Source organism: Corythoichthys intestinalis, chromosome 13 (assembly GCF_030265065.1).
Source record: "Corythoichthys intestinalis isolate RoL2023-P3 chromosome 13, ASM3026506v1, whole genome shotgun sequence".
NCBI classification, from domain to species: domain Eukaryota; kingdom Metazoa; phylum Chordata; class Actinopteri; order Syngnathiformes; family Syngnathidae; genus Corythoichthys; species Corythoichthys intestinalis.
Genome location: NC_080407.1, coordinates 21190115 through 21332432, shown reverse-complemented (window position 1 = coordinate 21332432; position 142318 = coordinate 21190115). Strand labels below are relative to the sequence as shown.

At 40.0% G+C, this 142318-nt stretch overlaps 2 protein-coding genes, 2 long non-coding RNA genes and 1 pseudogene across 15 annotated transcripts; 2 read left to right on the top strand and 3 right to left on the bottom strand.

Annotated features, from left to right (window-relative positions):
- Nucleotides 1-15411: 15411 nt before the first annotated feature.
- LOC130928097 (uncharacterized) lies at nucleotides 15412-19083 on the bottom strand. 12 transcript variants are annotated; one of them, XR_009066597.1, is made up of 10 exons: nucleotides 18924-19065; nucleotides 18237-18270; nucleotides 18061-18159; nucleotides 17890-17996; nucleotides 16601-16661; nucleotides 16478-16513; nucleotides 16210-16278; nucleotides 15987-16095; nucleotides 15834-15903; nucleotides 15412-15699 (listed from the first exon to the last, which is right to left on the bottom strand). It is a non-coding gene; the product is annotated as an uncharacterized LOC130928097 (long non-coding RNA). The 12 variants fall into 12 exon arrangements; XR_009066600.1 differs by lacking the exon at nucleotides 18237-18270 and having other exon boundaries at nucleotides 18924-19083; XR_009066596.1 differs by lacking the exon at nucleotides 18924-19065 and having other exon boundaries at nucleotides 18237-18316.
- Nucleotides 19084-20808: 1725 nt separating this feature from the next.
- LOC130928043 (gastrula zinc finger protein XlCGF26.1-like) lies at nucleotides 20809-31905 on the top strand. The gene is made up of 3 exons (XM_057854242.1): nucleotides 20809-20982; nucleotides 21278-21382; nucleotides 29638-31905. The coding sequence occupies exons 1-3, from the start codon at nucleotides 20871-20873 to the stop codon at nucleotides 31356-31358; spliced, it is 1938 nt and encodes a 645-aa protein (XP_057710225.1). The 5' UTR covers nucleotides 20809-20870; the 3' UTR covers nucleotides 31359-31905.
- Nucleotides 31906-61502: 29597 nt separating this feature from the next.
- Nucleotides 61503-91129, bottom strand: LOC130928018 (oocyte zinc finger protein XlCOF6-like). The gene is made up of 3 exons (XM_057854190.1): nucleotides 90409-91129; nucleotides 72919-73002; nucleotides 61503-64049 (listed from the first exon to the last, which is right to left on the bottom strand). Exons 1-3 carry the CDS (start codon nucleotides 90533-90535, stop codon nucleotides 61660-61662), a joined length of 2601 nt encoding a protein of 866 aa, XP_057710173.1. The 5' UTR covers nucleotides 90536-91129; the 3' UTR covers nucleotides 61503-61659.
- A 1644-nt stretch (nucleotides 91130-92773) lies between these two features.
- On the bottom strand, nucleotides 92774-97162 carry LOC130928110 (uncharacterized). The gene is made up of 4 exons (XR_009066634.1): nucleotides 97074-97162; nucleotides 96526-96684; nucleotides 96405-96429; nucleotides 92774-96298 (listed from the first exon to the last, which is right to left on the bottom strand). It is a non-coding gene; the product is annotated as an uncharacterized LOC130928110 (long non-coding RNA).
- Nucleotides 97163-99031: 1869 nt separating this feature from the next.
- Nucleotides 99032-141389, top strand: LOC130927954 (zinc finger protein 135-like; annotated as a pseudogene).
- The last annotated feature ends 929 nt before the right edge of the window (nucleotides 141390-142318 follow it).

Here is a 142318-nt window from a genome sequence, read left to right as displayed (position 1 = left end):
GACCCAGTGACGACCCATCTTCAGCTTTCGGGCAGAGGGCAACAGGTTTTGATTTAAAATGTCCTGCTATTTCAAAGCATTCATGATGCCATGCACCCTAACAAGGTTCCCAGGGCCTTTGGAAGCGAAACAGCCCCACAGCATCACTGACCCACCCCCATACTTCACAGTGGGTATGAGGTGCTTTTCAGCATGAGCATCTTTCGTGGCACGCCAGACCCACTTAGAGTGTTTGTTGCCAAAAGGCTCAATCTTGGTCTCATCTGACCAAAGCACACAGTCCCAGTTGAAGCCCCAATACCCCTTGGCGAACTCCAGACGTTTACGTTTATGATTGTGAGTGAGGAAAGGTTTTCTCCGTGCATGCCTCCCAAACAGCTTGTTGGCGTGTAGACAGCACCTCATACCCACTGTGAAGTATGGGGTTGGGTCAGTGATGCTGTGGGGCTGTTTCGCTTCCAAAGGCCCTGGGAACCTTGTTAGGGTGCATGGCATCATGAATGCCCAAAAAATGAAGATGGGTCGTCACTGGGTCTTTCAGCAAGACAATGACCCTAAACATATGGCCAAATCTACACAGAAATGGTTCATCAGACACAAAATCAAGCTCCTCCCATGGCCATTTCAGTCCCCAGACCTTAACTCCATTGAAAACCTGTCGGGTGAGCTGAAGAGGAGAGTACAGAGGAGAGGACCCAGGTCTCTGGATGATTTAGAGCGATTCTGCAAAGAGGAATGGCTGAAGATCCCTCTTTCTGTCTTTTCCCATCTTGTGAAACACTATAGAAGATTATGTGCTTTTTTGTTGGCAAAAGAGGGTTGTACAAAGTATCAACACCAGGGTTGCTAATAATTGTGACACACATTATTTGATGTCAAATAATTATTTCTTTATGTGGGATTTTTTTCCCCACTGAATAAATGCACTTGTATTGAAGGTTGGATTTTTCTCTTTTTTCCATTAAGGTCCCATATTATTGAGAAAAAAAATTATTAGAAGCTAAAAAACACATAATTATTATAAATCCAATAATTATGGAGGGCACTGTAAATATTTTTTATACTCAGTATATAACACATTATATATTTATATTAGGGCTGTCAAAATTATCGCGTTAACGCGCGGTAATTAATTTTTTTAATTAATCACGTTAAAATATTTGACGCAATTAACGCACATGTCCCGCTCAGAAAGTATTCTGCCTTTTGGTAAGTTTTACAGCAAGACATTTTGTGCTGTCCAACAGCGAACTCTTGTGGTCGCTTTGCGACATGGTTTATAGTTTTCTTTCCAGTTCATTACGGCTGCGCGACATCTCGGGCTGATAATGTTGTGCTTATATGATCCTTGGACAAGATTTGTCCGTAAGTATGGTTGTTGTAAAGAATGTACATATTATGTTAGTAAGCGAAATGTTATATTTTTTGTATGAGACGCTTTTTGTTTATGTTTAGTGAACCTGTATAGCGTGCTAAGCTAACGTTGTTGCTAATGCAATGCTTGTGTACTTTTTTTTGTAGTTTTACGACGGTCTAAAGAGGACAATGGTCTGAGGCCATTTTATTAATAAATCAGATGAAAAACGAAGAAGTCTAATTATTAAGGCGTCATTCACTAGCTGTCTAGCTTTGGAAAAAGTAGACGCTTCGGAGTGAGGACAGCATAGACAGATTTAAATGACAGTAGAGTGAAATGCCCACTACAGTCCTTTTGTACCGTATGTTGAATGTATATATCTTATCTTTCCATTCCAACAATTTATTTTACAGAATGTATATATAATTTACAGAAAAATATGGCATATTTTATAGATGGTTTGAATTGCGATTAATTGTGATTAATTACGATTAATTAATTTTTAAGCTGTAATTAACTCGATTAAAAATTTTAATCGTTTGACAGCCCTAATTTATATATAAACTACAATATAAAATCAAAAACCTTTCCTCTCAATGTGCAAAACAGGCCATAAAATGAAAACTATATAAAAATTTGTAGTCTTTGATTCCTCAGAGGCCTTAGTAGAACTGCCAGTGGCAGTTCTTCTCTGGCTGAAGACTAGGGGTGGGAACCTCTTGGTACCTCACGAAACGATACGATTTCCGATATGAAGCTCACGATAACGATGATCTCACAATATAGTAATACAGCGATTATCAATACATTGGTCAGGAGATAATTCTACAAAAACAACTAATAAACAGAAAAACAAGCTATCTTTATCCTTCTGCTGTAAGTTTACATCCAATCCATTTGAACTGGGAGGTTGGCAGCAAATGAACCCCTCCCACTTCTATAGCCATAAGTGGCAGCCAATTTATGCCAGGCAAGGAGTCATTTTGGGCCATTTCAGGTCATGACCTGTTCATTTTCAGTCACTTCCTGTTGATTTTGACGCATTTTATGGGCACTTCCTGTTGATTTTGGGTTACAGAAGAAGAGTTGAGCTGGGAATCCCACAAATGAATAGGCAGTGACTCAAACTCAAAAGGAAGTTACCTGTAAATGCCCTAAAATGAACAGAAAGTGACCTGTAAATGCCCTGAAAATCGGAAAGAGTGACAGCTGCCATTGAGTTAACTGAAACACTATTATGTAGTAAGATTTTGGGAGCAACTTGTCAGTTCTTTCTTTTTTTTTTTTTTTTTTTTAAACATTGATACCTTTTTAAAACGATATCTCTATTCTTGGCATGAGTGTATCGATAACATTTTGGGATGCAAAGTATCTCGATATATCACCATTTCGATATATTGTCACACCCTTACTGGAGACACAGGCCCACATTGCATGTCTCACACATCCAGTCAGTTCTCTTCTGCAGAGTTGGCGCCGCATGCTGGCTCTCTACGATTTCGGTCTATTACCACACTGGAATCTCCATAGTCCTCTCCAGGACATAGGTCAGGTAGAAGACGAGTATTGTCATCTCATAGCACATACACAATATATCTGTTCCTCATCACAACACAAACTGTAGCAAAGTAGTAGCAGGGGTGAAAGTGGCTAGAAATTTCATGCCGGAACTCCCTGACATGACGGTCGCAATGGAGCAAAAATTTTTTTTTTTTTTTTTTTTTTTTTTTTTTTTTGCGAGGGGGGGCAAACCTCGGAAAACAACTGAAATGTAAATAAAACTGCTTTTGGCTCAGTTATTCCTTCAACACAAACACATTTTAATTAAAAATTGTATTTTTTTTCCAATGATTTTCAAAAATAATAGTTAACAGAACAAGCAGTAACCCCAACCTCCATCATTTTCCCCCACATTTCCTAAATGCAAAACCTCCATTTTAAGTACTTAAGAAAATGGATGTTCATTAAAATAGCGTACCGCACGTAACACGTCACCTTTGCTCAATAATATTCATGACGTTAGCAAATGCTAAAGGGGTCAAACATGCATTTGTCCCTCATGCTAGATGCATGTAAATAGTGTATGAACGAGATGCTTACAGAGCTAAACCTACCAATTCTGTCCAAAAATGGTGTCCCTGGTGCCAAATTCACTGGTAAAGATGTGGAAGAACATACTAATGTTCTGTTAAAGATGTGGCTTGAGTGTCAAGGGCCAAAAAAGACTGGAAAAAGAGCCGACCTGATCCAGAGGTTGCCTTACGCCACTGACAATGACAGTCGCCTGTTTCAACAAGCTATCCTTTACCACCATTTGCCCGGTCTTTCTTATACCTGTATATTATATCCTCTGGTTGTCTTACGTCTCTGACCGTTCTTCGAGGTGATTTATTTTGCCATTTTTGTGTAGCTATCACAAATCAGGCATGAAAATCTCTCACCTTTCGGCGAAATTCGCCGTTTTGAAGTCAAAAACGGTGACCTATGTGAATTGTATAGATCCGAGGAGAAACTTTTTAAGGAGGGTGGTGGGGGTTCGGGAGTAGGCATGTGCCGGTTACCAGTGTCACGGTTTACCATGGTATCAAAACGGCGCGGTTTCAAAACCACTAAAATGATCTGTCACACCGTAGTACGGGATTCGCTATTATTTTTCGTGTGTCAAAAATACAGCCAAAAGTGGCGCGGCAGTGCTCACCCCTTCCCCCGTTTGTTGCGGTGTGTGTCAGTGACGCTATTCCAGCGAACCCAAAAACAAAACACAAGACGTACTTTCCTTCAATTTATTGAGCTCTCAAATCGTCGTAACTGAAGTATACAAAATGAATACATTTACAACGTTGTACAATAGTATTTTTCCATGTGTGAGTAGCTTTAACAGATTAGCACCATGAAAAAGTTCGCCAAAAACAAAACATATTTTCAATTCAATTCAATTCAATTCAATTTATTTGTATAGCCCACAATCACAACAGAGGTCTCAAAGGGCTTTACAGAGGCAATATGATAGACAATTAGAAATGAAGCAACAAAGATGAATAGATACAGTTCAAGTCCTGGGTATCCCCTATCCTTAAGACCCTCCATGCCGGCAAGGAAAAACTCCAAAAACTCCAGAGTCAATTGGGAGAAAAATGAGAAACCTTGGGGAGTACCACAGTCAGGAGAGATCCACTCCCAGGACGGATAGACAGGAACCCCAGAACGGCTAATGGGAATTAGCAAGCGAAATTGTAGTCCGTAAAAATACAGTGGAGTAAAGGAGCAAGAAGAGGTCCCTCTGGTCAGATGAGACGGGGGTAGCAGCGAGGACGTCAATCCAGCCAGGGGTCCGGACAGTCAGGAGGCTTTCAAATTCAATATAAAAACTAATTAAAAACTTACAAAGTCGAATGTTAGCCTAGGCTTAGCTAGGATAGCAACTTCGTCAAGGTTTTAATTTAAGTCTCACAGCCACTGAGTGAGGAACAAGCTTGAAGTGGAAAAAAGAATAGTGTCAAAGATCGCTAATTGCGACAGATGATCTTGCCCCAAGCACAAATTCACGTTCGCTGGACGAGGGGAGGTCTCCCAATATTTTTTTAGATGAATGCATTTGCCAGCATATTGAATTTGGTGGGTAATGGTTTCAATCGTTTTCATATTTAGCGGTATATCAAAGTTACTGCCGTTTGTTGTAGCTTGTGTCGAACACTGCCAGAGCTAGCCAAATCTCCGGTGAAAAAATGGCTCCCGTTAAGTTAGCGTCAAGCTTGTGTATTTAACGGTAATTTGAAATAAGAAACACAAGCTTCTTTCTAATATCACTGTAATTGGTATTTCAGGGACGTGTGGCGCCTTTTTTTCAGTGCGACATTCGTGCACTGTTGAACACCTAACTCGTTGAGCTTCAAAGTAATCTTTGTTTATAAATAAAACATGGCCAGCACAAGGTATATGTGTCTGTGGTGCCTCCTGCAGATTACTGAAACACAGTGTGGTTTGACAGAGCTCAATACAGTATTTTGTTGGGTTGTACAGTGTACCGGCAATTCCTTGCTACGCGGCGAAACATCTACACAATGCTCAGTCCTCAAGCACAAACATTCGCACGCATGCTCACATCAGTTAAAAGCGGCGAGTACTCACTATTTTTGTTTTTATTGAGTTTTTTATTACCTTTTCATTCCCTCAAAAATAGTTTTTGCATGTATTACCCTCCCATACTTTTAACCATTGTGTTTTTTTGTGGTAGCTTTAAAGCAGTTGACCACATTAGTCACGTAGCGTATTTAAATCGTCCTTATTTGATATAACTACATTTAAGTCTTTTATTAAGGCATTTTTTCGTACGTTCTGCCTGTATGCATCTAAACAAAATAAGTTGAGAGTGCACGATAGTACTTTCGGTGTCAAATTCGCCTCATATAGGACGTTTCGCCGATGTAGACATTTTGGCAGAACGCCGGAACATATGTCCTCCACACCCTTCTCACCTTTTTAACCCCTGACCCATTTTCATGCCTGACAAATGCTATTTAGTGACAGCAAACGAACACATTTAATTTATGGAATGACTGAATGCTTTTTTTGGACATAAGAAAATAAAAAAACTTACAAAGCCGATGAAAATACTTGAGATAACAGCAACAATATTTTAGACTGTAATAATAATATCAGAATTTATTCATTGTGTCCAAAAAGGAGTAGGATGAAGCATTTGCTTATTAAAACCTACACCCGCTTTTCTATTCTATATTCATATCAGTCCGCCCTATTTAACGAGTCCTCATATCAACAAAGAAATAAAGTTAATAACCATATGCATAAGATGCAAGAGAAAAATAAAATAAAAAATGAGCAAACAATAACAGATGTGTGGAAACCCCCTATAATTAAACCCCTTCTTCTTCCCTAAAGCCTGTGAAAACCATGTGCTTGTACCACTTCTTAAACTGGGTCATGCTTGGACATTACTTGAGCCCCTCATCTAACTTATTCCACTGCCTCACTCCACACCACAAACAGAAACGCAAAGACCTTTTAACGCCTTCCGTACCCTCTGATGCTGTCAGTGAAGCTCCCCTCTCAAACTGTATTGGCCATCTCTGTTAAAAAACAATTTCTGTATATTGGCACGAAGTGACCTGTGTATAGACTTATACATGAGCTGGGCTGTTTGAAAATGAATTAAGTCCCTGAGTTTTATTGTTCTGGATTTTGAAAATAATATATTAGTATGATCCCTATAACCAGCATTATGTACTATTCTTATGGCTCATTTTTGCAAAACGAATAGTGATTTTATTGTACATGTATAAGTGTTACCTCAGACCTCTGCACAGTAGTGTAAATATGGCAGGTTTAAAGAATGTGGACTGATTTCTTGTCAAGACTGTGTTTAGCTTTATTCAGGACGATATGCTTCTTGATATTTTACTTTATGTATGTTTTATATGAGCTTTCCAGTTAACCCTGTCATCAATAACTACCCCAAGAAACTTGTTTTCATAGACCCGTTCAATATTCACCCCATCTATCTTTATTTGTACTTGACTATATTTATTTTGTCTGCTAAATAATATGAATTTGGTCATTTGTTTCTTTCAAACCATGTCTTTAGTTTACAAATTTCATCAGAAACCCGACCCAGGAGCTCATTCACATCCCCACAGAGCAAAAGATACTTGTTTCATCTGCAAATAAAAAAAGATGTAGTATTCTTGAAAATTTGTGTATATCATTCATATAAACAGTTTCTGACCTAACACTGAACCCTGGGGGACGTCACAAGCAATGTCCAAGCATGATGATGAATAGTTACCCTCTTCAACCAGTGTCGTGCCACCCCCTGATCCCATACTCTTCAAGTTTATTGATCCAAATGTCATGATTAATAGTGTCAAATGCTTTATTAAGATCTAAGAATATTGCAACTGAGTGTAATTTGTGATCAATAGTGTTACTGATAACCTCAACCAATTTAATTAAAGCTAGTGATGTTGAACTGTTTGCCCTAAATCCATCCTGATTGTCGAAAGGTAAGTTATATTTACTTGTGAATTTATTCAATCTGTTGTTGAATAATTTTTTACGAAGTTTGGAAAATTGTGGAAGTGGAGAAGCAGGCCTGTAATTTGTGAAGTGTCTTTCTCCAGTCTTGTATAATTGCACTACTTTAGCTATTTTCATTTTTTGGGGAATTTACCCATTGAAAATTGTTACAGATATATGTTAGTAGTTTTGAAATCCCCTCAATGACCTTTTTCACAACTGTCATGTCAATGTCATTTGAATCAGTGGATGTTTTGCATTTACATGTATTTACAGTATCAATTATTTCTTCTTCCACCACTGCTGAAAGGGCCAATGAGCTGGGATTCCTTTCAATGAGGTTTTCATTCCACTCCTCAGATACTTTTTTTTTTTTTTTGCCTGATTTGGTCCAACATTTACAAATAAATCATTGAAGCTGCTGACGATTTCATCCATATTATCCTTATTCACATCATTTCCACAAAGTATTGAGAATTGCTCTGTTGCTTAGCACCATTTTTAATAATTCCATTCAATGTCCCAGATTCCTTTAATATTTGTTGTTATACAATATTTTACTATAGTATTCTTTCCTACATACCCTTATGATATTGGTCAGTATATTTTTATATTTTTCTGCCTCTGTATTTCTTTGTTTTATGAATTCTCTATACAGTATATTTTTCTTCTTACAAGCGTTTTGTAATCCCAGCTTGAAATATGGTCGATCTTTGTACTTTTGTTTTCTGCTGTGCCGTTGTATTGGACAGTTTTTATCATACAATGATGTGAATATATTCAAAAATGTTTTTTGTTCACAATGTCAATTCCATTACATACATTTTCCCAATTTTGTGCCAATAAATCCTTTTAAATGAGTTCCTCACTCGCCTGTACTTGACATTCTGCTCTGGCAACTTCCTTAGCTGGGTGCCGTTATAAACTGTAAAAACTGGTAGGTGATCACTCATATTGTTAATTAACAGTCCGCTTACGGGATTACATACAATTAAGCCTGAACGATATTGGAAAAAACTATTGCTGCGATTTTTTTGGGGTTTGTGATATATTGCGATATTACAAATATATATATTTTTTCTTTTTTTAAAGAAATTTTTACTAGATGACTTGAATAGCTGTTTGGAAAGACTTTGGATGACTCATCATGACCACAGTGTTCAGTATTCCATCGTTTTTTCGTGGTTAATAGGGAGCAGAACCCGCCGCGATAAGTCAAAAACCTCGAAGTAGCGCATAAACCCCCCACCCATTTTTGTGTGTCTGTGTGTGCTCAATGTATTTATTCAGATCTAGCACTGGAAAGAGATGCATATAAGACATGACTTTTCTCACTTTTTCCCCCCAAAGTATGATTTAAAAAAATTTATATATTAGGGCTGTCAAACGATTAAAATTTTTAATCGAGTTAAGTACAGCTTAAAAATGAATTAATCGTAATTAATCGCAATTAATCGCAATTCAAACCATCGCTAAAATATGCCATATTTTTCTGTAAATTATTGTTGAATTGGAAAGATAAGACACAAAATGGATATATAGTGTACATACAACATACTGTACATAAGTGCTGTATTTGTTTATTATAACAATAATTCCACAAATGGCATTATTAACATTCTGTTTAAGTGATCCACGGATAGTAAGACTTGTAGTTCATAAAAGATAAATGTTATGGTTACAAGTTATAGTAATTTTATATTAAAACCCCTCTTCATATTTTCGTTTTAATAAAATTTGTACAATTTTCAATCAAAAGTAGAGTTAATATAATAAGAAGGATAAAAATAACAATAATAAGAATTGAGTGACCAAACTCTGAGTAATGCCAGTTCACTTTGCATTGTTGTTTAGCTGTGTGAGAATAGGGCCTCATTACTACAGACTGAAGTGCTTTTCTTTTTGTGAACATTATTTTTTTTTGAGAGATAGCAATATTATTTTTGTTGTGCTTTCACTAAATGATACTTCTGTTTGTTGTGAAGGAGTTGCAGAAGCTTATGCCAATAAACGGCGCAGCCCAAAGAACGCCTGTGTCCACTCGCCTTCATAACAGATATATCTCTGTGCATATCTTACCCAAAATACAACAAGAGACACATAATTGCCACTAAAAGAACGCAAACTTACCGAAATATGTGTGGAGCACAAAGCAACAGCATAAACGTCTCACAACTACTAATTCTCCCACTATTAGAAGGAATAACATGAGTATGGAACGGCGCTGCGCTGCCCCCAAGCGGCCGGTGGCATTCTCTTTACTCTTGATGTCCATAAACGGCGTCATTGAAATCTGTTTGAGGCAATTCGAGAGTGGCTCATTCAGTGCATGAGTTAATTGCGTCAAATATTTTAACGTGATTAATTTTAAAAATTAACGCTCGTTAACGCGATAATTTTGACAGCCCTAGTATATATATATATATACTGTATATACTGTATATATATTTCAATAAATGCTTTTTAAGCACTTCAGATGTAAAAATTATGATCAGTTTTAAACATAACTGTCCCACTGAATCATTTTTAAACAAGAACAAAAAACTGTAGTAGAAAAATGCTTGGCTTTATTAAATGCTTCTGTTTACCTAACATGGCTGTGACTCTTGGAGTGACATGTAGAAATTACAAACTCCTCATAATCACTTCTGGCGTTTATTTTATATGTCTCGAACGTCTCCACATTCTCCCTCCACAGACACACACATTCATTCCAGCCAGCGCTTCCTTGCAGAAACTGTTTAACAAGTTAAACGATGATTGACAGATTGCCGCCCGGCTTCTTTGACCAGATCAAGGCCATCGTTAACTTTAATAAGCAAGTGCCGCAGTGACTGAGAGCTGGGAAAGGGGGTGAGAGAGGCTGTGCGAGCGAATGAAGCAGATCAAAGGTTTGTGGATTGGGGGGAGAGAAAAAAAACTATCGCACGTCCTTGCGATGGGACTATCGCGCATGCGCACATGCGATGGCGATGTTTAAACGATATATCGTTCAGGCTTACTTACAATGTCATTGGTGAATATATTATCTATTAAAGTAGCACTGTGGGTTGTGATTCGACTCGGTCTGGTGATTTTTGGATACAAAGTCATACTGTACATGATATTGATAAATTCATCAACCGATTGGTGCTTGTTCGGATTGAGCAAATAAATATTGAAATCCCCACAAATGAACACAACTTTTTGAATGGCTTTTGAAAACGTTTCTCCTATCCAGTCCCTGAATGCTTCAATACTAGAACCTATATATACAGCTGGTTTTGACATGTTTGCTTTTTTCCTATCTAATTCAATTGTTATACATTCCAACAGGTTATCAACCTCAGTTGTCATACTTCCTACTACATTGTAGTTCAAATTTTTATCCACATACAAGGCAACACCTCCTCCACTCTTATTCTCTCGGTTTAAACGGTTCAATTCATAACCATCCAGTTCAAAATCTTTACCTTTATCTGCTTTGAGCCATGTTTCGGATATGGCAATTATTTTGAATGGTTTTATAAATTGTTTCAGATATTCTCTCATATTACTGAAGTTAGAATACATACTTCTGCTATTGAGATGTGTTACTGATAATTTATTGTTCATTTTAATGGTAGAGTTGTACTGTTTCTCTATGTAATAGCAGCAGTTGATGTTGGTAATAAAAAAGAAATTATTGTATGGATATGTCGCATTGTGCCCTGCGATTGGCTAACAACCAATTCAGAGTGTACCCTGCCTACTGTTAGGTCCTCCGCCTCTCCTCCCTGAGCCCTGCCTCAGGTGAGCGGAGTTTTGCCTGATTACAGGTCCAACTTCAGACGGGTGGAGCGGCCAGCTGTGAGCAATCGTCATCAGCCAGCTTAAAAGCCCAACGGACGCACCACCACGTCGCCCCAACAACTTGTCTGTTTTCCACGTCAGTTGGTTCTCGCATCCCTAGTGTATCTTGTTAGAAAGGTTCCTGTTTATTAGTTTGTTCCTATGGTAACCGGTCGCTTCCTGTTTTGGTCCTATGTCATGCGCGCTACGCATTGTGGGATTGAGAATAGACCCCAATCACCAACGTCACACAATCACGTAATCGCTGTATTGTGCCGCCATATTGTCCGTCATTGTGTGTCCGTATTGTCAATTATCGTAGTTTCTAAAGGTGGATTCACTTGCAAATTATGGAAGCCCCAGTGCTTTCAGACGCTGTAAACTCATTGGATGAGTTGCATAAAAGCTGTTATTTGGAAAAGCTTCGGTCAATCCAGTCGGCAGATCCATATTTGATGCCCAAACCGATGTTTCCTCCCGTCCGGTCCCGAGTTTATGTCACGATGAGGAGTCGGGTACCCAAAATCGGCACCGGCCCGAATATAAACCGACATTTGGTCAGCTGAGCGTCACCGTTGTCACGACTGTAAAATGAAACCTGATCAACAACGGGCCGGTGTGTGCCAAAAAGTAGCTGCCACGCGTGAAATGTCCCCCCTGACGGGAGCGCTTATTTATAACGCTTTATTAACGTGAAAACATCAAATGTTTTCATGGACGCATTACAGTAATTAATTTACGACCGTAAGATCAGTTTTAAATAATTAAATTACACAAAATATTAGTACTGTATTTTAGTAACAAATCGTGGACTGGGCCACATAACCATCTTTGAACAGAAATGTATTGGTCTACAGGTTTTCACGACCATGTCCCGATGCCAATCACACAGGTATGACATTAGAGTAAAATAATACATATTCACGGTACAAGGAAGTCGTTTCCGTGTGGGCGCTCCCGTCAGGGGGGACATTTCCCGCAGGGCGGCTATTTTTCGGCACAACACCTGTTGTTGCTCTCACCTTCTTGCTGCACGACCGTGGCGACGAGTTTCGTAGTTTCCGTCTGATGATGTCTGCGATCGTGTTGGCATCATATTGATGTTTTCGCCGCTGTCTAACAGCTGTCGACACAAACGCATCATGGACCGAGATAAACCGTGCTGCTTTCGAGATTTGCCCTTTTAACAATGGGCACACAGCAACTACTAAAAGGACCGTTTATCTTCTCTGTTACTGCAACCAACCACCACACATGCCTTCACCATTTTGATAAATCAATGTTAAAGATTGTCAGGAAGGTTTTTGGGTTCGTTTACTAGGCGGTGATTCCTTAGACAAGCAGAAAAACACGCAGTAATAGGAGGAATGTACGTAGCGGTAATATGTAAACACGATGAGCTGACGGACAATAGACCCCAATCACGTGACGTCACAACTCCGCCCCCCTGACTGGTGCCGCCATATTGTCCGCTTTTAATGTTTATATGGTTTAGCGATAGCACTCTCACTACATACATATATAATATGTAATAAATATGAAGTGCGATAGCACTACTGCAGATTGTCCCTCAATAGTGAAATTGTAAATTAATTGTATGACAACTGTCTTAACCTCCCCTTATATATTTTCAGGTAGTTCATTCACAACGTCTGAGTGTATGTTGTCGGCGATTAGCCTAGCAATGATCTTAATTGTGGTTGTCAGCCCAAAACCCTCTAAATATTTATTAAATGCATCTTACCAGATATAAAATGACTACTACATATCTGTGGTAATCGTTTGGAGCCCAGTTTTCTCGTCGAATTGCAGCAGCCCATCTCGCTCTCCTCTCCGGGTCTCTCGGAATCCGGTAGAACTTCAAGTCTCTCCGTCTATCTTCTGTTATTGCAACCGACCGCCACACACGCCTTCACCATTTTGATTATTAATGTTAACGAGCAGAAAAACATGCCATAATAGGAGGAATTTACGTAGCGGTAATGCATCAACAGTGACGAGTTGATGGACAATATGGCGCGGGGGCGTGGTTGTGACATCATGTGAGTAGGGTCTATACTGTGCTAGTCCTGTATGTGTGTATTAGTGACTGCTTTGCACTCATTTTGTATTGTTATTGCATTGGCACTAATATACTGTATTTTCTCTTTCCTTTAGAACCACACACACAATTGTGTCTCCCTCCACACGTCATATATAAATATTCCAGTCTTCACACATGCAACCAATTCACCCATTCAAGTCTTCCCCCACACATACACCTCCATCAGTGAGTGATTCCCCTTTCATGTGTCTACATGTAAATGGTTCTGCCTGTTGCCTGTATATAGTTGCCTGTTGCCAAATTTGGATTAAAAGGTGCAAAGACCAACTCCACTCTCCTTCTCCTGTGTTCTGACCGACACCCCGAGGCGAACCGACCAGAACCCACATAGAACCTGAACCTTATACAGTCCACAGTCAGCCTCTCCAACATATCTATTGACTGACCACCGGCTCACGATATCTTTTCATTGTTTCCAGGTCATGATCAGCGCGCCCCTCGTCCGATACTTCTGCCAACCCATTGACCTGTCAAAACCCCAGGTGACAGCTACACATGTGGCATCCACTGTGCTTACCACGACCATTCCGCCTCCTGCCTCCTTCCAAGCTCAAGACCCAAATAAACGAGACTTCTCTCTCGCATCATGTTTTGTCACGTTGTCTGCGTTGGGATCGCCCCCCGGGTCGGGTGTAGGCATGTGCCGGTTACCTTCACGGTTTACCATGCTATGAAAACGTCGCGGTTACAAAACCACTAAAATTTTCCGTCATACACTAGTACGTAATCGTTATTTTTCACGTGTCAAAAATGCAGCCAGAAGTGGCTTGGCGCGGCAGCGCTTACCCTTTCGCCTGTTTGATGCTGCGTGTACCAGTGACGCTATTCCAGCAAACCCAAAAACAAACACTCCAAACACAAGACATACTTTTCCGCAATTTATAGTGGTAACTGAAATATACCAAATGAATACCTTTAAAACGTTGTAAAATCGTATTTTTCCATGTGTGAGTAGCTTCAACAGTTTAGCTTCATGAAAAAGTTCGCCAAAAAACCCCCACACATTTTCCTTTCAAATTCAATACACAAAGTTACTAAAAACTTACAAAAACGAATGATAGGCAAGGCTTAGCTAGGAGAGCAACTTCATTGAGGTTAATCACAGCCGCTGAGAGAGAAACAAGTTTGAATGCAGGGGGGGAGAAAAGAGAGCGTCAAAGATTGCTAATTGCGACAGATGATCTTGTCCTAAGCACAAACTCTCCAAGAGAGTCTGGCTGCAGCCCGCCTCTCTCAGTACCCTGCGCCGCTCTTCTCAGTACCCATCCCGCAGACAGGAAGTGACGCAATATCGCAGCTCTCAGACCGGAAATGACAACATGAAGTAGCGCTCGAGCTCCGAGCTTCCGGTTTTATCGTAATAGCGTCCATTCGAACGTAAATACTAGTTTACTTTTCTTTTCGCACGTCTTTTATTTTCGGTTTCAGCATCACTCATTATTATTTAAATAATAATTTATTTCCATGCTCCTTAAATTGATTTGGTGAAATCGGGAGATTAACTCTTTAAGCGCGGTCAGTTTGTCAAAGCCTGCTGATTTTACCAAAATGAAAAACACGGTTACAGTACATCAAAATTAAAATACACACTATTGCAATAAAGGTTTAATTAGTGACTGAAAGATCGCCTGTGACCTATCACAGTGTGTACTTTAGTTTGTCAATTGTAAAATATACTCCAATTGAGAATTATTAGAAATTGCTGTCATCCTTACATTTTCATGAACGGACACATTAATATAGCTTCATTACAATTTAATGTATCAAAAACGTAATATTCTCTCAATGTTGCAACCAAACCAATTTTGTCTTTCATTTTGCTACTTAAATTCATTCATGTGGGTGAAGATCCTAATTAACTAATTCAGAAACTATATTAAACTTTCTGCTCCAGGAAAGGCACCTTTATTTCAAACAGAAATGACAAAATAGTTGTCATGTGTTAGTTGTTTTTTTCTTTTATCCCAGACAATAGTTGTAGGTTGTTTTAATTACCTGACATTTTTCGGCAAGCACTCCCGCCTTCATCACAGGTAATTAAAACTACCTACAACTAACATCTGGGATAAAAGAAAAAAAAACAACTAATTTATAAGTGTAGAAAAATGAACTCAATACAACCAGTTCTAATGTGGTAAACTTTATTTTTTTAGTTTTATTATTTTTTATTATTATTGAGAGAACACCAGATATTTTCTTTAGTCAACAATCTCCTCAAAAAAGGTAAATCCATCTTCCAGATGGTTGAAACAGAACTTGAATGGCTCCAAGACATTGTAGTTCGTGCTCATCCTCTTCCATCTGCAGGATACTTGGGAACTCCTACTGCATTGATTCCACACCCCCAGCCCTGTCCGAGGCTTTTGTGCTGTCTTGCACAATCCTTTTAGCAAAACTGTTCATTGGAAAAGAGAAAGAAAAGAGCTATTTGAATATTACATAAGTAAAATAAAAATGATGCTTTGTTAATTTTATACTTGATTTTTCTTTTCAGGCATTGCATTAAACTAGGTATATAAACAATCTTACCATTTTTTCCCGCCATATCTTTTTGGAGTGGGCCACCACTAACTTGAAGGAGCTGTGGTTGCACCTCTTCCTAAAAATAAATCAGTGAATAAAGGGGGGCATGTTCAAAAGTGCGTCAGAGTAATGGACACTAAAAAGTCTTTAAAAGCTGACCTCAGCAATTATATTCAAATTTCACCTCTGTAACTGATAGACTGGTGGCACTTAACCCTGCAGTAATGCTTTTGCCTCATCTGTCCATAGGGCAAACTCTTTCCTGTGGCTCACATAAGTTGAAAAAATACAAAAATAAGTATTCCACATTTTCCAACAAAGAATTAAGGTGCTGTGCACCTACTTTCCTATGAATGCCATATCAACAGTTTCAAAGACTTACCATGCACCCAAGTTTGAAATTGTCCGCTAGCAATATACACCACCACTTCCTCAGAGTTGGCATATCAGTCTAACAAAATTAAAAACAAGTGTAAATAAAGAATAACGACAAGGATATTTTGTAGCCCAATTTGAATGATTAGGTGAACTTCATTTTACAATGGTTAAACTCAAAGAGAGCATCCAGAACAGTGCAAAGAGCATACTACAAATGGATAAATGAATACAAATATCACAGAAGACAAAATTGGACAGTTAAACTCACCTACCATCAACATGAAGATGCCACAGTCCTTCCCCTATGGCTGTCCCGGAAAACCATAACGTAAGAATTTAACCGAGTCACTTCCTTCAAGTTTTGAATCAATGAATATACACACTTTTCCAAATACCTCTATTTCACTTCCAATCCTCTCTTTCCATGTTCCCCTGTTGATTGACTGTAAACGTTTTCTGCAATTGAAAATATAGGTTTATATTAAATACAGTAGTTAAACAATTACAAACGTGTTTCCATGCATAAGAACACCAACCAGTCAGGTTTAAATGATTCATGCAAACAAAACAATGGCGTAGGTTTGCATAGGGACGGTAGGGACATAACACGACCAACTTTTCAGGATGCTAAAGTTGTCCCCACCAACTTTTGAGCAACCTTATTTGCTTTATATTCGTCCCTACCAATGTTGAGACCCGGCCAACGCCCTTGAAACAAAACATTCGTAATTTTAGAGTGGCATTTTAGAATTTTGCTTCAAATGAATGGATGAATCATCTGGAGTGCAATTCTGCTTTAATTGAAGGGGCAACATAAAAGGATCGACTGGAACATACCTTCAAAACCAAACAAGGCTATTCTGGATCATCATGGAAACGCCATGCCAATATGAATGGATACTGAATTTCATTGGAGATAACAATAGTTCTCTGATCTGATGATTGGATCTGTTTTTCTTCCCACAAATAATTGGAATTTGGATCATTTAATTTGTTATGATTTGACTGTTCTTTGAAAATGAACCAATCCTCCAAGTTGTAGTTGTTACTAATCAGCCTTACAGGCAAATGCATGTGTGGGTCACATCCTGTAGGCTTTCACCATGTTGCAACAACATAGGGGTCAGCCACAAATATGGTCCTTCCCTGAAAAATACATAATCTATACCCACGGACATATGTTATATAAATACAAACGTACGCAGACACCTACATGAGCCCATACAAGCATTCTGTAGGCTACATAGTTAAAATAATACCCTACACACGCCAAAAAATACATTTTTATACCTTTGAATGAGCTACTTGTTAGACAAGTTATAAATATGCATTTCATATCTGCAAAAAAACAAACACAAAAAGTTACATTTTACTTAATTGTACAAGTGACATTATGTTCTTTAGAGAAACTAAATCCTAAAAATTCACAGTTGATTCCATTTCATTGTTCAGGCCAACGTTCCAAAAGTCAGCACGTGTCAATCAAACTTTCTTTTTTTAGACAATCAACACCATTTCTGGCCTCTTTATATTCAAGATTTGCATAAGCTATTGAGAATGTTGATTGGTTAAATAAACAAAGAGTAAATAATCAATTATGTCCAATTGTTAACTAATATAAGGAATAATAAGCCTATCCAGATTTCCACTGCGCACAACATTTGTCTCAGACATAAAAACATACCAGCCGTTCCTGGGCAGGATGAGTTTGAACCGTCCATGAAGCTCGGCATGGTCTTATATTGTCACCATTGGTCCTGTCTGCACAGTGGGTTTTACAGTGTTCGATGTCTATCAAAAAAAAGTGTTCAGCACAGTCCAAAATCTAAAGTACATTACTACTTATGCTACTTACTTCCATTTGGATCTGTGTGACATCCCTGTATCTGCATGGGAAGACTACCATTTGGGGGTCGTGATTTAGTTTCTTCCCAATGGGGTGGTGATCAAGGAGCTAGTAAAAAATAATAATAATAATGATGAAAAAATATATAGCTAAGCAGAGTAACAATATGAAGAAAAAATTACAACCTTGTCCTATTTGGATCATGTGACAACATTCAAACTACAAAGGACCAGACAAAACAAATGAAGGCAAAACAACAATACCATACAACAGCGGTCTCAAACCGACTCCACAAAGGGCCGCAGTGGGTCCTGGTTTTTGTTCCAACAGATCCAGCACAAACAGTTCAACCAATGAGGTTTCTACTAACATAAGCAGCACCTGATTGCAATCAACTGATTACACTTGTAAGAAACCAGATTGGTGAAAAGTTATTTGTCTCGTTTGGTTGGAATGAAATCCAGTACCCCCTGCGGCCCTTTGAGGACCGGTTTGAGACCACTGCCATACAACAACAAAAACAGCGAGCTGCGAATTGCAGGCATGTACATAATGAAAAATAAGAGTGCAATATAATGAAAACTATACAAAGAAGACTGTTCATTGTGAAAAAAAAAGTAAAATCATTAGCACCATTAGCCAATTCGCTGCTGAATTCATCAGTACGTATTAAACAATATAAGTAGAGCAAAGTCATATGCAGTTAGTAAAGGAAGACATTATTTAAATTACATTAAGAATACTAGATATAAGTACGGTCTTTTCAACTCAGAATAAACACTTCATATTTTCACCGCAAGTGTTGTTTAACTATTTAACATTTTTAAACATGCATACGCTTTTAAAAACTTTTTTTCAGTGCGGCCACTTACCGTGTTTTCTTCGCGAGAGGTGAAATAACGTAACTTGTTTTCGTCGCAAGGGTTGACGACATTTCCGGTCTGAGGGGACTGAGAGCAGCGGTATTGCGTCATTTCCTGTCTGCGGGATGGGTACTGAGAAGAGCGGCGCAGGGTACTGAGAGAGGCGGGCTGCAGCCAGACTCCTCTCCAAATTTACGTTCGCTGGAAGAGGAGAGGTCTCACTCCCAATTTTTTTTAGATGAATGCATTTGCCAGCATATTGAATGTGGTGAGTAATGGTTTCAATCGTTTTAATATTTTGCGGTATGACAAAGTTACTGCCGTTTGTTCCAGCTTGCATTGAACACTGCCAGAGCTAGCCAAATCTCCGGTGAAAAAAATAGCTCCCATTAAGCGTCAAGCTTGTGTATTTAACGGTAATAATAATAGAAGTGTTGTCAGTAACGCGTTATGTGCGTAATGTGTAACTGTAATCTGATTACTTTCTTTCAGTAAAGAGCAGTCTATCGCGTTCATTTTTGTAAATCAGTAATCTGATTAAAGTTACTTTCCTTGATGCCTGTGCGTTACTATTTTGTTATTGCCCCATAATGTATGTAGAATGAAGACTACTGTAGTCATGGGAGTGACATCACGTGTCACATTTTGTAATCGGTGATGGAAAAAAAACGGGTCACCATGATGCGTGAGCCGTGAGCGCTGGGAGTTTGCGGCCAAAACAACAGCCTTGCTACTTCGCCAGGATACAATGAAATAGGCAGGAGATATACTACAAACGGCTGCATATGCACACTGGAAACACAGCCATTACTTCACATTTTTGTCCAGTAAAGATGACAAAAATATCTCTGTGCGCTGTGATCTACATAATCTGTGGTAATCGTTTGGAGCCCAGTTTTCTCGTCGAATTGCAGCAGCCCATCTCGCTCTCTCCTCTCCGTGTCTCTCGGAATCCGGTAGAACTTCAAGCCTCTCCTTCTATCTTCTCTGTTATTGCAACCGACCGCCACACACGCCTTAACCATTTTGATTATTAATGTTAACGAGCAGAAAAACACGCCGTAAATAGGAGGAATGTACGTAGCCGTAACAGGTCAACCCGATGTGTTGACGGACAAGTGGGCGGCATCGGTCAGGAGAACGCAGTTGTGACGTCACGTGGGTAGGGTCTATACGGACAACATGGCGCGGGGGCGTGGCTGTGACATCACGTGAGTAGGGTCTATAAAGGTAACACAAATCCATTGCTAAATTCAAATGGCTTTAATTTGCCTTATATTCACCCAAATCTTCCTTGATGTACAAAAAATGAGGAATTGTAACTCCACGGGGCATAAGGTATGAGATCAATCTGTAAACAATACAACCAAAAAGGAATAAGCTAAAATACTATCATAAATTGTGCACACATTCACTAACAAGCATATATTTTGACTGACTTCGCTTTCAACAAACGGACGAATGCTGTCATCTAGCGGCCGTAATGGGAAACTACTGTACACCGCAAATAATACAGATCATGCAACATCAACATTGTATATGCATCGCGAAGGCATGAAAAAAATACATACAATGCACATATACAACTCCATTAGTGACCTATGCTAACGAATTCACAAACGTAAATCTTCCATAAAAGTGGCTGAATGTAAAGTGCTTCGACAACGATGAACAGCCCTCCTCTTCCGCAATTGAACCACGCTCGTGATTGGCTGCGAAGATTTTGACTTGCTTGGCGCTAATCTCATGATTGGCTGTGCAATGTTGATTCGCTTGCAACAGCCGCTCTCCCGATTGGCGTTTTATAAGAGAAATAGATCAAAGAAATAAAGACATCAAGAAGATAAAAGAAAAAGACTCGCCATTTTCCCTCTTTTCTCGACGACGTGTGCCACATTGTGATCTAAAAAATCTTTAGCTAATCTTCGTCTCAGCATTTACAAATAAAGTGGGAAAATGTCCGCGAGACCGGAGGAACTTTGTGGAGTGAAAGAGGAGCCCCCACGTCACCGACACTCGTCTGTGTGCAAACGAATGCACGCAAAGGTTGTTCTTCACAGACTAGAAGGTTGGTTCACTTTCGATGATAAGTACTGTATTACTATACATGACAGATTGCAAAAATGAGAATAAATTTTTAATGGTAACAGACTAACAGTAGTGCTATCAAGGGATTCTAATTTTTAATCGCAGTTAATGTGATGTCTAGCACTTTGAATGACTTTTGTTTTGTTTTGTTTTGGAAGACAATAAAGCACGAATAAACAAAAAAAATGTCAAGGATGAAATTTCTCCAACAGAATTCAACTTTGGGGACACAAGTTTGAAAATGAAGAAATAAGATTTTGTTTGTGGTGTTGCAGATCTATATGTCAGCCAAGCCCATTATCCTGAGTCTGCATGCATCAAGGACGAGGAGGAAGAGTCGCCATCCATTAAGGAAGAAGAAGAGTTCATACACTTTAAAGGTCATCCCAAGCATTGCTTTTTCCTCATTAGTACAGAAATGTTTTTCAGTCTAATATTGTATCTTTTCATTCCTTTTACATCGTGGTGCTGCTTAATTAGTAGCCGTGTAATGGACTCGTTAGCCAACATCAGGTTGCACCACTGCATCGGTTGAAAGATTTCCCTCTATGTAAATGATTTGCTTTGTTTGAATTAATTACATGTTGTATACATATATATTTGGCGGAAAACACTCAGGTGACTTGAAGGTCCCAATTTGGCCAAATTTCAAAATTGTCCATTATGCATGTGTGATACATCATAGGAAAGCTTCAAATCTCTATTTTCGGGGTGGGGGGGGGGATTACTCTATAGTAAAAGTAACTATTTACCAGGGAAGTAAATATTTCCGTTACTTTAAAAGGAAGTTGTTGTTTGTCAAAGAATTAAAAATTTTCTGAGCAGTATTCGAGTCAGTTCAATAGAGAAGAACAGACAGGTAGTTGTGTTATAGAACCTTGTAATATTTATTGCACCTCACCAGGAACAGATTTATCCTACACTTGAAGTGCAACAAAAATAAACAGATTTGAATTGCTTACCATAGATGTCGACAAAAGCTTTGCCCCGGGACATAAATTACACTTTACATGCACGTTCTTTCCTTTAATTTCGACCAACTTGAAATAGTGCTTATATCTCAACCTCGTAAAGGACAAAATTTTCTCTGAATGCTCTGCCATCATATCCCTCTGCATCTGTTTTGCGTGTGTGTGTTTGCCGCACGCGCTGTTCCGGTTTGTGTGAAAACACCGGCTCAAGCGTTTACGTCACAGAATGGGGGATCACGTGAAATTTGACAACAGCGCAGCCATATTGGAAGCAGGTCTGGCTCGCGGGACATTAAACCTTTAACTTGCCAGTTCGATAAAGAGACAAACTCGTTACTAAGGCGAAGAACAAATATGTGATCAAACTTAAGGATGTGAACAATGTTGACCCTTACGAGCAAGCCAAAGACAAATGGAGTAAAGATGTCAACGGGCTTCCACAATTACGCGAAATGGACATTCTGCTGTATTTATTGTTTGGTGTATGTTATTAAACTCATCAGCGATTCCGAAAGTACAAATCGCTACAAAGCTACGAACAGTTTTCCTGCGGATGGGTGCAGTACCTGCACATTATGACCGTATCAAACGGCAACTCCGTCGTTCTTGCAAAGATAGGCTATGTGTGTTTACTATTTTCGTTGCCATGAACATGAACGCACCCCAACTCTTGGATGACAAATAAACAGAGCAGAGTAGACTCGCTACGGCTGGTAGATTCTTCAGGTCATTCATAGTAAGTAACGCACCGCTTGTGACCATCAGTAACGGTGTTGTAACGGCGGAAAAAATAATCAGCTAGATTACCCCGTTACTGAAAAAATAACGCCGTTTCATAACGGTGTTATTTATAACGACATTATTCCCAACACTGATTAGGACATATATATATATGTGTGTGTGTGTGTGTGTGTGTGTGTTACACGCATTGCACTGTAGAATCTGTGATCAGGGTTAGGTGATATTTTCAAAATAAATAAGAGTACACTATACATAATGAAAAAACGGAACCGAACTGAACTGAAATGACCAAAATTGAATAATTTATGAACTGCATTCCAATAATTTTTTTTTCAATAAAATCAGCTAAGGACCCCTGAGGAGAATTTAATTAATTTCATCAAAAAAGTCAAAAGTGCAGACAACTGATCAATTTTACTCATTGGGAGGTCTTAGTTTTAACCACCTGACCTGCATTGCCGCCCAAGGCATTTTTCATCAAGAATTTTGTAAACTTGGCATTAAACAACATTTAGTACTCTCATTGGTCTCGTTCATATTCTAAGATTTTTGGCACAATATTTGAGTGTGAATCAACAGTGTTAGGGTAACGATGGTAGGCAGATATCAAAATATAGGTACCATCGTTTTCGAACTATAAGCCGCTACTTTTTTTCCCCTCATATTGAATCTTGGGATCCAGTGCGGCTAATTTGTTGATTTATTGGGTTAATAGCAGGGGTGAAAGTGGCTGGAATTCTTGCCGGAACTCCCTTGGCTCCAGGGCCCCTGTGACCTTCGTGAGCTTAAGCAGCTCAGAAAATGAATGAATGAAATAATAGGTTTCATACATGCATTAGGCTTCTGCATCACACTGGAACAAGGCATAAATGAGAAACTGATTTCCATTTAAAATAGTGTTTTTTCACTGATTTACAAAATTCCATCTAAAACGCCACGTAATTTTTATATTGTTATTTCATTTTAACTCTTCAAGAACATAGGATATACTTTGAAATTGAAGATAATATACTGTAAACATTGGCTTTTTTTTATAATAATAAAGATATGTAAAAAACATGAAAAAAAAAAAAAGCGCAAATGACTTATAATATGCACAGTGAAATGAAATACATTTTGAAGACAAAGCAAACATAGACTTTTTTTAATCATAAGGAAATGAATAAGTAGCCTTACATAAATGAACAAAAATAAATGCACATTAACATGGAAGGTGTTCTGAACCACCAAAATAAAAAACAATAAAATAATACAAAACAAACTTAATCAACTCTTTCCTTTCTCTTAAATATCTGATCAATATTCTGTTGCATTGCACCTTTAATTAAACAAGCTTTTTTTTTTTTTTTTTTTTTTTTTTTTGTAGAGGATAGATCTTAAACCGGATCCCAACCCGATCCGACCCGAATTTCGGGCCGCGTCGGGCCCATAATGTCAGTTATTTTCGTTCGGGTCGGACTTCTCTCTCTCTCACTATATATATAAAATATATATATATGTATATTAGGCATGTGCTGGTTACCGGTTTCACGGTTTACCGTGGTGTGAAAACGTTGCGGTTTCAAAACCACTAAAATTTTCCATCAGACCGTAGTACGGTATTCGCTATTTTTCATGTGTCAAAAATGCAGCCAGAAGTGGCTTGGCGCGGCAGCGCTCACCCCCTCCCGTTTGTGGATGTGTGTGAAAGTGACGTTATCTGCTAGACAGCCAGTGAACCCAAAAACAAATACTCCAAACATAAGGCGTACTTTTCTTCAATTTATTGAGCTCTCAAATCGTGGTATGTGGAATATACAAAACGAATACATTTAAAACTTTGTACAATTGTATTTTTCAATGTGTGAGTAGCTTCAACAGATTAGCAGCATGAAAAAGTTTGTCAAAAACAAAACACACATTTTCCTTTCAAATTCAATATACAAACTTAACTAAAAGCTTACAAAGACGAATGTTAGCCTAGGCTTAGCTGGGAGAGCAACTTCGTCGAGTGTTACAGCCGCAGAGTGAGAAAACAAGCTTGATTCGCTTGAATGAAGGGTAAAAGGGGATAGCATCAAAGATCGCAAATTGCGAAAGATGCTCTTGCCCTAAGCACAAATCCACGTTCGCTGGATCAAGGGGAGGTCTCACTCCCAATGCTTTTTTTTTGTTTGTTTGTTTAGATGAAACGTTTCCACAACAATATTTACACTTTAAACTAACTCATACTTTTTTAACTAACTTATCAACTTGTGAATTCTTTGTTTTTTAACACATAGGCATGACATCATGTAGACTAGAGCTGACACAGTGGCTGAAAATGGCGAAACTTCACTTGAGCTTTTCCACCCTCCAAAAAAGTCATGCAGTAGAATTTTTAAAAAAAAATTCATTCTGAAGTGTTTTTACTTTTTTATAGAAATTATTTTGTTCTTGCTCTAATCTTGAGCAACTTGAGCTGTGGCTGTGGGTGTAGTCTATAAGTTATATTTATTTTAATTATATTAAAAAAAAAAAAAAAATAGAAAATATTGATAATTTATTTTAACAATATATTCATGTTCCAGTTTGCAACTATGTTCTGGAAAAAAAAAAAAACAATCCTGATCAATGGGGGAAAAAATCATTTTTTTTAACCAATACATCTCAAAATAACACATTTTGGAACTATAATTGCAATACCGTGATTCCGTGAAACCGCATATTTTTGCTCACGGTTATCGTACCGTCAAAATCTCATACAGGCACATGCCTAGTGTATATATATATATATATATATATATATATATATATATATATATATATATATATATATATATATATATATACATACAGTGGGGAGAACAAGTATTTGATACACTGCCAATGGGAAAACCCATTGGCATTTAGTATGTGAGGAAATGAGGGAAAATAAAAATTAGGAGATGGAGATGGGTTATTGCTCTTTTTGTGAACTTCTATTTTGCAAATCATTGGAAAAAATACAACTTTTAATGAAAATCAGTTTTTGTATGTGTTATAGACGTAACTGTGCTAAAACAGTTTTCTTGGCAAGAGGTTTGACCCCCCCCAAAACAAAGAAATCAATAAATGACAAAAATTTCTGGCTCCGTGGTGACCTTCACGTCGGGGAGTTCCGGCAAGAAATTCTAGCCACTTTCACCCCTGTATGTAATATATATATATATATTTCTGTCTCCATCCATGTACCCGTTTATAATGCGCACCATGATTTTACAAGTTGATTTTGGGGAAAAATAGTGCGCGTTATATTCGGGAAATGACGGTAAAAGTTTATTGTTTAAGGTTTTAATTTGTTATCTTTATGGAAGGGCATCGTTACAAATGTGATCCCACAAAACTCAACCACGCATCGCATCCTCGCATTTCCTCCTTCTCCTGAGTCCTAACAAATAAAATATACAATTTCGGGGTATTTTTTCAGGTTCGGGCCTGCAAATCAAGCTAATTGACCGGGCCGGGTAAGGCTTTAACACCCGCGGGCAGCGTAGCAGAGTTTTTTTTCAAACATGGGGTTTTGACAGTTGCAGTCATATTTTCAGAATCAAAGCATCGAATGCCGGAACGGCGTTCCGCCTGAAAAGTTCATCCCGCTACGCAGTTCCGCCTCACTTTCACCCCTGGTTAATAGGTAACATTTTATTTGACAGCGGCGTCATAAGACTGCCGTAAGACCGTCACATTTTATTTGACAGTGGCGTCATAAGACTGCCGTAAAACCGTCATAATTATGACATGACACTATCACGGCCGCTAACGAATATGACAGATGTCATTAAGTGTTATCCCGCAAATTAGTAACTAACTCCATGTATGTCCAGCTCGAATCTTATACATCCATTCAAAAGTGAGATCATTTGCTGGATGGCAAAACACGATATCTGTCACAAGCAGTGATTAATGCTCATAGCAGTGTCATAATGTTAGTGTTAATGTCAGGTGTAATGGCGTCAAATAAAGTGTCACCAAATACCTGACTAGCGATGAATGAAACAACTGGAGCAGTAATTAAATAAATTATTAGCACAGATCATGAATTTTGATTGTCATTTAGATCTGTAGCGCTGCAATGCATGCTAGGAGACAATGTTGGATGACAACAGTGTTTACAGCAGGTGACAGTAGAGGTTGCCCGTCTCCCTCAAGGGATTAGTGATGGCCAAATTAAGCTTCTTCAAGCAATGAAGCTTTGCAGCCAATTGGTTCAAAGCACACGGTGACTCATTTGGTCTTATGATGCCGCTGTCAAATAAAGTGTTACCGGTTAATATCTTTTGGTGCTAATTACCCATAATTCCAAGGGCGTAGGTTTGGTCTCAATATTTGAAGGGACAATATAACAGCAAGAGCTGCAGGTACACTTTTTGCTGGGGACAGGACATTAATAAGACCGAACAGATTGGGTGAATGACAGTCAGGGCTACATTTCTCACCAATAAGAACCTAAATAATTGATCAGCTAAATGTTTGCGCACGCGCAGAGCTTAGAGGGAACATTGCTTGAAGCACGGCAGATAATTTCACTCATTTCTAGTAGATTAACTCTGAAAACAAGAGATTTTTTTTTTTTTTTTTTTTTTCAGTTTTATAGAGGTGTGTTTTTGCAGTGCACATGTATTGGTTCAGGTCATACACCATTCGATTTTACCCTTTGTTTTCAAAAACAACAAAAGACACATTTTGAAAACTTCCAAAATAAATGTCTGGATTTTATTAGCAAATTTAAATTGGATTATTTGAACACAAATTATATTAACATACACAAGAAATACAAATGTGTTAATCATCTCTTAAGTATCCAGGAATGAAAAAGAAAAAAAAAAACATTATTTATTTATTTTTTTATTACCACTCAAAATTGTCTTTCTAAATAAATTAAATACAACAACAAAAAGTTCTTAGTCATGGAATAAATAAACTAAATAAAAATGGAGCCTTCCTTCAGGATTAACACTACTATTTTTGCCCACAAGCACAGCCAAACTCAACAAAAAATGAAAGCTCCTTTGGGCTGCTTTAAGACCACATAAGTAAAATATAAACGAAAACTGGGGAGAAGGGTGTAAACCTTGGTTCACTACATTTCTTACAGCTGAGCAGAATTTCCTATATTTCTCATAGTTTAAGTATCGTCAGCATAGTGAGAAACACATACAGGAAAACACTTCTACTGTACGTAAGCAGCTTCCTACTCAAGTTTGGCAAGTTCACACAGTTTATCGTAATGGCAATGCCAACTCTATTTGTAAATAACCAAAGCCTAATTTATGTCTCCCAAACGTATTTTATTTTGTAATTCACCATAACTTCCTGTTACACTTTTACTTTAGTGTATTTCCTGTTCCGTGTGTTTTGCAATGTTTGCAAATTGAAAGCGGGCCAAAAAGAGTGACAGCGAAATGTGAGAGTTTTTGTCTAGTCCAGCGGCCTCTCTGGAAGAGGCAAAGCTCATACGGTGATCCTGGTGATCGTTTTATTTTTTCAAGGTGAACGGTTTTATTTTCTAATGATTAAAGGGAACGTTTTGCAAGGTTTGATCATTAAAGACACCAAATCATCACTCAGCTCTCACCCTTATTCGGAGCGGGTCTGCTACACGATCACTACCATTACTTACAGTAGCTGCTGGCCGGAGGAGGGGAGGGCATGCAGACATGCCACGTAATTTCTGAACTCTGATTGAGAGTGTGCGCGTGCGTGTCAGGGGTGGGTCAAGTCATCAGCAATTCAAACATGCGTTTGAGGAAAATAAAAATGGAGCGGTACATTCAGGAAGTGAAAAAGGGGTAAATGTAAGTCTGAACAAACTGAAAATATTTGACTCAATATTGGTAGGGTCAATTCTATCGTTACAACATATGGGAAGACAATCTAAATGACCTATATAACTGAACACATTTTACACTGCAAATAAGGTTGCTTGAAAGTTGGTGGGGACAATTTGAGGATCCTGAAAAGTTGGTAGTGTTTTGTCCCTTCTGTCCCTATGCAAAACCACGCCCTTTCATAATTCAGTGAGAACTACCGGGGCTTATCTATGAACAAATGCCATTTTTGTGTCAAATTTTGTGTATGGCGGCTTCTAAACAGGCGCACCTTATAGTTCGAAATTTACAGAATTGGGCGATGAGTCTAATCATTTAGAAATGTTTTATAAACATACTAACAAGTACACTGACATACACAGGCATCGTGCAGTGACAATAGAAAATATTTAGTCACAAATAAATGCTTATATTCAATCGATATTGGAAAAACACGTTATTGTGTTTACCAGTGATTCATTACTTCCAACTGACAAATTAGCTCCACGCACAACACTGGAATCAGCCATTTTTGTTGTTTCGGCGCATGCGCTGTTAGAGGATCGCTTAGTCTTCCCCGAGTCCGACGTGACGGCGTTCAACACTTTTGATTCGGAGCCGTAAACTTGAAATAGTCCATAGACAAGATTCCTAGTCGTCGAAAAGAAAGTTGTATTCACTCACCCGCAAAAAACATCCAACGTCAGAATTTGGTGGTTACTGATACAAATGCCTAAATATGAACACAAATGCGTAAATATGAGTGCACATTTTTTATATACAAACATGAATCTCTAAATACGAGTATAAAGCTTCCATACGCCGCATTTTAATGACGTCATCACAAGGGGACTAAAGTTCTTCACACAATTCGATGGTAAACTTTCGGGCGTCGTTTTTTTCGGACGCATTTCCACGCGAAACAATGTTTCTTGAGGCTTAAAATGACACCGCATATTTTTTCCCACAATTTTTTTGTGAATTCTTAAACCGCACCATGCACTGAATCCACGAAACCCCAAGGGATCACTGTACTAGTCTTTTCCAAGTTTTGCAAAGAGGAAAGACGCTGCGGTAGTCCATAAAATATGTCAATGGTTTTCTTGTGTCTTGCAGGTTTCAGAAAATACCTTAGCGCTGAGCGGCAGCAGCCAGACTCTCCTGGTGTGAAAGAGGATGTTGAGCTCCCCCAAATCAAAGAGGAGGAGCCAAAGTCTTGTCAACAGAAGCAACTTCCAATCAAAAAGGAGGAGGAAGACCTGCCGTGCGTTAAAGAGGTGGAAGAAGAGGAGAACATCACCAGGTCGACTGGTGAGCCCTTGAAGAGTGAAGATGGTCCGAGTGAAGCCAGCAGAGGGGCGGAGCCTCCAAGCGAGGGGAGTAGCAGCAGCTCAACAGAAGGATTGAAAGCAGACATCATCGCTCCGTCAGACAGAAATGTGGCAACGTCACACTCACCTTACAATGCAATACGATACAATACAATACAAAAACCTTTTTCCTGCTCAGTTTGTGGTCAAAGATTCACTCGCAAGAGCACCTTAAAACAGCACACAAGAACCCACACTGGCGAAAAGCCTTTTTCCTCCTCAGTTTGTGGTCAAGGAGTCTCTCAAAAGCAACACTTAAAAAGACACACAAGAACCCACACTGGTGAAAAACCTTTTTCCTGCTCAGTTTGTGGTCAAGAATGCAGTCGCAAGAGTTCCTTAAAAATACACACAAGAATCCACACTGGCGAAAAACCTTTTTCCTGCTCAGTTTGTGGTCAAAGATTCAGTCGCAAGAGCGCCTTAAAACAGCACACAAGAACCCACACTGGCGAAAAACCTTTTTCCTGCTCAGTTTGTGGTCAAGGATGCAGTAGCAAGAGTTCCTTAAAAATACACACAAGAATCCACACTGGCGAAAAACCTTTTTCCTGCTCAGTTTGTGGTCAAAGATTCAGTCGCAAGAGCGCCTTAAAACAGCACACAAGAACCCACACTGGCGAAAAACCTTTTTCCTGCTCAGTTTGTGGTCAAGGATGCAGTAGCAAGAGTTCCTTAAAAATACACACAAGAATCCACACTGGCAAAAAACTTTTTTCCTGCTCAGTTTGTGGTCAAGGATTTTCTCAAAAGCAACACTTAGAAAGACACACAAGAACCCACACTGGCGAAAAACCTTTTTCCTGCTCTCTTTGTGGTAAAGGATTCGCTGAAAAAGGAACCTTAAAAAGACACACAAGAATCCACACTGGCGAAAAACCTTTTTCCTGCTCAGTTTGTGGTCAAAGATTCAGTCGCAAGAGCGCCTTAAAAAGACACACAAGAACTCACACTGGCGAAAAACCTTTTTCCTGCTCGGTTTGTGGTCAAGGATGCAGTAGCAAGAGTTCCTTAAAAATACACACAAGAATCCACACTGGCAAAAAACTTTTTTCCTGCTCAGTTTGTGGTCAAGGATTTTCTCAAAAGCAACACTTAGAAAGACACACAAGAACCCACACTGGCGAAAAACCTTTTTCCTGCTCTCTTTGTGGTAAAGGATTCGCTGAAAAAGGAACCTTAAAAAGACACACAAGAACTCACACTGGCGAAAAAACTTTTTCCTGCTCAGTTTGTGGTCAAGAATGCAGTTGCAAGAGTTCTTTAAAAATACATAAAAGAATCCACACTGGTGAAACACCTTTTTCCTGCTCTGTTTGTGGTCAAGGATTCACTGAAAAAGGAACCTTAAAAAGACACAAAAGAACCCATACTGGCGAAAAAACTTTTTCCTGCTCAGTTTGTGTTCAAAGATTCAATTGCAAGAGCACCTTAATACAGCACAGAAGAACCCACACTGGCGAATAACCTTTTTCGTACTCAGTTTGTGGTCAAAGATTCATTCGGAAATATTGGATAAAGAGACACTTTTGTGTTTAAGTAAGGAGCAGTGGCCAATGACTGTTTTGCCTGTCATCCATGTTGGCGTCATCAGATTTTGTGCACGTAGGACGATTGTATTCCACAGAGCTTCCTTATATCTTGTTGAGCATAGGTTCTTTTGGTAACTTGCTTTGTCCAATTGTTTTATGATGTATATCCACCCTATTCCCAAAACCTCAGCTGATTGAACTCTATCAAGTTTGTAATGTTTGTGTGCCTTCTCAGTTGTTTTTCTTTTCATTCCAGCATATGATTCAGCTGGATGGGCGGGGCTGTGCTGTGGCGCAGTAGGAGCGCTCATTATTTAAAGTCACTGTCATTATATGCGAGTGTCGGACTATTGCTTAGTTAGTTTTACTTTACTTGTTTACTTTGTTTTTTGCCTTTTCTGGCCATTGACGCCTTCCCCTTGGTTTCCTTGCCGACTCGGTTCGTGTGCCTTTTTGTATTTTTTCTCGCTTCTTTTGGCGTGCTCCCTTGGTTTTTTTGTAATAAATTCTACACAAACTTCCTCGTCTGTGTTTGATTCATATTATACCGCTCGCCGTTTCATTACAAAGTTAAGTGGCATTATTTGTATCACACTCACCCTTTCAAACTACACTTTTCACATTTAATATTTGAAACAGCAGACCCCAAATTTCAAAAATTAGAAATCATTCAAAATACTGTCATTAAATTAATATGGAGAATGACAATATTGCTAAAACACTAATTATAAAAAAAATAAAAAATACTGGCTCACAAACGAGTTTTTTTGTGAGGGGTTTAACTTTACCATGGCGCAAAAACGAATTTTTACTATACAAAAACAAAATTCATTTCGAGGTTTCTAAAATTCGATTTGAGGTCAAAAATGAAGATGATAATGATGAAAGTTCTATAATAGTGCCCAGTGGGGAAAAGGTAGCTCCAGATTTAGACTGTTGTGTACAAAAAGGAAATATATATTTGATGTTTTCAAATAGGTAAGATACTGTATGTTTTGTAGCCATAAAATTATTTGTTGTTGCTGTTGAGCTTCCACTGTGCAGAGCGCTGTTGGTTATTCGTGTGCAATTTATTTTAGTGTTGTAAAAAGGGAGTGTTAAACCGAAGCTTCTTGGACCTTTTAGTTTTCAAATGTGTTCGTGTGTTATTGTGCCATCAAGCTTTGGGGATTTACACTTTTATTCCCAATACCAGAACGATAGCCGAAATAGAACACCGTCTTTGTAGTAGCCTTGTATTAGTACGTAAACTATCTGGCATGCGTGTGCAGTGTTTCCCACAAATGACCGAGACTGTGGCGGGCCGCCACAGTCTCGTTTGGGCCCGCCACAGTCTCGTTTGCCCCCCGCCGAAAAAAAAAGAAGATAATAATCAGATGCGTCAGTCAGCCGATTACACAGCTGTAGCCCACTCCACTCTACTACCCGCGAGAGCGCGCGCGGGTAGTAGAGTAGTATTTTATTTATTTATTTATTTAAGAGACGTAAGGGGAACGAGTAGGATGAATGGGAGAACGAGCGAGATAGCGAGAGATAGCGGTCGCATGTCTTAGCAGCACGCTGTTATTCTGTTATTGTTTTTCTGTATTATTGTTACCACAATCAAGTGGGTAAGCAAATACAGACTTCTCTCCTTCTTCCCCATATCCGGGGCATTACAATAGTTTGGATCGGACTTTTCGGCGAAAGTGAGCGGTGGACGCACTGGACGGCCGTCTTGGACGGAAAGCAAACTTTGACTGAACTTGCGCGGAGAGGCGGGGCCCAAAATAAAGCCTTGCTCTATTTTCAGAGCGTTGGTCACAGTAAAATATTTATTAGTTCAAGCAGAGTAAAATGATACATATTCACGGTACAAGAACGTCGTTTCCGTGTCCATCGACTGGTAAGAAAAGGCTGTTTGTATGAGTGACGTGTGGGCGCTCCCGTCAGGGGGAACATTTAGCGTGGAGTGGCTATTTTTCGGCACAACACCGGCGGGCCAACTTCAGACAATTACGGCTGACGAAACTTTGATAAATGCGCCCCCCCCCCCCCCCCCCCCCCCCAATTTCGCGAGCTCTGGGACACTCGAAAAATGACTCTCATAGTACCTCTCCTTGCTAAGTTAATGGTACCTCGATGTGCGTTTATGTGGAAATTTAGTTCACGAACAACGGGGGAAAAAAATATTCACCTTCTCACCGAATCAAGTAAAACTCTTTACACGGCTATTAGAATTCCCCCAGTCCTGTAAATGGGTCAGTTGACAGAAGGACTGTTATTGTTGTGGTAATGTAGTACTTACGAGGGTCAAATAAAAAGGAAAAAGGAGGACTGCGACGGCGGTCTGAAACCCGCGGCTCTCGGGCCGCATGCGGCTCTTTAGCGGTGCTTTTTTTTTTTTTTTTTTTTAATGGAAAAAGATGGGGGAGGGAAATATATTTTTTGTTTTAATAGGATTTCTAGGAGGACAAACATGACACAAACATTCTTTCAATTCATTAATATTGTAATGAAGTTAAACTTGTGGTGGCATCGTACAACAGAGTAGTCACGTGGTGCGCTATAGGATCCACTGCAGGGAAAATAAACATTTAATCACGAAGGCTAATATAGCTAGTATTGATAATTATAAGGCTTGTACAAGGCTTTGAATTTTTTGCTGCTCCAGACATACTGTATCAGTTTTATTTTGTTTTTTTTTTTTTTGGGGGGGGGGGGGGGGGGGGGGGGGGGTCAAATATGGCTCTTTCAACAGTTTGGGTTGCCAACCCTGAGTCACTACGAGATGTAAGTCGTACTATTGCTACGAGAAAAAAAGTCGCATTATTACATAGGGTAACGTAGCTGTAATCAGCTACGCATTTTACATACATGTACCGTAGCTGAGAGCTATAACATTAGCCTAGCTAATGAAATATTTCAAATATATCTTTGTTATGGTTCTTCTTGGGGGGAAAAAATAATGAAGAAAAAAAAAAAATTCGCCGTGGCACGACATGGTGAGGCTGTCCGACTCCGTTGCAGCCCACCACCACAGTTTCAAAAAATCCTATGGGAAACACTGGTGTGTACTGCTTTGCACGCTTGGTATGGAGAAAAAGAGCAGGCATGACAAATTTGGATCGAAATGGCTGTTTTGGGATGGAAAAAACTAAAAGAGATCCTTAACACCCCCTGCTGTGAGTGACTTCCAGCCCCAGCCGATGAAAATCTCTGAACTCTGCTTCATACTTTAAAGTGCTAATACCTCACCACCCTTGTGTATTTGTATTCATAGTTAATATTTTGTTTTTATTCAGTCCACTACATTTAAACGTACTTTTCATATTTTATCCTGATATTTAGAGGCGGGTAGAGTAGCCAAAAACTTTAATCAAATAAGGGCAGCATTTTTCTAAATAATATAATTCAAGAGAAAGTACTCATCCAAAAATGTACAAGTAAAAAAGTATTCGTAGAAAAGAATACTCAAGTAATGAGTTACATTGTAACTGCTTGCCATGCCAGATTTTTTTTAAAATGATGGTATTTATTTGTCGATGTATTTATGGTATATGGTCAATATTTTTTTTGTCTCGGCATAACTTCATCTAAATGAACTGTTATTATTATATATGACCATATTAGTCCAAAAAGATAACACAAAAAGCATCGAATTCAGATTATAATAACACCGTGAAATATGACCCGTCCAAAGAGCATGCGTGCCCTCTAGTGGAGAAAAATTATTGTTACATCTGATACTTCTGAGTGGAATAATGGAGTCATGTGAGTATCGTTGCTATGTCTCATTGGTGAAACTGAGACAGCCATTGTCGGCATCTCTGGAAAAAATAAAGTCAATATATAGAATAAAGAGAAAAAATGTAACGACTAATTTAGTCCAAAGTCGCAGCGTAAGAGTAGTGTTGCTTCTTCACACACCCACTCAAGTAAGAGTAAAAAGTACTGCGTGGTTAAACTACGAAGTTGATTTTTCTCAAAAAGTTACTCATTGTAACGGAATATAGGTGTTACTACCCACCTCTGCTGATATTATGTGTTATAATTATTAAGCATTTCCATTTCAATGTTAACACATTAGCAGCCAATTTACTAGGGATGGGACAATAAAACTCAAGATATGATTTGCCTCGATATGGCAGGGTCAAGATATGATACAGTAGTCAGGAGTGCTGGATGTCACTCACAGCAGGGGGTGCTGAGGATCTTTTTGAGTTTTTCTCATCCAAAAACAGTCGTTTCGGTCCAAATTTGTCATGAGCGCGCAATTTCTCTATAGACCCTACTCACGTGACGTCACAGCCACGCCCCCGCGCCATGTTGTCCGTATACTCGTCATGTTAATGCATTAGCGCTTCGTAAATTCCTCCTATTATGGCGGTGTGTGGCGGTCGGTTGCAAAAACAGAAGATAGACGGAGAGACTTGAAGTTTTACCGTATTCCGAGAGACCCGGAGGAGAGCGAGATTGACTGCTGCAATTCGACGAGAAAACTGGGCTCCAAACGACTACCACAGATTATGTAGTAGTCATTTTATATCGGGTAAGATGCATTTAATATATATTTAGAGGGTTTTGGGCTGACAACCACAATTAAGATCATTGCGAGGCTAATCGCCGACAACATACACTCAGACGTTGTGAATGAACTACCTGAAAATATGTAATTATAAGGGGATACAGTGGTACCTCTACATACGAATTTAATTCGTTCCAGGACCTTGTTTGTAAGTCGAAATGGTCGTATGTCGAGCAGGACTTTCCCATAGGAATACATTATAATTCCATTAATTCGTTCCAAAGCCTAAAAACATACACTAAATTCTTAATAAATACTGCTGGCACTGTTACAAATGGCAATTAAACATAGAAAAACAAATAAGTTATAAATAAATAATTCAGAATAATATAATAATAATAAGAAGAATAATTATTCCTGAAAATAATGTAACGAATCGGATTCTAACATGGCGGACACTTTTTACTGTCCCTGAACGCACCGCGAAGCTGACGTCTCAGTGAGATAGGTCGGTGCAGTAGAGATAATACTTTCGTTTTCTTGAGAGCAGTCAACTGCTTAAGACAATGGGCGTTTTGTGTTGGATAAGTTCTTAAATAAATGATAAAAACGTGACGAAGCTGGCGATTTCCTTGGCAATGTTACCACAATAATAATTGTCACCTTAACTTATAAATAGTGGCGAACGGTGGTCGGAAGAGGACCATGGAGCTGTATTGTTGAGCCAGTTCAGGGACGCGCACCCCAAGCTCATATTTTTCTATAACTTGCATCTTCATTTCAAAGGTAAGCATCACTTTTTTCCCTGTTTCTCCAACTGCATCAACTTTTTTTGAAAACTATGTTGATTTCTCACACAAGAAAATCCACCGTGCGTTCGTTTGCAGTGCTGTCATGTCGTCGTATTTCGAGCAACTCGTCGGATGTAGAAACAAATGGCGGCTCAAATTTTACGTCGGATGTCGAAAAGATCGTGTCTCGAAGTGATCGTATGTAGAGGTACCACTGTAATAAGACAGTTGTCATACAATTAATTTACAATTTCACTATACATAGTTCCCACACTCCCATAATACTTTGCGCGGTTTTGCGACGTCCGCCATCTTGGTTGGCATTCGAACGGAAATCGATATTTTGAAAAACTACTGTGATTAAAACGTGCAATTAAGGTGTAAACATGGCTTTATCGAAGCAGAAAATACGATATATTGACACATTGGATACTGAATCACGTAACAGATACGAACAGAAGATTGAATTGATCGGCTTTGATCCATACGAGGTGAAAAAAGACAGTTTGACAACCGACCTGGATTCGCTCCCGGCGATTTCGTACTATGACATTGTCAACTACCTCATCCACACAAAGAGTGCCTATACAATGCAGGATTTGAACTCCCTAAAAGCAATGGATGCTCTAAATCAGTGTAGAAGCGGCTGGGTCAAGGATGTTATGACTATGAAGTGCAACGACAAAGTGTTGATAACTGGCAGGGTATGTGGCAATGAGAAGATATTTCTTTGTACAATGTATATTTTTCAAAAATGTCTCCTTCCATGATTTCAGATGAAATGAATATATACAGATATTGTGTCTATGTTTTATCATATAATTACCTTAAGTTAAACATCATTTTGTTGCTGCAAAGATATATAGATAGACTCGATGACAAAATAAATAGGATGTAGTAGATGATACGTTGGTATGTCAAAAGCCCTATAGGGAAGAAGACGGTGACGTAATTGGGTGTGACAATGAAAATTGCGCATATGTTTGGCTGCATTTCAAGTGTGTAAACTTAAAGCGTACTCCAAAAGGAACCCTTTATTTGTAGTCACTGCAAGCCCAAGCGACCTAGAAAGAAGTAAAAAAAAATTGTGCATTGTGCTTTGACTTGTAGCCAAATGTGTTGGAATGTAGCATGTGTGTACAAAAACTTGAATGCTTCCTTGCTGAAAGTACAGAAATATCTATATCACTATATAATTGTTAGAACCAGAATTACAGGTGAAGGGTTCACTATAAACAGTTGGGTATGTGCAATATCTTTGTTGATCATTAAAGTAAAGTTTGTCTTGATACTGCCGAAATGATGTTATTCTGTGTCAAGTTACATAATTAAATTAAGAAAAGTTCATCTCCTTGTTTATGGTCTTGGCTTTTTATTCAAATATAAGTCATAGACTAAGTCGAACCACTTAGTCTTGTGGGAGTGTATTTGGGCATTTCCTCTTATTGCACTCAATATTTGAAAGGGTAAGCATGGTAACTACTATGTCAGTATGAGAAAAAAGTGACTGACTAGGTTTAGACCCCTAAATATCAGTTCAATACTCTGGGCATGTGAATAAATGAGCATTAACAATAAGAGTAGAGGTAAAACACCGGCTCCCTGTATCCCCTTCCCTCTCTTTGATGATCGATTGCCTGAGATAGCAAAACACAGACTCAAACATAACAACAAACAGCTTTAATATGACCATAGAAGTTAACATGTGCACAGTGTTAAACCACAAACAAGCAATTATTGCAAAACTAATTATAAATTAAGGATGTACAGCACAAACTAGGTTGTACGATTTCGGGGTAAAGGTTTAATTGAATGGAACTACAGATTCACACATATTTGTAAGAGCACACGCCACTGTTCCAATTTTGTCCACTACAGGTGGTTCATTTTCATTGCAGATTAAAAAGTCTATAGGCAACCTGTCTTGCAACATTGTATACTTATTGCGCACAAGTCCAATTACCCGTTCAACATGAATCCGCACATGAGCAATTTTCCTAGTTGTTTCTACATCAACAGCCGACAACTGAGCTCTACCTTTTGTAAAGCTTGGTATATTCACTTGTGCACAACACATTTCCACACTTTCTGTAATGTCAAACCCACGGTCAGCCAAAACAAGGTCACCTGGCAACAACTTTCCTAACATACCACAGTTCTCAGTAATATACTTGTCACTTGCCCTCCCACCCCAAGCTTTCGACAAGAATGATACACTTCCTTGAGGGGTTATTCCAATTAAAAACTTTACAGTATTGGTGTGTTTGTAGGAAGACCAGGTTTGAGCTCTGGCTAGCAAGGCCCTTGGGCGCTGAATGAACACTTCAAAACAGTCAATGATCACAGCAGTTTTCAATCCAAAATGTTTCCTGAATTCAAATGGCATGGTTTTACGAAGTTCTTCACTTTCCGGCCAATACAGTAAATGTTTTAATCTGACATAGAGGATATGGATAGCTATCAAAAATGTTCTTGAGACGGTTGATGCAGAAATCTGAAATCTAAATGCAATGGGAAGGTTCAATTTAAGGCGCATTAGTGTCATAATTAGACGCTCAAACTGTCCAAGTTCACCATTTCCACGAGGTTTAGGAATGTACTGTTTAACAAAGTCAAAAAGAGTCATTAGCACTAGATAATTTGGAAGACCAGTGTAGTATTTTACTTTATCATCCTGATTTTCAAAACACTTTTCATTCATTTTCATACCAGCTAATTGTCCTTTTAACATGATATTCTCTGTAATCAGCCTCTGGAGTTCACTCTTGGCAGCACTGCTACAACTCGCACATGGTTGTGTAGGCTCTGGATCATTTTCTGCAGGTTCCTCCAAACTGCCAAGTATCATGAACTGACACACCTCTTTCGGATCTTGTTCAATGGGAGTGAAATCTGCATCCCCGTTACTGCTCAGCTCCAGCAATGCTCTAGCAACAAGGTGCTTGTCCTTTGTGCGCTCTCTTTCTCTGACTCTCTCATACCTGTAAGTACATAAAATATTCGTTATTGCACATTTCCATTTAAAATATAGTATTCAAAAACACAGTGTTACTGGTCAGTGCTGAAATAGATAGACAATCATAATGCCTTGGTATGAAATTGACTGCTGATTTTCCTGTCATGATGTTGTCATGTTTTCTCAATATGATCTATCTATCTATGAAGCCTAATAAATATTGATACATCACATACTTTTTGTATGACGGACAAACCGGTGACTATTATGCTCTTGGGGGAAAATGTTGTACTACTAATTTGTAAATATCTCATCTTTTGAGAAAAGAAGATATTTTCTATTTACTCACAGAAATCTAAAATTGAAGTAGCTTACACATAGGAAACAATCATGTTTGATACCATAATGAGCAAATAATAAAATTTATTTTCAACATGGTCAAATTACAAATTTTAACCAATATAATCATCAATCACATTTTTTCTTCACAAACCAACTACCTATCTGGCAGTAAGGGATGGCTGTTACTTCTGTTGGATATTTATTTCATGAACACAAGTATTTAGAATTAAACAGGATCTACATTTCTTTATGACTTCATATAGGTACAGTAATGAGTATTGAAATATTGTTACCACAAACCTTTTGAGGTCAGTTTGACATTTGTGACGTTTTCAAGGATCCTTTTTTGGTGTCTGGGATTCTTTCAGCTTTAATGTTGGTGCCCAGTCAGGATTCGATCTGTCATACAAACTTGCAGGTTTTCCTGAAAATAAATACAAATCAGTATAAATACCTTGAGTAATACATAAGCAGAAATAAACATGAAGTAGAACCATGAGGAGAAAATAATTATATGCAATGAACTAATACTTAAACTTAGTCTCTGACTAAGGTAATTTCATGGACGATGTTACGTTAATATAAATGTTTTTAAATAGGCTTTCATATAACGGTCATACATACATGTACATCGTTGCATCACAACTCAGAAATTGTACACAGACGCACAGGTGCCTGATAAGTGACCCCCATTCACCATATAGCCTATATAAAAGAGAAGGTGTGCTATATAGGCTTCTCTATAAAAGAGAAGGTGTGCTATATAGGCTTCTCTACACCTTCTCTTTTATATAAAAGAGAAGGTGTGCTATATAGGCTATATGGTGAATGGGGGTCACTTATCAGGCACCTGTGCACAGACGAGTGTGTAGAGGCGGGCGAGAAAGCCAAATCATTCGAAACGAGTGCAATAGTCCAAGCATGAAAGGTCAAATCATGAATAAATTTCGCACACAAATAAAAAAAAAAAAAAACTTCAATGTAATATTTACCGGTAACAAAATGATCTGAACATATGCGAGAGTACTGTGATGGGACATCCTTTCTACCGACATTCGCCAACCACTTTCGACGACGGTCTTCGCTTATTTTCCGAGTGTCTTTTCCTTCGTGGACGATTACTTTTGGAAATCGAAAGAAACTACGCTTGACTGAGTCATCGTGTCTATTTTTACAACCATTGGCCCAACATGAAAGCACCATGACGACTATAAATAGATTCTCATTCAAATTATCCACTGTACCGTGACAAGGTGTCGTTGCCATCCATGATGGCGGACGCAATTATAAGTGCCCGGATGCTGATGTCACACGAGAACTATGTATTGAGGTCGAAAGACAAAAAATAAATTCAACTAGGGACAATCTGGAGTAGTGCTATCGCACTTCATATTTATTACATATTATATATGTATGTAGTGAGAGTGCTATCGCTAAACCATATAAACATTAAAAGCCCTAGCTCCATTGACAAATGACATGAAATACATTAGACTTGACAGTGGATGTTAGCAAGAACAAAAAAATTTCGTAACTCACCTTCCCGAGCACAAGATTCCTGCCGAATTTTCGTGTACGAGGACCTGTTTCACCCAACCAGCAACGTAGCATTTATAAGCCTCCAAGCTCTTAAAGTTTTTCAAACTTTCGTGAGAATAGGCTGATTTTGTGTGGACAAGTTAGTTGTAAATATGAGGGTCTGGCAGAGACGGCGAAGGCAGCCGGTCAAAAATCATCGATTTAGGCATCAAATATGGATCTGGCGACTGTATAGAACGAAGCTTTTCCACATAACGCCTTTTATGCAACACATCCAGTGAGTTTACGGCATCAGAAAGCACCGGGTCTTCCATGAAATGCATTTTAAATTCCTCAATCAATTGAAACCAATGCTAATACAGAGACAAAATGACGGACAAGTGGGCGGAACCATACAGCGAGCACGTGGTTTTGTGACGTAGGTGGGTTGGGTCTATATGTAACGGGAGTAAATATGCTTATTAAATTATGCCGGAAGTGACGCGTCATGACTCGCTCTCGGAAGGGGACGTGCGCAAACTAGCGCGGGAAAGGCACAGTTGCGAGGAGGACACTGTGATGGTGAGTCGCACATTTGCAACAGTTGACATAAATGACGATAATAAGTCATCTTTTGCTTGTATTGCACATTCTACCAAGCGGTTTTCCTGTATAGCTTCCCATCGTTGTAGTGACACAAAGTTAGCGCTCAGTTTAATCTTGTTTGTGAACAGTTATGGACTGAAGCTTACTAATAATGCGCCATTGTTCGTGTGTTGTGCAGTACAGTAAAGACGTGCTTGTCGACGTGACCATCATCTCACTCCTTGCACACTGTGTTGCAGGTAAAATGCCCTTCTGCATATTGTGCTATTTTGTATGTATTTTGTTTGGTATTTTGAACTATTTTCTGTTTGTTGGATGTGAGCCCACAGCTCGGTCTCTCACTGTGGCTCACCATAATGCTGCTGCGTCACACAAGTGATGCATTTAGGGACACCTTGTAAATATGTAAATAGTTTGTTACTGTGTTGAATTGTTGCAAATGTGAATTTTATATGCTGTTAGGCCAATTGTTTGTTTAAATATCACTATACGATCACAATTGTTTTGTTAATTTGTTGTTTATTTGTTAGTACAGTTGCGAGGAGGACACTGTGATGTACAGTAAAGACGTGCTTGTCGACGTGACCATCATCTCACTCCTTGCACACTGTGTTGCAGGTAAAATGCCCTTCTGCATATTGTGCTATTTTGTATGTATTTTGTTTGGTATTTTGAACTATTTTCTGTTTGTTGGATGTGAGCCCACAGCTCGGTCTCTCACTGTGGCTCACCATAATGCTGCTGCGTCACACAAGTGATGCATTTAGGGACACCTTGTAAATATGTAAATAGTTTGTTACTGTGTTGAATTGTTGCAAATGTGAATTTTATATGCTGTTAGGCCAATTGTTTGTTTAAATATCACTATACGATCACAACTGTTTTGTTAATTTGTTGTTTATTTGTTAGTACAGTTGCGAGGAGGACACTGTGATGTACAGTAAAGACGTGCTTGTCGACGTGACCATCATCTCACTCCTTGCACACTGTGTTGCAGGGATTTTTGTAATAAATGGCAATAATAGCAGTCCACCTGTGTCTGTGATGCTTGGAACGCCAGTGATGGAGAGCTGCAACCCGTCACATTGATATTGTGACCCGTCACATTGGTGCCGTGACTCGTGGATCGCAAATCTGCTCTTCTGACCGGGTCCATCCAGCTGGAAGGTTTCCACATCGCGTCATCGGGTGGACAGAGTGTTTGCTCAGTCATTTTTCGCGTTGAACTGTTCAGTCATAGTTATATTTTTCTTTTTCACTGTGTGGCTTTGCAAAATGAATACTTTTAATGAGGCATCTGCCAGTACACCTAAGGATAATTGTTTTGGTCGTGGCAGAGGGATTCCTACTGTTTTACAATTTGACAGCCCTGTTCAGGGTAATGTAGTTCATTCAATGGGGGTACAACAAGGTTCAGTTGAGGCCACTTCTTGTAGTGGGAACAGGTTTCCTCCCCAGAACTTTGCTTCTTCATCGCACCCACATGTTACTGGTACACACACTGAAGATCCTGTACAGTCACCTGACTTAGTTGGTCATATGAGTGACATAATTAGTCATGTTGGTCAGCAAATAGCAAATAGTATTATCGCACACCTCAGTCCGACACGTAATGTTACCACACACAGCAATTTAGTTAAGCATGACACACCCACTAATGCATCCACACAGAGTCTGCCTTCACCCCAAGTTCAAGTGGCGCCGCACAGAAAGGTGAGAGAACCGCCAACCTTCAGAGGTGATGACACGGACACAGTGGACGTGCATGAATGGGAGGACCTGATGAGGAACTTCATAAAGAGGGCAAACATCGTCAAAGAGCATCAGGCTGAAGAAATACTCATTCACCTTAGGGGTAAAGCGAAAGATGTTGTTAAAGTCAATACAAGAAACAGCGCTATTGATGTAACTCAGAACCCCGATGCAATTTACTCGTTTCTTCGTAAACATTTTGCTGCTGTTCCAAGTTCGCCTCTTCCCCTGGCCGTCTTTTACACCACATTGCCTTTGGTTAACAAGGACGCTTACGACTACTGGCTGAGGCTCAACCATGCTGCTGACGTTGCCACCGATCACCTCAAAGAGCAAGGAAAAGACTGGGACTGCTCCTCCCAAGAGGTGACAAGAATGTTTATCAAAAATTGCCCGTCTAAAGATCTTTCAATGACATTCAGGTCAAAGACTATTGACAAGTGGTCTGCAGTTGAAGTTCAGTCAGTGTTGGATGAGTACCACAACGAGGTGTGTTACAGGGCTTCTGCTGCTCCACGTGCGAAACCCCGCGAAGTGGTCCAAGTAAACAAAGTTGAAATGCTTCACTCTACTACAAGTAAGCCTGATGTGAAAGATGCTTGTGCAACTACAGCCCCTGACACTTCTGCCCTTGAGCGTGTTATTTCCATGCTGGAGAAGGTTTTGGTGGAGAGATCTACTCCCACTTCTGGTACCTTCAAGCGTAAATCAAAGCTTCCTATCGTGCCAGGTCTGAATAATCTACCATGTGCTGTATGCGGCGACGCTGGCCATTCTGCTCTTGTTCACTGCCGTAATAACAGACTCTGCTTTTTGTGCTTTTCACCTGATCACCCAAGACACAACTGTCCAACTCGAGCGACTTCTTCTTCGCCAGCACAATTGGGAAACTGATCGATCCACGTCCAAGGGAGTACGATGTGGATAGTGTCAGTGAGTCTCCCAGTAATTCTACAGTTGATTATAAGTCTGTTTTGCAGTCATTGAGTTCCAGCATCCCACAAAATAAGACTGTTGTGTTTCAAGGCACACACAAGATTCAGAAGTCTGACAGTTTGTTCTACGTGAATGCCATGGCAGCAGGTGTGTCTTTAACTGCAATGATTGACAGTGGCTCTTCTGGATGCACTTTGAGTGAATCAGCTTTGGCTCGGCTGTTGGAACGCAATCCAGATTTGAGTCAGCACTCTGCCGAAGATATTGTCATCGTTGGTTGTGGAGGCCATCAAGTGACCCCCCTGGCAGTATGTGATGTCGAGGTGGTTGTGTATGACTGCAAATGATCTGTTCCTATGTTTGTTGTGCCGGGACAGACTGATGACCTTATCCTGGGCAGTAATGCGATCAAGAAAATTCTTCAGCTGATGAGAAAAACTGAAAGTTATTGGCGACTCATGTCAGAGCCCAGCAGCGACATTGATGATGACAGCCACCACTTCTTTTCGCTTCTTTCCAACACAGAGAAATGGAGAGGTGATAAAGTTCCTGACAAAGTTGGCACATTAAAGTTACGACAGCGTGTGATGTTACAAGCTAATAGTGAACATCTAGTTTGGGGTAGACTTCCAGCCTCTGCTCCAATGTCTGTCGGCAGCACTGTGATTATCGAACCAACTAATTCACGGTGTGTTTCTAGAAAAATTCTGGTTGGCCGGGTTGTTTCACCTATGTGGGGTGACCGATGGCTGCCTGTGAAAATCATAAACCCAACTACTGAACAAGTCGTGTTGAAGAGGAATGCTAAACTGGCTGATGTGTTTCCCTGCATTGCCTCTGAAGATTTGTGCCAGCCTGACAAGATCCAAATGTTCTCTCAAACTGTGTCTGATGCTGCTGTACCGAGATCTAAGGAAGACATCAGAGTGGCTTTGGACAAACTTGGTTTGCATGACCTGAACCTGGAGGAGTGTGCTGTCTCAGACATGTGGAGGGACAGACTTTTCCAAATCATCGAGAGACATGTGTCTATCTTTTCTCGGAACAGAATGGACTGTGGGGAGGCATCCGATTTTGTGCACAAGATTCATTTGGTGGACGAGAGACCATTCCGGTTGCCTTATCGGCGAGTGCCACCGAGCCAGTACGAAAAGCTGAGAATGGCTCTTGATGAGATGGAGGAAAAAGGCATCATTCGTAAGTCCACCAGTGAGTATGCATCTCCCCTTGTCCTTGTGTGGAAGAAGAATGGGGATTTGCGCATCTGCACTGATTTCAGGTGGCTCAATGCGAGGACTTTGCGGGATGCCCACCCACTACCCCATCAGTCTGATGCTCTTGCCGCACTTGGGGGGAATGTCTTCTTCTCCACCATGGACCTGACGTCTGGGTTCTATAATGTCCCACTTTTTGAAGAGCATAAAAAGTACACAGCATTTTCGTCTCCCTTTGGCTTGCATGAGTACAACCGCATGCCACAAGGCCTGTCAAACAGTCCAGCTACATTCATGAGAATGATGCTTTCCATTTTCGGTGGTGAAAACTTTTCTAGCCTTTTGTGTTACCTTGACGATCTCATGGTCTTTGGTCCAACTGAACAGGTCGCACTAGAGAGGTTGGAGATGGTTTTCTCTCGTCTGAAGAACCATAATCTCAAGCTTGCACCGAAGAAGTGTCACTTTCTTCGACGCTCGGTGAAGTTCCTTGGTCATGTTATCTCTGAGTCCGGTGTCCAGACAGACCCTGGAAAGGTTGAAGCCATTAACCTGGTACAGGTGTCTGATTTGATGGAAAGCGACTGCTTCACACCCTCTCAGAAGAAGATTAGATCATTCTTAGGGATGGTGCTATATTATCAGCATTTCATCGAAGATTGTTCAATCAAGGCCAGACCCCTATTCAAGCTCCTGTCAGGCAAGAGAGCTGGTGCTAAAGCTCCGCGAGGAAAGAAGCGTGTGCTCAATCCTTCGACTTGTGTGACACTGAAAGCTGAAGATTGGACTGCTGAGTGTCGTACTGCCTTTGACACCTTGAAGCATGATCTGTCACATAGTGTTACTTTGGCTCATCCTGACTTTGGGATGCCATTCATCCTTGCTGTCGACGCTTCATTTGATGGCATCGGTGCAGTTCTTTCTCAACTACAGCCTGGTGAGAAGGTTGCGAGGCCCGTTGCTTTCGCTAGCAAGACCCTGTCACGAGCCCAGTTGAACTATCCAGCTCACCGGCTAGAATTTCTTGCTTTGAAGTGGGCCATTTGTGACAAATTCTCCCATTGGCTGAAAGGTCGTCACTTCACTGCGTGGTCTGACAACAACCCACTGACGTATATTCTGACAAAACCCAAGCTGGACGCCTGCGAACAAAGATGGGTGTCAAAGTTGGCGGTATATGACTTTGATTTGAAATACGTGCCAGGCCCCAAGAACACAGTAGCTGACGCCCTAAGCAGAGAGCCCTTCGTTCAGTCATGTGTGAGTCATCGTCTCGTAAAAGAGCCGTATCAGTCCTTGCTTGATGAGGTCAAGGGAGTTGTTAAAGATACGGTACAAGATGCTTTCCGTCTGACCACCAACTGTCAGGCTGTCCACACTGCTGATTCTCATGCTGATGCTGGGGTTCTCAAAGATCAATCGTCCAGTGGTGCTGCGGATTCTGAGGAGGTCTCCGCAGTCTTGGCTGCTCATCAGTCTGGTGGTGTCTCATGGCTTCCTGGGGCAGGCCCTATATCTCTGCAGTTGCCCGAAGAGGACTCCTCTGTTGTCATGCCTCTTAGTGTACTGCGCAACATGCAAGAACAGGACACTTCTGTGAGTAGAGCGCTCTTCTATGTCCAAAAGCGTAAAAGACCCAACAAGCGTGAAAGAGATTCTGAGCCCAGTTGCGTACTCAAGTTGTTAAGACATTGGAAGAAGTTGAAAATTCGTGATGGGATCCTCTACAGAGTGAGAAAGGACCAACGCATGAATCGTAAAATCTTCCAGTTCATCGTGCCTGAGTCTCTGAAGCAACAAGTCTTGTGTGGTGTTCACGACCAAGCTGGTCATCAGGGCTGTTCGAGGACGCTTTCGCTGGCCAGTGAACGTTTCTTCTGGATTGGAATGGAGCAGGATGTCACCAAACATGTAAAGCACTGCCAAAGATGCATCTTGGGAAAGACTCCTGAACCTCATGCCCATGCTCCTCTAGAGAACATCCGCACTTCTGCCCCGATGGAGCTGGTATGCATTGACTTCTGGACAGCTGAGTCTGGTGACAAGAAAACTACTGATGTACTTGTTATTACGGATCATTTTTCAAAGCTGGCCCTTGCATTCCCCTGCAGGAACCAATCCGCGAAGCAAGTTGCTCGCTGCTTGTGGGACAAGTTCTTCTGTGTTTATGGATTCCCCAAAAGGATCCATTCAGACCAAGGAGCTAACTTTGAGAGTGGTCTTATCAAGGAACTACTTGAGATGGCGGGAGTTCACAAGTCCCACACAACACCATATCATCCCATGGGCAACGGCATCGCTGAAAGATTCAACAGAACCCTTGCTGGTATGATTAGAACTCTCCCTCCGAAGTGCAAGTCGAAATGGCCGCAGATGTTGAACATGTTGACCTTCTGCTATAACTGCACGGTTCATGAGACTACGGGTTTTGCCCCGTTCTACCTAATGTTCGGGCGTGTACCACGTTTGCCTGTCGACATCATGTTTCATCATGTGTTGGAGAACGACACTGTTGTCAGCCACAACGTGTTTGTGAACCACCTAAGGAGTGATCTTGCTGAAGCCGCCAAGATTGCCCAAAAGCATGCCCTTGGTGAGCAGTCCCGTCACGCTGTGATCTATAACCGGAAAGTCAAGGGATCACCGTTGGCTGTTGGCGACAGGGTTCTGCTTGCTAATCGTGGTGAGAAAGGCAAGAGGAAAGTTGCTGATCGATGGGAGTCGACCCCATTTGATGTGATTTCTGTGAGACCTTCAATCAATGTGTACAAGATTCGAGATTGTCACAGGAAGAGAAAAGGTTGTGCACAGGAACTTGCTACTTCCTGTCGACTTCTTGACTTTCCCTGGCCAAGATGAGGTTCGTTCGTGTTCAGAAGTAGCACCTTCTGGGAGTGCTGACGGCGCCGTGCTTGATGACGAAGAGGATTCTTGTACACGCACCAAGGCCTGGCTCTTGCAGTCTTCTAACCTGGCTGAAGCTGGAAGTGAGGTACCCTCTGGCGATGTTGCCTCTGTTCATGCCTCATACGGTAGCCAGTCTGTGGACTTTTCTGCTAGTTCTCCCAGTGACTCTGAACACAGCCATGCCACTCACATAGACACTGACCTAGCCTTGATACCTGACACTGCACACTTAGCCGTCAACCCACCTGTTACATTATATGACACTGAACAAGTTGATGCTGATCTTGAGGAGGTAGTTTGCACACAGCCTCAGGACACACGCAAACACTTAAGTTTCACAAGATGTGGGAGGAGTGTTAAGCCCCCTTCGAGACTTATTTGTGAGATGTCATATCAGAGAGTTGAGGAACCTCCATTGGTGTGGGTTTAGTGTATGTTTAGGAAGGTCATTTTATTCCTTCCCTCTTTTTGTTGTCTTTTGGGGTTAAATTTACATATGTGTTTCTTGTACATTTTTTTATCTGTCTCTGGAGTGTTAGTTCTCCGTCGCTGGGGCTTTGATTTGTGCTGTTATGTGAAATGTAAAAGGCATTTCTAGCTGTCTATGATAAATATGGGTTTGGTACCACCCTGTTGTTACGTACTCCTCCTAGGAGAGTTTTTGATGCTGACAATCGTTGTACGTCGTTGCCCCGTAGCCACGTTTTTTTTCCTATTCTGTATTTACTGTGTGTGCGCTCACTTCAGCATAATTTAAGGGGGGTGTATGTAACGGGAGTAAATATGCTTATTAAATTATGCCGGAAGTGACGCGTCATGACTCGCTCTCGGAAGGGGACGTGCGCAAACTAGCGCGGGAAAGGCACAGTTGCGAGGAGGACACTGTGATGGTGAGTCGCACATTTGCAACGGTCGACATAAATGACGATAATAAGTCATCTTTTGCTTGTATTGCACATTCTACCAAGCGGTTTTCCTGTATAGCTTCCCATCGTTGTAGTGACACAAAGTTAGCGCTCAGTTTAATCTTGTTTGTGAACAGTTATGGACGGAAGCTTACTAATAATGCGCCATTGTTCGTGTGTTTTGCAGTACAGTAAAGACGTGCTTGTCGACGTGACCATCATCTCACTCCTTGCACACTGTGTTGCAGGTAAAATGCCCTTCTGCATATTGTGCTATTTTGTATGTATTTTGTTTGGTATTTTGAACTATTTTCTGTTTGTTGGATGTGAGCCCACAGCTCGGTCTCTCACTGTGGCTCACCATAATGCTGCTGCGTCACACAAGTGATGCATTTAGGGACACCTTGTAAATATGTAAATAGTTTGTTACTGTGTTGAATTGTTGCAAATGTGAATTTTATATGCTGTTAGGCCAATTGTTTGTTTAAATATCACTATACGATCACAATTGTTTTGTTAATTTGTTGTTTATTTGTTAGTACAGTTGCGAGGAGGACACTGTGATGTACAGTAAAGACGTGCTTGTCGACGTGACCATCATCTCACTCCTTGCACACTGTGTTGCAGGGATTTTTGTAATAAATGGCAATAATAGCAGTCCACCTGTGTCTGTGATGCTTGGAACGCCAGTGATGGAGAGCTGCAACCCGTCACATTGATATTGTGACCCGTCACATATAGGCATCTTTGAGCCTAGGCTAAGCTGGGAGAGCTATTTCGTTGAGGTTATAATCACAGCAACTGTGTGAGAAAAAAAGTTTGAATGAAGGGGAAAAAAGGATACCATCAAAGATCGCTAATTGCAACAGATGATCTTGCCCTAAGCACAAATCCACGTTCACTGGACGAGGAGAGGTCTCACTCCCAGTGTTTTTTAGATGAATGCATTTGACAGCATATGGCGGAAAACCCCCAATTTGGCCAAATTTTAATATTGTCCGATATGCATGTGTGATACATCCCTGGAAAGCTTAAAATCTCAATTTTCTCGGGGAAGAAATATTTTGAACAGGAGGGCATTTAAAAAAAATAAATTTAAACATCTGGAGGTGAGCGCATGAGAGAGCAGAATTAAAGACATTATTATTTTTTTTTTTTTTACAATTTTTTTTAATTTCTAATTTTCCACACAAAAAACACAAATACAACATTCCCCACCACCGAATAACAACAACACCACACATAAAGAAAAATATAACTAATGAGCACCAAACGGGCCTGTGTTCTCCTCTATCATGATGAGCCAGAAATCCATATTATCCCCCTTTTTCCCTGTAAAACAGCCAGTTTTTCCAAAACAAATATTCTTTTATCTTCAGCCTATATGTTAGCCGTTCCATGTCGAGTATTTCATCCACTATTAGCAGCCATTGTTCATATGTTGGAGATTCAGTTCTTAACCAGTTCTTTGTTATGGCCTTTTTTGCAGCCACAAGGAGAATTTTTACAATATACTGGTCCTCTTTATGTATTACATTCTCTAAAAGTCCCAGATATAATACCTGACAGGATTTGGGAATTGCGTATCCCAACATAACACAGAGAGCTGAGTGAACCTTCTCCCAGAATAATTGAATATTAATGCATGTCCAAAATATATGTGTATGGTCTGGATTCAAGTCGTTGCATCGTCTCCAGCAAGATTGTTGGCTACTTTGTTTGTTTACTTTTAATTTTGGGTGTGATGAAGTATCGAATTAAGTTTTTCCAATTGAATTCCTTCCATTTAAGTGATTGTGATGTTGATAAGTGTGACCGCCACATGTTGTTCCATTTCTCCTCTGGTATCAGTTCGCCCTGCTCTCTTTCCCATTTCATTTTCACATATAGTGTTGACTCAGTTACTGAGTCTCTCAATATGCGAAATATAGTTGACACAGTTTTAGGGATAACATTCTCATAGGATCGTACCAGCGTCTGTATTATAGGGTGTACTTCGTCCCCACCTATCTTAACATCCTTATTATAGTAATCGCGTATTTGCAGATATCTAAAAAAGTCTTGGTTAGTAGGATTGTATGTATTTTTCAGTTCTTGGAAACTTTTTATTTCTCCCCTTTTAACCACTTTACTTATAGTTGTAATTCCTTTATCTGTCCATGTCTTAAACCCATCATCTAATTTTCCAGGTATGAATTTATCATCATATGATATCCATTTTAGTAGACCTATTTCTTTATCTTTAAAAGTGTTACTACAGAATACCATATGTCTAGTGTAAAAGACACTACCACATTGCCAGCTCCATCCTCGATTTTTTTAGTTAGGTTTTGAATTTGTCCAATTTGTGATTGTAACGGGTACTTCTGTGAAAAAACTATATCCTTCCATTTTGCCGTATATCCCTCATTACACCAAAAAATCCAATGTCTCTACTGTGCAGCTTGAAAATAATGCCTCAAATTTGGAAGTGCCCACCCCCCTTTGTCTTTACTTATTTGTAATGTAGTGTATCTTATTTGTGGCCGCTTCCCTTCCCATAAAAATCGAGATATGCACCTATCCCATTTAATGAATTGGTCTTTTGGAACATGAACAGGCAAGGACAAAAATAGATAGAGCAGACGTGGCAAGATATTCATCTTTACATTTACCCTATCTCCCAATCCCAGTGGGTAGGTAGACCATCTTTCCATGTCATCTCTTATGGTCTTATCTATTTGTGGATAGTTACTTTCATATAATTTTGAAAAATCTTTAGTTATGTTTATACCTAAGTACTTAATTGATTTTGCATCCCAATTTATTTGCCATTTCCTTAATTCTTGAGATGGTAAACTGTTGAACATAAGGAGTTGGGTTTTGAGTATGTTTATTTTATAACCCGAAAGCAAACCGAATGTGTCAAGTATTTGTGTAATGTATGAAAAGGAGTCATTTGGATTCTTTAAATAAATCATAATATCGTCTGCGAATAGACTCACTCTATGTTCTTGACTATTAACCATCACCCCTTCTATTGATGTATCCTGTCTTATCATTTGGGCCAAGGGTTCTATATACAGAGCAAATAGAATGGGGCTAAGACAGCAACCCTGCCTGGTCCCCCTTTCTAGCTGGAATATTTGAGACAGAGAACCATTCAATTTGATTGTTGCTGTGGGTTTGCAATAAATTGATTTGATAAATTGGATCGATCTAGCATTAAAACCGAATCGCTCCAAAGTCAAATATAAAAATTCCCAATTTACCCTGTCGAATGCTTTTTCTGCATCCAGACTAATTAAAGCCGATGGTATTTTATCCTTTCTTATTTTTTGTATGATATGTAGCGTTCTTCTAACATTGTCATGTGTTTGCCTGATTCTGACAAACCCACACTGATCTTCGTCCAGGGGTCGCGTTAACCGAATATTTTCCGTCGTTGACCGGTTTTTTAAAACGGTGACGGAAAAAACTGAAGTCCGGCCGTCATTTTGACAGGTTGCAATTCACACCCCAGACCACAGGGTGGCATATTAATTAGCTATTGTCTCTCTTAATGCATGACGTCGTTGGCTATTCTGTCAGAATATTGTAGCGTCACCGTGGTCTGGCGGCAGCACCGTGATTGACACATCAACGCGAGGTTCTTATTGGTGCACCCGGTGTGCCAGCGCGTCATCCAATTGGTGGACTAGATTCCGAGGTACTTCCGGTTTACTTCCTTATGTCTTCCTTCCCCTTCCGTTTCCGCCTGTTTACCGTTGAAGTCAATGGCGGTGGAATCGAAGTTGGGAGGTCTTTATACAAGATCCCGGGAATGTTATTTTGATGTAGGCGGGTGGAGAACCAAGCCAAGGCCTCCATGCTTCATACCATGTCGATTTCCAAACCATGGGTGCTCGTACTCGTCATACAGGTGGGAGGGAAGGAGATGTACAAAACTGACAGCTCCTGCAGTCATGCCCCCACTGTTATGGAAGGTAATGTGCTCTAAAAATACGAAACCTAAAATCTGTTGCATGAAACGACTTGTTGCCTTTGCTATTGATATTACGATGATGATTGTAATTATGAAGTTTTATCATTTTTACAACAACTAGCTTCTGCTACTGCTGCTAACCGCCTGTTGCTAATCGTGTTTGAATGTACCGCATAAGTCCAAGTGTTACAAGTTTTTATTCGTTTGTTTACAGCTGGGAAATGCTGTTATAAAAGAGAAGACAACTTGACTTGTAGGTTGATGGACATATATCGAACATATATCGTTTGCGTTCCACAGTGATGATGACAGCTCGACTCCCGGGAGAGGCCGAGAGAGGCAGGAATTGTGACAGACGGTGGTTCGCCGAGATCGCCGTGATCCAACTACGAACTTGTGAACGGTAGCATCTGTAAATATATGCTATTGGAGCTGGAATTACCGAGGACGGGAAAAAAGCACATCTAAATGCCGCCGAGGGCCTCCGTGATGTCGCTATTTGTTCACGAGGCTCCGGAGCTCTGCGGTCTGATATCACATTCTCGTATGCCATTTTTGCAATACTTTTATAAATGTGATTTATTGACCTGTTTTGGAGTGCACCAATCGTTTTAAATAAAACAAGAAATTGAATCATGTCTAAATGTTTTATTGCGATCAATGCCTGCAATAAAAAAAAAAATTGACATACTATGTGTTTACATCATATGTACATAACTTTGTAGCATTTCCTTGTAACAAAACAATCCATGTCAGCCCTTCTGCAGTCGGCAAACGTAATATAACTTGTAATTTCACCACATTTTGGTCACTAATGGCCGTAGTATCAATCCATTCCTCACGTTAACACAGGCTGACCGTTGTTAATAATTTCGTCCACGAATGATCAACGAAGTGACACGAACTGCCATCCAATCTCATCTACGTGTCATCTAGGTCGTGCTGAATCAATTTTTGAAGATTCCATGGGTTGCTCTGGCTTGATTTCGTAGTTTTATCGTCATCAATACACTGCTAATACACTGCTACTCGACCGGACCGGAAGTGCGAAGCAGACATTTTCCAAGATGGCGGCGCCCGTATTTCGCTCAGGAAACTTGTCTATAGACCCCAATCACATGACGTCACAACTCCGCCCCCTGACTGGAGCAGCCATATTGTCCGTCAGCTCGTTGTGTTTACACATTACCGCTACGTACATGCCTCCTATTACGGCGTGTTTTTCTGCTCGTTAACATTAATAATCAAAATGGCGAAGAAGTGTGTGGCGGTTGGTTGCAGTAACAGAGAAGATAGACGGAGAGACTTGAAGTTCTACCGTATTCTGAGAGACCCGAAGAGGAGAGCGAGATGGACTGCTGTAATTCGACAAGAAATCTGGGCACCAAACGATCCACAGACTATGTAGTAGTCATTTTATATCTGGTAAGATGCATTTAATATATATTTAGAAGATTTTGGGCTGACAACCACAATTAAGATCATTGTGTGACGTTGGTGATTGGGGTCTATATAGTTGCCTCTTTTTCTTTGGGAGTGGAGTTGTTTTGTTGGTGTTGTTGGCGGTAAGCAGAGTAAAAAGAGGGAGAAAAATACAACTTCCGTGTCTAATTTTTCGCCGCCAAGCAAGCGTTACAAAATTAAAAATGAATGAAAACTAAATACTATTGAATATGTCATCATTATAATTTTTAAAATTTAAGTGACTGGTAAAAATAGATTATGACTGGATTTTTATGACCCTGTCAGTCAAAATGACAGACAACGAAAATGTCTAGCGCAACCTCTGTCTTCGTCTATCAGATCTGGTAAAAAAGTTTGGAGACGATTTGATAAAATTGACGTATATAACTTGTAGTCTATATTCAGAACTGATATTGGTCTATAATTTTGACAGTAATCTATCTTTTTGTGGCTTGGGAAGAACTGTAATTATCGCTTCTGTCCAGGATGGGGGGATTTTTCCTTGTGTTAAAATCCAATTAAAGGCATCACATAACAGGGGTGTCAATTCTTCCTTGAATGACTTGTACCACTCTGACGGGTAGCCATCACTTCCTGAATTAAAGACTTTAACAACATATTATCGCATACTTACCTTGTTTCAATCCAAAAACTCCATGTCATGTATCACCGAGTGTCAAGACACAGATGTGAATGGCCACAGCCGGATTTTGGGGGAGTTTATGGGTGAAACATGGTAATAAAACAAAGGTCGCGATGCAGAAATCACAGACATCAAGGAGTGGTCGAGATTTTCTTTTTCATATATTTACCCCTTTAAACGTTTTTTTTCCCCCAGTTTTTCTTTGTTTGGATCGATTATTTATAATCTAGCATATTGGGGAAAATGCGTAAACAAAAAAAACATTTAAGCGATAGTTATGAGCTACATATCCGTGACTTTTTTATAGACACCAGTTTTTTCATTGTGACATAATTTGTTTAAAAGTTTAATATATGCGAGTGAATAATTTTTTAAAGTTTTTTTTTTATTTAACGAAATATTAGACATCAATTAATGATTGTAAGCTAAAAATGACAAATATATTTACCTTGTTTTATGGCTGGGTTGAAACAAAAGCGGTTGCGCGACGTCTGTAAACGGGGGTTTCCAGGGAAAAACGGAAAAAATTAAAAATAGTTTGGGGGCTTAATGCGCAATGAATCTGCTTTGGCAGCATATAGAAATATTGTTCTATCAAATAGAACAGTTGTTTTGGCTTAAAATACAGCACCTTTAAAGAGGAGTGCAAGAACAGAAACTGCTTTTTCAGTCTTGTCTGTCTTCCGCCATATTGAATTTGGTGAGTAATGGTTTCAATTGTTCTCTTATTTTGCAGTATAACAAAGGTATTGCCGTTCGTTGCAGCTTGCGTTGAACACTGCCAGAGCTAGTCAGAGCTGGAGCCAGGCCTGGAGGCGGGGCTCGAAAGCAAGCGTCTGGTGGGAGGAGCCAAAAGGGTCGGGTGCGTAGGGAGTTTGGCAGCAGCCAAAGGCAGGGGCCTTGGCGGTCCGACTCCCAGTTGCAGAAGCTAACTCTTGGGACATGGAATATCACCTCTCTGGCAGGGAAGGAGCCCAAGCTGGTGTGTAAGGTAGAGAAGTTCCGACTAGATTTTGACCCCAATCACGTGACGTCACAACTCCGCCCCCCTGACTGGTGCCGCCATATTGTCCGTCAGCTCATCGTGTTTACATATTACCACTACGTACATTCCTCCTGTTACTGGCTGTTTTTCTGCTTGTCTAAGGAATCACCGCCTAGTAAACGAACCCAAAAACCTTCCTGACAATCGTTAACATTGATTAATCAAAATGGTGAAGGCATGTGTGGCGGTTGGTTGCAGTAACAGAGAAGATAAACGGTCATTTTAGGAGTTCCCATCGTGAGAAGGGCAAATCTCGAAAGCAGCACGGTTTGTTTATCTCGGTCCATGATGCGTTTGTGTCGACACCCGTCAGACAGCGGCGAAAACATCAATATGATGCCAACACAATCGCAGACATCATGAGACGGAGACTACGAAGCTCGTCGCCACGGTCGCGCAGCAAGAAGTTGAGCGCAACAACAGGTGTTGTGCCGAAAAACAGCCGCTCTGCGTGAAATGTCCCCCCTGATGGGAGCACCCACACGGAAACGACTTTCTTTTACCGTGAATATGTATTATTTTACTCTGCTTGAACTAATAAATGTCATACCTGTGTGATTGTCATTGGGATATGGTCGTGAAAACCTGTAGACTAATACATTTCTGTTCAAAGATGGTTATGTGGCCCAGTCCACGATTTGTTACTAAAATACAGTACTAATATTTTGTGTAATTTAATTATTTAAAACTGATCTTCCAGTCGTAAATCAATTACTGTAATGCGTCCATGAAAACATTTGATGTTTTCACGTCAATAAAGTGTTATAAATAAGCACTCCCGCCAGGGGGGACATTTCATGCGGGGCAGCTATTTTTCGGCACACACCGGCCCGTTGTCGATCAAGTTTCATTTTACAATCGTAACAACGGTGACGCTCAGCTGACCAAATGTCGGCTTATATTCGGGCCGGTGACGATTTTGGGTACCCGACTCCTCATCGTGACATAAAGTGGAGTATGATTGGAAATTTTGTGGTCTTGGGACGAGCTCTGACGCACGGGACGGGACCGGACGGGAGGAAACATCGGTTTGGGCATCAAATATGGATCTGGCGACTGGATCGACCGAAGCTTTTCCAAATAACGGCTTTTATGCAACTCATCCAATGAGTTTACAGCGTCTGAAAGCACTGGGGCTTCCATAATTTGCAAGTGGATCCACCTTTAGAAACTACGATCATTGACAATACGGACACACAATGACGGACAATATGGCAGCACAATACAGCGATCACGTGATTGTGTGACGTTGGTAATTGGGGTCTATAGTCAGACTCTCCTCCTTACACAGCTTGGGTTCTGGTACCAATCGTCTCAAGAGGGGTTGGACTCTCTTCCACTCTGGAGTTGCCCACGGTTAGAGATGCCGAGCAGGTGTGGGCATACTTACTGCCCCCCGGCTTGGCGCCTGCACGTTGGGGTTTACCCTGGTAGACGAGAGGGTAGCCTCCCTCCGCCTTTGGGTGGGGGGAAGGGTTCTGACTGTTGTTTGCGCTTATGCACCGAACAGCAGCTCAGAGTACCCACCCTTTTTGGAGTCTTTGGAAAGTGTGCTGGAGAGCGCCCCCTCTGGGGACTCCCTCGCTCTCCTGGGGGACTTCAACGCTCACGTGGGCAATGACAGTGAGACCTGAAGGGGCGTGATTGGGAGGAACGGCCCCCTCGACAGAACCCGAGTGGTGTTCTGTTATTGGACTTCTGTGCTCGTCACGGTTTGTCCATAACGAACACCATGTTCAAACATAGGGGTGTCCATATGTGCACTTGGCACCAGGACACCCTAGGCCACAGTTCGATGATCGACTTTGTAATCGTGTCATCAGACTTGCGGCCGCATGTTTTGGACACTCGGGTGAACAGAGGGGCGGAGCAGTCAACTGATCACCACCTGTTGGTGTGTTGGCTCCGATGGCGGGGGAAGATGCTGGCCAGACCTGGCAGGCCTAAACGTATTGTGAGGGTCTGCTGGGAACGTCTGGCAGAATCCCGTCAGAAAGAGTTTCAACATCCATCTCCGGCAGAACTTCTCCCTTGTCCCGGGGTAGGTGGAGGACATTGAGTCCGAGTGGGCCATGTTCCACGCCTCCATTGTTGAGGCGGCCGATCGGAGCTGTGGCCGTAAGGTTGTTGGTGCCTGTCGTGGCGGCAATCCCCGAACCTGCTGGTGTAAGGGATGCCGTCAAGCTGAAGAAGGAGGCCTATCAGGCCTTTTTGGCCTGTGGGACTCCGGAGGCAGCTGACGGGTACCGGCTGGCCAAGCGGACAGCAGCTTCGGCAGTCGCCGAGGCAAAAACTCGGACATGGGAGGAGTTCGGTGAGGCCATGGAAAACAACTTCCGGATGGCTTCGAGGAAATTCTGGTCCACCATCCGGCATCTGAGGAAAGGAAAGCAGTGCACCGTTAACACTGTGTATCGTGAAAATGGGGTACTGCTGACCTCGACTCGGGACGTCGTGAATCTGTGGGGATAATACTTTGAAGCCCTCCTCAATTCCACCGACACACCTTCCTTTGAGGAAGCAGAGTCTGGGGACTCCGAGGTGGGCTCTCCAATCTCTGGGGTTGAAGTCACTGAGGTAGTTGGGAAGCTCCTCGGTGGCAAGGCCCCGGGGGTCGATGAGATCCGCCCAGAGTTCCTAAAGGCTCTAGATGTTGTTGGGCTGTCGTGGCTGACACGCCTCTACAACATCGCGTGGAGATCGGGGACAATCCCTCTGGATTGGCAGACCGGGGTGGTGGTCCCCCTCTTTAAAAATTATAGAGGGATCACACTCCTCAGCCTCCCCGATAAAGTCTATTCAGGGATGCTGGAGAGTAGGGTCCGTTTTGGAAGTCGAATCTCTGATTCAGGACAAGCAGTGTGGTTTTCGTTCCGGCCGCGGAACAGTGGACCAGATCTACACACTCAGAAGGGGTCCGTGCATGGGAGTTCGCCCAACCTGTCTACATGTGCTTTGTGGATCTGGAGAAGGCGTTCGATCGTGTGCCTCGGCAAGTCCTGTGTGGGGGTGCTCCGGGAGTACGGGGTACCGAGCCCCTTGGTAAGGGCTGTTCGGTCCCTGTACGAACGGTGTCAGAGTTTGGTCCGCATTGACGGCAGTAAGTCGAATTCCTTCCCAGTGAGGTTTGGACTCCGCCAAGGTTGCCCTCTGTCACTGATTCTGTTCATAATTTTTGTGGACAGAATTTCTAGGCGCAGCCGAAGCGTTGGGGGTCTGGTTTGGTGACCTTGGCATTGAATCTCAGCTTTTTGCAGATGATGTGGTGCTGATGGTTTCATCAAGTCGTGACCTCCAACTCTCACTGGAGCGGTTCGCAGCCGAGCGTGAAGCGGTTGGGATGAAGATCAGCACCTCCAAATCCGAGACCTTGGTCCTCAGTCGGAAAAGGGTGGAGCGCCCTTCTCCGGGTCAGGGATGAGATCCTGCCCCAAGTGGAGGAGTTCAAGTATCTTGGGGTCATGTTCATGAGTGAGGGTAGGAGGGAGCGGGAGATCGACAGGCGAATCGGTGCAGCATCAGCATTACTGCAGTTCCGTAGTGGTGAAGAAGGAGCTGAGCCAAAATGCAAAGCTTTCGATTTACCAGTCGATCTACGTTCCTACCCTCATCTACGTTCACGAGCTGTGGGTCGTGACCGAAAGGACAAGATCCCGGATACAAGCGGCCGAAATGAGTTTCCTCCGCAGGGTGTCCGGGCTCTCCCTTACAGATAGGGTGAGAAGCTCGGTCATCCGGGAGGGACTCTGAGTCGAGCCGCTACTCTTCCGCGTTGAGAGGAGCCAGCTGAGGTGGCTCGGGCATCTTGTTTGGATGACTCCTGGAAGCCTCCCCGGAGAAGTGTTCCAGGCATGTCCCACCGGCGGGAGGCCCTGAGGACGACCCAGGACTTGCTGGAGAGACTATGTCTCTCGGCTGGCCTGGGAACGCCTTGGGATCCCACCGGAGGAGCTGGTTGAAGTGGCTGGGGAGAAGGAAGTCTGGGATTCCCTGTTAAAGCTGCTGCCCCCTGCGACCAGACCCCAGAGCAAGCGGTAAATGATGGATGGATGGCACCCCTCCCCAAAAAACTAATATTTGTGAGCCAATCATAATTTCCCATATTTATGTAATTATATTATTGATGAATGATTTAGAATTTTTGTAAATTGGGCTCTACTGTTTCAAATATTAGCTGTAAAAAGTGTAGTTTGAAAGAGGGAGAGTATTGTATAAATAATGCCACTCAACTTGAGCGTTAAATCAGGTGAGCCAATACTTTTGGCAATACGGTGGATCCACATCATACAAGGATTGGACAAAGAACTTTTGAAGGAACCAAAAGTGCCAATCCTCAACAGGATTTGAGGAAGCTCTACAGAATAAAATCGTCCTGTGTGCACAATCTGATGAAGGAAGCATGGATGGCAGAAAAAAAAAAAAAGTCATTGGCCACTGTCCTCACACCAACACAAACGTGTCTCTTAATCAATCCTTACAATCAAATCCTTGACCCCAAACTTAGCCGGAATAGGTTTTTCTCTAGTGTGGGTTCTTGTGTGTCTTTTTAAGTCAGTCCTGTGGCTGAATTTTTGGCCACAAACTGAGCAGGAAAAGGGTTTTTCACCACTGTGGGTTCTTTCGTGTTTGTTTAAGTTGCTCTTGCAATTGAACTTTTGACCACAAACTGAGCAGGAAAAAGGTTTTTCACCAGTGTGGGTTCTTGTGTCTTTTTAAGTTGCTCTCTTGACTGAATCCTCGACCACAAACTGAGCAGGAAAAGGGTTTTTCACCCGTGTGGGTTCTTGTGTGGCCTATTAAGCTTTGCTTTAGAGCGAATCCTTGACCACAAACTGAGCAGGTAAAAGTTTTTTCGCCAGTGTGGGTTCTTGTGTGTACATTTAAGGTAGTCTTATGACTGAATCCTCGACCACAAACTGAGCAGGAAAAAGGTTTTTCGCCAGTGTGGGTTCTCATGTGTGTTTTTAAGATTTTCTTTTCAGTGAAACTGTGACCACAAACTGAGCAGGAAAAAGGTTTTTCGCCAGTGTGGGTTCTCATGTGTGTTTTTAAGATTTTCTTTTCAGTGAAACTGTGACCACAAACTGAGCAGGAAAAAGGTTTTTCACCAGTGTGGGTTCTTGTGTGTCTTTTTAAGTTGGTCTTGTGGCTGAATTTCTGGCCACAAACTGAGCAGGAAAAAGGTTTTTCACCACTGTGCGTTCTTTCGTGTTTGTTTAAGTTGCTCTTGCAATTGAACTTTTGACCACAAACTGAGCAGGAAAAAGGTTTTTCACCAGTGTGGGTTCTTGTGTGTCTTTTTAAGTTGCTCTCTTGACTGAATCCTCGACCACAAACTGAGCAGGAAAAGGGTTTTTCACCCGTGTGGGTTCTTGTGTGGCCTATTAAGCTTTGCTTTAGAGCGAATCCTTGACCACAAACTGAGCAGGAAAAAGGTTTTTCGCCAGTGTGGGTTCTCATGTGTGTTTTTAAGATTTTCTTTTCAGTGAAACTGTGACCACAAACTGAGCAGGAAAAAGGTTTTTCGCCAGTGTGGGTTCTCATGTGTGTTTTTAAGATTTTCTTTTCAGTGAAACTGTGACCACAAACTGAGCAGGAAAAAGGTTTTTCACCAGTGTGGGTTCTTGTGTGTCTTTTTAAGTTGGTCTTGTGGCTGAATTTCTGGCCACAAACTGAGCAGGAAAAAGGTTTTTCACCACTGTGGGTTCTTTCGTGTTTGTTTAAGTTGCTCTTGCAATTGAACTTTTGACCACAAACTGAGCAGGAAAAAGGTTTTTCACCAGTGTGGGTTCTTGTGTGTCTTTTTAAGTTGCTCTCTTGACTGAATCCTCGACCACAAACTGAGCAGGAAAAGGGTTTTTCACCCGTGTGGGTTCTTGTGTGGCCTATTAAGCTTTGCTTTAGAGCGAATCCTTGACCACAAACTGAGCAGGAAAAGGTTTTTTCGCCAGTGTGGGTTCTCATGTGTGTTTTTAAGATTTTCTTTTCAGTGCAACTGTGACCACAAACTGAGCAGGAAAAAGGTTTTTCACCAGTGTGGGTTCTTGTGTGTCTTTTTAAGTTGCTCTCTTGACTGAATCCTCGACCACAAACTGAGCAGGAAAAGGGTTTTTCACCTGTGTGGGTTCTTGTGTGGCCAATTAAGCTTTGCTTTCGAGCGAATCCTTGACCACAAACTGAGCAGGAAAACGTTTTTCCGCCAGTGTGGTTTCTCATGTGTGTTTTTAAGATTTTCTTTTCAGTGAAACTGTGACCACAAACTGAGCAGGAAAAAGGTTTTTCACCAGTGTGGGTTCTTGTGTGTCTTTTTAAGTTGCTCTCTTGACTGAATCCTCGACCACAAACTGAGCAGGAAAAAGTTTTTTCGCCAGTGTGGGTTCTTGTGTGTACATTTAAGGTACTCTTATGACTGAATCCTTGACCACAAATTGAGCAGGAAAAAGGTTTTTCACCAGTGTGGGTTCTTCTGTGTGTCTTTAAGTTGTACTTCTGATTGAATTTTTGACCACAAATTGAGCAGACAAAAGGTTTTTCATCAGTGTGGGTTCTTGTGTGTTTTGTTAAGTAGTCCTTCTGAGCGAATCTTTGACCACAAACTGAGCAGACAAAAGGTTTTTCACCTGTGTGGCTCCTCATATGCATACAACAAGTATACTTATAAGCAAAAGTTTTCCCACACTGAGAGAATTTACAGAGTTTGTCGTCACAGTGAGATATCTTATGACCATCATCTCTGTAATGTGAGTGGGACGTGGCGCCAATTCTATCTGATGGTGCGATGAAAATGTGTGCTTGCGATCCTTCTGTTGAGCTGTTGCTTGGAGGCTCCATCCCTCTGCTGGCCTCACTCGGACCATCCTCGCTATTCAAGGGCTCACCAGTTGACATGGTGATATCGTCCTCCTCTTTAAGGCATAGCAGCTCTAACTCCTCCTTTTTGATTGGAAGTTGCACTTCTGTCTTTTGCTGTTGAGGGTGCTCTGGCTCTTCCTGTTTCATATGCAGGTGCTCTACTTCCTCTTTAACACCAAGAGACTCAGACTCATGCCACTCAGGACCAAGATATTTGCTGAAACCTGCAAGACACAAGAAGACAAATGATATATCCTATAGAACTTCTATGCAGCTGGTAGGCCGTGAGGGAAGAACGGCTAAGAGAGCGAGAGTGTATATACGCGTGCGTACAAGATGCATTCTGGGCTGTTGTCCTTTGACAACAATGTACCGATTGGCTGTTAGTCATCGTGCCGATCTCATCCTTGAGGCGCAAGCAGTGGCAATTTTGTTTTATTTATTTATTTTTTTAAATTGATTTCCTAACATTCTTTTTTTTTAAATCAAGCAGTTACAATTTTAATCATGACTTGAGTATTCTTTTCACCAAATACATTTTTACTTGTACTTGAATACAATTTTTCAGGCATGAAAATGGGTCAGGGGTTAAAAAGGTGAGAAAGGTGTGGAGGAAATATGTCCGGTACACTGTACAACCCAACAAAATTTTAAGCTCTGTCGACCCACACGGTGTTTGAGCAGGGCCGTGCAGAGACTAGTGGAGGGGCGGGTGCTCGTAGATCAAAAGGGGCACATGAACAAGTATTTAATACACCTTAAAACAACATAACTTCAATTTTAATCAGCTTTAGATAATAATTGGCTGCAACTGTGACATACTTTAATTGGGAGGGGGCAACAGTGAATTGAAATCAACACTGTCATCAACACTTTCTGGCTGTGACTCAGTCAGTCTGCCTCTTTTCTTCCTTCAACCTCTGCATCAAAACTTCCTTCCTAAACTTTTTCATCTGAGAACAAACCACATCAGATGGTCACTGAACCACCAACAGTAGTTTTCTGAAAACTATTATTTCATTATTATACATACTTAATAACTCTAGCACCTAATAATTAATAAAGCAATGACATAAAATCTTATAGAAAAATAACATTGTAATTGTGTTTATAATTGTATTTTATACCCGACTATCCTTGCAAACTTATTCTTACCAAGTCTGCTATTCACCCAGCTGATGAGGTATCCACTGCCTTTAGCAGCCTCATCCAACTCCTTTTTTTATCTCACATTCTCCTTTCCTTACGAGGCATGTCTATGTAATGAAATAGAAATAAAAAAAATAATAAAAAAAAACAGACTCCCCGGTGGCTTTTAGTTTTAAAGCTTTCTTAATTTCATTCTCTCTCAATAACGATGGAGGTAAATTTGTGTCTTTATTATTCAATCAAAAAACAAAGTTGCTTCAATCAAAAACAAAGCTGCTTCAAATCAAAATATATATTTTTAAACCCAAAAACGTCACTTCAATAAAAAAAAAGCATTTGAAAACTATTTTTCTTGATTGAAACAACTTTTCCCATTGAAGTAATGTTGTTTTGCGTTTAGGCCACATTTTGGTTAGGACATTTGTGTCTTTATTATTCAATCAAAAAATCGGTTGCTTCAAACAAAAAAAAAAGTTTGCACATGTGTCAATCACCGTTTAACAAAGTGAGCAGCCTGAGAGGGTTAGAGTAGACTCACTATGAAGCATTTAATAAAGCCAAGCATTTTCTTACTACTTTATTCTTGTTTAAAAATAATTCAGTGGGGCAGTAACATGTTTAAAATTTATCATAATTCTTACATTTTAAAGTGCTTAAAAGCCATTTATAAATGATACTTTGGGGGAAAAAAGTGAAAAAACATGTCATATATATGTATTTTTTTCCAATGTAAAATCTGAATATATACATTGAACACGCACAAAAAAATTGGGGGGGAGGGATTCTTCGCGCTTTTCACTTATTGCGGCAGGTTCTAGTCCCCATTAACCGCGAAAAACGAGGGATCACTGTATTTCTGAAAAGCTTTAAGAAGCAAGAGTCATTCCCACCACTCGTCGGGCCGGTGTTGTGCCGACACCGGCCGTCAGCTCAAGTCCCAGCCGAAAATAACGCCTCTCAGGCGGACGACGGGAGCGATGCGATGCGAGGCGCCCCCCTCCATCCGAGAGCATGCCGCTTAATTTTACTCAACAGTGTGTTTCTTAGTTTATATTACCGCTAAATACACAAGCTTGACGCCAATTTAACGGGAGCTACTTTTTTCTCGGGAGATTTGGCTAGCTCTGGCAGTGTTCAACGCAAACTGCAACGAATGGCAGTAACTTTATTATATCGCAAAATGTGAAAACGATTGAAACCATTACTCACCAAATTCAATCTGCTGGCAAATACAGGCAAGTGTGTATGCTTCGCTCTGGTCTGCCCCGATGTGGATAAGGCCTGCTTTTTGTTTTCGCAGCTTAGCAATGCAACCAAAGGCTCTCCAAACACTCCATGTACACGTAAGGGGTGCGGTCGATTGGAATAATGGAACGCAGTTTGGGCCGATGATTGGGTCTCGTCAGCGAAGCATCTAGAAGGATTTGCTGACTGTCCAAGTGTCACTTTTTTTAAGGACCGATTTCTGAAGTGCTCAGTTTACGTACTAAGTTAATCACATGATGATAATAATAAAATAAAATCCCCCACCCCCACCCCCCAAAAAAAAGAATTTCTCCTCGGATCTACGCAGTTCACGTAGGTCACCCTTTTTGACTTCAAAACGGCGAATTTCGCCGAAAGGTGAGAGATTTTCATGCCTGATTTTTGGATGACTACTTTTACTTTCCTTGAGTCATTATTTTAAACGCTACTTTTACTTGATTCCCATTTTTGTCGACTCGACCCTCCTCTGCTGAAAAGGAAGTGACTCAAGGATGTCCCCAAATGAAGTATAAAAAATAAAATTAAAAAATCCAGGGTTTCCCCTAGGATTTTTTGAAGCTGTGGTGGTGGGCTGCATCGGAGTTGTACAGCCTTACCATGTCGTGCCATGGCGAAATTAGGTCATTTGACAAATGAGATTCCCCCCCCCCACACACACACATTTTTCCCCAAAAGACCCCCCAAATTTCCCCCCAAAAGAACCATAACAAAGATCTATTTGAAATATTTCATTAGCCAGGCTAATGTCGTAGCTCTCGGCTACAGTAGATGTACGTAAAATGCGTAGCTAATTACAGCTACGTTACCCTTCGTAATAATGACTTTTTTTTCTTGTGGCAATAGTACGACTTACTTGTCGTAGTCCTTTTTTATTCTTTTATTTGGCCCTAATTTGGAATGACCTCAATGACAAGCTAAAAGTGTTGAAATCCATCTCCACCATTGAAACGATGCTAAAAAGAATTTTGATCAGTAAATATAAACATTCCAACATATCCAGGCTATAAATTCTCCTCTTTTAGGGAAGTATTTCTTTCGTTGTGTGTATTTAGTGTTTAACTTTATTGTTTCTTAGTGTGTTATTGTATGAGGGGACTATAATATCCGAATGTGGGGCTGTGTAGTGACCACTACCTCCTCGTAACAGAATTCACCAATGGAACAAATGTGGGGCATGTGCGTAAGCAAGCGCGCTGGGTGTTATCTGGTCACTTAGGAATGAATTGCAGAACACAGGTGAGTCAGCGTGTGTGTGGGTCGGGGGGAGACGACAAGAAAAAAAAAAATCACAGATTGTGAACTCATGAAGGAAACAGTGGAGAGTTTTTATCTCGCCTCATAAGACGACAACTGGCATCCGTTTCGTGACATTTTAGCATCTCCCAAGACACTTTTTCAGCGCATCATCATGACGACATCATCATGAAAAAATTAAGAAAAAACAGAACTGCTCCCAGCGTACCAGCTTCTTCTTCTTTGAGAGGGTGAAAACATTTTCTCGGAATATTGCCAATGCAAAGGACATTTATTTGAAATGAATGAAATACAATCAATTTTAAACTAGCCCGACAAGCAGGACTGACCGGGCCCGCGCAGTTTGGCGCAACTCGGACGGCACGCAGGTCAGGGTGGTGGCAGATCGGCCCCCTCTCATCATCTCATGAGAACCTAACTTCCTGGAAACTCGCCTCTTTTTTGGGTATTAGAAATACATTCACACACCTAGGAGAAAAAAAAACCCTATTGGAGAGGGTCCTATAAAAAAGGGGGTGCAGCAACGCTTATTCAAAACCAAAATATATCTTCTAATTGGGCCAATTTGACCAAGTGTGCCAAATTTCGTCACTCTAGAAGCTGCCCAAGTCCCTCAGAAAATCTACTTCCTTTTAATGGCGAACAAAGGGTCAACAGATTTAGTGTAAGCAAACAACTGTGTATCACGCATGACTTAATGTTCCACTGGGATCCAGTGTGTTTCACACAGCGCTACGTAATATATCTGCATCATGTAATTGCTTCAAATGAAGCAAATTCGTTTACAAAAAAAAAAAAAAAAAAATTTTTCAATCTGCAAATACAGGTAGTCCCGGGGTTACGAATGGGTTTTGTTCCGAGGCTGGCGACGTAACCCGAATTTATGCGTGTCAATCAACCCTTGAAGTACCTCTAAATATAAGATAACTGTCCAAAAACATGAACTACCGTAATTTCCCGACTATAACACGCACTTTTTCCCCCAAAAATCAACTTGTAAAATTATGGTGCGCATTATAAACGGGTACGTGGATGGAGACACAAAAACATTTACCGTATATAAAAACAGATTTTTAAAATTATTTATTAACACGGCCATGTTGTGTTGAAGAAACGTATGCGGTGATCCGCTGCCGACCATTACGGTACGTGAAGTCACCATTTTGTTTCAGTAATACTTCACTCGAATTAGCCGAATGATTTCGTCTGTGTTAAATTCTGCTTTTGTTCAAATTGTTACCGTCGTGTCGACAGCGATGAGCTGTCTCGGATTTCCGACTTACGTTCTCACTTTCATGTTACCGTATCAATCCATGGAGGAAACATTTGTTCATCATAATGAAACGAGCAAGTTATACATCAGCCTTTAAAAGAAAAGTCACATCTGTTTTGTTTTCTCCTGGATTCTGGTAAGTTCAAGAAGTTATCAGATCGTATTATTACCGTACATATTGTCAGTTTACGGTAATGTTTTGAGCAACAATGTGATATACTTGTGCTGTGTTTCACCAGTCAGTAAAATGACATTTCTGTATCGGTACACGAGTTCTGTTTTCTTGTATTCCTCTATTTATTGGTGCTAAAATTAGGGTGCGCGTTATAGATGGGTGCAATAATTTTCCCTAGATTTTACAAGTAAATTTGGGGTGCACGTTATTCACTGGTGCGCCTTATATTCAGGAAATTACGGTATTAATAAGATCAAGTAAGAAATAAGACTGAGGTATGTTGTGTTAAATGAGGTTACTATATTAAATGACTATTAGGGCTTTACTGGTGGGTGAGTCACTTTGCTCAGAGAAAAGGACGCTGTGCAAAGAGTACTGGAGATGACAGCGGCCGGGCCCTGACACCGTCAGGAACTGCAAGACGGCGGCGACGCTGCTGGGAAGGAGGACTTTTTTTTCTCGTAGTGCTTTTTTGAATTTACTTATTTGGCCCCAATAGTCTGTCGTATATATAATTTTCAATCAAGAGTAGTAATAGTCATTTTTAAAATTATATAATGTGCATCATTAGGTTTTTCCCCGTACTTCACTCCACTGATATGTGACATTTATTTACTCTGCTGGTGGTCGCTCAAATGCTTACAACAATAAAAACAAATAACACAAAAAGAGAAAGTGAAAAGCGAAGTCACAGTGTTCTGAATCTGTTTGCATTCCGTTCTTCTGCACTAGTAACGACATCAGCATTTGACCTAATTTTTTGTGATTTTGTGTGTGGGGCAAATAAGTATTTTGTTAACCACTAATTGAGCAAGTTCTCCCACTTGAAAATATTAGAGGCCTGTAATTGTCAACATGGGTAAACCTAAATCTTGAGCGACAGACTGGGGAAAAAAAAAAGAAAACCACATTGTTTGAATTTTAAAGAATTTATTTGCAAACCACAGTGGAAAATAAGTATTTGGTAAACACCTAAAGTTCATCTCAATACTTTATCTACCCTTTGTTGGCTATAACGGAGGCCAAACGTTTTCTGTAACTCTTCACAAGCTTTTTACACACTATTCCTGGTATTTTGGCCCATTCTTCCATGCAGATCTCCTCTAGAGCAGTGATGTTTTGGGGCTGTTGTTGGGCAACATGGACTTTCAAATCCCTCCTCACCCCGTGGCGTCAAAATGATAAGAACGGTGAGCAAAAATCCCAGAACCACACGGGGGGACCTTGTGAATGACCTGCGGAGAGCTGGGCAAGGGCTGGGCGATATGGCCTCAAGTACGTAACATGGTAAATTGAGCAGATTTACCTCTAATAAATTCACCCAAGCGGACTTATATAATTTGAAAATTTGAATCAATGCATGGAATACAAATTAACCGTTTCTCGTGAAATTTATTTATTTATTATTAATTTATTATTAATTTATTATTATTTGATCACCAAGAAATTATTAAAAATTATTAAATTAAAATTAGGATTCATCCAATATTTTCATGCTGCTGTGATTTTTTTTTTCCCTATGAAGCCAAACATAGGAAATTAAGTGGCGGAAACCCTCAACACAATGAAAAAAGCGTTGCAAGTCAGTCGCCGCCCAGTTTCCCAAAATCAAAAGAGAGTGGGTCGAGTCATATGATAAACCAAGAGATGCAAGTCCAGCGATGACGACTGAAGAGATCCTATGAGGCCTGCCAAATGCTGAATTGCATGACAATGACTTAGGAGAAATAAATGTAGCAACTTTTGATGAAATGAAATCAGTCATATATACAGTACACATTTTTAAAAGAAAAACCTAGTTACCTTCATATTTCAATAATAATGATTTATATTTGTATATAGAACACTTAATCTACAGAAAAGAGTAAATACATATTTCCCACTCTAAACTGCTTCTCAGTCTTTTGCATGATCATTTTTCAATGTTGCGCTAATCCGTTGCTACCCTAACTTTGTGTTTCTTACTAAATATATGTTCTTTGATGTGTGCCATTGTTGGCTTTGTATAACTTAGCTTCCTATGTTGTGTCACAATCTCACAGCAAACCTGATTCAACATAAATCTGGTGTCACTTATTATCGTGGCCTGTTAAATATCGTTTCAGAATGTAATATAATTACAATATATCATATACCAATAGAATACATTAAACAGTCAACAAAATATGTCAATGTTGTTTACAATTTATGTTGTTGTTTTTTAATGCAATTCATGCCCCTGTCAGTGCTTCAGCCTCCTCAAGTTTGGCTCTCATGTCTGGGATCTCCTGACGACACAGGCATACTCTTGGAAGGGTAATTACTTGAAGGTTTACAGCAACACCTGGTAAATAAAATCCAAAAACATCACTGCTCGAGAGGAGATCTGCATGGAGGAATGGGCCAAAATACCAGCAACAGTGTGTGAAAAGCTTGTGAAGAGTTACAGAAAACGTTTGGCCTCCGTTATTGCCAACAAAGGGTACATAACAAAGTATTGAGATTAACTTTTGGTATTGACCAAATACTTATTTTCCACCATGATTTGCAAATAAATTCTTTAAAAATCAAACATTGTGATTTTCAGTTTTTTTTCTTCCACATTCTGTCTCTTATGGTTGAGGTTTACCCATGCTGACAATTACAGGCCTCTCTAATATTTTAAAGTGGGAGAACTTGCACAATTAGTGGTTGACCAAATACTTATTTGCCCCACTGTATGTGTTTATTTGTACTAAGAAAGAATTTAAGTGTTCCAAAATGTTTTGTGAAATAAAAATCTTTAACAAAAATGTAATTGCAAGTCAAAAAAAAATTTAAATTATGAGACTAGTCGACTAATCCTTAAAGTCTGCAGAGTAATCAGGAGAAAAATAAACGTTTGGGACTGCCCTAGATTGAAGTGAATTTTGGGGGGGATTGAAACAACTTTTTGATTGAAGTAACATTATAATTCAATCAAAAAACAAGTTGTTTCAAACAAAGAAAATATATTTCCAAAAGAAAAATCACTTCAATAAAAAAAATTGAAAAAAAAAATTTTCAATCCAGGGCTTCAGACTGCCCCCAAATGGGGGCATTTTGCGACTGAAATCAGAGCCTGAGCGAGTATTGTTTTCATCAACTCGCACTCCTTCACGGTTAAATCGACTAGTTCGCTGTAATGTAACGAGCTGGTTTGCCAAGGGAAAATACAAAAGAAAAAAAGGACTTCCAGGCCACTTTCAGGAGAGAGCGAGACTTGCTAAACAGCTGCTCCGAGAGGAACCATCTTCCAAGCGTAGAGTGCACATTGATTTTAACATTCTAAGTAAAGATGTTAACTTTTTCGTTTTCTCAAGATTTATTTCTTTCGCAACTCTGCGACTACTTGTAAAAGCAGAGTGTGACCACACTCTCCCTCCCGTATGATGCATTCAAATGAGTTCACGAAAGAAACAGTGCTCTTTTTAAAATATGTGGGTAAATTGGCGCTCTCGGTCAAAAAGGTTCCCGACCTCAGACTTAAACCCATGGCTATCTTAAGGTCTGCATTTTTAAAACTTTTTCACTTTTATATTTATTTTCTGTCATGAATGGGACACTCCGCATCCATGTTACAGCTGGGGCTCCCCCCAAAAAAAAAAAAAAACCACGTCAAAAGGGAATAGGCATGTGCCAGTGTGAGATTGTGACAGTATGATAATCTTGAGCAAAAATAGGCATGGCAAGAACTAGGTTCCATTTACAAACAACACTGGAAACAGAGTGGCGGACAAGACTTCCGCATCGTGAAGTCAAAATGGGCTAAGTCAGGTACTTCGTAACCCCAGGACTACCTGTAGTCAAGTCGATGTCATGGCGCAAACCTTATGTCTGTTCATGAGTCCATTGCGCCACGACTTAGCAAGCAAAGCCACTACAAGTATATTAGACTGAAAGAAATTTCCGTACTTATGAGAAAGTACCGTATTTGATTTCTGCCATATCTGAAGCAAAAAAAAACGCTTAGAATGACCTTGGATGGGTCTGGACTCTTCCTCCTCTTTGATGCATGGAGACTCTTGGTGCTCAGGATGATGGGCTTGGCTGACATATAGATCTGCAAGACCACAAACAAATGGGCAAAATCTTATTTAATCTGCAAACGTGTGTCCCCAAAGTTGTTTTCTGCTAGAGAAAATTCCAGAGCCGTATAAGGAGAGTCGCAACACTCTTTGTTCTCGCCGCCGGTGGTCATGTGGTTTATGTGGGGAGTGAGTAGTTCCAAGCACAAGCAGCGCTGAAGTGGTTTGCAATGGAACTGACAGCGGTAATTGTGACATTTATGGAAAAATGGATAAAATCACGTATCTAAGTACTTGTTTGATTACTGTATGTCATTGCATTTATGACATATATGCAAGTGCTAGTTTTACATTTGGAGTGGTCAGGCGCCAACTGAAAACTATGTAAACTCTAACGCAGAAGGGAACTTTCCCATTTTGTGGAGTGAGCATATGTTTCTGTTGGCATGAGCACGGGAAATCGACTTTTATATTGAAATGCAAGATGATTTAGGTTTTTCTTTTTTCACAACTAGAATACTGTTGTTCCAGGGAATGTCCACATTTCCTTGATTCACCTACCTGTGGTAATATATTAAAGATAACGCCATGTATAACATGTTTTGTTGCCGAGTTCTAAGTGGTAGTTCCAAGTTTGTTTTGTCGCATTTACATAAAAACACTTGTTTCCCAAAAAGGTTGGGTTTGTGGTAGAGGTGTGCATCGGCACTGCCCTCACGATTCGATTCGATTACGATTCGGAGGGCCACGATTCGATTCAATTCGATTCGATTCAGAGGGTCACGATTCGATTCGGTTCGATTCGGCAAGGCATCGCGATGCATTAAAGCCTGGGATGCATTAAAATTCTAAAGCAAAGCATATTTTTCGTGAATCATGAGGCAACACAAGCGGTCACACATTAAACAACTTTTTATTGACTCTTGTGTCACTCCTGGTTGAAGTCAAATGAAAATAGTATACTTTCAGATATATATAAAAAAAATAAAAATAAAAAAACAGATCACAGCATTTAATTAGTGCTTTGAATGAGACCAGAGCTTTCTCTTTTTTTTTTTTTTTTACACACAGTAGCAGCCTTTCACACAGTGCAACATCTGAACTCCTGTGCAAAATCAGTAATAAGAGTCACTGTATTTTAGTCACAACGACCCATCAATAAAAATATTTAAGTAAATATTAAAGAAAACGACAAAAAAAATATTGTCGTGCAGCAGCATCTTTATCGCAAAATGTCAATCATTTTCATGCGGGTCGGGTCGGGTCAGGCCGGACCTCTCTCTCGCTAACTTTTTAAAATAAATATATATTTGCAGACTAAAACGATGTATGGAAGTTAAACTAAGGAATACTTGTTATAAAATAAATAAATTGGAAAAAAAAAAAAGAGAAGGCGCTTTGAAAATCCCAACCATGAGCCACAGTTGAGCCAGTGCATTGGTTGCGCACATGAAAGCCGTGGCCCCGCCCTCCTTTTAATCTTCCCCTCGCACGCTAGTGCTCTCCGCGAGTCTGCAACTCTGCATCCTGGTATTTCCTTTTCGGATTTCGATATAGAGCACCAAGAGGCGAGAAGCAAACTAAAGACGGGGGTATTGAAAAGGCAAGAATCCACGAGTGGTGTGTGGAAAGGATTTAAATAGATAGTGGAAGATGCATACAGAAAAATGTGTCAGCCTGGCCGAATGCAACAAATGTGGCGCGCGCTTTGCTCTCGTACGAGAGCAGAAAGACTGGCACCTTCACGCTGAGCAGGTATTTTAAAAACACAACATTTAAACATTTTTTAGTTTATTTTTGCATATGCAGCTGTTCCTTTCCTTGTCAGAGAGGCGCGTCCATGCATGTGAGCACAATATCCGAAACAGAAATATATTTAACATACATTTGCAGCGTTATTTCGTTGTGTACGCTCATTTATAATGATAATAAAAATATGTAGACTTTTTAAACATTAAGAAAACTTACGGTTTTTTCTGCCAACTCGAATAAATTAAAATAAATGTCTGTTGCTGCATTATGCCAAGTAAATGAGCATAAACTATCCACCTGATAGAACAGACACACAAATATAAACGATATAAATGTTTATTGACTATGCATCTTACAGTCTTGTTTATCTGGGAGAATTTGTGACAAAAGACAGGTTTTAATTTATCATTATGCACATAGGCATCGTCACAATAGTGATCACACAAAACGCAACCACGCATTGCATCCCCGCATTTGCTCCTCCTGCTGAAACGGGCTCGGGCCTACAAATGAAATGTACATTTTCGGGGGGGTTTTCGGGCTCGAGCCTACAAATAATACGTAAAATTTCGGGCTCTCGGCCTTTAATAAACGCGGGCCGGGTCGAGTCGGGCTGGATTTTTTTAGGCCCGAACTAAGCTCTAATCGAGAGAGCAGAGAGATAGGACATAACATAACAATGGCTGAAGTGGAGAAAGAGGGAGCGAGAAAGATTATTGATGCACCTAACACATTGAAAGCAGACGTCTGGAGACATTTTGGCTTCTACGAGGTTGGTGGGAAACTTGACCAGAGTTAGGTGGTGTGTAAAAAATGAAACATGAGAATAATAATAAAAATGGGGAAACCAAATCCGTTGCATCACCGGAATTGCGCAGGGAAGATTTTTTTTTTTTTTTTTTTTGTAAACTTTGTTTATCGAACCAATATAGTACAAGCAAATTAAGTAACAACATTTGAGCATTCTTTTTTTTTTCATATTGAAACTAAATAAAAAAAACCAAACAAATAAAACAAAACAAAACAAAACAAAAAAACCTCACCCACCCAATACCCACGGCACATATCCTCAAAAAGCAATGTATTGTTAATATAATTGTTTCCCTTTAAAGGGGAAAAGAGCACAGACCAAGAAACGGAAAGAAAAAAAAACAAACAAAAAAAACACATATATAGATATATATACACCTTTATATTGGTATAATTTTTCAGGCATAGTTCAAGAATCCACACAGAGATGGCAATTTGTGCTTCTGACATATGCAAAAAACGGGTTCCAAGCGTTCTCAAAGGATGATCCACAGAGCGTTAGTCTTATCCTTTCCAATTGGAGAAAAAAAAACATCTCCTTGATCCAATATGATTGCGTAGGTGGAACTGAAGATTTCCACCTCAAAAGAATTAGCCTTCTGGCCAGCAAGGTTGCGAATGCTATGAGGTCCCCCTTTCTGAGGAGGGAGACCATGTGCAGCAGAAACCACACCAAACAGAGCAGTCAAGGCATTTGGAGCAATATCTATCTTTGTAATCTTTGATAGAGCAGTAAAAATATCAGACCAATATGAAGTTAAAGACGTACAAAACCAGAACATGTGTGCATAATCGGCCGAGGCCTGCTTACAGCGATCGCACGTGGAGGAGACTGTATGAAATATTTTAGCTAGCTTTGCTTTGGTATAGTGAGCTCTGTATAGAATCCTACACTGAGTGAAACTGTGTCTGGCGCATATTGAAGATTTGTGTGTCCTACATAAAATTTCTCTCCAGAGCTCTTCAGATATACTCATTCCCAAATTCGATTCCCAGAGTGCCTTAAGGGCATTTACAGTACTATCTGAGCTGATTTTATAAATATTAGAATAAACTGTAGTTATTGCACCCTTTGACGATAATAAGGGTTTTAAAAAGATATCTAAGGTAGAGGCAGCAGGGAGTGTTGGGAAACTTGGCCAAATAGAGCGAGCATAACTGCGAATTTGGAGATACCTGAAAAAATGACAATTGGGCAATGAAAACTTTTCAGCTAGCTGTTGAAAGGAGGCAAAAGTTGAGTTCAGATATAAATCCTCAAATGTTTCTATGCCCAGTCTAGACCATATTGTGAATGTGTTATCCAATAGAGAAGGGGGGAAGGCATGATTTAGCGAAATTGGAGCTCGAACGGAAGGCGCCTGTAAACCAAAGTATCTCTTAAATTGGTTCCAAATCCTAATACAAGATAATACCACAAAGTTTTTTGAGTACGAGGATGTAGGTGACATAAGCGGTGAAAACAATAAGGATTTCAATGTCACCGGTTTAACAGAGTTGGCTTCAGCAACAAGCCACAATGGGGTGGTATCAGTACTCTCATCACGGAGCCAGTATGACAAGTTCTTAATGTTTGCTGCCCAATAATAGAACAAAATGTTTGGAAGAGCCATTCCACCTAATTCTTTGGGTCTCTGCAGTGCCTGATAGCGCAGTCTGGGTTTCTTTTTGTTCCATATAAAATAAGTAATAAGGCTGTCCACCGATTTGAAAAAAGAAAGCGGGAGAAATATTGGAATGCATTGAAATAAATAAAGAAAGCGGGGGAGAATGTTCATTTTAACCGAATTTATCCGAGCCGGGACGGAGAGATTAAGCAAAGACCATCTTTCGAAGTCATGTTTGAGCTGCACAAGCAGTGAGTTAAAATTCATCTTACGCAGGTTGTTTAGTGTGTCTGCCACATAAACCCCCAGGTATACAAACCCTGATTTAGATACTGTAAATGGAAAGTTCTCTAATGGATAAACCTTGGCTAACTGATTTACAGGAAATATTTCACTCTTCCCCAAATTCAGTTTGTACCCTGAAATTTTACTAAAATCATTTAAAACGGTGAGTGCTGCAGGAATGGAGCGAGATAAGTCAGACAAAAATAACAGAAGGTCGTCCGCATAAAGTCCAACTTTCAGCTCCACTCCATGTCGCACTATACCACTTAGGTCAGGGCAACACTTCAGTGCAGCCGAAAGAGGTTCCATAGCTATTGCAAACAGCAGCGGGCTCAAAGGGCAGCCCTGCCTGGTGGATCAGGATAGGTGGAAATATTCAGAGTTAGTATTATTAGTTCTAACTGACGCTTGCGGGGACGAGTACAGCAGTCTGACCCAAGACACAAATTTGGTTCCAAACCCAAATTTTCCCAAACAGTAAAATAAATAATCCCATTCCACTCGGTCGAAAGCCTTTTCAGCATCCAGGGACACCAAGGCCTCCGACCGAGCTTTTGATGAACGGTTGTACACAACATTAAAAACCCTTCTGAGATTAGAAAAAGAGTGTCTATCACGAATAAAACCAGTTTGGTCTTGCGAAATAATCAATGGTAGGACTCGCTCTAAGCGAAGAGCAAGCAACTTAGACAGAAGTTTAAAATCCACGTTCAGCAAACTGAGAGGGCAATATGAGCTACACTGTAATGGGTCTTTACCCTTCTTGAGAATCAGAGATATACATGCCTGATTTAATGTTTGGGGGAGTTGACCAAGTTCAAAAGCCTCTGTAAACACCTCCAACAGATGCGGAGCCAATGGCTTCCAAAATGTTTTATAGAACTCAGACGGAATTCCATCCAAACCTGGGCTCTTCCCGCTTTGTATGGATTTGACTGACTTTTCCAGTTCAAGTCCTGTAATAGGGCGTTCCAGCTCCTCTCTCAATGTTTGATTCAAGACAGGGAGCGTTATTTTGCCAAAAAATGGCTCAAATTGTTCAGGACCAAAGGAGTGGTCCGATGTATACAATAGTTTATAGAACTCTAAAAATATTTTGTTTATTTCTAATGGGTCTGACGTAATACCTGAGTCGGTACGCACACGTGAAATTAGCTGAGTGGATGACCTTTGACGTAGTTGGTGAGCGAGGAGCTTATTGGCTTTATCTCCCTGCTCATAGAATCTTGACCTTGATAGGAGTAAGAGCTTTGTAGTATGTTGAGAAGTGATGAAATCATACTCTGCCTGGAGAGACATCCGCTCCTTATAAGTTTCTGGTAATTTAGAGATGGCATATTGAGAATCCAGCACAGACAGGGAAGATTTTTTAACGTACTTATATATTTTAAAATGCGCTGAATCGATTCGGCTTGTTGCCCGCATTGAATCGAATCGTCCATGCCCCGCATCGGGATGCATCGCCGCATCGATTATTGTTGACACCCTTAGTTTGTGGTCATGACTTTTAAATTCTATTTTCCACTTTCTACTGCTTATATAAATATGTTTGTACATTTTCCTTTTTATTTTATAGATAGTTTGACCTGAAACACATAGAAATGACATTTAACAAATATTTCCTGCATAACTTAACTAAATTTTGAATACAGCCTCTAATTTTAGCAAAACCAAACCTGCACCTCTTTAAAAGGCATTTTTCATTTTGGACCCAAGCAACACAAAATGATTACAAGACAGGAACAACATTTTATGATTTTCCTCAACGTGGTGTAATGTATAACAATAACAACTTATTACCCTTTGATAAAGAGAATTACATTATTTATTGAACAATTGGTGAAATTGTTGTCATGGTTCATTGTTTACACCTAACGTTTGATAGATCAGTGCCTGTGATGGCTGGTTGTGCAGCATGGTTTCCCCAAGGACCAAGAGCAACAGAAAAAATGGATGGCAATGGTCAGTCATCAAAACATGAAATAAAAGGCTTTGTTTGTTTGTTGCCATTTAAAAATAGGCTTAGTGCCCACAGCCAGCAGTCACCATCAGCAGGCACCAACAAAAGCTTGATGTGGATCATGAAAATCTAAAAAAAATAATTTACATAAAATTAGTTTTTTACTAAAAAATTGTGTCTACTATTTGTTGACATCATTTTTCAATCTATTCCTCTCTGAAATATAACCATGTCAACAGGCCCAGATCTAGGTTTACCTACCAGAGTGGGCACTAAGAAAACTTGAGGGGGCACCCCCAATGCAGGCTTTTTTTTTACCCTCTGCATTTCTCCAGGCTTGGGACCGGCGCAAGTAGGACACTGGCTTGTGTCCCGTTGAGGCTGCATTCATTTTTGGGGGGTTTGTTTTTTGTTTGTTTTTTGTTTTTTTTCATTCATCTATCTACTTATTCTCGCTGTCGGCGTGATGTCACGATGACGTCATCTCGAATAGCAACGTGTCGCCATTTTGAGATGGGGGCACACACAGGTAAACATCCGTAGACAAACGTCTGAAATTCATATATTTCAGCTGTGTTTTGCGTCTTTTTTTCATTAAAAACGTCTTAAACATGACTTATTATCACGAGTCACTGCCGACAGACGCGAGGAGGTGATACAACTTAAAATTAGCGTGTATTGGCCTGCAAATCTGCCCATACAAAGTCGCAGCTGATAGCTGGATAAACAATCCAAAGGAATTGCCTGCAGTGGAGTTCGGTAACATCTACAACTACCTCATAAAGTCACCCAGTAAGTTGACCTTTACCAATTACGTGGAATATGTACTGTGAGGAACTAAGAAAACTGGTAGTATATACGGAGTGATCATTTCTGCCGTAACCGGTGATTCGCCTCCAAGCGTTATTTAGCTGTGAACACGTCACGGCAAAATAACCAATTCCCACCAGGCCAATAATATACCGATTGACCGATCAGAGCAGTTCATGGCAAAAGAAAAATAACGCTTTGCAAGTTGTCAGTTACGGTAATAATAAAAATGCTTAGTCTATTGAATCCTAGCAGCTAATTGGGGCAAGAAAAATCGATTAAAGTTTACTCACCAGTAATAAAAGGTCAGCTGCAAACGTACAGTAAATGTGCCTGGATTTAGGTTCCCACTGGCGACAATGGTCCACGGAACCGTCTTCTTTTACTGTTCCTTAATTAATTGCTTTCAGCCATTTGCTTGTCCTTTTCTTCTCACGATGAAGAATAAAGAACTTCAAATGCGGCTCCGAACTCTTTCTTGTGTTACAAACCTCAACACGGCAACTTTAGTCATTCCGATGGAAAAAAAGACCGCAAATAAGACAAAAGTTCAACGCGTTTGTACTACAATAAAGGACAGAGCAACTGCTTGTGACTCGTGTTTTGCCCCCATTTCAATATGGCGACGCTTTGCTGTGGCTGGTGATGTCATTAATGGCCGGATGTCCGACTGCGAGAATGTGTCTGGAGGAGAGAGAGGAAGCGCGCGGATAACAAATGAGGTTGGAAAACAGCTTCTTTTGGTGATTTCTTGTTCTCCGTGGTTGCGGCCAACAGTAACTGTTAATCCTGCAATAAAAAAGTAGGTGCGTTCTCTATATCCAGTGCGACGCTAAATAGAGACTGTGCCGTCACGTTCGTGGCTATGAACACCTTTCTCATATCAACGACTCTACAGACGTGGCTATGTCTAAGCAGGTTTATTAACACTCAAAAGGGTGAAACTAAAGAAAACAGACAAAACAACACAATTATCCACAATATATGAAATCGCATATGTACTGCCCTATCTGTAGCAAACTGCATATGAAAATATGAAATAACAATTAGCAGAGCGCCCGAGACGCCATTTTGCCGACCCTCTAACTCGTGGGTAATTAACATATCACAAGTTTCATGCTAAGTGAATCTGTCACACTTTTTTTGCACTGAAGTACACGCAATTCACATATTTACGTTTTTAAACACATTTAAACAATACATACCGGCGATGCAACCTCAAATTCAAGGCAAAGTGGTCACAGAGACGTTGCGAACTGACTGCGGCCGTCTTCGTGTGATTCCCTACTGAACAACTACTGAACATCCGTGTGAGTTTCTTTCAAATGAAGTGCACATGGGATGCAGTAAATTAAGGCGTCCACTAGATGATGCTAATAAGACGTAAAATGAATAAAACTCAAGTATTCAATCACAAAACCCATTAATCTTTTATGCATAACAGAACACCGACATTTTGATTGGGTGGGCACGACTCACGTCTGGGTGGGCCGTGCCCACCCCGGCCCCCCCATAGATCCGGCCCCGCATGTCAAACATTTTGGTGTAAAGAATACAGGTTGTCATGCATTGACTTGGTACTCTTTCATGAGCGGGATACCTTAGTTCAAAGCTTACAAAATTGGGCTAATAAGCACGTGAAAGCCCGTCATCTACCAATACACACAAATACAGATGAGTGTGTACGTCACAAACGGCCTCTGAAAGAGTTGACAATTTAAAAGAGATCGTGACTTAATAAATTTATCCCTGGCGATACATTCCTAGTTAGCAGACTAAGCTTAAAAAGCAGGAGAAAATTGCTCGTCAACCAAGATAAAATATATGTATAATTACGCCACGCACATGCAAATAAAGATCAACATATGCATCATAAAGCGCCTCTGATAGAATACAGACTGTTGAAAATTCAAAAGGGATCGTTTTTCTCATCAACTTACCTCCGAATATACTTAACAGCCAGCCATTCGTATGAATGCGGTCCGCCCTCGAAGCCATGTTTGGAACTACCCGTGGCTCAACTACCCAAAAAACCAGGAAGTAAAATCGTATAATGGACGCCTATGGAAGTGTCGTAACCCTCTTAATATATGGCACTGGAAAAGTCCTCCTTGCCAATTTTCTGTTGTTTTTTCATGTTTTGTTGTCATCCAATCCAAATTAATTCAATGGGCTTCACATTACAGCGGCTAGTTGACGTAGTCGACGTCATCGATGACGTAAATTTGCTGATGAGCACACCATCCCGTCGACTCTTAATAAAGGGTTAAAAATATATATGCGTGGAGTGTTGAGAACGGCCAACGCTAGGGATTCAAGCGGGGAAAGCTGCACAAAGCCAAAAAAGTGCACTAGAGTGACCATTGCATGGACATATTTCAACGAAACAAAGGAGCGTACACCCAGCTTGCATACCACGGCAGCACGTCGGACGTAAATGAACACCTGAAACGCCGTCACCCAGGTATTATTTTGGAAGACGACAGGAGACTTTTTTTTTTCTAAATAAAGTTGCCTTTATGTTGTTCGTACAACAGAGTATTGGGGCTTATGTCGGGCTCATGAGCTAAATAAGCAGCTAAGTACTTTACGTAGGGCCTTGCCGTCCCCGTTAAAATCAACAATATTTAAATGGTAAATGGTGTTATACTTATATAGCGCTTTTCCACCTTTCAAGGCGCTCAAAGCGCTTTACACTATCTCGCCATCCACCTACTGGTGATGCAGCACCAGGAGCAACATGGGGTTCAGTATCTTGCTCAAGGACACTTAGGTGAGTTCATCAGAGCGGAGAATTGAACCCACAACCTCTGGGTTGGGGGACAACTACTCTACCAATGAGCCACACCACCCCCAAGCATCTTGTGTTTTAGAATCGGTTTTACAAATAAGGAAATCCTTGTTATATTGCTTCATCTACATCAAATTATAATCAATAAGATTTATACTAATGCTTCGTTGTAGCTCGCAGGGAAGGTACATGTAAATAAAATGCGTACCGGATCAACGCAACATTAGCCCTACGTAATAATGCAACTTTTTTTTTTTAATTATTTGACCCCAATATGTAGCGACGTATCATCGCGCATCATTAGGTTTTTTTTCCCCACATACTTTACTCCAGTGATACGTGACATTTATCTACTCAGCTGGCGCTCACTCTAATGCTGAGAACAATATAGACAAGCAAGCAAGAATTGTTTTGAATCCTGTTGGAAAAGTGAAGTCACAGTGTTCTGAAATTGTTTACATTCCATTCTTTTGCACGAGTTAATGCCATCAGCATTTGACCTCATCGTATTTTGTGATGCATTATTGTTATTTATGTGTTTATTTGTATGTCAATAAAGAATTTAAGTGTTCAAAAATAAAATTTTGATTAATAATCCAACAGAAATGTAATTGCAAGATTAGTGAAAAAGTTTATTAAAAAAAATTTTTTTTTAATTAGACTAATCGTTAAAAAGTCTGCAGACTAATCAGGAGAAAAATAATCGTTTGTGACAGCCCTACTTGACATCACATTAATTTCAGGAAGACATCAACAAAAATAGTCTCTTAAAATACATGAAAAAGGAATAAAAAAGGAAAATAAAAAAAGGAATAAAAGAGCCCAAGCCATACTGTATATTGTGTCTGCACGCAGGGCAGCAAATGAATAGGCATTCATTTCAGAGCGTAACAGCCAAAACATTGCAAAATGTCAGATCCGACACAGTTTCCATTTTAAATGTACCCCCCAGAGTGTGAAAATAAATCTGAACGGGGTTCTAAACTCTAAGCCATTGAGCCTAAGGCTGCAACAATTGATCGATGAATAAATCTCTTGCAGGGTTCTTGCACTATTTAAAAGTCAAACTGAATGCTTTTAAGACCTTCAAAATAGAAGACCAAAACAGGTGGCAACAATTTGTGAAGCAAAAAACTCATCTTATTTCACTGTAAACCGAGGGCGTAGGTTTGGTCTCAATATTAGTAGGGACAAAATAACAGTATAACCTGCATATACACTTTTTGGTGGGAACGGGACATGACTAAGACCAAACAGATTGGGCGAACGGGGGTCAGGGCTACATTTCTCACAAATATGAATCTAATTAATAGATAGGCTAAATCAGTTCTCTCCAAACTATCCCACATGTGGCCGCAGTGGGTGCAGGATTTCACTCCAACAAAACAAGACCACACAACAGACTTTTCACCAATCTGGTGTTTTATAAGTGTAATCAGTTGATTGTGTCAGGGAAATTCAATTTTGAACTCCAAGACAAGTGTCAACTCGATAGCTCGATGAGAAACGAATCAGACCATTCCATGGATTGCTTTTCTCGAAGACTTTATGAACAAGAGCTCTCGGGTACAGACGCAGAGCCACGCACTAAGCATCCTCTCCGCATGTGGACAAAAGAGAAATGCAGGGCATGCCTCTATTTATGGGTTGACATTAGGGGTGCAACGGTTCAGTTAGGTTCGGTTTGAACCTCGGTTTTGGGATCTCGGTTTCGATGTGCGTTTTGCTTTTTTTTTTTATTTTTTAAACTGCCTTTATTTTGCTTTTAAGAAAATGAAATAAACACTTACAATGTAAACATTTTCAACTGTTAAAATGCCTCTTAGCTCTTTGGCTAGTGTAGTGACTGACTACTGAAATACACACACAGTAGTAAAAAAGTTACTTGGGAAAGTAACTGTTGTTACCGTTCATGTTTAAAACAGTAACCTTTGCTATTTTTGGAGGTCATTTAAAGTTGTGAATCAACCGTTAAAGTTGATAAAATTGCTCCTGTTTTTGCATTAGTTCCCTTCTGACCGTTTCATCCTTTAAAGATAGACTCAAGTCAAGATTTTGCCGATTTAGGAGTATTTTAGATAAAAAGTTACTTAGGTTCGCTAGGAAGGTTCACTACAAAAGAGCCTTTCTGAGAAGTTTACTGCCCTAAAATGGCAGCTGTTTACTAACGCTACCGAGTGTCATTTCGCATGTAGTTCTGTATGCATGAGATATCTAGGCGTAGATTGTAGGCTGTCGGCTACAGTCAGTAAATATTGGAGCCACCTAGCCTAGCATCACGTTTGCTACAGCGTCACAACAAACACTCTTCCTTCTCCGTGTGCCTGACTTTTCTCTAACGCACATTGTCTCGTTGCCGAAGCGTTATAGTGGACCGTCACAGTTAGGTAGTAGCACTCTGTATCACGGGACGTCCAACTATCAGTGGTCAGGGCGAAACTATGTGCTTTAGCGAAATCATCTCCGATGGCTTTGTGTGCCATTTAATAAATGTCGGGGATTACGTTGTTGGAGAAATATGTCCGCGAGGGAACAATTTAACGTGGGTCAAGCTTTGCAAATAAATTAACGAAGCTCGCCATGTGTTTTCACTGGTGTCATCTTCGGGGTTGTCCTGCTCTGGGAAAGTGATATCTGTGGGTGATACCGGCTGAGGTGCCGAAGTCATGTTATTATTGTTGCCATTTTGCCTGGCACAGCCAGACTATTCTCCCTGTATTTTTCAAACACTGTGAGAAATAGTCTGGGACCCAGGCCATTAACGGCCTCTTGAGCAAGATACAAAATCAACCGTCCAATCAGATTTGTTTATTTGCGTGACGTGTTCTTAATGAGTAACGTCACTCTTGCCCTCCAAAAGTCGCCTCTAGAACAACACAGATGGCGAACAGGAGAGCCGAGAATATGTTCCAATCCGCGGTAAAACAAGTTTTAAATTACCAAAAACACAACGAAACAAGTCATTGACAACAGTCAACATGGCTCGCGCTAGCCATGTTTAATAAATTTCTCCATTCTCCGCTCACGCTAATTACTTGTCGCTTTAACAACGTCACGTCTGCCCGTCGCTTATTGGTCCACTCCGCTGTCTGTTTGCTGTGGCTTGCTCCGCCCTCGGAATTTGATCTGGCGGACGGTCGCCAGACTCAATCGCTGGAACAACAGTGAGTCTGGTATACCAGGCAAGTTGCCATTAGCATAGGGAACAACCGCTGAACAATGCTTGCAAATTGTTTAAATTTTTTTTTCTCAATATTTTCTCTCCCTCCGCATTGTAGTCCATGGGGACACCGAAATGTTGCCACACCGCAGATTTGAAAGAAGCCGGTGCTTCATCAAAATTCGGTCTCTCCACTCCTCCGCTCGCCATTGCTTTTTGTTTTCTTTCTTGTTTCACTTCGTTCGTAAGCGAGAGAGAGCGTTACTCGGCTTCTATTACACAGGTTCTTGACAGCGATCGGATATTTACTTGCGGTGCGGGAATTTCTCCACAGCTGTACTTCACATCACACACAGTCACACAGAGCTCGACCAATTCATTCCACAAGAGTTCGGAATAAATTAATTTCAAAACCGAAAAGGCGCGGTTCATAAAGGCGTATTGAAACGTACAGGGCGAACCATACGGTTCGGTTTTGAACCGCAAACCGTTGCACCCCTAGTTGACATCATAGAAACAAAAACGAAACTTACTATAGCATATCCTGGTGAACATCTCAAGTTACAGGAAAAACATCTCCAGTTGGAGAAAACCACCTCAAGCTATAACCTTGAAGACCGGCTCTGGCTAGACTGATAATGAGCCCAGTCTGATAAGCCACAATTGCCCATTGTATTAATTCAGGGTATATTGGAAAACACAGGAACATAACAGTCCATATTCGGGCATATTGTGATACAGTCTACTATAGTCAAGGCTATGGGGAAGCATACTCAAACAGGTTAATATAACAACGATGCTCTATGCTACAAGGTTCTCCTGCAAGCATAAAAAAAGCATACACAATATGATGTATAATGGTTGTGTTTCAAGCATGAATCAAATTTTCTCACAGATTGCAGTCAGGTGCTGCTGTTTCAGTAACATTGGTTAAAAGGTCTGTGCTTAATCGGTATGAACAAAAACCAGGACCCACAACGGCCCTCGAGTACCGGTTTGGAGATCCCTGGGCTAAATGATGGGTTCAAAATAAATCTGTATTGACTTAAATAACTTTCACACTGCAAATTTATAATGTCCTTAAAAATTCATCTTAAATCTAGTTGAATAATTTTCTTGTTTTGAGTGTTAAGATAAAAATGAAAATTAGGGAGAAAGGGTAAACCTTGATTCAAAGCATTTCTTACAGTTGACGTTAACGTTAACAGTAGAAAACACAGCTACCACTCTCATGCAAGTCAGACTTTCAGTCGCAAAATTAGTGGTGTGTTCCCCACCTTCACAACATTGACTGCTTTTTACAATACTAATACTTCTTACTTCTACTTCTACTTACTGTACTTAATATTGAAATAAAAGTTGAAATAATTTCATAAATAAAAATTGAAATAAATAAACATTGCAATAAATATTCTCTTATATAAAATTTACTCATCTGAAATTACAACGAGGGACGTCAGCGCCAAAAAAACTGCTTGGCAAGGACGCGACCATTGGGACAAAGACATGCCATAAAGAACTTATACGTTACGTCGATGTCCATTATTAAGGTCGTTTTCACGGGCTTAAACCAGAATTACATTGATTCAGTTGAAATACCTTCCTGAGAATTTTTCTTAACTCCACGCCGACAAAGTCAGGTGCAAATTAACAAGAGAACCCATGTGATTTTTAAAATAAGGTGTGCAAAGGAACAATTTGTATTTGACGTGCTATTTCAGACGTCTTATGGCAAATAGTGCGTACATAATGAGCTATGTATATTTTGTTAGACGTCATTCTAAATTATAAAAATTTGAAAATGGAATGTATCTTTAAATCTTAAAAAAAAAAAAAAAATCTCATTTGCAACGCCTGGCGGCTTTTAATTTGGTGTGGTGGTGCGCCACAATCTTTTTTTTATGTAGGAGAAACCCTGCAAAAATATTAAGGATATCCTAAGCAGATTCTAAAACACAGGATGCCTTCAATATCTTTGGTTTTAACGGAAGCGACATTTATTTTCAAAGTAATAGTATTACTCCTAGAATAAATGTCGAATTAATAGTATGAGAATAAAAGTCGTACTATTATTACATCGGGCTAATGTAGCTGAATAAACTGCCTCCGTTAAAATCAACAATATTGAAAGTATCTTGTGTTTTAGAATTGGTTTTACAAATAAGGAAATTGTTTTGCCTAATTTACATCAAATTATAATCAATTTAAGAATTTATATTAATGCTTGGTCGTAGCTCCTAGCTAAGGTACATGTATGTCAAGCCATAGCAGCTCACAGCTACATTACCTTTGCGTAATAACGCGATTTTTATTCTCGTACCAAGAGTATGACTTTAATCTTGTAGTCCTTTTTTGAATTTATGAGGCGTGCCGTTTTTGGCTCAGGCTTGGGGCCGGCCCGATGAGCGGTGGCCACAATTCTTGCTTTTCAAGCTTTTCAGAAATACGCCATTGGTGTAGCCACTAGACACTCAAATATGTCTGAACAATAGTGAAGGGCAACACTTATGTCAAAAGGATTCAATATAGTGCTGCAACGATTATTGGATTTACTCGAGGAATTCGGTTAGAAAAAAGCTTCGATTACAATTTTGCAGTTTCGATGATTCGTTGAATTAGAGTGGCGTTGTAATGTTTTTTGTTTTTGTTTTTTTTTAAGTGTTTACATCTTGATTTGGGTGGCATCACTGCAATAGTGGTTTTGACATATTTTGTCTAACATGGCTGAATCAAGCTGCTCCTTGTTGAGACCAAAATAGGATATGTTTTTGAATCAATATATTTGTTTATGCATTCGTTATTTAGTTTAGAAGTATGTTTAGCAGTTTTTTTTGTGAGAATATGTGTTTGAACGATTTATTAAGACATTTGCTTAAAAAAACAAAAAAAAAACAAATAAAAGAATTTTATAGCATTGAAGCGAGTGGACTTTTTCTATGCAAGTTAGCCAGTTATTTTGTTTTACTTAGACCCGCATATTTAGTTTTTTTTTTTTTTTATACTGTTTGAGGCCAAGCTCAGGTATTTCAATTTATTTTTAGGTCATTTATTGGTCTTATGAAATGAAAGCGCAATTCTGCATAGTTTGAAGAAACTTTCACATATTTCATTTTGTATTCGCAGTAATTGCTGTTTTTAAAGTGCAATCTTAGCAAGCCAAAATAAATGTTACCGCAAGCATAAACGCATTTTTTTTTTTTACATCTCCTAAAAATTATTCGGCAACACAATAAATGTTTGTATTCAGATTAAGCCATTATTTGGACTAACTAATCGATACAGGCATAAATCAATTAAAAAAAAAAAAAAAGTGAGTTCAAAACTTTTTTCACTGCAACCAAAAATAATTATTTCAAATACAAATATTTTCTGTATATGTATTAGGGGAGGTCAATTTTAGTTTTGTGTATGATTTTTCTTCTTCGATTTTTTTTTTTTTTTTTATTGAAGCAAATTTGGGGGGATTAAATGATTTACACTCAAATGTCCTGCGCGCAATATAGCCCAGACACAAAAAGGATTGCTTCAATTAAAAAAAAAACAAAAAAACATTTTCAATAAAAATTGAAATGTTCAAATGTAAATTTTAGAGTCAAATATTCTTTCCCATTCCAAATTTTTCCTGTGATTGAAAAAAAAAAAAAGTTTTCGGATTGAAATCATTTTTCTATTGAAAATATTATTTTTGAAGCAACTTCTTTTGTGATTGAATTAAGACACAAATGTCCTACCCAAAATGTGGCTCAAACTCAAAATCAAATTACTTCAATCAAAAAAATAAGAATTTTTTTTTAAGTTTTAAGTTTTCAAATGTTTTTTTTTTTTTTTTTTTTAAGTCTCAAATTTATTTTTGCATTCAAACACTTTTTTTTTATTTTATTTTATTGAAGTGACTTATTTTTATTGAAGCAACTTTTTATTTTGATTGAATACTAAAGATATAAATCTACCTCCATAATAAAAAAATCTTTGAGTAAAATTTAAGTAACTCGAGGCCGGGCCGAGTGTCTTCATTTTTGGAAATCAAAATATGGTAAATCCAGCCAAATTAAGGTTTAAAAGCGAAAACAACTTCAAACCACCCGGGAGTTTACCGCCATACATAAATTTCCCCTATGGAGTATCAATCAAGGATTATTTTAATGATTCAAAACGATAGACATCCAATTCATTTAAACAGGGAGGTCTAGCCTTGAATGCTCATCTTTTAATTCAAATACCATGGGGACAAAAAATGAATAGTATTTTCCGAATCGGTGAACCAACCTGGTAGTGTGCAAGGCACAACTTTTACTTGCATTTCGCAAGACGTCGAGCGTTGATGTTGTCGCAGATCTTTTGCGCCACAAAGTTCCGCCTCGAATTTTGCCGCTGGCGTCGTTCTTGCGCGCATTTTGCACACTTTAGAAGGCTCCAACTTGATGTTCAAGCGTCGAACCACGTTGTTCTGTGTTCGCAAGCTAAAATAAGCTAAGCTAAACTAAGCTAAGCTATAACAAGCATAAAGACCACTTGAAGATGGACGGTTCCAGTCAAGTAGTTCTGAGCCTCCTTTGTCCTGAACTGACTTCTTCTTCTTCTTCTTCTTCTTCTTTTTGTTTATGGGCAGTTTACCCCTCGGTGCCGTGGGGCATTACTGCCACCTACTGGACCGACGGTTTAGCACGAGATCAGGCAGTTACAGACTAAAAGTAATCGCTCCTGACAACCAGTGAAACACACCCAGAGTGTAGACAAAACCCGAGCCAAAAAATTGGATAAATGTAATACTAACAGCCAAATTAAATACTGATGAATTACCCTCTTCCTATATCCTGTCCAACAGCCCTGTGTCCCTGAGAAACTTTATTAGCCCTTTTTGAATATTGGCCCTTTTCATCTGCAGAACATTTCCCATCCCAAATGTCTCTTCTGCCTGGTCCAGCACCATTCTGAACCGATCCCTCTGCTCTCCATACTTCCCGCATACCATTAGAATGTGTTCAACCGTTTCACGCTCCCCACAGTGTTTACATTTCCCATCCTTGTGTTTTCCTATCCTATGCAACGAATCATTTAGCCCCGTGTGCCCTATCCTCATTCGACTTAACACCACCTCCTCCCTTCTGCTTCTCCCCAATCTCCTTCCCACACCCACCTGTGACTGCATTGAGAATAAATGTCTCCCCGTTTCTTGTGCTTCCCAATACCCTTGCCACCTCTTTTGTATGTAGCCCCCAATAATGGATTTCCCTTCCGCTCTACTCAGGACGCCCCTCCTTTCTATCCCCGGTGCTCTCAGCGATTGCTTGGCCAGGATGTCCACCACCTCATTTCCCTCAATCCCCACGTGCGCCGGGACCCACACAAACTCCACCCTGAGCCCACCTTTCTGTGCGACTCAAATACTAAGTCAAGTCTACTGGACTTCATGGTTAAAATACTCGTGAGCACCGACCAACTGTCTGAAGCAATCACTGCCAATTTTATCCCATTTGTTTGAACCCAACCAAGTGCCATTATAATTGCTGTTACTTCCACTGCATACACAGACAAGTGATCCGTACACCTCGTTTTAATGTCCACATTGTAGCTCGGCACATGTACCGCCGCCCCAGTACGTCCAGTTTCAGGATCCTTCGACCCGTCCGTAAATATCAGGACGCTTTGCCCATACCTCTGTCCCAGATACTCCTCGGCCACCATACCCTGGTTTCCCCTCTCCCGGATCACTTCCTTGATCTCAAAATTTACCACTGGCATCGTGAATAGCCAGGGCGCACACTGGACACTGGTACTGTTTTGCCGAACTCCAACTGGCTAAGCCCTGCCAGTTCTGCCACTGCATTCCCTACCCCGCTGAAGGTCATCTTCTGTTGATTTATGTCCTCCCACCTGTCCATCAGCACTTTCTTTACTGGATGTGTATCTCCATGGCCCCTTACACTCACCCAATACGCAAGCATAATTTTCAATCTTCTGTCTTAAAGGGAGCTCCCCCAATTCCACCTGTACTGCTGCGACTGGTGACGTTCTGAAAGCTCCACTGCATATTCTCAGACCGTGCGCTTGTTGCACCTCCAGCTTTCTGAGGTGGGAGTTCGCTGCCAAGGCATAAGCCATACACCCATAATCAATAGAAGACTGAACTGACTTAGTGGGTTAACTCCGCACAAAAAGCTGCGTGTTGCTGAGCACGTTTTATTTTCCGCAAGAGTAACTAACTTGTGTCGCGACCAGATGGAGGCGCGCATGTGCAGACAAATGTGAGGAGCTCCCCTACTGCGCATGGTCCACTCACATCCTGTCCGACTCACATTGGGTTGCAACTTGCAACACGCCTACTTGGGCATTTTACTCGCTTAAATGTTCACTTTCCTTCTTATTTTATAGACTTAGTTTTACCCAGGGGTGAAAGTGGGCCAGAACGGTCAGGAACGCAGTTCCGGTATAAGATCAAATACAGGCGAGTGAGGACAGAGGAAACTCAACTCTTTTAAAAAGGATTTACTTGCACAAAACTGGGAAAATGAATGTAACGGAAGTGACATTTACTGTGTATATGAAACATTTTTGAATATATTCACATCATTATATGATAAAAACTGTCCAATACAACAGTACAGCAGAAAGCAAAAGTACAAAGCTAGACCATGGTTCACGAAGGGATTGCAAAATGCTTGTAAGAAGAAAAATACACTGTATAGAGAATTCATTAAAAAAAAAAAAAAAAAAGAACTACAGAGGCAGAAAATAGATATAAAAAATATAAAAAATAAACTGACCAATATGATAAGGGTATGTAGGAAAGAATACTATAGCAAAATATTGTATAACAACAAAAACAATATTAAAGGAATATGGGATATATTAAATGGTATTATTAAAAATGGTGCGAAACAACAGGGCTATCCTCAATACTTTGTGGAAGATGATATGAACAAGGATAATATGAATGACATATTTGGCAGCTTTAATGCGTTCTTTGTAAACATTGGACCAAATCTGGCAAAACATATTCCAGATACAAGTTTATCTGAGTGGAATGAAAACCTATTTGAAAGGAATCCCAGCTCAATGTTCCTTACAGCAGTGGTTGAAGAAGAAATAATTGATATAGTAAATACATGTAAATGCAAAACATCCACTGATTCAAATGACATTGACATGATAGTTGTTAAAAAGGTCATTGAGGGAATTTCAAAACCACTAACATACAGTATATCTGTAACTTATCATTTTCAACTGGTAAATTTCCAAATAAAATGAAAATAGCTAAAGTAGCACCATTGTAAAAGACTGGGAACAGACACCACTTTACAAATTACAGGCATGTTTTCTACTCCCACAGTTTTCCAAAATTCTAGAAAAATTATTCAACAACAGATTAGACAAATTCATAAATAAATATAACTTACTTTTCGACAGTCAATATGGTTTTAGGGCAGTTCAACATCACTAGCATTAATAGGATCAGTTGAGGAGATCACTCACGCTTTTGATAACAAATTACACTCAGTTGGAATATTCATTGATCTTATGAAAGCATTTGACACCATTAATCATGACATTTTAATTAATAAACTTGAAAAGTACGGGATCAGGGGAGTGGCACTACACTGGGTGAAGAGTTTTTTAAGTAACAGAAAACAATTTGTGAAGTTGGGTGACTACTCATCATCATGCTTGGACATTGCTTGTGGTGTCCCTCAGGGTTCGGTGTTAGGTCCAAAACTGTTTATTCTTTATATAAATGATATATGCAAAGTTTCAAGAATACTAAAATTAGTTTTATTTGCAGATGACACAAGTATCCTTTGTTCTGGGGGGGAATTACATGAGCTCCTGGGTAGGGTTTCTGATGAAATTTGTAAATTAAAAACATGGTTTGACAGAAACAAATTATCATTAAACTTAAGTAAAACAAAATTCGTGTTATTTAGCAGATACAATAAAAACAGTGAAGTACAAATACAGATAGATGGGGTAAATATTGAAACGGTCTATGAAAACAAGTTTCTTGGGGTAGTTATTGATGAGAAGATTAACTGGAAAGCTCATATAAAACATATACAAAGTAAATTATCAAGAAGCATTTCAGTCCTGAGTAATGCAAAACACAGTCTTGACCATAAATCACTCCACATACTTTACTGTTCTTTAATCCTGCCATATTTACACTACTGTGCAGAAGTCTGGGGTAATATTTATAAATGTAGAATAAATTCACTATCCATTTTACAAAAAAGAGCCATAAGAATGGTAAATAACGCTGGTTATAGGGATCATACAAATACATTATTTTTAAATTACGGAACATTAAAATTCATGGACTTGGTTCATTTTCAAACAGCTCAGCTAATGTATAAGGCTTTACACAGGTCACTTCCTGGCAATATACAGAAATTATTTTTTAACAAAGAAGGACAATACAGTTTGACGGGGGAGCTTCACTTACAGCATCAGCAGGTATGAACTACATTAAAAAGTTTTTGTGTTTCAGTTTGTGGAGTGAAGCTGTGGAATAAACTAGATGAGGGGCACAAGCAATGTCCAAGCATGACCCAGTTTAGGAAGTGGTACAAGCACATGGTTTTCACTGGGCAAAGGGAGGAGGAAGAGGTTCAATTATAGGGGGTTTTCACATATCTGTTATTGGCTACTCTAAGTCCTGTTTATTTTTGTTTATCTTGCATTTTATGTATATGGTTATTTAGTTTATTTCTTTGTAATATGAGGACTAGTTACATAGGGCGGACAGATATAATTAAGGAATAGAAATGGGGGGTAGGTTTTAATAAGCAAATGCTTCATCCTACTCCTTTTTGGACACAATGAATAAATTCTGATCTTGTTTAATATTATCATTATTATGATTGTCTTAACTATTGTTTCTGTTATCTCGAGAATATCATTGGTTCTGTCTGATTTTTTTTATTTTTATTTTTCTATTTTGTTTTTCGTTTGTTTTGTTTGTCTTTTTTTTTTCCTCATGTCCAAATAAAGCATTCATTCATACATTCAGATTCAGAACGCAGTTCCGGTATAAGATTGAGGGCCGGAATGCTGTTCCGGTACACGGTGCTTTGATTAAAAAAATATGACGGCAACTGTCAAAACGTTATGTAAAAAAAAAAATGCTAAGCTGCCACACATGCATTTCATCTCCAAGAAGAAAACAATCTACCAACATCAGATTTACAAGCATAATAAAGTGGTTGTGTCGCGTAATCTATTTCCACCGATGTTTACTATTTGTTTTACGGCATGGAGGTTTCCCAGCTGCTGCAGTTATCTGAGTCTGACGATGATGAGTCACGTCAATGTACGAATGCACGCAGCAAAGCAAAACACCTGGAATCATTTATCGTTTCAATTGGCTGGCATACTGACATATGATCAGCAGAGATAGTTAGCTCTGATTGGTTCAAACATGCATGTTTTCTGGCACAGCAAAAAAAAAAAAAAAAAAAAAAGTTTGTTGAATTGATGTGACAAAAAAAAAAATATTTATGCAATATTTATTGATGCAATAGAAAATGGATCAAATCTTTAAGAGCAAGGAAAGAGTTGAGGAGGCTTATTTATCATATTTAGTTTTATTTGCTCTGATGGGGAGGTTCAGAACATCTTAGCTGTCAATGTGCACTTTGGACTTATATTTGTTCATTTATGTTAGCTTACTTATTCATTTCCTTATAATTTAAAAAGTCAATGTTTGCGCCATCTTCAAAATATATTCCATTTTACTCTGCATAATATAAGTCTTGTACTTATTTTTCTGAATGTATGTTACTTATATCTTGACTATTTAAAAAAAAAGAAAAGAAAGCAAAAGTAAATGTTTACATTCACATCAATTTTAATATACATCCTATGTTCTTAAGTAATTAAAATTGAGATTTGGCATTTAGTATGTGAGGAAATGAGGGAAAATAAAAATTAGGAGATGGTGGTTGAGGTTATTGCTAATACAATTTTGAATGAAAGTCAGTTTTTGTATGTGTTATAGAAATAAATGTGCCAAAACAGTTTTCTTTGCATTTGAGTAGTTTTAGGAGGTCCAACCCCCCCAAAAATGAAAATAAATAAATAAACAAAATTTCTGGCTCCGTGGCAACCTTCACATCGAGGAGTTCCGGCAAGAAATTCTAGCCACTTTCACCCTTGATTTTACCTGACACACAAAAAATGACATTTGACAAATACTGTATTGTCCTCAAAACTAGGACGTAAAATCAGAAATCTTGAAGCCTCTAATTCAAGCAAAACCAAACGTTTACCTTTTTGGTGGCACTTTTTCATTTACTGTAGTTTGGACCCAAGCAACACAAATAAAATTACAAGTCAAGAACCTTTTTTTCTGTTACATGGTGTAATGTATGAAAAATAACAACTCATTACCTGAAAAAGAGGTCTAATTTTACTGGGAATCCCTCTCTTTGGGTGTGAGGTGTAAAGCCGGCGACGCTATGGAGGTGCGACTCCGGCCAGAGAATCAGCGGATCAACAGTTCAGGATTTGATTTATTTGTTGTATTGTTTTATGTTGTGTTGTGATTTTCTGCAAACACAGGACAACCATGTAACATGTCACTAATACAATATATAAACACATACTGTATAAACCTATAGCTAAATTAACAGGAAAACATTAAACATAATATAAGTGAAATACACGGCTAATCATGCACAATAATGAGCATACCAACTGAGCAGGAAATTAACTTAACAATTTAGATAACTGAATTGGCAACAACAAACTATCAACCTTCAGAATGTAGCCAAAAGGGCCAACGATTAGCACCAGCGCTAAGCGGCTAGCGCGGCGGCTAGCGCTCGGAAGCTAGCGGTTAGCTCGTGGCGGCTAACAACGCAACGGACCACAAACAGGCAAATCATTTGCCAAAGGTGTTCAAACAATTCCAAAGTACAGTTCTACTCCAAACCCACCTTTTTCATCCACGCACAACACCCGGAAGGCAACAAACAGGACGGCAGATTTAGGAACGAACTGCACTCATTGAAAGGAGGAAAAAAAGAGTCACTCGCACGCGCCAATGAAGGGAGGAGAGAAAGTCACTCGTGCGCGCGTCACTCTCCTTGAAGGGCCAGTGTAGCAGCGACTGAACTGAAGCACTCACACTCACAATGGGGCTTTCCTACATTACCCTTTGATATATAAAATCAGATTTTTGTCTTGAACAACAGGTGAAATTGGTGTCATGGTTCATTGTTAACACCAAACATTTTATAGATCAGTGGGCTGTGATGGTCGGTTGTGCAGCATATGGATTTACCAATCGGACTGAAAAGGGCTATCGTATGTATGGTTTCCCCAAGGACCAAGAGCAGCAGAAAAATTGGATGGTCATGGTCAGCCGTCAAAACATCAAATTGAAAGGCTTTTTTTTTTTTTTTTTGCCGTTTTAAAAAGGGTCTCAGTCCCCAGCATAAGCAGCAGCATGATGTGCATCATGAAAATGATACCTAAAAAAATAATAACATACATTAAATAGTTTTACATTATAATTTTGTGTCTATTATTTGTTGACATCTCTTTTCAATCTATACACATTTCTAATATATACTGTAAACATTTTGAGGTACACAATACAGGTTGTCATACATTAACTTGGTACTCTTCGATGAGGGTGATACCCTAAAAGCTTATATTGAACAAACAAGCATGTGAAAGCATGTCATCTATACCAATATTCGCAAGCGTGACAGTAAACAAGCAATTGAAGCATCTGCTTGTGTAAACTGTATTTCATGTGAACCATACTGTTCACTTTATTAGTTTTATTGTTGGGTGTAGAACACCTAGTACTAAGCTTGGTCAATAATCAAAGTTGCTTGACTGCAAATTTTCCTTAGGCAGTATTTTGTTGCTCTGATGTGATTATAACAAGACATTCATGAACCACTCCCACGATAATAATTGAGTTTCATCAAAATGATTGCGCCTGAATCTTGTTTATAAACTTGAAAATTCAATTTCTGGAGAAATGGCGATGGTAGCTTTGCTTTCACAGGTAAACCCCAAGGAGTCGCGTCCTGCTGATTTCAATTTACTTCCTGTTGATGTGGGGATATTTCAGGGCCACTTTCTATTGATATCAGGTCATTTTCTGTGGATATTTTGACGTACAAAGACCGTCAGGGCCGACTTACATATGTGTCAATGGAATCCAAGTACATTGGCATCAATAGAATCGAGATGCATGGCAGTCAATGGTATCGACTTACTTGTGCGCCAGTTGAATGTCAATGGGCTGTATAACGGTAATTTTTTTGTCAAAAATCACAACTACCCATGTTTTTCTGCCATTGAAGATAAAGGGGAAATTTTGCCCATTAGAAATGAATGGAACGGCGTACATGGCAATGGCATGCCATTAGAAACGAATTGGAAATTTTGGGGCAAATTTTAGGGGAACCGCATGTTTTTGGCAAATTTTGTATACAACTTTTCTACCCCTAACTTTCCTGAAATTTTTAATGAATGATTAATGTGAATTGGATAAGAATTGTAGGATTTTGAAAAAAACAAAAACAAAAACAAAAACATGCGTTTTGGCGTGAACGGTAATTTTTTTGGGTGTCTTTCGAAATATTCCCTGCGTCGCACGAGAATTCCGGTCATTTCGGCATTTGAACGGTGTCGATGGGCAACCGGTTTGGGCTGTGCAGCGCGCCGAAAAAAAGAAACGCCATTTAAAAAAAAAAAGGAATGACAAAGATTATTTCTTTTGCATTACATGCAAATACCCATCAATGACCATTGTTAAATGAGGCCCTTAAAAAGTAGCGTTCCTGTTTCACGTCAGACAATGAACAGCAAGAAAAGCAAAAAAAAAAAAAAAAGCAAGCGCTGTCGTGTACGTCCGCGTCATGCGTCATGACGTAGTCGTACAGGATGTGAGTTGCTGGAGAAGTCGTCCGATTGCTTTGGAAAAGTGGTGCTTTGAAGACAATCCACTTAGCCCCAAGACGTAATGTAATCGACTGAACGGTGTCAGATATTTTTGGACAAGAATCCGTTCAATCTCGCTTCTGCTTCGAGTCGTTTGGGTGCACGTTGAAACTTCGAGGCCTTCTTTGTTAGCCTAGCCTAGTTTAGCAGCTAACAAAGAGAAACAACGCGCCTGGGATAAACACGTCGCCGAGCAAGCCAACATCAAGTCCCAAAATGTCAGGTGAGTATCTCAATTGTCTCGCAAATACTATACATTACCATTCGAATGTTTAAAGACACAAAATGTCTGATTCGTGTTGTCACGCAGCAGCCCATTTGTTGTTTTCTATTTTTACGGTTTTTGTTTATTATCGTCTTTTACTAATTTGAATGTGATGTAAAGCACTTAAATTATTCTCATGTAACAATTCTACATATTTACCAATCGAAAAACGGAGTAACTACCTTTCAGTCACATCCTATTAGGCTCGAGCGTTTACGTCACAGCAGCACGGGATCGTGCGAGATTTGCGACAACACAGCCATTGCGGAAGCACGTCTGCATCACGGGACATTTAAACTTAACGGCAAATACAATTCAACTACGAGTGCCAAAGATGGAAAAATGTAGGGAAAACTTGCCAGTTCGAAACAGAGACAAACTTGTTACCACGGCGAAGGACAGATATGTGAGCAATTTTAAGGATGTGAACAATGTTGACCCTCACGAGCAAGCCGAACACAAATGGAATAAAGATGTCGACAAGCTTCCACCACTACGCGAAATGGACATCATGCTGTATTTAGTGTTTGATATATGTTACAACACTTATCAGCAATTCCGAAACTACAAATCGCTACAAAGCTATGAACAGTTTTGCTGCGGATGGGTGCAGGATCTTCACTTTATGACCATAGCAAACGGCAACACCATCTTTCTAGCAAAGGTAGGCAATGTGTGTTTACATTAGTCTGTGACCACGGATGTACAAATCTTTTGCTGCATAAAATGTAGCCTGCGTACAAATTCTTTGCCACTCTCTCACGTCAAAATATTACAGCTTTTTCATTTAGCAACGACAGGAATTATGTCTTATGAAGACAATGCACATGTATGCATGCTAGATGTTTAGCTGTAGCAATAGCTAACAACAGGCCGACTTAGGGCGTAAAGTTACTGAAATTTGCGTAAACAAACGAAATTAACTTACCGGAGTGGAAGTGCATAGAGCAAACTCAGTAACTGGAGAATCAAACGTTATGCCCTTCCTTCTGATCGAGGCCACCCATGCCATTCTTCGACGTTTGGTAAGTTCAGATACGAGCTTTCCCTCGCCTTTTCTCCATGTCCGGATCCGGAAGAAACTCAATGGTGTTCCGTCGAGCTGTACATTCTCCTTTCTATTCGATCGGTTGTTGCAATTCTTTATCGCACAATAATTTCCAACCATTTTTAAAGAGCGACCTGTGTTGAAATGCCTCAGTTTATGTTTCTCGCTTCCACAATGGCGAGAGCGGCGGAAACCTCGCGAGTGCCACGTCATACGCTCGAGCCTAATAATAGTTGCTGCGACACAAATCTGTAACAATTCATTTACAATGACTACGACTAGCAATCTGCAAATAATCCAACTTAAAATACTGCATAAATAGCATAAAACTTAATTTAATGCGTACAAAATGGGCTTTTGCCAAGTGTCCAAATCATGTGTCCAAATGTCCAAACCAAGGGCGTAGGTTTGGTTTTACCATTGGTAGGGACGGTATAAACGCATAACCTGCATGTACACTTTTTGCTGAAAAGTTGGAAGTGTTATGTTCCTACCGTCCCGATGCAAACCTACGCACTTGGTCCAAACTTTCAGGAGAATACTCCAGATCAGTGACGTGCGGTAAGGTTCATGGTTGGTGAGGCACTGACTCCTTTAGTGTCAGTTTCCAAATATATATACCGAAAAGGGTAGCTTATTCAATTGGCTACTGGTTATTTCATATCTCATCAGCATTCTTCACAAAACACGCACACACGGTACATATTATCAGAGTAATTTTATTCACCTCGAGGAATCGTTAAATTTTGACAGCCCTAAGCATCAAGTTTTGCCAAGACTACTTTTTATTCGGGACAACGCGCTGACGTCACGTGCGTAGAGGAAGAAGCAATAAAAAAAATACCTTACTGCAGTCGACAGCCGTTACAAACTGCGCCGACGTTGCTAAAAACTACGCCTGCATGTTGCTACGTGTTAGCAGGTAGCGTCTGTATGCGTGTCATAGATATCACATGTACGTAGAACTAGATGCGAAATGACCGACTCGGCGGCGTTAATAAAACAACCGCCATCTTAAAGCAGTACACCTCTCAGCGCTCATAAATAAGATTAACGTTACTGTCACTCGCTAATGTAGCGTTATCCCTGCGGAGGGATAGGTTTCTATTCATTATGACGACTGTCGATGCATGGCTAACTCTTACATGCAGGCTTTATTTAATCTGTGAAAACAGCGCTGTAGAGTGATTAGGGTGTAAAATAAAAACTTAATAATGCTAACTGTCATTTTGAGCTCAGTAGTCATTGCTGTTGTCAGACTAATGTTGAAAAAGTTTTTAGTACTCTTGATAACAACTAGCCAGCTGAATTAGGTGAGTTTGAATAACACACAACGGTTGGTAACAAGAACCTGACCTGTTTATTCAGTGACAAACACAAAACATAAATAAACAGAAATGGCATAGTCAGTCAGTAAAACGTGCAAATAATATTGTAAACTGTCTTAAAAAAGCAAAACACACAAACAACCTCAGTGGAAAATCCCACAATCCCACCAAGCTATTAGATGCTTTTAATGTTTCGTGCATTAGTTACAAAAATTGTATAAAAAGCCTCTCAGGTTTAAATAAACGACTATTTCAATATCAAGTTAACATTTTAAAACAGTAAATAAAATACTCAAGTCCCCATTCTGTATCGGCAGGTTTAAACTACCTTCAATTCATTTAATTTGTTGTTAAAATTGCTCCCGTTATTCCATAATTTCCCTTCTGTCTACTTTCGACATGTGAAAGTTTTAAAACTGTTTTGAAGATAGATTCAATCATGATTTTGCCGATTTAGGAGTATTTTAGATAAAAAGTTAATTAGGTTCGCTTGGAAGGTTCACAACAGCCTACTAGGGAAGTCTCCTGCTTTAAGATGGCGGCTGTTGCTAACGCCGTCGAGTCTGTCATTTTGCATTTAGTTCTATAGACCCTACCCACGTGACGTCACAACTCCTTCCTCCTGACTGGTGCAGCCCAGTTGTCCGTCAACACATCATGTTTACCTGTTACGGCTACGTACATTCCTCCTATTTACGACGTGTTTTTCTGCTCGTTAACATTAATAATCAAAATGGTGAAGGCGTGTGTGGCGGTCGGTTGCAATAACAGAGAAGATAGACGGAGAAGACGGAGAGACTTGAAGTTCTACCGGATTCCGAGAGACCCGGAGAGAAGAGAGCGAGATGGGCTGCTGCAATTTGACGAGAAAACTGGGCTCCAAACGATTACCACAGATTATGTAGTAGTCATTTTATATCTGGTAAGATGCATTTAATATATATTTAGAGGGTTTTGGGCTGACAGCCACAATTAAGATCATTGCTAGGCTAATCGCCGACAACATACACGTATGTATGTAGTGAGAGTGCTATCGCTAAACCATATAAACATTAAAAGCCCTAACTCCATTGACAAACGACATGAAATACATTAGACTTGACAGTGGATGTTAGCAATAACAAGATTTTGAATTGAAAATTTCGTAACTCACCTTTCCAAGCACAAGATAGATTCCTGCCGAATTTTCGTGGACGAGGACCTGTTTCACCCAACCAGCAACGAAGTATTTATAAGCCTCCAAGCTCTTAAAGTTTTTCAAACTTTCGTGAGACTAGGCTGATTTTGTGTGGACAAGATAGTTGTACGTATCAGGGTAGCTAGCAGATGTCAGGCAAATACGGCGGAGACAGCGGGTCGAAAAACATCGATTTAGGCATCAAATATGGATCTGGCGAATGGATAAACTGAAGCTTTTCCACATAACGCCTTTTATGCAACGCATCAAGTGAGTTTACGGCATCCGAAAGCACCGGGTCTTCCATGAAATGCATTATAAATTGCTCGATCAATTGAGACCATTGATAATACAGACACAAAATGACGGACAAGGGGGCGGAACCATACAGCGAGCACGTGATTTTGTGACGTCGGTGGGTAGGGTCTATATACATATGATATCTATTATCTACAGTAAAACGATGTTGGCGTAGTTTGTAGCGGCTGTCAGCAGCAGTCAGGTATTCTTGTGTCTTTTTATCCAGCGGCATGAGTTGAACTAAAGCCGTGAGTTGAGCATTGGCATTACCCGGGTCTAAACAAGCATTATATTTATTTTCGGGACGCAATGCGGTCAGTTTCTCATTGCGTCCCGAAGACCGCGCTGTGTATTAGTTCCGCTTTACTTGACATATTTCAATAATCGGAATTTGGATGTTTGTGAATCGTTCTCGAATCTTCCAAGGCCGAATCGCTCAAGGATGTAATGACGGCTGGGCATGTTGTACCGTGGTTCTAAGTGTTGGATGGTGCGTCTTTACTCAAGAGAGATAATGGCTCGTCATCCAGAATGAATTCTTCGGCAATGACTCTTGTTATTCCCTGGGCTTTGGGACTGTCGAGTGCCAGTTTTTCACGCATAGCAAAAGTTTCTGCCAGTGTTAGGTGCGTAGGACCTTTCTTTTTGTCTTCGGTTTTCTTAACATACTTCTTATATTGTTTGTGGTGGTATTTCGCTAAATGCTTGATTAGGTTGGTTGTATTAAAACTTCTTACAGCTTTACCACCATGCTTAACTTTATTGTGGCATATGTTGCACTCTGCCTCTTCGTCTTTGTCGTACTTTAAGGTGAAATAATCCCACACAGTTGACAGTTTTACCGATAGTCTCTCGGTAAATTGGGAGACGGTAATGTAAATGTAGTGTGTTGAAGGTGTGCCGTAAAATGCAGACCGGATTTTAGGGAAACCGAAGCAAAAACTGGAATGGATTATGTAAATCGGTGCACTGGAAAACCCGGACCGGACTTCGGGGAAAAAAACTGGATCGGAATTCTGGATCGGAATTTTTTCATTTTTTTGCCCATATTGGCGTCCGATCCGATCCAAATATCGGATCGGGACATCTCTAATTTTGACTCATCTACATCAAAGGATGATCAATACAAAGATCATGTATAATCTAATGCTTCGTCATAGCTCCCAGCTAAGGTAAAGTGTGTAGCAGTTTACAGCCGCATTAACCCTACGTAATAATGACTTTTTTCCCTCGTAGCAATAGTACAACTTTATTCTCGTAGTTCTCTTTTACTAAAGGCCATATCTCCCATTCCTAATATGGATTTACGAGAGACTGCACACGACAGTGAGACCCTCCTTTTATCCGTTGAATTAAAAAGCTGTAATGTGAAGTAAGGTTGGCCAACCATGTTTTTGAATAATATCAATGGCTAAACAGTTATCAGCATATTTTCATTATTAAAAGTTGTATGAGTGGCCAAATGCAGGGTACGTAAATGGACATCTTTTGTTCGCACGAAGCGAATTAATTTCACGCCGTCATCGAGTAGTGTTCTCTGCTGCAAACACTTCGAAGATCCCTGCTTTTGATCAAGGATTTGCCTAAAAGTAAGTGAGATTTTTGGATAGATGACGGATGACTTTGTCAAAGCATAGCTGCCTACTGTTGTGGCATGAACAGTATAATCTAGCAACGTTAGCCGAAAGTTAACTCGTGGCAATCCCCGATCACAGTTGTTGTTGCGTTCGCTAGGTTAAGCGTGTTTAAATTGTGCGTCATCTACGATCATGTCCGAAAGGGTTAATCCACTGTCAATTGGGAAATGGGTGTGGATGTGCATATAAACGGGTTGGCGTCGCGGTAATTCACGGTCACGTTGCAGTAAGAGACGCACACCGCCGGTGAGTTTGTGCACATTTATTTGTATTTGTATTATGTCATTCTCAACTTTCCACATGTGTTTTTTTTTTTAACTCTCCTTTAACTGTCGACGAGATATTGTTCTTGCCGACGCATTTACTTTATTGACTATGTCAACAACTTCAACTAGTCGGGACGGCACTATTACATTGGGTCATAGTGGATGACAACAAGATACGAATAAATACAAAATGTTCACAGAGGATTACTTCTGAAGCAGTACATTTTTGGGGGGACAGGTTATGGCAAATGAAGGCATAAAATTTGGCCCATGTGTGATTATGGTCTTGGTCTTTCAGATGTCAGTCAAGCGCATCGTCCTGAACGCTTGGAGTCTGCTCGCATGGAGGAAGAGGAAGAGTCGCTATACATCATAAAGGTGGAGGAAGAATTCGTCCACATTAAAGAGGAGCAGGAAGAGTATTTCATTAGAGTGGAGAACCCTCACATTGAGGAGCAGCAGCAACCTCATCCCCTCAAAAAGGAGGAGGAGGACCCTCCATATATTAAAGTGGAGGTGGTGAACCTCCCCAAGTGGACTGGTGAGCCCTTACAGGGTGAAGATGGAGGTCCGAGTGAGGCTAGCAGAGGGGCGGAGCTTCTGAGTGGCAGCAGTTCAAAAGAAGGATTCCAAGCAGACAACCTCATCACTCGACCATCAGAGAGTGACAACTTCACATCACACTCGCTGTTCTGTGAGTATTACGTTACTCACCTTGAGGGGAATGTGGGGCTCTCTGTGAAGAAGAAACCGGAATTGTCATTTGGTGGCATTCGTTGAATCCGTCGAGTCTTTATGAGCCAATGTGTCCAATCCTTGTTGTTTTACAAATTATGACTGACTCATTTTGACATCGGCACATCAGAGCGAGTTTAAGGTGCATTACATCTATGTGTAAACTTATGAAACGGAATAACCTTGTAGGGATGTCCCGATCCAGGTTTTTGCACTTCCGATCCAATACCGATATTGTTTTGCACTTCCGATCCAATACCGATACTGGCCGATACCGATGCCGGCCTATCTGATCATGTGTTAAAGTTTAAAGTTATTTAGCCTCCTTACTTAGTTGTCGGACTCATTTTGAAAAGAGTTTTAGTACTCTTGATAACGACTAGCCAGCTGAATTAGGTGAGTTTGAATAACACACACTGCTTGGTTATAAGAAACTGACCTATTTATTCAATGACAAACACAAAACATTATAAATAACTAACAGAAATGGCATAGTCAGTCAGTAAAACGTGCAAATTATATTGTAAACTGTCTTAAAAAAGCAAAACACACAAACAACCTCAGTGGAACCCCCCCCCCCCCCCCCCAAGCTATTAGATGCTTTTAATGTTTCGTGCATTAGTTACAATAATTGTATAAAAAGCCTCTCAGGTTTAAATAAACGACTATTTCAGTATCAAGTTAACATTTTAAAACAGTAAATAAAATACTCAAGTCCCAATTCTGTATCAGCAGCTTTAAACTACATTGAATTCATTTAATTTTGCGAATCAACTGTTAAAGTTGTTAAAATTGCTCCCCTTATTCCATAATTTCCCTTCTGTCTACTTTCGACGTGTGAAAGTTTTAAACTGTTTTGAAGATAGATTCAAGTCATGATTTTCCCGATTTAGGAGTATTTTAGATAAAAAGTTAATTAGGTTCGCGTGGAAGGTTCACAACAGCCTACTAGGGAAGTCTCCTGCTTTAAGATGGCGGCCGTTTAGTTTTCCATACTTCAATGTTGCATACACCGTCGAGAATGTCATCCTGCATCTAGTTCTATATACATATGATATCTATTATCTACAGTAAAACGATGTTGACGTAGTTTGTAGCGGCTATCAGCAGCAGTCAGGTATTGTCTTTTTTATCCAGCGGCATGAGTTGAGCTAAAGCCGTGAGTTGAGCATTGGCATTACCCGCGTCGATGACAAGAATGATGTTTACTCTCGGGACGCAATGCGGCCCGTTTCTCATTGCTTCCCGAAGACCGCGCTGTGTATTAGTTCCGCTTTACTTGACATATTTCAATAATCGGAATTTGAATGTTTGTGAATCGTTCTCGAATCTTCCAAGGCCGAATTGCTCAAGGATGTAATGACGGCTGGGCATGTTGTACCGTGGTTCTAAGTGTTGGATGGTGCGTCTTTACTCACGAGAAATAATGGCTCGTCATCCAGAATGAATTCTTCGGCAATGACTCTTGTTATTCCCTGGGCTTTGGGACTGTCGAGTGCCAGTTTGTCACGCATAGCAAATGTTTCTGCCAGTGTTAGTTGCGTGGGACATTTCTTTTTGTCTTCGGTTTTCTTAACATACTCCTCATTGTTTGTGGTGGCATTTCGCTAAATGCTTGATTAGGTTGGTTGTATTAAAACTTCTTACAGCTTTACCACCACGCTTGACTTTATTGTGGCATATGTTGCACTCTGCCTCTTAGTCTTTGTCGTCCTTTAAAGTGAAATGATCCCACACAGCTGCCAGTTTTACCGATAAAGTCTCTCGGTAAATTGGGAGACGGTAATGTAAATGTAGTGTGTTGAAGGTGTGCCGTAAAATGCGGACCGGATTTTAAGGAAACCGAAGCAAAAACTGGAATGGATTATGTAAATCGGTGCGCTGGAAAACCCGGACCAGATTTTTGGGGGGGGGGAACTGGATCGGAAGTCTGGATCGGAATTTTTCCGTGTTGGCCGATCCGATACCGATGCGCATTTTTTTGCCCATATTGGCGTCCGATCCGGTCCAAATATCAGATCGGGACATCTCTAATTTTGACTCATCTAAATCAAAGGATGATCAATACAAAGATCATGTATCATCTAATGCTTCGTCATAGCTCTCAGCCTAGGTAAAGTGTGTAGCAGTTTACAGCCGCATTAACCCTACGTAATAAGGACTTTTTTCCCTAGTAGCAATAGTACAACTTTATTCTCGTAGTTCTCTTTTACTAAAGGCCATATCTCCCATTCCTAATATGGATTTACGAGAGACTGCACACGACAGTGAAACCCTCCTTTTATCCGTTGAATTAAAGCTGTAATGTGAAGTAAGGTTGGCCAACCATGTTTTTGAATAATATCAATGGCTAAACAGTTATAAGCATATTTTCATTATTAAAAGTTGTATGAGTGGCCAAAGGATAGCAGGGCACGTAAATGGACATCTTTCGTTCGCACGAAGCGAATGAATTTCCCGCCATCATCGAGTTGTGTTCTCTGCTGCAAACACTTCGAAGATCCCTGCTTCCTTAACCGGTCTGCTTATGATCAAGGATTTGCCAAAAAGTAAGTGTGACTTTTGGATAGATGACTGATGACTTTGTCAAAGCATAGCTGCCTACTGTTGTGGCATGAACAGTATAAGCTAGCGACGTTAGCCGAAAGTTAACTCGTGGCAATCCCCGATCATAGTTGTTGTTGCGTTCGCTAGGTTAAGCGTGTTTAAATTGTGCGTCATCTACGATCATGTCCGAAAGGGTTAATCCACTGTCAATTGGGAAATGGGTGTGGATGTGCATATAAACGGGTCGGCGTCGCGGTAATTCACGGTAGAGCTGGGCGGTAAACCGAAAATTTACCGTCACCGAAATTCTTCACGATGACCGACGTAATTTTGACCATGTCGGTAAATTCGGTAAATTAATAAAACAAGAAAATAGTCTTTTCATCCCGCTTTGACTCTGTGTTGTTCGTCTATGCTCATTCCCCTTTAAGAAAGCAGTGAATGTACTTACGTAGGGAGTCACGTGATCATCAGGAAGCCAATCAAACAGAAGCCCGGTAAGCTACCGCGAGCAGCTAATGCTACAAGCAAAACGTGATGGAGTGTGGCTTAAGGGAGGTTCGCCGAACTATCACCCGACATTTAATAGACTCTTGGTGGCATCCAGACGGGCTTTCACCAGCTGTCCTCCCTTGTTCTCACAATTTCCGGAGATGGTGCTTTCAGTGCTTTCTACCGGTAGCCAGGCCACAGGCTAACGCTAGCCGCTAACGCTAGCGGCCGCTAGCGGCTAACGCTACAAATGAACGTGATGGAGTCGGATAGCGGCTCTAACCTTGTCGAAACGGCTGAATTTAATGAGTGGATTGGGCATGGACTGCATCTAGCAATTACTATGTCGCGTTATTTTGTATCTGACTGTGTGTGATTTCTCTGATAGCTTTTGTGATGGTAAAGCATTCAGCATAAAGCACAAATGGCCCCAGCTATTTTTCTGTATGTGTTTAATTCTGTGTCATTATTGCTATCATAAAATCTTAAGTGTTTCATTTGCAGAAGATCAATATAGCTTTAATGTGTGTCTGTCTGTTTGGGGGTTCATGTATGTGTGCATTTATTAAAAAATGCACTGGGGGGGAGACCCTGAAACCATAAAGTAAACACTTGTATTGAATAATTATGTCACAGCAGCCATTAACAATAAATTGTCTTTTTGAAGTGTACTGTTCGAGCTGCAAGTCATTTGTGTTACAATGACATGTTTGCACAGGCATATCGATTTTGACAATGTACATTGTTCAAGCCATACACTCTGTTATAAATGCTCATACTTGAATTCTTATTGTTTACAATTCATTTGTATAAACCTAATGTCTAGACTGCATGTACATTTGTTAAATATATCAAATTGAATGCTGGTAACTAAATCAACAAGAAACTTGATCTCCTCCCTTGCGCTCGATTTATCGGTTATATCGCTGTTTGAATCATTGTTTGAAGGGCTTTGTATGGCGGCCGTATGTATGGAGCTGCCATCGCTGTTCCCGGTGTGACGTATCACTTCCGGGTTCGTCCCCTTTCAGGCTCGAACTTCGGAAACGCGATTATTTTGTCAAATATACAACATATAAATTAATTTTTTCATGCTTTATTTGTTGGACAATGTTTAATTACTTTACTTGTGACCCTATTTGGCATGTGAAGAAATTACTTCACATTACTGCTTTAAGTCCGTGCTTTGGCCACGGTGGTCTGCTTTTTTGGCTTTGTGCAGCTTTCCTCGCTTGCATCCCGAGCGTCTGACATTCTCAACTTTCCACGTGTGTTTTTTATTTCTTTTAACTCTCCTTTAACCGTCGACGAGATATTGTTCTTGTCGACGCATTTACTTTATCGACTGTCAACAACTTCAACTAGTCGGGACGGCTCTATTACATTGGGTCATAGTGGATGACAACAAGATACGAATAAATACAAAATGTTCACAGAGGATTACTTCTGAAGCAGTACATTTTTGGGGGGACAGGTTATGGCAAATGAAGACATAAAATTTGACCCATGTGCAGTGTTGTTAATCTTACTGAAAAAAAGTAATTAGTTATAGTTACAAATTACTTCTCCCAAAAAGTAATTGCGTTAGTAACTCAATTACCTGAATGTAAGAGTAATTAGTTACTTGGCAAAGTAATTGGTGATAATTACTTTTTTTTTTTTTTTTTCCCTCAAAAAAAAAAAAAAAAACCATTGGCCACACTATGTGAAGTTTTTTGTGAAGGTTTTTGGTACAATTGGCCCGAGCCCAATTCTTTACCCTAATTTACCCTTTACCCTGAATCAACTGTTAAAAGTTGTTAAAATTGCTCCCATTATTGCATTAGTTCCCTTCTCTCTACTTTCGACATATGAAAATTTTAAAACTGTTTCATCATTTAAAGATAGATTCAAGTCAAGAATTTGCCGATTTAGAAGTATTTTAGATAAAAAGTTACTTAGGTTCGCTAGGAAGGTTCTCTACAACAGAGCCGTCCTAAAAAGTCTACTGCTTTAAGATGGCGCCTGTCTACTAACTCATTTAGTGCCATGTCTGTCATTTTGCATCTAGTTATATCTATGTACAGTACATGTGATATCTACAATGTCTACCATATCTACCATAGCATGCGGGCGTAGTTTGTACTAGCTTTCGGCTACAACATGTATTATTGGAGCTACCTAGCATCGTGTTTGCTCGGCGTCACAACTTTCTTGCCTCCTCCCTACTCCTGCTCTGCTCTGTCGTCTCGGTGAGTCCGTCTCCCTCAGACTTTTCGACCAATATAGTAACGCATAGTAATGCATGCCTTTCCGTCCTCAGTAACGGTAACGGCGTTGCCAAGATGAGAAAAATAATTAATTAGATTACCCACTACTGAAAAAAATAACGCCGTTAGTAACGCCGTTATATTGTAACGCCGTTATTAACAACACTGCCCATGTGTGATTATGGTCTTGGTCTTTCAGATGTCAGTGAAGCGCATCGTCCTGAACGCCTGGAGTCTGCTCGCATGGAGGAAGAGGAAGAGTCGCTATACATCAAAAAGGTGGAGGAAGAATTCGTCCACATTAAAGAGGAGCAGGAGGAGTATTGCATTAGAGTGGAGAACCCTCACATTGAGGAGCAGCAGCAACCACATCCCCTCAAAAAGGAGGAGGAGGAGGACCCTCCATATATTAAAGTGGAGGTGGTGAACCTCCCCAAGTGGACTGGTGAGCCCTTACAGGGTGAAGATGGAGGTCCGAGTGAGGCCAGCAGAGGGGCGGAGCTTCTGAGTGGCAGCAGTTCAAAAGAAGGATTCCAAGCAGACAACCTCATCACTCGACCATCAGAGAGTGACAACTTCACATCACACTCGCTGTTCTGTGAGTATTACGTTACTCACCTTGAGGGGAATGTGGGGCTCTGTGTGAAGAAGAAACCGGAACTGTCATTTGGTGGCATTCGTTGAATCCGTCTAGTCTTTATGCGACAATGTGTCCAATCCTTGTTGTTTTACAAATTATGACTGACTCATTTTGACATCGCCACATCAGAGCGAGCACAGGGCAGAAAACACTCAGGTGGCTTGAAATTCCGTTCAGAGACCCCCAATTCGACCATATTTAAAAAATTTCAACATACATGTCTGATTCATCATTGGATACTTTAAAATATATATATTTTTTCTGAGTAGGGGGGCAGTTTTGACACCCTAAAAGTAGGTGAAATCATGTTAGCTAAAAATCTGAGTTTCTCATTTTAAAAACAAGTTTCGGACACCCGTACTTGTACATATTAAATAATAAACAGTTCAAGTCACGTTATCCAGCAGAAAATTAATTAAAATCAACAAAGGGGAGATAATTAGTCAATTTTGGAGACGGGGAAGTTTTTTTTTTAATTGGGCCAAACTTTGTTAATTTCCTAGTTAGCAGGAGTAAGGACTACCTATCTGTAGTAATCAGGAGGCCCTTCTCGGATGATGCCAACGTCTTCATCTCTGCCGTATGTATTGAGGCTTCTTGAGGTAATTCACAGGGAAGCCATTGTCATCATCATGCACGTCATTGTTTCCTCTCGCACAACTGGTACTCAGGGGCTGACACTGTCTGCGGTCCACATCCCACCAGACTGACGTTATTCCAAACCGCCGTCCAACATTAATTTGTTGCAGTCTTTGTCATTGTGTAGCCCATATTCCAGCAATTGTGCGTTTTGTACTCAGCAAGTATTAAAGGGTAATGTTTACAAATGCTCCCATATGTAAAACGAGGCGCAGAAATGTCGCGTCTCTATTGTTCGCCTCCATGGTTTACAAAACATTGCGGTATATAAACATGTGCCGGTTACCGGTTTGAAGGTATAACTTAGTATGAAAACGACACCGTTTCAAAATCACTAAAATTTTTTGTCATACCGTCCCGCAGGTATTAGCTATTGTTTGTATCCCAAAAATGCAGGTTGAAATCCATCGCAGCTGCACGTATGGTTCACCCCTCCCCTCCCCTTCCAGTCGTTGCTCAGTGTGTCAGCTGTGCTACACGATGGCTGCAGGTGTTGAAACAACTTAACTTTTTGCTAGTTGCTGGTATGGGTTTGGTTAGGTTTGTAGCCTTGATCTCGCGAGAGAAGGCTCAGTAGCTCTACGATCGAAGGCTTCAAATGTGTCAGTTATTGTTTAGTTTCTTTCACACCCGTCTGTGGCAAATCATCCAAGTGAGAGGCTGTAGTCAGTCACTCTATGAAGCCTTGAATAAAGACAAGCATTTTTTCTTTGTTATTCTTGTTCAGAAATAATTCACATAATGAATAGGGGTGGGAACCTCTTGGTACCCCATTAAACGATACGATTGATGATGCAAAGCTCACGATAACGATCTCACAATATGGCGGTATAACGATTATTGATACATTGGTCGGGAAATCGTTCTACAAAACAACTAATAAACATGAAGAACAAGCGCTTGTCATCCTTCTGCTGTGAGTTTATCGCTGGTAGACGTCGGATCCATTTGAAATGGGTGTGTGAACGAATGTTCTTTCACTGCCATCCCTCCCACTTCAAAGGGATCAGTTGTCAATGGCCGTCAATGGCAACTAATGACTTTAATTTGGGGGCATTTTAGGTCATTTGTTGTTCATTTTGGGGCATTTCTGACTCACTTCCTGTTAATTCTTCCAGTCTAAGTGGATTGGGTGTCTAGCGCTGTCAATGGCAGCCAGAGTTAAGAGAGAGAGAAAGGTAAATTTGCAGTAATGCATCTTTAATTATTGACGAAGGTTCTCTTTGTACACCAACAGTAAAGCTAGTTAAGTAAACAACAGTATTCACATGAACTACAATTTGCACAAAGGGATGCTTCAGTTGTATGTTTACTTTCACACTTGCTTCATTTGTGAATGGTGTCATGCATACTGTGATGTTGTCCTTTTTTTTAAAATTAATATTTTAACATCTCACAAATAATATACATTGTACTTACAGTGATGAGTAAATATAGTCCATTTCCATTATTGTTGTCGGCGTCGCATGACGTCACATGGGCTCGCTGCCGGACTTCCACAGTGTCACTCGTGAACTACATGAACATGTTTGCTCACAATATGTCTCACGTGCTTTAAGTGCAAATAAAGTACACAACAGTCCTCTTAGATCTCAGTGTGCAAAAAAAGGCGTCATTGTAACCTGTAGGGCAACGTGTTGGGCAGAAAATGATGCGAATAGCCAGCAGTCAAACCAAGTTTAAAACATTTATTCATTCGTTTTTAAGCAAGCTTCCGGACTCTCGGGAGCAACATTTGATAAAGTGAGACACAGGCAGGATGATCATCAACAACGTGGACAGCGCATTTACGTGACAAAAATAAGGTAAGGTGATGCAAAAAAATCAAACCGCTGTGTGTATGAATGCCATCTACACGACAGCTCTGGATGCTAACTATCTCCATAATAATGTAACGAATCTGGTTATACTATAGTGGGGGTATTTGCTTGCATTCTTGAATGCACAGCATGAATTACGGAGGTGTGGCAGACAGCAGCCGTGTGTTGTATAAGTTCCCAAAATAAAGAATTGCAACTTTACTAAGCGGGTGACACTTTGTAGACGTTACAAAATTATTGGAATAAGTTGAATCACACAGTAGTTTACCGTGAAGATCTGCAAACATTTTTTCACATCCCTCTCTGGTTCAGTCTCTAGAGCAGGAGTGGTAGCTGCAGGGCTGGCCCAGCCTATACGCACATTATGCAGCTGCATAGGGCCCCTGACCACTAGGGGGACCCCAATCTGGCAATTGTTTAATTAGGGCCCGAGCACTAAGCGTGCGAAGGCCCTATTGTTTTGCAAAGGATAAAATTTTTTTTTTTTTTTTTTTAATTTATTTTTTCAGGGCAAATGAAAACGGCCAATTTGGAGGCCTGAACATGCACGGAAAGTCAACAAAATTTGCACATGCGTGCGGAAAATTGTAAATTTCGATAATTTTGCAACATTGAAAAAAAATGTAACAAAATGGCTCAGTGGCGCCCCCTTGAAATTTTAAAATTGTCCTATAACATTAGGGTCTGTCAGCGTAGAGCAGTGAAATTTGGGGAGTCTATATACCTTGTCCAAAACCGCTCCAAAAAAGCATTGGCACCCATATTCTAAACCCAACAGGAAATCGGTTATTTTTATTTTTAAATTGGTAAGACTGTTCAGGAGACATATGAGATCTTAAGTTTTCAAAATGGTGAGTTTTCATTTAAGGGTCTGACCTGGGCGTGGTCCCAAAGTCGGCCATTTTTTTGGCAAAACACCAAATTCAGAAAATGACTAAAAACTATGATACAACGTTCAATCTTTTTCATATCTGGCATGCATGTGAGGTATCCCAGCCTGAACACGAGTGCATTGAAATATTACCCATTAGGCCTGGCGCCCCCTAGTGGGAACAGGAAATGGGCTTCTTTACAAGACAGGCTCCTCCTCCAAGGGAAAAAAATCTATTGACCTCAAACCTGTTTCAGGGGAGTCTCAAGACATGTTTTCAGGTGCCTGATGAAAAATATTGGGGTTTCGTTGAAGCGGAGAGGCCCAAACCGGAAGTGAAAATGACTGTCAACAATTTGTCTCGCCAAAAACTTTGAACAGTCATAACTCGGCAGATATACAACATATCTGCGCCAAACTTCCCGTGTTTGTTGAGAGTCATACTCTGAAGGTTCTTGTAGGGGTCATGTGCATCAACTTTACAGTGCCAACTAGTGGCGACAGAAAGAAGTTTTAAAAAGGGCCTCACCTATTGGGTTTTTTTCAACGTACAGCGATAAAATTTGGGGAGTAGATACCTTATGCCTAACTGCTCCAAAAAGCCTCTTGCACCCATATTCCAAATCCAACAGGAAATTGGGTGTTTAGGATCGAATGTGAAATTTTTATGGGTTCACAGTAGGAGTTTACATTTGGAGGCTTGAATATTCACGAAAACTCACCAAAATTTGCATATAAATGCAGCTTTGTGTAACGTTCGATAATCTTGCAACGTTATGAAAAAATTTAACAAAATGGCTCAGTGGCGCCCCCTTGAATTTTTCAAAAAGGCCTCTCCATTTAGGTTTTTTCAACGTAGAATGTGCACATTTGAGACCTTGGCACCGAGGGAATTGGTATGATCATCTTCAAAATTGGCGAGACTGTTCATGAGGCATATGAAATCTTAAGTTATAAAATTGGTGTGTTTTCATTCACGGGCCTGACCTGGGCGGGGTGCCAAAGTTGGCCATTTTTTCGGCAAAACACCGAATTCGGAAAATGACTGATAACTCCCTCATACAAGGTTCAATCTATTTTAAATCTGGCATGTGTGTGAGGTATCCCAGCCTGAACACGACTGGATTGAAAATTTACCAATTGTGCCTGGCGCCTCCTAGTGGGAACAGGAAATGCCCTTTTTTACGGGACACACTCCTCTAAAGGGAAAAAAATAAATCTACCTCAAACTTGCATAAGGGGAGCCTTAAGACATGTGTTCAGATGCCTGCTGAAAATTATTGAGGTTTGGTTGAAGCAGAAGGGTCCAACAGGAAAGTGATAATGACTGTCACCATTTTGTCTCTCCACACATTTTGAACAGTCATAATTTGGCAGATATACATGATATCTGCTCCAAACTTCCCATGCTTGGTGAGAGTCTTACCCTGAAGAGTCCAGTAGTGGTCATTTGCATCAACTCTATAGCGCCAACTAGTGGCAGCAGAATTTGTGGCCATTGCATGCTCGAAAACTCAAAACAATTTCTCATCCCAAAAAAAGAGGCGAGTTTAAGGCATTTTAGGTTCTCATTAGATGATTAGAGGGGGGCTGTCTGCCACCACCCCGACCTGCGTGTCGTCCGAGTTTGCGTGACGTCCGAGTTGCGCCAAAGTGGGAGGGCCTGTTCAGTCCTGCTTGCAGGGCTAGTTAATATTCTATTTTGTTTACTACAGTTTGCTTTATTTGACCTTTGTGAGTTTTGATACTTGATTACAAGCTTAAAAAAATAAAAGTTCTTCCTTAACTTCTTTCTTTCCTGTTTTAGAAAAAGTTCTGGCGCTATCTACTGTAAGTACTGACAATCATTTGGGGTGAGAAGTTTGAAGTATGCAGTGCAACAAAATCTGATTAATATACAAAATATGGACGTATGGGTTGGATTGCATCTATGGGTTTCACAGTACACTGTGACGAAATGATGGGCCAAAAATATGGGCCCCTTTGCATTATTTTGCTTAGGGCCCCAAAATGGCCTGGGCTGGCCCTGGCTAGCTGTCACTAGCGAACTTGACACATGTACGTTGCTCCTCTCGTCCCATTTTTGATTTTCATTTTGGGGCTGTCCCAAACTAATTTTCTCCCGATTAGTCAGCAGGCTATTTTTATGATTAGTGTCCAATCTAATAATTCCAACAAAAAAAAAAATTGGCACTGATTTAACAATGAAATTTTTGTTGACGCTTATCAATTCACAAAAACATTTTGGAACACTTAATTCTTTATTAAAGTACAAATAAACACATAAATAACAATAATAAATCACAAACAATGAGTTCAAATGCTGATAGAATTAACGAGTGCAAAAGAATGGAAGATTTTTTGTTAAGGGTGTCATTTTAAAGGTATTCTTAGTGTAGAATCTGAATTCTGAAGTATGTTGGATTTACTCCAGGAATCGTTATTTATATGACGAACTTGACATGCTTTCATTTTTTAAATGTTCACCGGAAGCACGTTCGCTAAACAGCTAACTTAAGCTTTACACTCGGCAAAAAAAGAGCACTTTTTGTCATTGCATGTGGCGTCAGTAATATATATATATATATATATATTTTTCTTCGTTTGCAAATGTTGTTAACCAGCGATTTTTCATGTTTGAAGTAATACCTTTTAACTGCAAGTTTGCGTTTTGGAGGAGACTGCCAAAGTTTTATAGCAGGCGAAAGTAGGTTGCCTTTTTCCCCATACACCTCATTGTAGCAATGGTAACTTTCACAGTGTTTGATATAGATGTGTTTTCTTATTTTGTCCGTCTGAACTTTAATTCTACAGCGTGTTGGTAAGAGAAAGTAACTGGAGTCTCATATGCCATCAGCATGCACGCAAAAACGTACGCACTAGGGGTGCAACGGTTTGCGGTTCAAAACCGAACTGTACGGTTCGCCCTGTACCGTTCAATACGCCTTTATTAACTGCACCTTTTCGGTTTTGAAATTAATTTATTCCGAACGCTTGTGGAATGAATTGGTCGAGCTCTGTGTGACTGTGTTTGACGTGAAGCACAGCTGTGGAGAAATTCCCGCCCCGCAAGTAAATGTCCGATCGCTGTCAAGCACCTGTGCAATAGAAACCGAGTAACGCCCTCTCTCGCTTACGAGCGAAGTGAAAGTGAAACAAGAAAGAAAACGAAAAGCTATGGCGAGCGGAGGAGTGGAGAGAGCGAATTTTGAGGAAGCACCGGCTTGTTTGAAATCTGCGGTGTGGCAACATTTCGGTTTCCCCGTAGACTACAGTGCGGAGGGAGAGAAAATATTGAAAAAAAAAATTAAAACAATTTGCAAGCATTGCTCAGCGCTTGTTCCCTATGCTAATGGCAACACTTATAACATGACTTCGGCACCTCGGCCGGCATAACCCACAGATATCACTTTCTCAGAGGAGGACAACCCCAAAGATGACACCAGTGAAAACACACGGCGGGCTTCGTTAATTTATTTGCAACGCTTGACCCGCGTTAAATTGTTCCCTCACGGACATATTTCTCCAACAACGTAATCCCCGACATTTATTAAATGGCCCGCAAAGCCATCGAAGATGATTTCGCTAAAGCACATAGTTTCGCCCTGACCACTGATAGTTGGACGTCCCATGCTACAGAGTGCTACTACCTAACTGTGACGGTCCACTATAACGTTTCGGCAACGAGACAATGTGCGTTAGAGAAAAGTCAGAGACACGGAGAGGGAAGAGTGTTTGTTGTGACGCTGTAGCAAACGCGATGCTAAGCTAGGTGGCGCCAATATTTACTGTAGAGCTGTCCCGACTAGTCGACATAGTCGACGTCATCGATGACATAAATCCGTCGACGAGCACAACATCCCGTCGACGGTTAATGAAGGGTTAAAAAAAATATATGCGTGGAAAGTTCAGAGTGGCACCAGAGTGTCCAAACCATTGACTTATTGCAAAGAAACAACGGAGGGTACACTCTTCTGTCCTGTCTCTTCAATGCCAAGCTTGGCTGCACGTCGGCCATGAATAAACACCTCAAATGCCGTCACCCAGTTTGTAATTTTTTTTTTTTTTTTCATTTTTTGTACACCAGAGGGTGCTGTCGCCTTACTGAATAATAATGTTTCATTGACAATGGGCCTATAAGTGCGATTAGTATTGTCCTTAATGCTAACTGAAAGGTTTATTTCATGTTATGGTTTATTTTATGGTATGGAAAATTATATAAGGTTAAAAGGTCATAAATATATACAGTATATACAGTAATTGCACTCAAGAGAGATTGTCAATGATAAGGTAATAAATTAAGGTAAAGGCAATTCATTGATATATAAATAAGGTTTAAAAGGAAAAAGTTGAAAAGTTTTTGTTAATTTCTAATTGTGTTGTTTTATTTGTGTGCACCGCAGCTCTTACGGTGTGATTACATCAAGGATGGAATAAAAGTTGTAAACCATCAGTTTAAGAGACCACCTTTTCAATCGGGATGCTACACTAGTTAATTCTATCAGCATTTGAACTCATTGTTTATTTGTGATTTATTATTGTTATTTACGTGTTTATTTGTACTTTAATAAATAATATAAGTGTTCCAATATGTTTTTTGTGAATTGATAAGCGTCAACAAAAATTTCATTGCTAAATTAGTAAACAAAAACCAAAAAAGAATTTAAAAAAAAAAATTATTAGATTAGTCGACTAATCGTAAAAATAGTTGGCTGACTAATCGGGAGAAAATTAGTCGTTTGGGACAGCCCTAATTTACTGACTGTAGCCGACAGCCTACAAGCTACGCCTAGATATCTCACGCATATAGAACTACATGCGAAATGACAGACTCGGTAGCGTTAGTAAACAGCCACTATTTTAGAGCAGTAAACTTCTCAGAAAGGCTCTTTTGTAGTGAACCTTCCTCGCGAACCTAAGTAACTTTTTATCGAAAATACTCCGAAATCGGCAAAATCTTGGCTTGAGTCTGTCTTTAAAGGATGAAACAGTTTTAAAATTTTCACATGTCGAAAGTAGACGGAAGGGAACTAATGCAAAAACGGGAGCAATTTTATCAACTTTAACGGTTGATTCACAACATTAAATGACCTCCAAACATAGCAAAGGTTACTATGTTTTTTTGTTTTTTGAAAAAATGAAGAAAAAAAAAAAACAAAAGGTAACACCAGTTACTTTGCCAAGTAACTTTTTTACTACTGTGTGTGTATTTCAGTAGTCAGTCACTACACTAGCTAAACAGCTAAAGAGGCATTTTAACAGTCGAAAATGTTTACATTTTAAGTGTTTATTTCATTTTCTTAAAAGCAAAATAAAGGCAGTTTAACAAAAAAAAAAAAAAAAAAGCAAAACGCAAACTGAAACCTAACCGAAACCGTGATCCCAATACCGAGGTTCAAACTAGAGCTGAAACGAATACTCGAGCAACTCGGACTACTTTTAATGCTGGACAACGCGCTGATGTCACGTGCGTAGATGAAGAAGCAAAAAAAAAAAAAAAAAAAAACCTACATTAACCGTCGGCGGGATGTTGTGCTTGTTGACAGATTTACGTCATTGATGACGTCGACTATGTCGAAGTCGGGACAGCTCTAGTTCATTTTGCTTTTGCTGTTCGTTTTGTGAAATATCGACAGGGCTATCCTTTTCATTACTATTACGTCCGGGTTCAAATTGGAAGGGCAGAACGGACAACATGTTTATGTAGTTTACGAGTACCACTGTGGAAGTCCGGCAGCGAGCCCATGCTACGTCACCGCGCTGCGACATCAACAACAATAATGCCGACCCACTAGTTCAAATAATTTTACAAATTTTATTCAAACGAAAACATTGCGAGGGGTTTTAACATCAAATTAGTCTAACTCGTACTGGCAATTATTTTCTAAGAATTACAAGTCTTTCTATTCTTGGGTCCCTTAAACTTTTTGGATATTTTGACAGTGTTTGAAGTGTTTGTCTATTTTTTCTTTTATAGTATTAGTCAGGGTCCTGGTCCCGAATTCATGCAGCCAATTCTGAACCAATATTTACACACACAAAAAAAAAACTATAGACAATTTTCCTAACTTGAAGTTAGCAGTGTGTTGACAAAGTTAAATATATGGACATATATGGTTGTGTATGGACACCGTGGCAATACTAAACGACTGTATCCTGTTGTTCTTCTTGTTCTTTCATTTCATTCATTTCCACCTCAGGGATCTTGATTGGGGCAGAGGAATGCATTTACAATTCCAATTAATACATTCAGTATTATACACGACAAGAGTATCTGAATAATTACAGTAGTATGCATGTTGTAATTCAACTCATATTGGCTCGACCATGTAAAAGACTAATGTAAAGAGTCTGTAACTGGCCTGTGTTTTATATAAACTCATTGGCTGCCATTGGCGACGCTAGACGTCAAATTCATTAAAAGTGGGAGAGCTGGCAAAGAATGTTAATATTCGCTGCCAACCTACAAACTGACAACTTCACAGCAGAAGGATGAAAAGAGTCAAACGATTGGACGTCTATTACTGTCAATGCAAGTGAACGAGTTAACTATCAATCAATGGGGGAAAAAATGGGCTCCGTTACAGACTGTAATGATAATCCAAAGTGCAACCTTACAAACAGCAGGTCAATTAAAGAGCATATGACACGAGAAAAAAGGTCTCAAATGGCATTATTATGTGAATTAGAATCATATTTTGAGACGATTCGACTATATACGACAATTTAGAAAAGCACAGATGACGAGAAATTAGTTTTTTAATCTGCCGGTTAGCCACGCCTACCATTATAGGGCTTTAGCGTCCCCAACAGGTGGATGACGTCAGCGGTAGACTGGGCTCATCGGTTTTACTATTCAGCCCATTGAGGGGGAATTATTCAGAACGAGGAAAACGCGACGAAGAGAGCCGCAAAATGTCATTGTTTCTGTCTCTTTACTTCAATATTTTTACAGGATATTCTTTTTATCCAAGTATTTTCCCCAATAGCTATATAAATGGCTTGAGAAGGACCAGTCAGCCCGTCGAGGGGGAACTATTCACAACGAGGAAAACGCGACGAAGAGAGCGGCAAAATGTCATTGTTTCTGTCTCTTTACTTCAATATTTTACAGGATATCCTTTTTATCCAAGTATTTTCCCCAATTGCTAAATAAATGGCATGTTCATGACAAATAACAGTCTTGTGCTGAATGGAATATGAAATAATAAAAATGCATTTATTCAGGACGACATGGCAAAATTACTCCATAATGGTCAAAAATGTCGACTTCACCTTTACTGTCGTACCTCCCGAACGATATTTTATGACACCTAAATCGGACATATGTCATTTCCCTTCCCCGGCTTTGGAAAATGTAAACAAATTAGAAGCCGTGATAGCTAGCCGACATGCTAACCCGAACCGAGTGATGTTTCAAAGTCTTCGAAGTGGAAAATCACACATAACTATCCTGGATTATTTGACATGACGACCCGGTTGTCGATTGTCTTAGTGGATCGGCAAACCGCCCGGCGGAGAGCAATTTACAGTTCGTTCCCCGGAGGAGGGTGGCTGGATTTGTTGTGCAGTTAACGTGCTGCTGCTAATTAGCATTAGGAGACCTTTTTACATGCCTATCAATGATCAAACGTAAGTGGTCCTTCATTTAAAGGAAGTTTGTAGTGTTTACTTTGTAATCGCTGTATTCGTATTTGACATAATACAAAACAAGATGTTTACTCACTTCCTCATAAGTCCAATGGTCCCACAGTAAATATCCACGGTGAATGGGAACCTTTTGAAACTCCAAAAAGGTGCATACGCCTCTCCCTCATACAGAATGATTTTCTGCAGCCGTTTGGCTGGCGTGATGCGAAAAATAAACGTATTAATCCGCAAAATCAGCTGAATCCTTCGTCCTCATACACAACAGTACACTGTAGCGTGAAGAGGACGTCTTCTACCGTACACGTCACAGCGCCCTCCTCCTCAATGCAAGACCGAAGCCGGAAGTCACTCATTTTCATGGCGCGGGATTCAAAAAACTAAATAAAAATAGCGATCGCTTCCACACACATCCAAGCGGCCCATATCATTCAGGGGCATAAAATACCGCGTGTATTATGAAATAAACATGCTTTTTCGTGTCACAGGCACTTTAAGATTTGGTGTCATTTTAAACCTATGGGGAACAGCAACACGTCTTTACACTATGTATTTTTAGACAATCTAAACACAGGTTAAAGCGCGTGATCAAATACGGCCAAATGTTCTCCCCATAACATGTTTGCACGCTACACATTGTTTGCTTTCAAAGGCTTTCTATAAATAGCAGCGCAAATTAACTAAAATATTAGCTTAAACTCGACGCTCTGTTTACACCAAAAATGTGTGAAAATACATATTAAAATGATAACGAACCATTTGCTGAATAAAACTATAGGTCTATGATATCTTAAAATGACTTGTAGCAACTTAACTTTGCATAAATATCAGCGTGTCGAACTTTGATCTGCCGCTTCAGATTCGAAGTACAGGTATTTTCTCCACCAAGTATGTGGCCACAGATGCCACACTTGTCTCCTACGGGGACAGTGCATGGCATGCTTCTTTCGGTCGGTTTATAGTTAAAATGCGACCATGAATCCTCGTGCCTGGAGCCGCCATTAATGTTGATGTTAGATCTCTGCTCATCTGGACTGCCTCGGGGGAGGGTGGGGGCGTGCGCAAGTCACGTGAATGACGGCTGGCTCAGAAGCAGACTGACTGACTACAGCACCAAAAAAAAAAAAAAATACATGCACAACTATCGAATGTCACGCATTGTGAACATATGACGGCTACGATGGCACATTTTCATGTCATTGTTGTCTCGTCAGACGTAAATTGGCAATCTTTTTGTCATGTTAAAGTCATCAAAGAAACGTTTTCAACTCGTCATCTTGACGTCATTGTCATGAAAAAGATGTCCGTAAACGAAATGTTTTCGTTGTCCTCATCCAGGCGTTTTTGCAAGACGGCGTCAGCCAGCATGTTGCTTCTCACCGTGTTTTAATGACATCATCACAATGGGACTAAGGTTCTTCACACAATTCAATGGCAAACTTTCGGTCTTCAAAACATTTCAACCGAAATGGCATTTTTAGCTATTTTTGGCGGATAGTTTTTCGGTGCCGGATTTTCGGTCGCCTCTCTATGCGACACAATGTCTCTTTTGTCTCAAAATGAAACGACATGTATTTTTTCCCTTTTATTTTTTGTTGAATATTTTTTGAAACCCTGTGATGCACTTGAATCCGTGCGACGTGAAAGTCGTGAGGGATCACTGTACTCGTCTTCTCCGAGTTTTGCGCAAAGAAAAGACTGGCCGATGACACTGTGGTGGTCCATAAAATATATCAGTGGTTTTCTTGTGTCTTGCAGGTTTGAGAAAATCTCTTGGTGCTGAGCCAGAATCTGCTGGCATGAAAGAGGAGGTTGAGCTCCCTCAAATCAAAGAGGAGGAGCCAAAGCCCTGTCAACAGAAGCAAATTCCAATCAAAAAGGAGGAAAAAGACCTGCCATGCGTTAAAGAGGAGGAAGAGGAGGAGCATATCACCAGGTCGACTGGTGAGCCCTTGAAGGGAAAAGATGGTTCAAGTGAGGCCGGCAGGGGGGTGGCACCTCCAAGTGCCTGCAGCAGCAGCTCAACAGAAGGATTGCAAGCAGATATTTCCATTGCTCCATCAGACAGAGATGAAGCCACGTCACACTCACCTTACAATGATGATGGTTATAAGACATCTCACGGTGACGACAAACTCTGCAAATGCTCTCAGTGTGGGAAAACTTTTTCTACAAAGCAAAGTTGTCGTAGGCATATGAGGAGCCACACTGGTGAAAAACCTTTTTCCTGCTCAGTTTGTGGTCAAGGATTCTCTCAAAAGCAAAACTTAAAAAGACACACAAGAACCCACACTGTCGAAAAAACTTTTGCCTGCTCAATTTGTGATCAAAGATTCAGTCACAACAGAAACTTGATACACCACACAAAAAGCCACACTGGCGAAAAACCCTTTTCCTGCTCAGTTTGTGGTCGAAGATTTAATCACAAGGACAACTTAAAACAACACACAAGAACCCACACTGGCGAAAAACCTTTTTCCTGCTCAGTTTGTGGTCAAAGATTCACTCAAAAGCAAAACTTAAAAAGTCACAAAAGAACGCACACTGGTGAAAAACCTTTTTCCTGCTCAGTGTGTGGTCAAAGATTCACTCACAAGGCATCCTTAAAACGACACACAAGAACCCACACTGGCGAAAAACCTTTTTCCTGCTCAGTTTGTGGAAAAAGTTTTGTTCATGCAGGAGGCTTAACAAAACACACAAGAACCCACACTGGCGAAAAACCTTTTTCCTGCTCAGTTTGTGGACAAGGTTTTGCTTATGCAGGAAACTTAACAAAACACACAAGAACCCACACTGGCGAAAAACCTTTTTCCTGCTCAGTTTGTGGTCAAAGATTCAGTCAAAAGCGATACTTGGAAGTACATACAAGAAATCACACTGGCGAAAAACCTTTGTCCTGCTAAGTTTGTGGAAAAGGGTTTGTTCAGGCGGGAGACTTGACAAAACACACAAGAACCCACACTGGCAAAAAACCTTTTTCCTGCTAAGTTTGCGGCCAAAGATTCTCTGAAAGAGAAACCTAAAACAACACACAAGAATCCACACTGGAGAAAAACCTTTTTCCTGCTCAGTTTGTGGTCAAGGATTCACTCTGAAGGATCGGATCAAGAGACACGTGGGTGTTGGTGTGAGAAGCAGTGGCCAATGACTGTTTTGCCTGTTATCCATGCTGGCTTCATTAGATTTTGCATGCAGGATGATTGCATTCTGTAGAGCTTCCTCAAATCCTGTTGAGGGCTGGCACTTTGGTCCCGTAAGTGCTTTGTCCAATCCTTGTATGATGTGCATCCACACTATTGCCAAAAGTATTGGCTCACCCGATTTAACTTTCAAGTGCCACTATATATATCTCATACTCTCCCTCTTTTAAACGACACTTTTCACAGATATTTAAAACCATAGACCCCAAATTTTAAATATTCAAAAGTGACTCTAAAACACAGCCTCACGAGATGCTTTCATCATTGTTGACTTTAGTAAATTATCGTTTTTATTAATTAATCGTTAATTGCAGCTTTTGTCTACCTTCCAGACAGAATAATAATCATGCAAATGGGTAGTAGTGGCACATATCCTCCTTGAGACTATTGATGGGAATTGATACGATTTTTACGATTCAGATGCCATTGTCGACATTGCTTAACGATTCGATTCTTTATCGTTTCTAATTTGAGGAAAAAGAAGAACAAAACGTTTTGATTGGCATTGAGTTTGTTTAATCAGAAGTCACAACCTTACTAACTCACAACGAGGTTAAAAGAGGCCCAAACCCTCAATGTTAGATAATAAGTGGAAGATACACAAGAACGTGTAACATTTTACTGAAACATTTTTCTAATAGAAATAAAAAGTATTCGGCCCCCTTGAATCTTGCAACCTTTCGCCACATTTCAGGCTTCCAACATAAAGATACTAAATTTAATTTTTTTGTCAAGAATCAACAACAAGTGGGACACAATCGAGAAGTGGAACAACATTTATTGGATAATTTAAACTTTTTTAACAAATAAAAAACTGAAAAGTGGGGTGTGCAATATTATTCGGCCCCTTTACTTTCAGTGCAGCAAACTCACTCCAGAAGTTCAGTGAGGATCTCTGAATGAGCCAATGTCCTAAATGACCGATGATGATAAATAGAATCCACCTGTGTGTAATCAAGTCTCCGTATAAATGCACCTGCTCTGTGATAGTCTCAGGGTTTCAAGGAACACACCAGGCAGGTCCGAGATACTGTTGTGGAGAAGTTTAAAGCCGGATTTGGATAAGAAAAAGATTTCCCAAGCTTTAAACATCTCAAGGAGCACTGTGCAAGCCATCATATTGAAATGGAAGGAGCATCAGACCACTGCAAATCTACCAAGACCCGGCCGTCCTTCCAAACTTTCTTCTCAAACAAGGAGAAAACTGATCAGAGATGCAGCCAAGAAGCCCATGATCACTCTGGATGAACTGCAGAGATCTACAGCTGAGGTGGGAGAGTCTGTCAATAGGACAACAATCAGTCGTACACTGCACAAATCTGGCCTTTATGGAAGAGTGGCAAGAAGAAAGCCATTTCTCAAAGATATCCATAAAAAGTCTCGTTTAAAGTTTGCCACAAGCCACCTGGGAGACACACCAAACATGTGGAAGAAGGTGCTCTGGTCAGATGAAACCAAAATTGAACTTTTTTGCCACAATGCAAAACGATATGTTTGGCGTAAAAGCAACACAGCTCATCACCCTGAACACACCATCCCCACTGTCAAACATGGTGGTGGCAGCATCATGGTTTGGGCCTGCTTTTCTTCAGCAGGGACAGGGAAGATGGTTAAAATTGACGGGAAGATGGATGCAGCCAAATACAGGAACATTCTGGAAGAAAACCTGTTGGTATCTGCACATACCTGAGCCTGGGACGGAGATTTATCTTCCAACAGGACAATGATCCAAAACATAAAGCCAAATCTACAATGGAATGGTTAAAAAATATACGTATCCAGGTGTTAGAATGGCCAAGTCAAAGTCCTGACCTGAATCCAATCGAGAATCTGTGGAAAGAACTGAAGACTGCTGTTCACAAACACTGTCCATCCAACCTCACTGAGCTCGAGCTGTTTTGCAAGGAAGAATGGGCAAGAATGTCAGTCTCTCGATGTGCAAAACTGATAGAAACATAACCCAAGCGACTTGCAGCTGTAATTGGAGCAAAAGGTGGCGCTACAAAGTATTAACGCAAGGTGGCCGAATAATATTGCACGCCCCACTTTTCAGTTTTTTATTTATTAAAAAAGTTTAAATTATCCAATAAATTTTGTTCCACTTCACGATTGTGTCCCACTTGTTGTTGATTCTTGACAAAAAATTAACATTTTATATCTTTATGTTTGAATCCTGAAATGTGGCGAAAGGTTGCAAGGTTCAAGGGGGCCGAATACTTTTGCAAGGCACTGTATATTGGCATATAGGTCGTTGTTCTGCCTTTGGAAATATGTTTTAAAGCAGGGGTTCCCGAAACATTTTCCTGTGAGGGCCACATAACTTTTCCCTTCTCTGATGAGGAGCCGGGGTCAGTTTGTAACAGAAAAAGTGTGACGATTGAAGGAGTGCCTAAATGTAAAAATTAGTTTTTCAGAAAGCCACAATCAAATAACCCTTCCTGGATTCTTCTATGGGACGAAAATAAATAAAATAAAAATAATAATATAATTTAACGTAATAATAATAAATAATAATAACACTATTAATTAAATAGATAATAACCAAATAACCCTCTCTGAGTTCGTCACAGAAAAAGGCCAGGAAATAAATAACATTATTGAGGAAAAAAAAAAATCTCTGGTATTGTTCAGGGGGCCAGACCAAATGTGGAGGCGGGCTGTATTCGGCCCGCGGGCCGTAGTTTGGGGACCCCTGTGTTAAAGTATTATTTACCATCTATCATCTTCCACTTGTTCCGGGTGCTTTCACGCTCAAGTGGGGGCGCCCTTGCGCTTCCTCACGTGAAGAAAACGCGCTTACGTGAAGAAGAGCGCGCTAACATGCGAAGAAGTGCGCATCCAAGCGAGTGAGCGAGTTAGTGAGAGAGGGAAACACTGCTACGAGCCTACGTTCTTTGTTAATCTTTGTAAAATATCTACAGAGGCAACGCCTGTATTTATAATCTTTTGTGTTGTTGTTGTGTGTTTCCACTCGCGATCGGACACTTCAATCCAGTTGTTCAGTGGTTTGAACGATGTGCTAATACTAGCGAACGCATGCTAACCGTTTATGTTATTACTGTATTAACAGCTAATCATCGCTGATTTACGTTGATGCAAACCTGTTTGTTATTGGGGAAGAAATTGATTTGTTTCATTTCTATTTTTAGTTTCACTCTTCAAGTGATGGTTGAATAAAGTCAGCAAATTATACCAACGTCTTCTGCATCGTCATTTGGGAGTTTAGCTAGCTGCTGTATAGCCAGGACTGAGCCTCAGCGTCTCGGTGAGGACAGTGCAGTCATATTCCCTCCCGATGCAGTTATCTCCACCTTGCAATGACTGCAAGTCGCTTTGTTTTAATTTGTCCTCGTGAAGTGAAGACACACCTTCGAGTGTTTGAACCTACGTGCTGTCATTGTTATGTTTACGGCTGCAATGTTCGTGCTAAACCATCGTAACCTTTCATTTTCCCCCTCTTTCCTGGTGAAGTGTAGCCAAACTTTGGAGCGAGTGGTTCTTAGCGCCATGCTAGTTTGATGCGTCAGGAGTTCTGGACAATCAGACACGTCACGTCGCAATAGTGTCTTTAGGAATCGTTAAAGGGATCGTTACGGCTTTTTCATTGTGATGTCGAGGCCTCGAAACACTAGGAACCGGTTCGGAATTGGAATCGGATTTCGATTCCCATCCCTACTTGGGACCATGTATATTGTAAAAATGCAACTCTGTTTAAAATGGTAAATGGCTTCGGCTTCATTTTTTTTCTTGCTGAAATGCATCTGATTGGGCTCAATGTACCAATAATATTGTATTAAATCAACTTTAATATCAGAAAAAATTGTCCAAGGAATTGATATTGTATCATCATAAAATTGGTGATTTTCACCCCACTTTTGCAAAGTACCACAAAACATACTTGAAGAATACTACAATCTCCAGTTGGTTGTAAAATACTTCAAGTTAAAGCCTGTATGTGAGGTGCCACCCTTTGAGTGGAGGTCCAAAAGGGGAAGTTTAGCATTTTTGGCATTAGGCTTAATCTTTGAGTTAGCGGAGGTTTCATTAATTTTTTTAATTGTAATGTTCATATCAAAAAGGAATAATAACTTGCAAAAAAAAACAAAAACAAAAAAAGTAGTTGTACTTGTTGATATTTAGATACAACAATAGGAACAATAGATAACGAAACAGGGCACGAGGAGACAAACGATGTCACGCACACACTCATAACTATGGATATACTGGAGTGTCCAATCAGCCTAGTGTACATGTTTTTGAGATGGGACGTGGGAGGAAAGCGAAGCACCCGAAGAAAACCTACACAGGCAGTTAGAAAATGCAAACTAAACACTGAAAGGCCTGGGATTGAACCCTTGAACTCAGAACTGAGAGGCATATATGCTAACTACTCTTCCACCATGCGTATAAAGTCTAGCCTACGCAAGGTAAGAAGGTAAAAGAGGGGGAAGAAAAGAAAAGAAAAAAATATGCGGATGTCTACACAAATTGCAGAAAAGATGAGAAGTCAATGGGGAGACTGGTTTGGGCTGCGGCACTAGCTGGAATCGAAGCAGCGTCAGCCAGAACAGCGGTGACTTGCCCTCACGTGTTTTTTCTTTTTTTTTTGTCCTTCAATCAAATCTTTAATCCTTGACACAATACGTCACGACTGTTTTTGCTTTGTGTGTTTGTTTTGGGCCTAAATGTATGTAGTAAGGAGAAATTTGAATTTCAGTTACACTAAGAAATAATGTAAAATGGTGAAAGTTTTTAAAAAATTGCAATTTTGCAGCTCCAAAAATCATTACAATATAATGTTAAAATGACATTTATGTACCTCCAGCATTATGTCATGTCAAACAAATAGCAATTATGCATGACCAAAAACATAATAAAAACTGGAAATTATTCAACAACAAAAAACATCAACATCATTTATATCCAAAAATATGTATTATATAGAAAAAAGTGGGAATTATTCACATCCAAAACTATTTACAATATGCAATTTCAAGCAAATGTTTAAAATATATAAGAAAAAAAGTGCCAATTATTCACAAGCAGCAAAAATTAACAATATTTAGTTTGGAAAAAACAGCAATAATGTATCCAAATTATATTTACAATGGTAAGCACTTAAGAGCGTGTTTCTCCACTTCTGTATGGTTTGGACAGAAACAGGACAATACTATTGCCCTTATACTTGGCTACGACAAGTGGAGAAGTTTTTTACCTTTCCACATTTTCGGCACTGGTATAGATAATTTTCTTTATATCGCCTTTTCTTTGGAGCTTCCCCTCTTGCATCACGCTCCTGGTCTTCAAGAGTGGAAGAGTGTGAATAGGCAAGATTGAAGTCAGTATACCGATATCAGATGAGACAATCACAAATAGACACAAACACTCAGACACAAACCTTTCAGCTGCTTGCTGGCCAGGCCCAGAACCAGCAGACTTGTGAAAAGTTTTCCAGGGCCCAGGCAAGGTTTTCTTTTCTGATTTTAATGAATATTTTGGAGAAGCATTGTCAGATGGATACAGTTGGAGTACAGCTTCAATATCAGGGAGATTTCATGTGTTGGCAATGCTGTGAATGTTCATTTCAGGCCAACAAACGCCGCTAGATCATCCACTGCCTCCCAATAAGCGATTATGCTGGCAAAAAAAGCACACAAAAACATCCTTACAAAACTGAAGTAAAAGTAGAGATGAATTCATCAATGCGTCTGTGATCAAATGCAGATCTCCGAAGCCCACTTAAGTCCATGTTATCCAATGATCTATTAACAGTGCTGCGAACAGAGCTGTGAGACACCACTGCCAGACGAAGCCTCCTGGAGGAAAAAATGGAGAGCTATGGTTTTAAATAAGAAAGTGAAAGGTTACATCATGAGAAAAGTTTGATTGTAATTACACATACATAAAAAAGTTAACCAGAAACAACAAATATGGATGGATTGATTCATTTGCTCCCAAAAACGTATAAATATGTTCTATTTTTAATGGCTTCAGTGTCCCAAAAACATAGTTATACGTCTTTTGCGTTTTTTCACAATCAGTATCTATAGGTTCCCATGTATCTCAGAATGCACGGAGCTCAAAACCCATTTTAAAGCAATAAAACTGGCCACTGGAGGGCAGTTGCGCATTTGGTAAGACCCGCAACCCTATTCAACGGCAACCAACGGCCAAGCCGCAAAGCCGGGGAGAGGGCGGAAGACGACCGAATGGATGACAGGCGGCGGACGACCTAGCAGAACAACCGGTCGAACGCCCGGGATGCCAGGCGCTGGACGACCGACTAGAACGACCGGGACCACTAGATGCTGTACAGTATGTGCTGCTCGTGAGCAGAGCCCGCAGAGGCTAAAAAAAATTAATCTTTTTGAAACAGGCGGCGATGACAGAAAAGTTTAACCCGCTGTCGCGGCCAACACAACGTCATCCTTCAGTTAGTCATGTGTAAATATATTTTTACTTTGTTATCAAAAGCTCTATTTGTCTTGTTGTTTCTGTTTGTGTTGTAAAAGGAAAACATTCAGATGTTTGGGATGTAACTAAAGCAAAAAATAGCTGTGTTAAAGTCGTTATGTTAGAAATGTATGCGTTCACAAAAAGCTCAATTTCTCTTTTTTCATCAGAAATTGGAAAAATGCTCAAACTAAGCTATTTTCTAATGCTGATTTCTCAAAATTGGAAAAAGATATGAACTTACTGTTTTTTCTGCTGAAAGAAGAGTCTAATCTTTCTTTTGGTGGGTTCCATGTTTATAAAGCAATCGAAGAGAATTTTCTGTGGGCCTTCCAAAATCAGTCCAAATCCAGTAAAACGGTCGGGAGCGAAGGGCCTTACTCCGGTGAAAATGTCTGGGAGTGAATCTTGATAAATATGCCATTCGTGGAAATTAATTATTTGATCAACCCAACATTATAAACTGGGTTTAACTATTGTCAACCTACTCAAAAGCAGTTATGTATTTAACAATAGTATTTTTTAGCGGTTGTCATGAAGTTCAATGATGCTTTAAAAGAAGGATGGAAACAATCACAAAAAATACCAATAAAATAAAATAAGCATAGAATTAGAAGTGAAATTTGTGGATAAGAATCACAATAGGAGAAGAAGACAGACACACAATTGTGAGAATAATAAAATTGATCAGAACAGATGAGGTTTTGGAGTGATTTATTTTAAAGGGAAGGAGAATTAAAAAAAAAAAAAAAAAAAAAATTAAAAAGGTTACTGTTCTTGAGGTGACGTTAAAGGCTAGTTCCTTGTAAAGACTAATTGTACACAGGATTGTGTGCCGATCATAGCACAGGGAGAAAGGTGACATGAATCCACTACTGAATTCAAATGGCTTTAATTTACCCTATATTCACCCAAATCTTCCTTGATGTGCAAAAAATGAGGAATTGTAACTCCACGGGGCATAAGGTATAAGATCAATCTGTAAACAATATACAAAAAAGGAATAAGCTGCGGCCGTAATGGGAAACTACTGTACACGTCAGATCATGCAACATCCACGTTGTATATGCATCGCGCAGGCATTAAAAAACATACAATGCACATATACAACTCCATTAGCGACCGTGATAACGACCGGTGCTAATTTGCTAACGAATTCACAAACGTAAATCTTCCATAAAAGTGTCTTAATATAAAGTGCTTCGACAACGATGAACAGCCCTCCTCTTCCGCAATCGGACCACGCTCGTGATTGGCTACGCAGATTTTGACTTGCTTGGCGCTAATCTCGTGATTGGCTGTGCGATGTTGAGTCACTTGCAACAGCCCCTCTCCCGATTGGCTTTTTATAAGAGAAAGAGATCAAAGAAATAAAGACATCAAGAAGATAAAAGATAAAGACTCGCCATTTTTCCTCTTTTCTCGACGTCGTGTCCAGCATTAATGATCTAAAAGATCATTAGCTAATCTTCGTCTCAGCATTCAGAAATCAAGTGGGGAAAATGTCCGCGAGACCGGAGGAACTTTGTGGCGTGAAAGAGGAGACCCTACGACACCGACACTCGACTGTGTGCAAACGAATGCACGCTAAGGTTGTGCTTCACAGACGAGAAGGTTGGTTTACTTTCGATGATAAGTACACTGTACATGACAGATTGCGGTGATGAGAATTCATTTTTAATGTTAACAGTAGTGCTGTCAAGGGATTCCAATTTTTAATCGCAGTGAATGTGATGTCTAGCACTTTGAAATGATTTTTGTGCTGGGTTGGAAGACAAAACACAAATAGACAAAAAAAAAAAAAAAAGGCAAATATGAATTTTCTCCAACAGAAATCAACTTTGGGGACACAAGTTTGCAAATGAAGAAATAAGATTTGTTTTGTGGTCTTGCAGATCTATATGTCAGCCAAGCCCATTACCTTGAGCACCCGGAGTCTGCACGCATCAAGGACGAGGAGGAAGAGTTGCCATCCATTAAGGATGAAGAAGAGTTCGTATCCATTAAAGGTCATCCCGAGCAATGCTTTTTCCTCATTAGTACAAAAATGTTTATCAGTCTAATGAAGTATTTTTCATTCCTTTTATATCGCGGTGTTGCTTACTGAGTAGCCGTGCAATGCACTCGATAGCTGACATAAGGTTGCACCATTGCGTCGACAAATTGAAAGATTTCCTGCTATGTAAATGATTGTATACACACACATATATATATATACATATATATATATCTACACACACACGTACACGTACATATGTATAATACGGAAAACACTCCGGTGACTTGAAGTTCCGCTCTGAGACCCCAAATTTGGCCAAATTTCAAAATTGTCCGATATGCATGTGGAAAGCTTAAAATCTCAATTTTCTGGGGGAAGAAAATTTTTGGACTGAAGGGTATTTTAAAAAAAAAAAAAGTTTTTAAACAGCAAAACCCCTTATGGAGGTGAGAGCAGACGAGAGCAGAATTACAGACGCCATGACTTTTACGAGACATTATCGCGTACTTACCTTGTTTCGATCCAAAAACTCCATGTTGCATGTACCACTGAGTGTCAAAACACAGCTGTGAATGGCCACAGCTGGATTTTGGGGGGATTTTATGGGTGAAACATGGTAATATAACAAGGGTCGCGATGCAGAAATCGCAGACATTAAGGAGTGGTCGAGATTTTCTTTTTCATAGATTTACCCATTAATTGTTTTTTTCAAATTTTCTTTGTTTGGATCGATTATTTATCGTCTAACATATCGGGGAAGATGCGACAGTAACAAAAAAATACAATTTAGTGATAGTTATGTGGTAGATATCCGTGACTTTTTTGCAGACACCATTTTTTTCATTGTGACGTAATTTGTTTAAAAGTTTAAAATATGCGAGTGAATAATTTTTTAAAGTCATTTTTTTTCTTTAAACAAAGTATTAGACATCAATTAACGATTCTAAGCTAAAAATGACAGACATTTTGAATAATAAATATGATTACTTGTTTTCATGGCTGGGTTGAAACAAAAACGGTTGCGCGACGCCTGTAAACGGAGGTTATCAGGGTAAAACGGGCAAATTAAAAATAGTTCGGGGGCTTAATGCGCCATGAATCTGCTATGGCAGCATATAGACATATTCTTCTATCAAACACAAAAGTTGTCTTGGCTTAAAATACAGCAGGAGAACAAGAGCAGAAACTGCTTTTGCAGTCTTGTCTGTTTTCCGCCATATACAGTATATATACAGTGCCCTCCATAATTATTGGCACCCCTGGTTAAGATGTGTTTTTTAGCTTCTAATAATTTTTTTTCTAAATAATATGGGACCTTAATGGAAAAAAAAAAAGAAAAATCCAACCTTCAATACAAGTGCATTTATTCAGTGGGGAAAAATCCCACATAAAGAAATAATTATTTGACATCAAATAATGCGTGTCACAATTATTAGCACTCCTGGTGTTAATACTTTGTACAACCCCCTTTTGCCAACAAAACAGCACCTAATCTTCTCCTATTATGTTTCACAAGATGGGAAAAGACAGAAAGAGGGATCTTCAGACATTCCTCTTTGCAGAATCTCTCTAAATCATCCAGAGACTTGGGTCCTCTCCTCCGTACTCTCCTCTTCACCTCACCCCACAGGTTTTCAATGGGGTTGAGGTCTGGGGACTGAGATGGCCATGGGAGGAGCTTGATTTTGTGTCTGGTGAACCATTTCTGTGTAGATTTGGCCATATGTTTAGGGTCATTGTCTTGCTGAAAGACCCAGTGACGACCATTCTTCAGCTTTCGGGCAGACGGCAACAGATTTTGATTTAAAATGTCCTGGTATTTCAAAGCATTCATGATGCCATGCACCCAAACAAGGTTCCCAGGGCCTTTGGAAGCGTAACAGCCCCACAGCATCACTGACCCACCCCCATACTTCACAGTGGGTATGAGGTGCTTTTCAGCATGCGCATCTTTCGTGGCACGCCAGACCCACTTTGAGTTTTTGTTGCCAAAAAGCTCAATCTTGGTCTCATCTGACCAAAGCACGCGGTCCCAGTTGAAGCCACAATACCGCTTGGCGAACTCCAGACGTTTGCGTTTATGATTGTGAGTGAGGAAAGGTTTTCTCCGTGCATGCCTCCCAAACAGCTTGTTGGCGTGTAGACAGCACCTCATACCCACTGTGAAGTATGGGGGTGGGTCAGTGATGCTGTGGGGCTGTTTCGCTTCCAAAGCCCTGGGAACCTTGTTAGGTTGCATGGCATCATGAATGCTTTGAAATACCAGGACATTTTAAATGAAAATCTGTTGCTCTCTGCCCGAAAGCTGAAGATGGGCCGTCACTGGGTCTTTCATATATATATACGTATATATATGTATATGTATATATTACATACATACATACAGCATAGTTAGCTTTGCTATTATCATAGCACAGCTGTTACTGTTCATAGAGGGCATCCAAGAAAAAAAAAAAAAAGCATATATGTACACGTAGCTAAGGTCCACCTGAACATTTTGAGTCATTGGAAGTAAAAAAAAAAAATCTGAAATGACAAAGTTATAACACCGCGAAGGCGTGGACATTAAATGGTCAAAATACCTCGAGTGTAACTTTTTAAATAAAATTGCCATTATCAAAAAATAGGGACCTTCAAAAAAATAATGTTGTTATGACTCAATGACCTATTCGAAGCTCTAATTAGGCCATATGAAATATTTCACTTTGAATTTTTTTAATGATATATACAGCATAGTTAATTTTGCTATTAGCATAGCACAGCTGTTACTGTCCATACAGGGCACCCCCCCCCCCCAAAAAAAAGCATATATGTACGCGTAGCTAAGGTCCCACTGAACATTTTGAGTCAGTGGAAGTAAAAAAAAATCGGAAATATCAAAGTTATAACACCGGAAAGGCGTGGACTTTAAATGGTCAAAATACCTCGAGTGTAGATAAAATTATTTCTAACCCCAAAAAAACACCACACGATTGAACAAGCAGGCGTGAAGATTGCGTCTGATCGGTATAATAGAGTATTGTGATTATTGTTGGAAAAATTAGTAGAGGTAGCCCGGTTATACACCAGGCACGTCTCAACTCTTAGCATCGCTGGCAAAAAAACAATAATAAATCTAATATGTAGATTAAAGAGGAAAAATGTGACAACTCTTGTGTAGCCCAAAGAAGCGGAGTAAGTGTAGTGTTTTTTCTTCACAAATCTACTCAAGTAAAGTAAAAAGTAGAGCTAAGTGAAACTACTCTTTGAAGTGCATTTTCCTCAAAAAGTTACTCAAGTAAATGTAACGGAGTACATGTAACGCGTTACTACCCACCTCTGGTATTAGGGTAACGACGGTAGGTCGATATCACAATTTAGGTACCCTTATTTTCAGACTACAAGCCGCTACATTTTTTCCCTTATTTTGAATCCTGCAGTTTATAGTCCAATGCGGCTTATTTGTTGATTTATTAGGTTAATGGGAAACACTTTATTTGACAGTGACGTTATAAAACTGCTGTAAGACTGTCATAATTACGACATGACACTATCATGGGTGTTAATGAGTGCATATGAAAGATGTCATTAAGTGTTATCTGGCAAATTATGACACTAACTCCATTTACGTCCAGCTCGGATCTTTTACATCCATTCAAAACACAAAATGATATCTGCAATAAGCATTGAATAACAGTTATAGCAGTGTCATGCCATACTTATGATCGTCTAATGACAGTCTTATGGCGCCACTGTCAAATTAAGTGTCACCAAATACCATAACTAACAATTCATTAAACAAATGGAACAGTAACTGAAGAAATAATTAGCACAGAACATGAATTTTGATTGTTATTTCCTCCTGTAGCGCTGTAATGCATGTTAAGAGGCAGGTTGGAGGACAACAATGGTGACAGCAAGTGGCAGCAAAGGTTGATTGTCTCCTCCAAGTGAGCAGTGATTGCCAAATGAAGCTTCTTTAAGAAATGAAGCTTTGCAGCCAATTTGTTCAAAGCTTCATGGAGGTTCACTCGGTCTTGTGACAGTCTTATGATGCCGCTGTCACATAAAGTGTTACCGGTTAGTATTTTTTGGTGTAAATATCTCATAGCACAGTGAGAACAACTGCGGTTTATAGTCCTGTGCAGCTGATCTATGAACAAACGCCGTTTTTGTTCAGCTTATAGCCAGGTGCGCCTTATTGTCTGAAAATTATGGTCATTGGGTTATTAGTCTAATCATTACATTTAGTCAGAATCAAATGCTTTTATTCAACCAATAAATATTAGACAAGAACGTTTTTGACTTCACCTGTGATTAATTGCTTCCAACTGACAGGTTAGCTCCGCGCACAACACTGCAGTCAGCCAGTTTTGTTTTTTTTGGCGTATGCCCCGTTATTATTACCCTTAATAGTTACGTGCCGTTTTTGGGATCGATTAGTTTTCCCCGAGACCAATGTGACGGCGTTGAACGGTTTTGATTCGTAACCGTAAACTTGAATTAGTCCACATGAAAAGATTCCTCGTCGTCGAAAAGAGAGTTGTATTTACGCACTCACAAAAAAAAATCTGACGTCAGGATTTGGTGGTTACAGATACGAATACAGATACAAATGCCTAAATACAAACACAAAAAATATGAAATATGAGGACAATTTTTTTTATATACGAACACAAATGCAAGTATTAATCTTTTTGCTTCAATAATGCTTGCAATACGCTGTTTTCATGACGTCATCACAAGAGGACTGTGGTTCTTTACACGATTCGTCTTCAAAACACTTCAACCGAAATTGCACTTATAGCTATTTTTGGCCAATAGTTTTAGCGCAGAATTTGCAGACTTATCTCTATGCAAAACAGTGTCTCTTGCGCCTCAAAATTAAACCGCATCTTTTTTTGACAAATACTTTTTAAAACCGCACCATGCACTGAATCTACAACACTGCAAATGATCACTGTTCTTGTTTCAGACTCGGTGGTAGTTCATAAAATATATCAATGGTTTTCTTGTGCTGGCAGGTTTCAGAAGATATCTTGGTGCTGAGCGGCAGGAGCCAGAATCTCCTGGCGTTAAAGAGGATGTTGAGCTCCCCCAAATCAAAGAGGAGGAGGAGCCAGAGCCCTGTCAACAGAAGCAACTTCCAATCAAAAAGGAGGAGGAAGAGGAGGAGCATATCACTAGGTCAAATGGTGAGCCCTTGAAGAGTGAAGATGGTCCGAGTGAGGCTGGCAGAGGGGCGGAGCCTCCAAGCGGCTGCAGCAGCAGCTCAACAGAAGGATTGCAGGCAGACATTTTCATTGCTCCATCAAATAGAAGTGGCACCACATCACACTCACCTTACAATGATGATGGTCATAAGACATCTCTCGGTGATGACAAACTCTGGAAATGCTCTCTGTGTGGGAAAACCTTTGCTACTAAGTATACTTGTCGTAGACATATGAAGATCCACACTGGTGAAAAACCTTATGTCTGCTCAGTTTGTGGAAAGAGTTTTATTAATTCGGGAGACTTAACAAGACACAAAAGAATCCACACTGGAGAAAAACCTTTTTCCTGCTCAGTTTGTCATCAACGATTCGCTTGGAAGCAACACTTTAAACATCACACAAGAACCCACACTGGCGAAAAACCTTTTTCCTGCTCAGTTTGTGGTCAAAGATGCAGTCAAAGGAGCAACTTAAAAAAACACATAAGAACCCACACTGGCGAAAAACCTTTTTCCTGCTCAGTTTGTGATCAAAGATTCAGTCGCAAGAGCACCTTAAAAAAACACAAAAGAACCCACACTGGCGAAAAACCTTTTTCCTGCTCAGTTTGTGGTCAAGGATTCTCTCAAAAGCAAAACTTAAAAAGTCACAAAAGAACCCACACTGGTGAAAAACCTTTTTCCTGCTCAGTTTGTGGTCAAAGATTCAGATCCAAGAGCACCTTGAAACAACACACAAGAACCCACACTGGCGAAAAACCTTTTTCCTGCTCAGTTTGTGATCAAAGATTCAGTCACAAGAGCACCTTAAAAAAACATATAAGAACCCACACTGGCGAAAAACCTTTTTCCTGATCAGTTTGTGATCAAAGATTCAGTCACAAGAGCACCTTAAAAAACACATTAGAAACCACACTGGCGAAAAACCTTTTTCCTGCTCAGTTTTTGGTCAAGGATTCTCTCAAGAGCAACACTTACAAAGTCACGAAAGAACTCAAACTGGCTAAAAACCTTTTTCCTACTCAGTTTGTGATCATAGATTTGCTCTGAAGGGAACCCTAACAAAAGACAGCAGAACCCACTCTGAAGAAAAACCTTTTTCCTGCTCAGTTTGTGGTCAAAGATTCGCTCAGAAGGATCAAATGAAGAGACGTGTGTGTTGGTGTGAGAAGCATTGGCCAATGACTGTTTTACCTGTCAACCATGCTGGCGTCATCAGATTTTGCATGCAGGTTAGGTTAGGGTTGGAGGTTACGTTTGTATTTGTGGTACACTTTATTTTTGTGATTGCATTTTTGTTTGGACTTTGCCATTTTGTGTTTTACCTTTTCTGGCCATCAACGTCTTTCCCTTGGTTCTCTCGCTGAGTGGCATTACTTATATAATAATCTCCCATTTAAACTACACTTTTCACAATTAATATTTGAAAATGCAGACCCCAAATTCAAAAAATTTAAAATCATTCATAAATATTGTCAATAAATAATTATAGAAATGTAGAATACATTGTTCAATATTGCAAAAATAATTTTAAAAAAATACTGGCTCTCAAATGAGTTTTTGTGTGGGGGTTCATGTAAATATAACTTTTTTTTTTCCAATTACTATTACTACTCGGGATTGACAGAGTACGAGGGCCAAAAAAAGAAAAATGAACAAGAAAAAAGGACTGACAGTAAAGTCGTGTTCTTACAATAAGAATTTTTTTTTTTTTTTTCTTGTAGCAAGTCAAGTTTTGGTATATCATATTTATTAAAAATAAATATCTAAATAAATAAAACACAGAATCATTTCTGTATTTAACTTTGCAGATTATATATGTTGAAAATGTTTTTGTCTGTTAATAAATTCTACACAAACTTCCTCGTCTGTGTTGAATCCATTTTATACAGCTCGCCGTTTCATTACAAAGTTAAGTGGCATTATTTCTATCATACTCTCCCTTTTAAAGTTCTCTTTTCACATTTAATATTTGAAACAGCAGAACAGAACAGAAAATTCAAAATCATTCAAAATCATTCAAAATAATGTCATTAGATAAATATGGAAATTAGAATATATTGTTCAGTATTGCAAAAATGCTACTTACGAAAAAAAAATCAATTCTGGCTCACAAATGAGGTATTTTTTGGGGGGGGTCCATGGCGCAAAAATGAATTTCCACTAATCAAAAACTGTTAAATTTTCTAAAATTCAATTGAAGGTCGAAAATGAACATGATTATAATGATAGTTCTATAATAGTGCCCAGTGGGGAAAAGTTAGCCGCAGATCTAGACTGTGGAGTCCAGAAATGAAATCTATCATTGGTGTCTTCAAATAGGAAATAGGTAGGATATGTTTTGTAGCCATAATATTATATGTTGTTGTTTATTCGTGTGCAATTTATTTTAGTGTTGTGAAAAGAGGGTGTTAAAGTGCATGTGACACGAAAAAGCATGTTTATTTCCTAATACATGCGGTATTTTATGCTCCTGAATGATATGGAACGCTTGGATGTGTGTGGAAGCGATCGCCACATTTATTTAGTTTTTTGAATCCCGCGCCATGAAAATGAGTGACTTCCGGCAACAGTCTCGAGTTGAGAAAGAGGGTGCTGTGACGTGTACGGTAGAAGGAGTCCTCTTCACTATACAGCCGTACTGTTGTATGAGAAGAACTAAGGATTCAGCTGATTTTGCGGATAAATACGTTTATTTTTCGCATCACG

Bases quoted from the DNA above. Each gene is read 5' to 3' on its own strand.
- LOC130928018 (XM_057854190.1), bottom strand. From the start codon at position 90,535: ATGCGCGCAAGAACGACGCCAGCGGCAAAATTCGAGGCGGAACTTTGT. The intron at 73,003-90,408 runs GTTGGTTCACCG...GTGGTCTTGCAG, and splicing joins TGTGCCTTGCACACTACCAG to ATCTATATGTCAGCCAAGCC. The intron at 64,050-72,918 runs GTCATTCTAAGC...TGTGTCTTGCAG, and splicing joins AGAGTCCAGACCCATCCAAG to GTTTCAGCAAATATCTTGGT.
- LOC130928043 (XM_057854242.1), top strand. From the start codon at position 20,871: ATGTCCGCGAGACCGGAGGAACTTTGTGGAGTGAAAGAGGAGCCCCCA. The intron at 20,983-21,277 runs GTTGGTTCACTT...GTGGTGTTGCAG, and splicing joins TGTTCTTCACAGACTAGAAG to ATCTATATGTCAGCCAAGCC. The intron at 21,383-29,637 runs GTCATCCCAAGC...TGTGTCTTGCAG, and splicing joins AGAGTTCATACACTTTAAAG to GTTTCAGAAAATACCTTAGC.